This window comes from Narcine bancroftii, chromosome 3 (genome assembly GCF_036971445.1).
Source record: "Narcine bancroftii isolate sNarBan1 chromosome 3, sNarBan1.hap1, whole genome shotgun sequence".
Classification (NCBI taxonomy): domain Eukaryota; kingdom Metazoa; phylum Chordata; class Chondrichthyes; order Torpediniformes; family Narcinidae; genus Narcine; species Narcine bancroftii.
Window position 1 is genome coordinate 273,676,698 of NC_091471.1, and position 118,730 is coordinate 273,795,427.

The 118,730-nt window shown below is 41.8% G+C and overlaps 1 long non-coding RNA gene across 6 annotated transcripts; it reads right to left on the reverse strand.

Moving 5' to 3' along the window:
* Nucleotides 1-27,677: 27,677 nt before the first annotated feature.
* LOC138758785 (uncharacterized) lies at nt 27,678-118,111 on the reverse strand. Of its 6 annotated transcripts, XR_011354440.1 has the most exons (7): nt 118,029-118,107; nt 117,300-117,591; nt 116,491-116,647; nt 66,418-66,691; nt 66,064-66,247; nt 64,661-64,735; nt 27,678-27,981 (listed from the first exon to the last, which is right to left on the reverse strand). It is a non-coding gene; the product is annotated as an uncharacterized lncRNA (long non-coding RNA). The 6 variants fall into 6 exon arrangements; XR_011354441.1 differs by lacking the exon at nt 64,661-64,735 and having other exon boundaries at nt 118,029-118,111; XR_011354439.1 differs by lacking the exons at nt 66,064-66,247; nt 66,418-66,691 and adding an exon at nt 84,787-84,878 and having other exon boundaries at nt 118,029-118,091.
* Between the last annotated feature and the right edge of the window lie 619 nt (nt 118,112-118,730).

A 118,730-nucleotide genomic window follows, 5' to 3' on the forward strand; every position in this document is an offset into this window, starting at 1 on the left:
CTTTCAAATGGCAGGGAAGGTGGTGAAAAGCGCGGGGAGTATCAGTGACACGGAGAGAACTGGGCAAATACATTCATGGGGCAACTGGAGGCTGATTATACTTCTTTGTCTTTATTACCTGTGGCTCGTTGCAGTTGGATGTACAAAGTGAGAGAAAATCTAAGCCAAAAATATTCCAGCCCAGGTCGAGTCCAAAAAAAAAGAGCAAATTGGAAGATTTCACATTGAGCCTGGAAGGTTACAGTCTGCCCAAACAGGAGATGAGGTCCTACTTCTCACACTTGCGTTGAGTCTCATGGTAATTCAGGCTGATCAGTCAGAGTAGAACAAAGAATAAAGTGGGAAGCACCTGCTGACTGTTCTATAAAAGAGATCACAGTCTTTCATTTTTCCAATGCAGAGGATATCAAATTGTATACATCAAATGGTTTGGAAGAAATGTAAAAACACAAGCACTGGAGAAACTCAACAGGTCAAACCGTGTCCTTTATGTAGCAAAGATAAAGATGCAGAACCAACGTTTTGGGCTTGAGCCCTTCATCAAGGTGTGAGAAAAATGTAGGCAGGTGCCTGAATAAAATGATCAGAATTAAAATTTGCGGCAGCGTCACGGGTGCAAATATCACAATAAATAACATTTTTAAAAATAACAGTGCCAAAAGAAGAGAAAGTGAGGGAGTGTCTGTGGATTGTTGTCCATTCAGAAATTCCCCCCCCCCCACCATGTTGTTCGGGTGCCTGCCCACATTTTTCTCATACTTTGATGAAGGGCTCAAGCCCTAAACGATGGTTATATAATCTTTAACTTTACTATATTAAGTACACTGTTTGACCTGCTGAGTTACTCCAGCGATGGTTTTAATTCAGTCACGGTGTCCACAGATAGATTTTCGTGTTTTACTCCTATTGGAAGAAATGTACCTGGACTGTCTGGATGGAGGGAAAGGACAGGTGTTCTCTCTGCATGACTGTCAGAATTTCCAAAAAGTTCTGCCTTTACCCCTTAAGAGTGGATTTTGACGTTTTCCTGTTGATCTCTGAATGGGCAGTGATCTATGGATACTGCCTCTCTTTCTATTCTTTTTTAATTTATTTTTTTTAATGTGGTTCATAGCAATATTTGCACTCTAATGCTGTCACAAAAGTACAAATTTCGTAACATGTTCATGACAATAAATTCTGATTCTGACAGATGTTGGCCTAATTGGTCCCCAGTTAACCTTCTCTCTGTCCCCATTCCTTCTTGGGTAGAGCCATTGTACTTGCTGTTTTTTTTTCAATCCCCTGAGACCTCTCCAGAATCCAGGGGTTGATTACAACTAATGCATCTGTTACAATCACTTCCTTTGATCCCTGCCAGATGCAGGGGACTTTCTGGCTTTTATCCCTACTTGTTGCCCTACTCCTTATCTTTTTAAAAAAAATTATTTATAATTTTATATACAGTACAATATGATATAGAATCATATCAAAATGATACTTACAATTATCAAAATAGGATAAAAAAAATAAATGGTTGTACAGTACATCAAGGTGAGAAGAAAGAAAAAATTATAAAAAGAATACAGATGTATGTGCAGACCTACCCCTTTTCGGACAATACACATACAGGACAAATATTCATATATACAAATAAATACATAAATATTGTTTTGTGAATATGAGAGTCTCGGAGGGTCAGTGTGAGCAGTTCCTTTGATCGTTCAGCATTCTGACTGTCCGTGGGAAGAAGAAGCTGCTCCTCAGCCTGGTGGCGCTGCCTCTGATACTCCTGGATCTCTTCCCCAACGGGAACAGCTGAAAGATGCTGTGTGCAGGGTGCAAGGGATCCTCCATGATTTTGCGCAGCCTCTTCAGAGAACGATCCCGGTAGACCACGTCAGTGGGGGGAGGAGGTGCAGGGAGCAATGGAATCTTAATGCCATACCAAGAAGAAAAACAGTTGGACCATGATACAAGTTCACTAGGGAATGAAATAATTATCCTATGAGGAATATGCGTCAGCTCTTGGTCTGTATTAATTGGATATGAGGAGAATGAAGGGGGATCTTATTGAAACATTTTGAATGTTGAAAATCTTGGACAGAGTAGATGTTCAAAAGTTGTTTCCCATGTTGGGAGAGTCTAGGACAAGAGGGGAATAACTTCAGGATTGAAGGGCATCCACTTAGAACAGAGATGTGGAGGAATTTATTTAAGCAGTAGGTGGTAAATCCAGGGCATCAAGCGCTGAAGAGCTGGCTCTGAATGGGCAACTAAAGCGACCCAAAATGTTTGGCCTGGAAGTCAGCCTGAAGAAAACTGAGGTCCTCCATCAGCCAGCTCCCCACCATGACTACCAGCCCCCCCACATCTCCATCGGGCACACAAAACTCAAAACGGTCAACCAGTTTACCTATCTCGGCTGCACCATTTCATCAGATGCAAGGATCGACAACGAGATAGACAACAGACTCGCCAAGGCAAATAGCGCCTTTGGAAGGCTACACAAAAGATAAGCGTATACAGAGCCGTTGTCATACCCACACTCCTGTTCGGCTCCGAATCATGGGTCCTCTACCGGCATCACCTACGGCTCCATGTTGTCTCCGCTCCATCCTCAACATTCATTGGAGCGCTTTCATCCCTAACGTCGAAGTACTCGAGATGGAATAGGTCGACAGCATCGAGTCCACGCTGCTGAAGATCTAGCTGCGCTGGGTGGGTCGAGTCTCCAGAATGGAGGACCATCGCCTTCCCAAGATCGTGTTATATGGCGAGCTCTCCACTGACAGAGGTGCACCAAAGAAAAGGTACAAGGACTGCCTAAAGAAATCTCTTGGTGCCTGCCACATTGACCACCGCCAGTGGGCTGATATCGCCTCAAACCATGCATCTTGGCGCCTCACAGTTCGGCGGGCAACAACCTCCTTTGAAGAAGACCGCAGAGCCCACCTCACTGACAAAGGGCAAAGGAGGAAAAACCCAACACCCAACCCCAACCAACCAATTTTCCCCTGCAACCGCTGCAACCGTGTCTGCCTGTCCCGCATCGGACTTGTCAGCCACAAACGAGCCTGCAGCTGATGTGGACATTTACCCCCTCCATAAATCTTCGTCCGCGAAGCCAAGCCAAAGAGGTGGTCAATCCACAGGTGGTTGTGGAGGCCAGGTCATTGGTATATTTAAGACAGAGATTGACAGGTTCTTGACTAGCCAGGGTGTCAAAAATTAAGGGGAAATGGTCAGGCAGTGGGGCTGAGAGGGTAAATGGATTAGCTCATGATTAAATGACAGTGAAGACTCGATGGGCTGAATAGACTATTTCTGCTCCTATGTCTTATGCTCAAGTACAGGCTGATTACTGGACCAACCCAAAACTAATCACACAGACTCTTTTTCTCTCCAAGCTATCCACTATCTCCCTCAAGTGTTTATCTACTTTTCCTGTAAACAAAAGAATTTTATTACTCCCTATACCAAAAGCATTTTACCCGCCAATAATTATAAAATAAATATTTCCTATTTTTTTCCCTTTACTCTTGCAAATAGGCTGATTGTTTTACCAATACAATTATAGACATAAGAAATTCCATCCCTATATTAAGACAGTCCGCATCACAGAGGAACCAACGTCCCACAGGGCCACAACATTAAACCACTCACAGTCTGATAAAACATCACTATGAAAAGAAAGGCAATAGCAGGCCGGGAAAAATAGATAGAGATCACTAACCAAGTGGCTGCTATTTTAAGATATCAACTGCCTCCACAAAGTCACCAGTTAAAAAAAAAGAGAAAAATGTGTTCCCATTTGCTAGGCCCCATCATCATCTCTCACCATTAAAGTTTCATCATATTTGGATCCACGTGCTTAACCTTCAATAAAGTGACTTCAATCCTGATAGTACAATACACAGAAGTACTTGAGAAACTCAGCAGACCATGCAGCACCTACAGGAAGTAAAGGTTAACCAACATTTTGGGCCTGTGCTCAAGAGGTGCCTACCTTGAGGAAAGTTTTGAAAATTAAATGAAATTCCCAAATACTCCCAAAAAATACCTTGTACAGACCCAAAACAGAAGTCACCATTTTTTAAAATCTTGCTCACAGCAACTCAATGGGTAATTCATTGACAAACGAATATTAATGGTAGTAAAAACACAACGACACTGGAGGAACTTGGCAGGTCTCACAGTGTCTACAGGCGGTAAAGATAGACAACCAGCATTTCAGGCTTGATACCTTGAAGAAGGGCTCAGACTCAAAATATTGGCTATAAATCTTTGCCTTCTGTGGATGCTGCATGGCCTGCTGATGCTATAGGGAAGAAAGCACGTCAGCGCTCGGTACGACGTTGGAAACCCTGTTTGCTTTCCTCCGTGTGTCTGCCACAAGGAAGTTGTTTAGTGCTGCATTTAATCAAAGAGGCACTAGGTGGCAGTGCCTGTTTGCAGATGACCAGCTGAATGATGGGCATATTTCTATCAAGCAGAGAAATCCAACGTTTTGGCGTATTGATTGAAGGGTCTCGATAAAGGGTACTGACCCGAAACGTTGACTGATCATTTCTACCCATGGACATTTCTTGACATGCTGATTTCCTCCAGCTTCACATTGCTTACCTACATTCCGCGTCGGCAGATGCTTTTTGAGTTTCTCATCTTTCTTGAGTCTTAACTCATGGGATGCCAGGTAATTTACCTGTGGATTTTAAATTTAATTTTTTTTAATTTAGACATACAGCATGGTAACAGGTCTTTCAAGCCCATGAGACCATGCCACCCAATTAGACCCAATTGACCTACAATCCCCAGTATGTTATACAGCATGGTAAAAGGTCTTTCAAGCCCATGAGACCATGCCACCCAATTATACCCAATTGACCTACAACCCCCAGTATGTTTTAAAACGGTGGGAGGAAACCCACGCTCCTCTCAAACAGTGCTGGATTGAACCTGAGTCACTGGAGCTGTAACAGCGTTGCGCTAACCATTACGCTGACCGTACATCACAGAGGAATTCAGTAAAATGCTCGTTACCTGAAATTCAAGCAACCGCAGCTGCAAGCAACTGGTGAAAAAAAATCATGGAAAACAAATGTTACCCAATATTACAAAGTTTAAAATTGGCGTACTTTAGCGGTTAGTTCACCTATCACGCAACATGCGATTTCAAGCATCCGGAGTTTGGAAATATTGGCACAAGTGGGTGGTCTTTTGTTGTGGTCCTATAGGGTTCTATAGAGAATCCCTAGTGAGTTGCTCTTTGTGGAACAGATATTGCAAGGTGAAAGACACAGAGGAGCTGGAGGTCAGAGCGGTTCCACCAATGAGCCAGTGGTGCATCACAGATGTGTAAACCCAACAAATGGCATGGTTAGTGTAGCAGTTAGCACACCGCTGGTACAGTGCCAGCAAACCAGGCTCAAATCTGGCATTGTCTATCAGGAGTTTGTACGTTCTCCCCATGTCTGCGTGAGTTTCCTCCAGGTGCTCTCGTTTCCTCTCATGTTCCAAAGATATATGGATTAGAAAGTTAATTGTTCACAAGATGCTATTTGGGTGATGCAGGCTCTTGGGCTGGAAGGGCCTGTTTCTGAGCTGCATGTCTGAAAAACAAATGGACTTGATAACCATTCCCTCACCTTTCAGCTGCTATTGAAGCACAACCCATTCATTTAAAAATTCAGTCTCAGTGACCCATTAAGTTTAAATTTTATATTTAAATTTATATTTAAATCCAAATTTTATTAAATGATATTAAACATTGTTAATGTTATTATCAGTTGCTATACTTTGTTACAAGCCATTAAAAATGATTAGTCTGTCAATAGAAATTGTTGAAATTTTTTCGATCTGTCCATTTCGCAAAACAAAAGAACTAAACTAAACCATGTTAACTCCCTAAAACATGGCCCACAATCCCAACCACTCAAGAACAATTAACCTACAGCCCCGGTGTCTTTTGGAACGTGGAAGGAAACCCATGCAGACCTGGGAAGAAGAAACTCCTTATAAATAGCGCGGGATTCAAATCCTTACCTAACTGCTGTGCTAACCATGTCACTCAACGTAAAGGTAAATGCAGGCAAACAGATTGATTTTGTTTTCATGTTGCTTTGAATAATTTCATTCACTTAAAGTTTAATTAAAAACATTTAATGATTAATATGGCTACATTGGAGGAGGTGGTGAAATCCTTAACTATTCACACTCCCCAAAGAGACTTAACCTTGCAAAATCACATTGAACCATGAGAATGCTTTGCCAGCATTTCAATGTCTTACAAAAAGAGTGTTTTATTGCATCTCACCAAAGGCATGGGAATAAATACATACAAGTGTGCTGACCGACTGCATCACGGTGTGGTATGGGGACACCAATACCCTGAGCGTAAAGCCCTCCAAAAGGTAGTAGTCACAGCCTAGGACATCACAGGCAAAACCCTCCTCACTATCGAGAACTTCTACAGGGAATGCTGCCATCAGAGAGCAGCAGCAATCATCAAGGATCTACACCACCCAGCGCACGCTCTGTTGTCGCTGCTGCCATCAGGAACAAGGTATCGATGCCACAAGACTTGCAGCACCAGGTTCAGGAACAGCTGCTCCCTCTCCACCATCAGACTCCTCAACAACAAACTCAATCAGGGACTTATTTAAGGTCTCTTACTTATGCAGTTTATTGATTTTTTTTATTTTCTCTGCATTGCAGTTTGTTTACATTTGTTATTTGTTTACATATGTACCTTGTGCACAGTTTTTTTGCACGACTCCTCTCTTATCTGGTACTTTGTGCTCTGGCACTCATGTGGTCCAGCATCTTTGAATCTGAACACTGTTAATTCAAACTCCTTATAGACAGCGTGGGTCTCAAACCTGGCACTGTAAAGGCGTTGCGCTAATCACTACGTCAACCGTGCCACCCTGTTTTAAGCTTTGTTCTACCTTTGATCTGTTTGATAGAGTGTTCCCTTAGGGATAAATTTCTGTTTTTCAGCATTTTCTGTAGTCTGCAAATGGCCAGGTCCCAATGTCGCCAGATTAAGGAGGTACAACTTGTAATTCTGCCTGGCTTGCAGAAAAAAGAATCTCAGGGTTGTATGTGATGTCATATATGTACTCTGACAATAAATCTGAAATCCGAAATCTAAATCTGATTATTTTACATTTCTTTAAAAACATTCCGAGGCCTTTGAGAGCACTGAACTGTCAGAACCTGTCAGGATGTTCTAGGGACGGGGCCTCAGTACCTGACTCCAAATCTTATCTGATGCTGAGCAATCACTCCTCTTCTCAGGATAGCTCTGCCAATAGAACCTCAGGACGATTAGCTCCAGGAGTGAAAGTAAGGGCTGACAGTTAGTGCAGCACCATTACAGTGCCAGCGACCAGGTTTAAATTGTACGTTCTTCTTGTGACCTTTGTGGGTTTTTCCCAGGTGCTCCGGTTTCCTCCCACCCTCCAAAACGAAGGGGGTTGGTAGATTAATTGGGCAAAATTGGGCAACACGAGTTTCATAGGCTGGTAGGGCCTTCTACTGCGTTGTATTGTTTAATAAAAACATGTTATATGATGTGAGTGGTTGGAACTAAGAAAGCATTGCCTGATGGGGAGGTGGAAACAGATTCAGTTATGGCATTTGAGTTGGAATTGAATCACTACCTGAAAGTTTTAAAAATGTGCAGGGATAATGGGGAAGAGCAGGTGAATGAGACTCACCGTAGTACATAGACTTGAAAGATGGCTCGCCTGATACCACGGTTAATTTATTTCAATCAATATATACCAAATGAACCATGGAATTATATAATGTCACATCTTCAATGACCCCAGATTTGTGTTGAGAATGTTCATAGTCACAATTTTCAATTGAAATGGATTTAAAGATATTTTTTACCATCTCTGCTGCTCTCAAGCTCCATGACAATGTCCTCACACAGTCCCTCTTCTACAACCATGATTCTTTCCTGGCCGCTTGCCTCTGCCACCATCTTGTGCCTCGTGGCTTCCAGCTCTGGTTCCCAGGCCTCCCAGATCGCCCCCACCAGAATCTCCAATACCTGTGGATCTCGTTGCTTCTCTCACTGAATATTACACTCTCTTCACTGTAATCAGCAGAACATTTTTGACATATCTTGGGAAACAGGAGGATGGATATGTCAGAGGGCAAGTTGTCTGAAACTAAATACTAAAATGCTGGAACCATGAGTTTATTACAACACTTACTTAAATTCAATTAGATATATTTATAGTAATGTGCATTTTTTAAGATTGTAGCAATAAAAGTGATTGTGAAATTACTGTATTCGTATCCAAATCCATCAGGAAATCTAATGTCCATACCCTGATTTTTTTTCTTCAGCAGATCCCTCAGGATCAGGAATAACTTTATACCACTATTTATGGCCCCAAACAGTCCTTCCAAATGAAACAACACTTGTGGATCTGTGGGAGTCATCCACTGTATCCATTGTTCCTGTTTGGCCTTCTCTACATCAGAGAGACTGGATGCAAACTTGGAGATCGCTTCGCTGAACACCTTCGCTCTGTCCGCATCAGTGACAGTGACAGGGATCTCCCAGTGGCCAACCACTTCAATTCTATGCCCCACTCCTGTGCTGACATGTCTGTCTATGGCCTCATGTACTGTCAAATTGGAGGAGCAACACCAAATTTTCAATCTGGGCACTCTCCAACCCAATGGGATTAACATCGACTTCTCTGGTTTCTGTTAGACTTCTCCCTCTCTTCCCCATCCTTGTCTCTTCCTTCGTCCTGCTCGCTACCCTATTTCCTCTCCATTCACAGAGACATCCCCCTCCCTTTGTTTGCTAGTGTGCCCTTCCTCCCTTATCCCCCATAACCTCCTGCTCTTCCCCTGCACCTAACTCCTCACCATTTTGTTTGAGCATCTGGCGTCATTTTGCTTGTACCTTGATGAAGGGTTAAAGCCTGAAACGTTAGTTCTGTATCTTTGCTCTATAAAGGACACTGTTTGTGTGAGTTTCCCCAGTGTTGTTTTTACTTCATTCGTGGAGTTTGCAGACTTTCGTGTTTTACTTCTGATTTCACAGCAGTTGTGTGGGTTCTGATTACGCCACTGAGGGATCTGCAGATTCTTCCACAAATGGGTCTGGCTATACCTGACGGTGAAGATTGGTGGGTGGGTTGTGAGGTGGCTCATCCCTTCCTCTGGGACTGTCTGCACTATCCATGCATTGCCTTCAAGTTCTCCTTAAAATATTTTTATTGAGTTTAACATATAAACTTAAATACAACATTTTAAGGAAAACATAACATCTCATATACAGAGAAAAAAAATGGATGAAACTACATTAGACAGTTCCTTAATCCACAAGAGAAACAAATTATTGAATTAATCTATGATAACCATGTTGAATCCCATATTTGCCAAATTAATTCAAATAAAATTGATAAAAATTAAAAAAAATTAAAAATAAAAACTAGAACTACTCAACCCCCTTCCTCTAATCAAAGTAACCTTTGTAAAACAAAAGGGAAATTGTGGATCGGAGAGCGACATCCAGACATCGGACAGAGAATCTCCGGAATATTTAAAATTCTTAAATCTTCCAATCCGGATAAATATTCTATGAACGGGCCCCACATCTTTATAAATTGAAGCTTTCTATCTTTAATGTTATATCTAATTTTCTCCAAGCTTAAATAGAACATTGCATCATGTAACCACTGTGTATGGGTCGGTGAAGAGACATCTTTCCATTTCACTAAAATTGCTCATCTGGTTATCAGTGTGGTAAAGGATATAACTTTCTCCTGAGTTGCAGTCAGAAGTCTATCTGGTTCACATGAAAAACCAAACAAAGCATTTAACGGCCATGGTTCTATTTTGATCTTAAAAATCGTTTATAAAGATTGAAAAATGTCTTTCCAAAATCTCTCTAAATTTGAGCATTCCCAAAGCATGTGGATCAGTGAAGCATCAAAAATTTTAACTTCTCACGAAGTGGATCAAATCTGCATTAAAATGAGATAATTTCAGCTTCTAAATACCCCTCTGAATGTTCCTTTTTCACTTTGAGTTATCATGGGGTCAGTGATTCCCCAGATTAAGGGGGGGGTGTTCCAATTTTTAAAGGAGGCTTTGAGCACAGGCTTGAATATTTGCTTTTCTCTATTCATACAATAATCTCTTCCCAAGATAGGGCTGAGGTCTAAATACAAAAACACTTTTTCCTCAGTTGATTGAAAAACAGTAGAAGGAGGTGGTGAATTTCACCATCAAAGTATTTCATAGAGGGATAGATATTTGAGAAGTGTTTCGCATTTTCTGGGGTCTTGCTGTCCATCTAGATTGTAGAGGGTATTATTAAGCATCTGTGGGAGCGTAATACTGGTCTTCTTTCTCCATGCAAAAGGGCCATTTTCTCTTCTGCTTCAGCGAAGGCATCAGTGAGGGGTTGGACTTTGGCCTTAGAGCATGCTCAAATGCAAGTTCAACTGCTGAGGATGGAACAAGTTTGTTTCTGGACTGTTTCAGCCATAACTTGAACTTCCCATTATTTTTGAAGAATACTCAGTTTCTTGAGCTTTGAAAAAAAATTGAGAAAGGTATTAGTAATAACGCAGCTTTACTTGACACTGGTCTTCCTGGAGATGGGCTCTGCTGAGGATCCTTTGTTTGGGATCATGACCTGTCATCATGATACAAATATGAGATGGAGACGAATTTCTGTGGGTAGCTATGAACTTCATTCTATGGATTCAAGAAAGGTGATGTATAGAGCTGGTTCCTGCATTTCTTTTGAAAAGTTGCCTTGCGCTAAGTCTATTTGCCTCGAGGTAGACAGAATCTGTTCTGCAATGTAGGGAAAAGCACTTTGTCTTTGGGGGAAGACAGTTGTGGAGGACCTTGATGATGAAAGAGGGCAGGGAGACACCTCTGTCAAGACTACAGTTTCCGCTCTTGAAGGTGTTTGTGATTAAGGCTTCACTGAGGTCCATGTATATTACCCTGTGACTAAAATTCTTCATAGCAGTTGGAGCTGTCATCTTACATTACACCCATCCTGATTTTGGGCACTAACTGTGTGGAGTTTGCCCTTCCTCCTCGTAACCACATAGGTTTTCCTCAGGTGCTCCCAAAGACCTGGGTCGTTGGTAAATTAATTGGCCACTACATATTGCAGAGTGAAACACAAAAGTCTGCAGACACTGTGTGTGAAAGTACAGATTCTATCACCAATGTGTATATGTACAGATGGTAGTGTAGGATGACTGTGATTGGCTGAGAGTGTAGCCACACCTACTGGCAGGTCTTAAAGGATTGCTCCTAGCCAGACCAGGTCATTCTGGATTGGTCGACCTTCTTGTGATATGCTCCAGTCTTTTAGTTAATAAAAGCCTTGGTTTGGATCAACAAGTCTTTAGTTCTTTCGACGCGCACTACACTGTGATTGTAGTAAAAGCACAGAGAAATGGTGGAGGAACTCAGCCGGTCTCATGGTGTTCAAAGAAGGTAAATATTACTGACTTTGTGGGCCAGACCCCTTCAAGAAATATGCAAAGTACAGGAAGGTGTCAGAATAAAGACTGAAGACAAGCTGGGAAGGAGTTAAAACCAATAAAAAGAGTTAATTGGATATGATGAGGAGAGGTGAGAATTGATTTTGGCTCTATGAAAGGAGACAGAGGGAAAAGGGAAGAGAGAGAGAGAGAGAGAGAGAGAGAGAGAGAGAGAGAGAGAGAGACATACCCACACAGACAGAGATAGGGAGAGAGACAGAGAGTGAGAGAAAGAGACAGACAGAGAGATAGAGAGAGAGAGAGGGACAGAGAGACCGAGCTGGGAGAAAGATGACAGGGAGAAGACGGAGGGAGGGAGATCGATGTTAATGCCATCCAGCACTAAACATTGTCCCTGGAGCAAGTCGGTGTCCGAAGAATTGGAGGGAGTTGGTGGAATAAATTGTAAGGAAAATAAGTGGGGGAGTGGTGCTGACAATAACTCAAGAGCTGGCATAGTTTTGATAGACTACCTTCAATGTAATAAGAGATATGAGAATAAAACATCTTAGTTTTAGAACTTCAGCAGCAATATCGTCTGTTCTCAAGTTCGTCACACGCACCAAGGTGCAGAGATAAAGTTTGTTTTGCAAGAAGTCTAGCTGGACAAGTTGTACATAGTTTAGCAAGTAAGACACAATTCAGATTTACAGAGGGAAATTAGTTAGTATTATGTTACTATTGTGAGATTTATTCAAGAGTCATGTTCATTTGGAATATGACCTGTTAGTCCTCGTCAGTCAGGCCCAAACATCTCTGCTGTGGGATAAGGTCAAGGTTCTCATGTCAAGTATGGAGTTAGGGTTAGGGTTAGGGTTGTGAACTACATATAACTGTGGACCCGCAGCAATGTGGTTTACTCTCTGAAGTAGCCCAGCAAGCTATTCAGTTGAAGACAGATTGCCATGTCTGATTAGAGATAGGCATCGAGTGCTGGCCTTGCTGTACAAGTGAATGTAAAAATTAATTGCTTCTCATGTTTGTGCTCTGAGCAACAACGAACAATTGATCAAAGGTGAAGTCTTGGAAAAAGCTCTTAATTTTGGTGAATGTTAGAGATGAGGTTGAGGGACAGTGGGGCTGAGGTATCTCGAGTTGGCCTCTAATGGGGAAGGGAGAAGAATTGGTGGACAGCAAGTCGAAACTTCACAGCTCCAGTAAACCCAGTTCAATCCTGACTTCTGGTGCTGTGTTTGTGGAGTGTGACTGCATACATTTCCTCCTCCATTCCTCAGATGTGTGAGCTGTCAGATTAAATTGCCCAAAACATGCAGGTGAGAGGTAGAATATGGGGGGAGGAGGGGTTGATGGATGCGTGAGAGTGAATAAGTTATGGGGAAAATTAATGAGGAATAGGATTGCTCTCTGAAAACGAGGCTGAACGGCGCACCAACAACCACCTCGCACTCAATGTCACCAAAACCAAGGAGCTGATTATTGACTTCAGAAGGGAAACCCAGATGTGTATGATCCAGTGATCATTGGGGATCAGAGGTGGAGAGGGTGAGCCAATATAAGTTCTTTGGAGTCACTATCTTGGAGGATCTTTCGTGGACCCAACATAGTAATGGCATTGTGAAGAAAGCACGTCACCACCTCTACTTCCTCAGGAGTTTGCGGAGGTTTGGTATGACATTGGAAACACTGCCAAATTTCTACAGATGTGTGGTGGAAAGTGTGCAGATCAGCTACATATGGTCTGGTATGGGGGGGCCATCAATACCCTGAGTGTAAAGCACTGGGCATCACAGGCAACACCTTCCCACCATTGAAAACTTCTACAGAGAACACTGCTGTTGGAGAGCAGCAACAATCATTAAGGATCCACCTCACCTAGCACCCGCTCTGTTCTCACTGCTGCCATCAGGAAAGTGGTATAGGTTCCACAAAACCATGCGGATCAGACTTATCAACAACAAACTCAATCAGAGATTCATTTAAGGACTCTTACTTTTGCACTTTATTGATTTTTTTCTCTCTGTATTGCACAGTCAGTGTAGGTATCTTCTTAAGTACTGTTTTTTGCACTACCCATAAGTGGTAATTCTGCCTTGCCCACAGGAAAATAATATAATGCATGTACTCTGACAATAAATCTGAAATCTGAGCCAACAGATTCAATAGGATAAAAATGGTCATTCTGTGTAGTGATGAAAATAGAGGGTTCTCAGTTGATCTCTACCATAAGAGGTGCTTTAATTTTTAATTAATATTAAATTCTCCATCACTTCTTCAAGATGTTCTGTGTTTTTTTTTTCCAAAAGGTTTCCTATTCCATCACGTTTTCTTGTTCTAATAAAGGTTCTTCAATCTGAAGCATTAATTCTTACCTCTCTCTCCCTGGATACTATTGGACATGCTAAGTGTTTCCAGCATTACCTGCTATGATCTATTTTACTGGCAGTGGATGCATTACTGCATCTCAAAGTTCTGATCTAAGGTACCCAATACCTCCCATCCTGATTGGGTTCAGAAAAATGACAAAGTAAATCGGAGCAAAATTATCATTACCCAACTTCCATTTGTCAGTTGGGAGGCCTCAGTATTTATTCTCAACATTTAATCCTCAAAGCTTATCTCCCTTTACCTTGCTTTGAATGACAAGGTTCAGGAAACAAGGGAAACCAAGGAATATATTAAACAAACTGTGTTAAACTATGTCCAATTCACTCAGGAACATACAAATCCACCTTCCCCAGATAACCAGTCAAGCACACTCTAACTAAACAAATGTTAGTGAATTGAAGTGCCTTTCGCAATGTGCTTCTGTTTTGCTAGCATTAAGCACCAACATCCAAATCTATCTGATGCTCTAGATTGTAATTCCCCACGAAGTGTCATCTTCAGGGTAACGCGATTTAATTTTCTTGGCGTACAGTTTTCCGAGAGAGAAATCAGAAATAACAGGAGCTAATGAGCCTTTTCGGGGGTGTTGAAGCAATATACATTTTAATCCTTATTGTATGTATTTGTATTGCTTGAAGCTTTTTTTGTGGAATAAATGGGGCCTTTCTAGCAGTTCCACTCAGGAATTGTGAACTTATGGGTAAGGCAATGCCTCCAATTTGTTTTAAGCTTGGACAACTGCTCTTGAACATCTCACAGAGTCTGGAAAGAGATTCACCTGGAGAGTTATTGGAATTATAAATGTATACAGTGCAGACACAGGATGTAACTATCTGTTTTTATTAATCCTTCCTATTGCAGTCCCATGCCCAGATAATATAGGGATTGATGTCAGAATGATGAGCGGTTGTATAACATCCAACAATTCATCATGATTCAGGAAACAAACCCACAAAGGCATGGTCCATGATGCCCACACTACTGTGGATACAGAAAAGCAAATCCACGAGAGTGCTAGGCTCAGCAACAACAGCAATAAACTGAGGGAAGACGAAGAAGAAGAAAAAGGAAAAGATCAAAGAAATAACATCAAAGGACTTGGTATTCAAAAATGCCAAATAGTATTAGAAGTCTTCATTATCCCGAGTTGATTGGCATGGACGCCATATCTAATGTCATCAATTTGCAAATAATGATTTTATAAGTACATAGCCATGACTTTGAGAGCTCAGTGTCCTCTGCAATAGGACATATGGATGATCTACGGAAGCATAAAGGGGTAAGTATGTGTTACATTCCCTCAGCTAAACTGAAGTTATCAGTTTCCCCTTGTGGATTTATTCCGGAGCCAGGCAACGGGTCTTTAAGGCAGAGGCCGGCAATGAATGTAGAGGAAGGGTCACAATCTCTCGGCTTTGAGCAACCTCTCGATCTCTCTCCCTTGGGGTTATCAGTGAGAAACATATTACTTTACAGATCCTTGGTAACAGACAATAAGAGGCAGATCATATGCAGGAGACTAAGCAGACACTCCATTACCATGATGACCACCCTGTGACTAATGTTCATCCTCCCATTTGCTTATTATCTCTCCACAGTGAAGAGCAGTATCTGATTATGGTGAATTAACATAGGCTCCATTCATATTTGATAATTAGATATCAATTGCACCAGGAGCTTCCCGGATATTAGATGATAAACCTTATCTGTGTACAACTTGAGGGATTTAAGTTGAGATCGTAAAATTAGATCAAAATAACAGCAGATTTTGGTTGACATCTAAAAAGGATATTGCATGATATTTTTGAAATTTGCTAAGGGAATGAAATTATTATGGTGGATACTGGGAACTCATTCAGATGTATAAACACACTTAAAATAAATCTTACTGAAATTTCTTCAAACTTAATGCAATAAATTCAGCAAACATCACAGAAAATAGGTTAAGCTTCTAAAACACACCCAACATATTTTATTTTATAAGGTTCACATGGCAAGCTGTTGGAAGAGTTAATGAACTAAATAAAGAAATAAATATTTATCATGGCACACATGGTACATAACACACAGTCAGTTCTATTTTGGGACAATATTTGTTAAAAAAATAACAACTAGCTTACAGAATTTATGTTGAACTTTTAACATAAAAAATAATTTCAAAAAATTGAACCTGATTAGATTTTGTCAATCAAATGCAGGTAGGTAGGAAAAGGTGGGGGTGGAAAATTAGATAAGGAACTCCAACAACATTGGTTGCACTTCTAGTGTTGTGACATCAAGCTACATAAGTGTGATTTGTTTTCAAGAACATTTGAAGATGGAATATGTTTCTGAGCGTGCCCATATAGTTCTGAGCATGCCCAGTTCCTTGGGGTTGGTAATAAAGAATGTAGCTCATGTTTTCATCATATTCCACAGATCACAGGTCTAAGGGCAAGATTATAACGGATTTGAACTTCATGTGATTCTCCATGACAGGATTATGATGCCTGCCTATTTCAAAATGTATATAATATTCAGTCAATTGCAAGAGTTGAGGGAACATCATATCAGCAACATTAAGAGAATTGCAGAAATCAAAGAGAGAAGTTGTAAGGAAAATAATGAAAATAATGATATAATGGTGTGGCTTCTGCAGTTGTATTAATAGTAACCTGATAATTAGACAATGAAAATGTAGAGACATGCACAATTAAAATCTACAAGTTACTATAATTTCTTGCTTCTCCACAGAGAGAACTTCTTTGTAGATTTCCCCATTATCAGAAATCAATGACGAGTAATTTTAAGGAATTTCCAAGTTCGTCTCACTTTAAACTAGCCTGAAGCATTAAATAGGAGATGCAGGAAATATCATAATGTGAACTGAATCAAAACCTAAAAGGATTCTTTACCATTTTGGAAATCTGAAATGGAAAATTCCTAGCTGGTCAAGCAGTATCTGCGGAGGAAGAAGAGAGTTAAACTGTTTAGGTTGATCACCTTTCATCCAATCAAATGAAAGGTTATTGATCTGCTCATCAAATTTCATTAACATGAAAAGTTAGTTTTGTTTCCCTTTCCATTATTCAACCATAATCTCTCTGGTCTTAAAAAAAAAATCTATTTAGTTACATTGGTTATAATCCCCCTGAAAACTATTTAAAAATATTTTTTTATATAAGAATTAGTAGCAGAAGTAGGCCACTGGGCTTCGTAAATCTATTCCACCATTCAATAAGATTATTTTGCCTTGATATTTCTTAGTTGTTCCCATATTCCACGATTCTTTTAAAATCCAGAAATCTATGAAATTTATGCTAGAAAGTTTGTTTCTAATATTTCAGTGCTAATCTTAGTATTTAGCTTCTCTGATCTTTATTTCACATTCAGAAAAATGTTTAACATATTAGTTTGAATTACAGGGTGAGAAATTTTGATCAGGCAGCCAGCTTGGTGACAGTTCTACCGCTGGATGCCTGGAACAACTGAACTCACACTTGGGGTGGGGGGGGGGGGAGCCAAACTTACAAATAATGAACCTTACACCACAGAGATCAACTATAGCTTGTGTGGACAGTTACTGAGAATTTTACTGCTGACCACAAAAGCCAAGATGACATTTTTCAGATCCTCCAGAACCAGTATATGGTTTGATATTTGACTGTGCTAAATTGCGCTGATGACCATCTGATGGGCCCAAAGAAACCATCTTGCCTACTTGCATGTCTGTAAACATATTTTACATCTGGCCCTGCAGGTTTGTACCAGCCCTGCCTGCTGGATCGGGTACAGATTCATTCACTTGAATGGGATTGATTACCTTCACTACAGAGACAAGTGGGAGTTAAGTAAGCGCTTTGTTACTTTTCGTGTTATTTTGGTTATATTTACTCAATGCATTTTTAAATGAATGCATCATCTTAAATAATGTTACAAATTAAAGAGGTTTTCTGTATTTTTGTGATCATCAGACATTTTAAAAGTGAGAAAGGACCACATGAGCAGCTAGAGAAAAGTTCTCCAGGTCTCATTCTTCGTTGCTTGAAAATTGATCTGCTTCACGGAGTTAGGAGCAGGACACTGCATCCTCATGAGAGTCAAACACAAAGAAGTGTGGACTGAGTTTATTTAGAGCGTCTCATTATTGTTGCTTTGCCGGCAAATCTGCACACCTATAAACTTTAGTTGACAGATATCAACTTTCTGAAAAACATTTTTAATTCTGTTGCTATTTGCAGGACTTTGAGTGGACTTGATCTTTGCAGAAGTAGTGAATGGAAAAATTATATGTTCAGCAAACAGACTGAGAGGGTCTTGATTTAATTCACCATCAGGAAACTGCATATCTATAAGGGAGTATTGCATCAGTGCTGAAATTGTCAACTTGGGCTAGAGGCTATGGTTTTCTACTTAAAGATAAAAGGATTAGTAACAGAGCCACGGCAACAAGAAAATCATTGTTTTGTTGACCTTTCAGAAATAAATATTTACCAGCATGGAAATAATTTATATGGAATTTGGCAGTACAGTAAAAACAAGGTGCAAGTCAAGAGTATGATGGAATATTTTCCATTTGCCTTGATAGTTAAAGCTTCAATAGCACTCAAGAAGCTGACAGCTCTCAAATGGCATCTACCAGGCCTAAGTACTCATTCCCTCCGTCCCTAATTGCACAGTGACTGCAGGATGTATCACTGAGAAAATGCTCTGTCGGAACTCCCCTAGACTACTTGGGAAGTGCCTTCCAAACCTGTAACCTCTACAATCTAGAAAGGGCGGCAAGGATAACGTAGCAGTTAGTGCAACAGTGTTACAGCACCAGCGACGGAGTTCAAATCCAGCACTGTCTGTGTGGACTTTATATGTTCTCCTAGTGTCTGCGTGGATTTCCTCTGGGTGCTCTGGTTTCCTCCCACCTTTCAAATGTATCTGGATTGTAGGTCAGTTGTGTGTAATTAGGCTCATGGGCCGGAAGGGCCTGTTACCATGCTCTACGTCTAAATTTAAAATAGCAGCAAGCATCTCTCCAAATAAAGGGCCATCTTGACAGAACTACACTGTGGTTCCCTCAGAATCTTGGCAGTCCCGCCACTCTGGATGCCATTCAGCTTTCATGTTAGATTACCAGCCAGCAACCAGAGTTCTTGACCACTGATCCAGAGACATGTATTTGAATCCTGGTGCAATGCATGAAAGTGCTGGAGAGGTCGCACTGCTTCCATGGAAAACCACAGAGAAGTCGATGTATCAGGACCAGCTCTATTGCTTTCCATAGGTACTGCATGAACTATTGAGTACCTCCAGCCCTTAGAGTATATGCATTGTCCCAGTTGTCCAGCGTATGCAGACTGCACCTGGGGTGGGGAGTTTAAATCGATTAATTGAATTAATCTGGATATTGAGCTAGTCTCAGTAACAGTAACCATGTAGCAATTGGAGGGCTGTAGAAAATTATGTCCTTCGAGGAAACAAAAAAAAATCTGATTCTTTTGTGAGGGTATGGGTTTGTAGGTTCATTGGTGTATTTGGGATCATGGACTAGAAAGCCCTATTACCGGGCAGTACCTCTAAACTAAAGTAAAACTAAAAGCAAATGCTGGCATTTCCAGCAGCTTTCACTGTGAATGAACAACATACTGCATAAAATGCCGTTGAAGAGGCAGTTCACCATGACATTTAAAGAGGTGATTCAGTGTCGACCATAAATGCTCAGAATGCCACTGGTATCAATATGCAAAGAGAATAAGTTTTACTTTACTTAATTTTAAGTAAAATGTAGAACCATAGAACAGAACAGCACAGAAGCAGGTATGATTTCAACTCCAAAACGCTGCTTTTATATCTTTATATTTGCTTTCGAAAATCCACTGTTCGACCAGCTGAGTTTCTCTAGCATTGTATTTTTACTTGAACCATGATGTCTGCAGACTTCGCGTTTTACTTTTCAACTATTATTCTATCTGGTCCCATTGACCTGCACTTGGACTACAGTACATCCCTCCATACACTGACCATCCTGTCCAAATTTTTGTTAAATGTCACAAATGAGCCCGCATTCAGCACTTCTGCAGGCAGCTTGTTTCAAACTCTCACCAATCTCTGTTTGAAGAAGTTTCTCTGTAACCTTATTCCTGAAGTCCTGGCAACATCATAGTAAATCTTGTCTGTACTCTTACCTTGCTGCTCTTTGATACCTTACTCTCAGGGTCAAACTGTGACGAGAGATTACACAACTTTTTTTGTTTAACAACCTCTGACATCCAAACAACCTTTGGATATCCCAAGTACCTCACATCTAGTTAACTAGTTTAGAAATGGAGAAAGTTGTAACATATGAAATGCGGCAGCCAATTTTCACACCGCAAACTCCATAATTTTCACAGAGTCTGAGTTGTCCTCAGTTACCTGCCAATGTCACACAGCAGTTTGTGCATTTTAAATGTCAGATGGCAGCAATGTGCAGTTTAAGCTTACAGGGATCCTGGGAAATCCAAGGATAAATGTTCACAAATTTAAATAACATTGTATTAATAGCGTGACAATGTTTTACAACTGTGAAAATTCAAATTAAACAACTTTCATTTATCAAAGATCATTTGAGAATACAGAATTTTTTAGAAATGAAAATTACACCAACACAGATACAGGTAGGTAGCTTGCGTCATAAAGAGAGCTTTTGGCACATTGGCCTTCATAAATCAAAGTAATGAGTACAGAAATTGGAATATTATGGTAAGACATTGGTGCAGTCACCTAACTTCAGGAAGGGTATCAATAAGATTGAAAGAGTGCAGAGATTTACAAGGATGTTGCGGGACTTGAACTGAGTTACAGGGAAAGATTAAACAGGTTAGGACTTCATTCCCTGGAGTGCAGAAGAATGTGGGGAGATTTCATTGAGGTGTACAAAATTATGAGGGTAATGATAGAGTAAATGCAAGTAGGTTTTTTCCAGAGGGTAGGTGAGATACAAACCAAAGGACATGAGTTAAGGGTTAAAGGTGAAAAGTTTAGGGGAAACATTAAGGGGAACTTTTCCACACAGAGAGAAGTGTGGAACAAGGTGCCAGCTAAAGGGTGAAGGTGGGCTAAATTTTAACATCTAAGAACAATTACAACAGGAACGTGGATTGGAGGGGTATGGAGGGCTATGGACTGGGTGCAGGTCAGTGGGTATTGGGCGAGTAGTAGTTTGGGGAAGACAAGAAGTGCCGAAGGGCCTGTTTTCTGTTCTGAAATGGTTCAATGATATTGGCATATTTACAATGCATTCCCTCCAAAGCCAATGTATCTTCCTCAGCTGCTGTACAGAAAACTGCTCAAAATTCTCTAGGCTTAGTCTAATCAGGGTTTGTATAGCTATAATGTACCTTCCCATCAACTTGTACTTCATTTGTCTAGATATGAAGGGCAATATTCCATCAACCTTTTTGATTATTTTCTATGTCTATCCATGGCAGGTTGATGATCTCTATTGATGGACTTGTAAGATTTTTAACTGCTGCACTTTTTATCTATTCACTATTTATAATAGAACCTTGTTTGATCCTGTTGAGGTGCAAAATGAATGGCCTTGTATTTGTTTGTGTTGTAAATTGTTTGCCAATGTTCTGTCCTTTTTGCGCTTTTAATACCCTTTGAAATATCATGCAATGGGTTTTTTTTGCTATGAAACAAAAATATTGGATAGGTAGTTTTCTAACTTTTCATTGAATCATTTCTGAGTACAACAACAAACATTTCTGTTGCCAACACAGGTAACTGGAAATACAATAAAACCTCTGGTGTCTGGGACCTACAGGGATTGGTAGATGCTGGATAAGTGAATTTTCCAGTTGCTTATGGCTGCATTTTGCGTGATCGGCAAACTAACAGCGAAGTGCGCCAATTGTAAACTTCCGTATATTTTACCTATTTATTTTCCGCAACTTTTTTTGCCAGTTGCTGGAGGCTGCTGGTTGTTTGAATTCTTACTGTAAACACTAGTCACACCCTTGCCAGCCTGATTACTTGTTCATTATTTCTACTGCCCAGCTGGATTGTGCTGAGGCCTAGCTGGTGGCTCGGTAGAGAACCATCAGCCAACTGAAATGTGGATTTCCCAGGTTCTTTTGCACCTTGTAATGTTAGAACATGGAATTCACTGGAATCACCACAGCAGCCAGGCCAGTAGGGATTTTGGAGATGTCCAGATGAAAAAGGGGCTAACCCATTGGGTACAATCCACAAATGTGCTGGAGAGCCTGCACATTGGTGCATTGCACTTGACCCCATCATCTGCAGACTTCCTTGTTTAACACAAACATTGGGTGCATACAGAAAGTAGGAATAAAGGGATCCCATTCTGACTGACTACCAGTTACCGGTGGTTTTGCGCAGGGGTCGGTTTTCGGGCCACTTCTTTTTATGTTGTATATTAATGATTTCGATTATGAATAGATGGCTTTGTGGCTAGATTTACAGATGATACCAAAACAGGTGGTAGGTTGGGTGGTGCTGAGGACACAAAAAGGCTGCAGAGACTTGGATAGATCAGGAGAACAGGCAAAGAGGTGCAGGTGAAATACAATGTTGGGAAATGTATGGTCATACACTTTGGTAGAAGAAATAGACAGGAAAACTATAATTTAGATGGGGAGAAAATTCAAAGATGCAAAGGGACTTGGGAGACCTCGTGCAGGGTACCCTAAAGGTTAACCTCCAGCTTGAGTCAGTGGTGAAGAAGGCAACTAAAATGTTGGCATTCATTTCTCGAGGAATAATATACAAGAGCAAGGGATGTAATGTTGAGACACTGGTGAGACCTCAGATGGAATATCGTGTACATTTTTGGGTGCCTTATTTGAGAAAAAGCGTGTTGGCATTGGAGAGGGTTCAGAGAAAATTTACCTGAATGATACCAGGAATGAAAGGGTTAGCATGTGAGGAATGTTGGTTGGCTCTTGGACTGTATTCGATGGAGAAGAGAAGGATGAGGGAGGGCCTCAGAGGCATTTCAAATGCTGAAAGGCCTGGATAGAATCGATGTGACGAGGATGTTTCCCATGGTAGGGGAGTCTTGGACAAGAGGACACAACTTCAGGATAAAAGGGCGCCAATTTAAAACAGAGATGCAAAAACAAAAATTTAGTCAGAGGGTTGTGAGTGTATGGAATTTGTGGCCAGAGGCAATTGTGCAAGCGAGGCCATTGGGTGTATTTAAGGCAGAGGCTGACAGGTATTTGATTAGTCAGGGCATCCAGGGTTATGAGGAGAAAGCCAGAGAGCAGGGCTTAGTGGGAGGATGGATCAGCTCATGATTAGAATGATGAAGCAGACTCGATGGGCCTACTTCTGCTCCTATATCTTGTGATCTTGTGATTTAAGATACAGGATAGGGTCTTCATTTCATTTTTTCTGCCTCACATTGCCATATTCTTAAGCTGGTCAAAAAAAAATGCTTGTGATTTCCCAAGATTGAACATTACTAAGCAGTTTATTTTAAGGGCTTTAACAAATGTCTTCTCGAGATCCAGATAAATGACATCATCCACCACTTTGCTTATCTTTTTAAACAGTTCCATCAGATTCAGCTTGCATGAGTTACCATGTCAAATGTTTTTGCCACTGGCTCTGCAATCAGCTAAACATGTTCATGACTTTCAGACCATCGATCCTTAATTAAAGACACCATTAATTTCCCTGCAGCAGATGTTAGCTCGGCTTGCCATTTTCTAATCCCTTGACTATCTCTCTCTCACTTGTTTAAACAGCAGAATGACAAGCAGTTTTCTGGTCCAAGAAACTGTGCTTGAAAGAAACATCTTTGAGAGATTATTATCAAAGCATCAGGAATGGTCTTATTGACTTGCTCTTAAAACCCTGAAATAGATACCACCTGGTTCTCGTGAACTGTCACTGTTGGGCTTGAATCCACCTCCCTATTATTTTTTTCACCATAATCTTTGGGGTACATCTCAATATCCCAAAATGTCAAAGAAGGACTTATTCCATTTAAATGAGTACCAAGGGTCTTTGTCTAATGCAATGCTGAATTGTCACAACACAAGCACAGAACCATATTGGAAGCAAATGCAGAAAAAGTTTACAGAAAGTGAAAAGTCTCATAATCTGTATCATTCCCAGACAAAAGCTAATGCTTCCTGAAAAACCCTTCAGGCAATTGCATGTCATTGGCTTCATAAGGTGCATGATAGGTGGAGGAATTTTCAGGGTTATCTACTAACTAGTAACTGTCAACTTCTTTGGCTTTATTTGTTTATGATTCTCATGCGCAATTTGCACATTAAAGTAATTTTACTCTGGATAGATCATTTACCCTTCAGGAAATTGACCCAGGCACTTGCACCTCATGACTCACCCTCACATGGTCGCCGTTTGCTCATGTAACACCATGATTCAGGTGGTGCACTTCTCATGCATGACAGCTATATAGAAAATGGAGCTTTTGGGGACAATTGATGACCTTAGCTGGTCACTTAAAAGAAATAAAAGGAAGGGCACTGTGAGCAGACATTGGGAATGAATGGAGGCGGAGTCCGAGACACAAATTTAGGATTGAAGGGCACCCATTTAAAACAGAAAGGCGTAGGAATTTATTTAGCCAGAGAGTGGTGAACCTCTGTTATTTGCTACCATGGGCAGCTGTGGTGGCCAAGTCATTGGGTGTATTTAAGCCATAGATTGATAGGTATCTGAATAGTCAAGATTTCAAAAGTTCTGGAGTGAAGGCAGATGAGTGGGGCTGACTGGGGGGAATGAATCACCTCATGGAATGGAGGAAGGGCTCAATGGGCCAAATGGCTTACTTCTGCTGCTATATCTTATGGAATTGGCAATAGCATCTGCCAGGTTCACTCTTCAATGGATCAATAGAATCATTGAAAATCCCTTCCCTGATATGTAATAATTTCTGAGCTGTCCATTACGTTTTCCATCTTCACAATGCAGCGCAATAGAAGGCCGTTCCAATCCATGAAGCCCATGCAGGGTAATTACTCCCAATGAACCTACCAACCCCTAACATTTTGGAGGGTGCAAGGAAAATGAAGAATTCGGAGAAAACTCATACAGGTCACAGTGAGAATGTACAAACTTCTTACAGACAGCACTGGATTCGCATTCGGGTCATTGGGCCTGTAATAGTGTTGAGCTAACCATGACTAACTGCACCCCCAATTCTGATCAGTTGTTCATTGATCACTTTGTACCACATAGAGGGCTGGGGCCAGTTATGGTATCAGAATTAATCACTCAAATTATTTCACAGGAAGAGGAACGCAAGACCTATACACAATGGTGAGTCTCTTATCCCAACATTTTCCCTTCCCTCCATGGTGGTCTTTGCACTGTGGCTGTGGTGGGGAGGTTCCTTCAGCTCCAACAAATCTCATCACATTCAAATTCAATTACTATTTATTGTCATGTAAAGAAACAGGAATGTTATATTACAGGAAATTGCCTTTAGTCTGCCAGAAGGCAAAGATTCGCAATTAGCATTGCCCAGTGCTACTTACATTCAGAGAAAGAGAACCAAAAGAGAGCCCCCTCAGAGACACTGAGGGTCCGTGGATTCACCTCCAGCGTGGATTCACCTCTAGTGGCCTCTGGAGCCCCACAAGACTCTAGTCCAGTTCAAACTATTGGAAACCTGTGCTCCAGATCCAAACCTCCAACATGATGAGGAAGGCTTTTGTGCCCAGGCCCTTTGGGAGCCATTCTTGTGTTTAGCACCCTCTCGAATCCCGGTTCCAATGTCCAGTTCTTGTGAACCAGTCTCCAGCCTCGAATTTAATGGCAGCTGCAAACTTTGATATTGGGAGCCACCAAGTTTCATTTTAATGCATATGGTGCACAAGTACTGGTTTAATCACATTTTTGCCCATTTTCATATTTATTTGGTGGGGGGGGGGGAGAAATCTGAGAGTACAGCATTTGTTTAGCATGTCAAAAGCAGGTGGAATCCAATTTCCAGGCAATGATCTGTTTCACCATTTGCTTCACATTAGGACAAAACTTCTGGAGAGCTAACATATGGAAGGCATTGATAGAACCACAGATGGAATGATGTCTGCAGCAGAAGCATGTACCACACAATTGTTGACACTGGGATTTCAAAGCCTCCATAAGGTCATAGGATTGTTAAAGTGTGAAAGAAACCCATTCAGTCCATCCAGATCATGCAGCCTCCCTGTAAGTGAAATTACATCAGCCCTTGTGCCAGGAAGATTAATATGCTTTTTAAAATGACAGTTTAATGGAAGAGAAATGATAACAAGGCAGTTTAATAAAATAAGATAGTCAAACTTTCACTTGGTGTAGTATCTTATCATCTGCAAATTTCCGAGTTCAAGATAATAATAATCACCATGTCGTAAATTAAAAATTCTTCATTTGTCTTATGGAGCAAGGTTGACAGAGGAGCTTTTCACTTTGGAGCAACAAAGGAGGAGAGGTAACTTGATAGAGCTATATGAGATTTTGAGGGACAGTCAGCTCCCTTTCCCTGGGGCAACAATAGCAAATGCCAGCGGACATTTGTTTAAGCTGAGTGGAGGAAAGTTTAGAGGAGATGAGAGAAATAAGTTATTTTTCAGTAGAGAGTGATGGGTGCCCGGAATGCATTGGGTACGATGTAATGCAATTGGGAATGCATTGCCTAGGGTCATGGTGGAGGCTGGTACAACAGGAACATTCAGAAGACTCTGATATGGGCACATGGATGCAATAAAAGGAGAGAGCTATGGGTGTGAGGTAGGGAAAAGTTAGATTGTTGTGAAGTAGGTTTACATAGCTTGGCACAACATCGTGGCCCAAGGTCCTGTACAGTGTTTCAATGCTCCATGTGAGACAGGAATATATTTTGCAGTCAAGCAGGCAACTCTCACACTGTCTGATAAATAATACCGTAATTTCCACCTACAATGTAGGTTTTGAGCTATACTTGCTGCATAAGACGACCCCAAGTCTGGCACTTACCACTGGCCAGTGGAGTGATGCTGTCACAATATTTTAAAAGCAAATTACCCAGTAAAAGTTTAAATTTTATGTGCAGACTTTAAAATAAACCACACTTGGCTCCTTAAACTGGCCATTTAAAGCCTGTACAGAGCCGATGGCAGTTGGACTGGGCGAGTGGACCCCATGGGGGAAACCTGAGACTTCGCTGTTAAGGTTTGGATTTTATACTTGGTATATAAGACAACCACTGGTTTTGGGGTGATATTTTTACGATTAAAATACTAGCTTATACTCTGATATATACGGTAGGCTTTAGGTGTCTGAAATTATTAGATTTTTCTCTCTTCCTCAAGCTACTTGGACTTTCCTAATTCAAAGAGTAAATCCTATTGTACAGCAATACATTTTCTTCAGATCATTATCTTCAAAGATGGACTATTAATTCAACAGCATGTTGGGGCTAAGGGTGGGCGTCAAAAAAAAATTTTGGTGGAATTTCACCTGCTGCTCCAGTAGGCCCATCCAATCTCTTTCTAGTTGTCACTCACGCCTGCGAGGTGACTGAAAATGCCAAGGGTTTTACCCACACAAGCACAGATGTGGTGTGCACACCATTTCCTCATACTTCTCACGGTAATTATTTTAGACATCCAAAGAATGCCTCTAATCCTGCTGTTTCCCACTATCTGCTCTAAAACTGCTGGATTTTAATGAATTTTCAGACTCAGATTAATAAATCTCCTGCTGTTATATTCAGATTTTGTTTTCAGCTTGTGGACAAAGCTGGCAAACTACCCTCCTCCTCCAATGGACCACACAGATGCAAGTATTCAGAGTAGTTTTTTAGTTGAATTGGGAAGAACTGGATGGATTGGAAGAAACACCAAAGCACAGTAGGTGAAAGTGTCAGCTGTACGTTTTGGTCTCACTAAATTGTGAGACTGACAGATCAGGAAGGTTCCAGCTTCAATCTCAATGTTAAAACCAATAATCTTCACCACTCTGAGGGGGAATAGAAACCAAACATCCTGCTCCTGATTGCTGTTTCTTTTTTCTTGCTGGGATATGGTCTTGTCCTAGGGTAGAATCCTCCTCCTTTGTGATGTCTGTTGTTAATGAGTAGCCATGTCGCAGCCGATGGACAAAGTCCAATAATGGAATACTGAGAGAAGAGAGGATGGTTTATAATCATAAAGGGTTATCTCAAAATTACGCGGCGACTGTACATAAATGATCATGGAATTAAAGGATCGTGGCCACTGTTGACAGTCCCACAGCACACACCATATCCAAGTCAATATATAATAATAATCAATTTACTGTCATATACGTGATACAATGTACATTCTTACTTGCTGGAGCCAAACAGGTTCGTTATCAAGAAAAGAAATACAAGAGATAATGCATGACAAAATGAATCTCTTTAGCATTTATTATCTAATTTTCAATCTAATAAATACTGTATTTCAATATATATTATTCAATATATATTATTCAATATATATTAAGAAGAGCAATGTGTAACTCCACTGTGCACTTCCCTCTAGTCTAAAATACCAGCTCTCACTATTTTGTTTTCAGTTACAGTGAGTTTTCTCTTCATGACACTCTAAATCCCTTTTACTACAAGATTTTCAATCCTGTGGACAAACCAATTTCATTTCATTTGGAAGTTCCAAATATAAACTATTGGCCTCATTTCCCATATCAATCCATTCTATTTTTCCATTGAAAATCTCCGTCAACTAAGACACAATTTGTCTTCAACAGATCCATGTTGGCTTTATCTAATCCATCCCCATTTATTCAAGCGACTGCAAATTCTGATGCTGATTATCATTTTCTATAAATTCCCTCCCTACTAAAGGTAAAGCTCACTGGCGACGAGAAGGGGGAGCCTGCAAGAGCAGAGGAAGTTCAGCCTTCGGGCTTGTGCAAGACAATGTGTGGATCAGAAGAGGTTCAAGTGAAATCCCCACAGCTGGCCAAGACACCAGTTGGTATTCCCTTAAAGACTGATCAACATCCAGATGATAGAGCAGTGGAGGCCAAAAAAAAATCTCACTATTAATTAAGTGGTAGCTTGATCTGAGAGGATTGCTATGTACAGTTGTGAGTATCGTGGATTTAAACAGCTATCTAGCACAGAAACAGACTTAGACCTTACTCATCCACCCTTAGTTTGTCCCATCAGCTTACATTTGGTCAACATCCCTCCAAAGCTTTCCTGTCTAAATGGCTTTTAAACATTGTAATTGTATCCAGCTCCACTGTTTATTCCAGCATCTTATTCCAGATACTCATCACCTTCTGTGTGAAAAACATGCCCCTCAGGTCCCCTTCCTATTTTTACCTTCTCACCTTAAACCTGTGCTTTCCAGTTTTTGGATTCCCCTACCCGGGGAAAACGGTTAAGTTAAGCCCCTCTTGATTTTAGAAACCTCTCGAGGTTCACCGCTCAGCCTCTGAAGCTCTAGTACAAAGATTCCCAAAATATCAAGCCTCTCCTATAACTTAAAGCTTCTAATCCTCCCAACATCCTTCTGAATCTTTGCTGAACCCTTTCTAGATTAATTATATCCTCGATTTCATATGGTGACCAGAACAGTGCACAATATTCTAAGTGCTATCTTACCAATGTCTTGTACAGCTGTGATATGACATCCCAACTCTTGTACTCAATGCTGATGACAGTAAGATGACATGTCTTCTTTATCACCTTTTCTATCTCTATAGCCAATTTCAGGGAACTATGTACCTGTATCCAAAGATGTTCCTGTCCGACAACATTCTCCCGGTCTTCAGATTTATTTGAATTAAATTCCACCTCTCATTCCTTTACCAATTTTCCCCAATTAATCTAAATTCTGTGGTTACCTGAGGCAACCTATTTTGTAGTCCACCACTCCATCCATATTGGTGTCATCCACAGCTTACTCATCATTCCATCAACATTCTCTGAAAACTTGTTCATATATATATTATATAGAACAAACAACTACTAATCCCTATGGCACACTTGTCAAATTGGGAAGAGTGTCAGGTTCGGTGGATTCACAGAGAGACGAGTCCGGATACAAGTGTTACAATCACACGCAACTTTAATTAACAGATGGGAGACAAACAGGTGAAAATGTTAAATGCTACTTGATTACTATTTCACTTAAGCAATGATATAGACATTCACTTCTGACCGAGGTTGGACTCCGACAATAGTGAACCTATATTCAGCACGCTCACACACTACATACAGGGTCTCTTACACACACCTGGTTCCCTTACCAGCAGGAGTGCAGCTCTCTGCAAGTATTGATCTATCTTTGGCTTGGCTTCGCGGACGAAGATTTATGGAGGGGGTAAATGTCCACGTCAGCTGCAGGCTCGTTTGTGGCTGACAAGTCCGATGCGGGACAGGCAGACACGGTTGCAGCGGTTGCAGGGGAAAATTGGTTGGTTGGGGTTGGGTGTTGGGTTTTTCCTCCTTTGCCTTTTGCTCAACTTCAGTGTTGTGCATACCTTACCCATGACACTTCCAGCAATTACCACAGAAGCGACCTGGCATGGAGCGATATCCGGGGCTTGGACCATGAAGAAGAGAGAAAGAAATGTGGTATGCTTCAATGTTTTATTCTGTTCTGAGTATCTAGCCAATAATGACCCTAGGTGATTTAAATTAGCCAATGGCAAGGTGTGCACTAATGGGTGGCTGGAGTCCAATCTTAACTGACAGGTGATGTGACTTCCAAATAAGTTTCAGATGGGGAGGACACATGACCACCCACAATACACATATTCCAGACAGACAGAGAGGCCACTTTTCTTCCACACACAACAATGCTATATGTGGATGACAACAAGAAGGTACAATGAGAAGGATGATATCGGACTTCAAGGAGATATAAATTGCTTGGTGGATGGAACAGATAAGTAGCAGATGAAATTTGGAGCTTAGAAATATGAAGTGTAGCATTTTAGTTAGGAAGTGCTAAAATAAAGGGCAAAGTTCTTATGGGGGTACAGAAACAAATATCCAGGGAAGTGTATACATGTCATTGGCAAGATGGAAAAGAAAAGTGGTTTAGGAAGCTTTTGGGATCACGGGAAAGTCAAGAGGAGTGGAATTCGCTGGCTTGCTTTGTAAAGGAAGCATGATTTGCCCATTATTAATTTGTACTGGGACAGTGATCTGCAATCGGTTTGCCATTCGAGTTACTGTCAGAACTTGAGCCGCTAAAACAGAGGCTCTACTCCTAGGCTGTTCAGACTCCCCTTTATTGAAACAATGGCTTTTTATTGCCAGTGCTGAACCAAGGGGAAAAAATAGCATGCTTGGTGGTGGGATTTTCTTTGTCCCAATTTAACAGAGCATTTGTACCAGAGCGACGGGAAAGTAGTGGCCAATATTTGAGAACTGCAGCAAGACAGGCTCAGACAAAAGGAGAAACACACCCATAACAAAAATCATTCTTTCAGCTCATGCACAATTTAAACCCAAACATTTGTTGAATGTGGGGCCTTTCATCAAGGCAGTAAAACCCCACAACGAACACGTAATCTGTCTGAGTCTTTGGACTTGCATTTTTCTATGTTAATGTGGTAAACTAGCATTGTATCCTTTAGAGAAGCCAAGGTTTACTTGTTCATTTGTTTTAGTTTTGAAGAATTGCCTTAAATCCAGTTTAGCTCTACTTTTCTCAACTTTATCTGCCACCCTCTAACCCTTTGTTCTTAGCTAACTTCCCAGCCTCAGTCTTGGTGTAGTGAACTGTGTTCCCTGTGGTACTGACAGGGACACAGCTTTGGGAACTGTAGCCCTGCTAAAAAAAAGAGAGGATATCTGTTGCCAGCTTTCAACCCACAGGCAGAATATATGGCACAGTAACAGGACAGCATCCACAAACAAATGAGCTAGCTATGCTTTCAGGAGTAATTGACGAAGATAATGGAGCAGGCAGATGGGCCAGCTTCTGTAGACCAAAGTATTGGAACAGAATACATGCAGTGCAAAGGAACTTTTGTCCTGCCAAAGTTTGCTCTAGGGAAAGAGAATGTGGAAAGTGGACCACCACTTCAAAAGATTAGTTTGGTTTCCACAAGGACATCCATTCCCCCAACTTTGGGGCACCTATGACTCTTTCAGATTCAGATTTCAGATTTATTGTCAGAGTACATGCAAGCCTGAGATTCTTTTTCCTGCAGGTGAGGCAGAATTACCACTTATTGGCAGTGCAAGAAAAAAACAGATGTGTAAATAAATAGAGAAATGTAAATGAACTGACTGCAATACAGATAGAAAAAAAATCAATAAAGTGAAAAAGTAAAAGTCCTTAAATGAGTCCCTGATTGAGTTTGTTGTTAAAGAGTCTGATGGTGAAGGGGTAAGATCTGTTCCTGAACCTAGTGGTGCAAGCCTTGTGACACTTATACCTTTTTCCTGATGGTAGCAGCAAGAATAGAGCTTGTGCTTGGTAGTTTGGATCCTTGAAGATTGCTACTGCTCTCCAATAGCAACGTTGACTTTAGATGTTCTTGATGTTAGGGAGGGGAGTTGGGCTGTGTCCACTACCATTTTCAGGGCTTTACACTCAGGGATGCTGGTGCCCCCATACCAGACCGTGATGCAGCTGGTCAGCACCACTTTCTGCCACACATCTGTAGAAATTTGCCAGGGTTTCTGTTGTCATTCCAAACCCACGCACACTCCTGAGGAAACTTTCAACACTATCTACAATGACTCCAGTGTATTTCCCTCCACTATTTGGAAGTTTCACTGTGGTCTGATCTGTGTGTGAAGATGGTTTCAGACAATCTCAAATTTATTGTGAATGAAAGTTTGAATTTAACCCTTACCACACTGGCACCTTTGAATTGATGGCGCTGTTCCAGAATTCTTCCTCCCAATCATTACACTGCTCATCTCTCCGATATCCCCTCTCCACTACTTTGTTTGTTTCTGAACACACAGTTTCTTCCTGCTTTTATGTCCCTTCTCTACAAGATCTAAATGCCAATCAAATCCCAGCAACCAACACCGATGATACCAGTTTTGTTTCAATTGTTGGGTGACAGAACAACATGTAGTGCAGAAGAAGTCCAATTGGTCTGTCGTGTCTGAACTCCAGCTAATTTATATTCTATTTCTGTGGTCGCACACCACGGAAAGAAGCCCACATCGACCCTAAAACACCCAATTGCTGTAATCCCATCATGTCCCCCAAGATTCTATCAGTCACCTACTCACTCGGGTCAATTTTCAGCGGTCAATTAACCTAGTGACCCACATGTCTTTGGGGATGTTTTTGGAATATGCAGAACCAGGAGAAAACGTGTAGAGTGAGAAAGAAAACATGCATGCACCCCACAGAGGCTGCGGAAGTTGGGATTGAACCTGGGTCAATGGCAGCTCTTCAAGGTGCACCATTGAGCTGCCCTGTTCCCCTTGTTGTTCATCACATGTAGCCTTCTGTTTGCCTTATTGCTCCTGCATTGGTGGACTCACTGAAACTCCCATAATTAGATAGGTTTCATTACCTCATGTAATTTCAAATTTTATCTCACCATTCATACAGAGGTACAGACAGTTCAAATAAAACACAGCAAGGAAATGAAAAGCAGATTTCTCTGTTTGCCTTGAATATGAACTGCGTTAAGTACAAATCTTATATGACTTTAATCACAGCAGCTGCAGATCACTGTAACACGCAAAGCACACAGTGAGCCTGCAACTCAGTCTGGCTAAATTTTCACCTGCAGGAAAAAGAAAATGCTTCATGTACTCAGATTTATTGTTGTTCAACCACTACACAATGCGTAAGCTGAACCCAATGGAATGCCAGTAAATACTTTAATTAAAAAAAGATGCTACTTCATGACAAGACCTGTCTACAATCAGAGGGCATCTGATTGCTACATTGCATTGATATCCTCTCTCCTCAATGCATCTCATCAGTTGTTCAAAACATAAAGAGGCCTGCTGGCTAATTGTGTTGATGGTAACAGTTTACCATTTGCGTGACTATGTGTGACTGCTGGAGCTTTCATTTAATGATCTAAGTTGAGAAGGAGGTCACTCTTTTTCCCAATAGAATAATTCTTGTTCAGCTAGATTTTCATCTAGCCAAGTAAAGCAAATGATGTGTTCCACTTAAAATTGTGGCTGAGGTATTAATAATGGAAAGGAAAGCAGCAAGAGAAAGTGTCATGAATATTTTAAATTTAGACATACAGCATGGTAGCAGGCCCTTCCGGCCCACAAGCCTGTACCACCCAATTACTCTATAACGCTGTACATTTTGAAGGGTAGGAGGAAACTGGAGCACTCATAGGAAACTCATGCAGACTCGAGGAGAATGTATAAACTCTTTACAGACAGCACCAGTTACAAACCCGGGTCACTGGCATTGTAAAAGCATTGCTAACCGAGACGCTAACCATGCTGCCCTAATTTGCTAACTGTGCTATCCTATTTCCTTTTGAAAACATTCTGTTCATTGCATCTTTGAAGATGTTCTTTACCTCAAGACGTACATTTACATAGTCTTATGACACCTTATTGCAAATTAAATAAATGCAAAATGGTCATCAGTTTACTTGAAAAATGCAGCCCTCTCCCACATCTCCTCTATTTCCTGCTCATCTGTCCTGGCCCCCTCTGCCCGCAGATGCAACAACACAGGATTTCCCCTTGGTTCATGGTGACAGGTTTCACCAGGACATTGCGACCATGGAAAAGTGCTATCAGGGCAACTGGAATTCATATTTGCTGGCCGACTGTTGTTGGACACCGACATGAGAGGCATCAGATGCCGAGTTCAAACGAGAATCAGCGGCAAAACATTTTAGGTCAGTTGAACTAATGCAATGTGTCAGCATCATTATGCGATTAAACATGCTGAATTCAATAAAATTGAATTTACTGTTTTTCTAACTTCCTATGTGATACAGCAAATCTGAAATTACCTTTGTGTTCAGCTTGAAGTTGTCTATTATGATCCACTTTTGAAAGCAAACCTTTTAGAAAAAAAATTGTCCAGTGTTGTCTTAATTAATCTTTAATTAAGAAAGAGGTGAAAATTTCATACACAGTAAGCACCCCATTCCCTTCCCCCCCCCCCACCATTAGCCTTACTCCCATCCACTCTTCTCTGTTATTCCATTTTCTCGTCGAAAATTGATAGCCTATTCATTCTCCTTGTGTTGTTGTTTATACGTTCTGTGCAACATGACAGTCATGGGGCAGATTATACACTAAGCAGATGTGTGATAGACTAACTGCTAACGTTACTGGAGCAGTTACATCAGTCAAGACACTTTGAAGAAAGAATACGCCTTGACCATCATTGCTGATAAATCACCATGACCTCACTGGCGGGGAATGGAAAATATCCTGGCAACTTATTAAAATATCTGGCAAAGTAAACACATTTAAAATGTGGAGAAATTATAGTTAATTTGGTGTAAAAATTAGAGATACAACAAATGTTTCAGCAATTTATTTTTTGGAAATCTATATACTACACAACGATATCGTTTTTACATCGTTGACAGAATGTTTTGTGTGTAATAGACATGAAAGCAAGACAGGACAGAAGATGTAATGAAACTGCAGAGCAATCAATCACATTTGAATGTGACAAATGAATTCTCATTATTACACATTATTTTATTGCATAATGTAGTGATTTAGTACAAGTTTCACAAACATTAGCTTGGGTCAGGATAGGAGGAATCTTCACATATCAACACATTTGCTTAAACCACCATTGTCAAACAATCCTAAACAAGGACCTGAGAGATTTCACATAAATGTCAAAACAAAACTGATTAGGAGAAATAGATGACCCAAAATATTAGCTTTGGGTAAACCTTTCAATGATATATCATGAACTCTAGAATACTTCTGGATGGATTATTCCATTATATTGCCGAGTTTCTGAGCACTCTCTTCAGGATTTTTCATCTGTCTTCATGATGTATTGAAATTGCAACTTTCAATAAGTTCAACAGTTATCTGTTTATCATATTATTTCAGAAAGTTGAACATGAATTATGGTGGTCAGTTGTGCCTATCTGGGCAAAGGTTTGTGTCTTATAACTAAATCACTGCTACTGCATTAAACAATATAGTTCAACTGACCTAAAAACGTTTTGCTGCTGATTTTCATTTGTACTCGACATCTGATGCCTCTCTGACATGAGAATAGTTGGCCAGCATTGATGGATTCCAGTCACCCTGATACCACTTTTCCATGGTCGCAATGTCCTGGTGAAACCTTTCACCATGTTCGTCACTGACTGCAGGGATCAGCAGGGAAGAAGCCCCAAGTGTGAATGCATGAAATGAATGTTCCATGACATGCTGCACTTCGTGGTTTTGTGTACTTGAAGCAGACTTAAAATATGAAATGAAATCATAAAAATCGGTTATATCTAAAAACGATATGATAGAAATTTTAAGGTGATTTTTGTGAACAGCAGCCCAAAATCCATAAAATATACCCAAAAGTATTCAAGAACCAAAATCTTCATTGTCCAGTGTTATCAATAGCCTTTATTTCTGCTCATCATCCTCCTAACCATCATCCAGCTTCATGGCTCATCTTCCTTTCCACTTGACCACCTTTTCTTTTCTCTTGCCACCCTCTCCCTTTGACTGGCATTTGCCAACAAACTGCCTGCCTCTCTGTGCCTCCCCATCTCCCCATCTGTCTGTCATCCTTCACCCTGTCCCTGGTTCACCAAACCTCTGGTGGCCCCTATCTAACCCATCCCTCATTACACTGGCTATACATCTCTACACTCTCAGTCTCCAGCACCACCCAACAAGGTTTTCGATCTCCATCCTGTATTCTGACTCATCATTTCCAGGTTTGGGGAGCCTAGGGAAAGCAATTAACAACCTGGTCAAAAGTTGTGGTGTTTGGGAGATTTCCTGAGGCCATATGTGAATATTATTTAGGGGTGGTTCAATAGGTATTTAATTTTAAATTTAAATAGTAAATTTAGGCATACATACAACACGATAACATGCCTGTCCAGCCCGTGAGCCAGTGCCGTCCAAATGCACCAATTAACTTACAATACCCACACCTTTTGAAGGCTGGAAGGGAACCAGAGTACTCAGTTAAAACACACACAGACAAGGGGTGAATTCCTCACAGACAGCGCAGGATTTGAACCGGGTCACTGGCGCTGTAATAGTCCTGCGCTTACCGTTCCGCTGTATAGCTGTTGGAAAAAAAATGTTCTTGAACCTATAAGGTGCCAGACATCAGGTTTCTATAACTTCTGCCTGAAGGTAAACAGTGAGAAGAAAGCATGGCCAGTGCAACGGGGGTCTTTTATTACAGCGGCTGTTCTATAAAGCAGTGCCTCACGTAGATGTATTTGACATATAGATACCTCCATTTCTAAACCTGTTTACCAACCTTCTGTCTAGGAGATCATTGAAATTCTTACATTAGAATTATTTTCTTCAGGTTAAATTTGATTAACATTCTTTGGCAATGCAAGAGATAATTGCTGAATTACTTGCTAAAGAGTGAATCGCTTTTTTGGTCATGCATACCCTAATTCATTGTGATGCGGCTTTTTCTATTACTGGACAGCAAATTTACATCTGTAGATTTGAAAGGAGTTGTTGGTTGAATTTACAATCACTCTAATCTGATTATTAATCAATGATTTTTAGATTCTCGATAATCTAAAGTTTATTTCATAATATAGAGAATGTGAGGTGTACACCAAGGAACCATGAAGGGACAAGGAAGAGTCCATCTTACTCAAGAAAAGATTGCACAATGCTCTTGTAGCTGAGGTACAAAAATAAAAAAGAACTTTCCCTTAGTTATACTTAATTATATTCTGCGTTTCTAATGGAAGAGATTCTACACAAGATTGACATTCGAAGATGCAGATGGTGTTTACGAGATTTTTTTTTTTTTCCATTTAACATTTCCCTTAATTGGATTTTTATCAACAGTTAATCATTTCAAATAAGATATTTTATTATTCTCATGAATATAAATTTGACATAGATGTTCTTTGTTTTAGAGTGTAAAGTTAATGATAGCCAATAATTTTTGCCATCATAATCTGGGCACAAATAATGTTTCAAATAGGCGTGACTTTCCAAGTGCATTTTTACTTTGGGGTTCAGCACAGATTTATTTACTTACTCCCAATTAGTACTTATCCATAAATCAATGTATTGAAAGAGTATTTTACTTCTATAGAATATTAATTCTTCCTTGATATAAATAAGACCGATAATATTCAAGTAGTCTTCAGTAATATTAATACTTGGCTAATATATTTATTTTGAAAAATAATTATTTCTTAATCAGTGGCTCCTCTGCTACTTGAGTTCAACCCCTAATTTCAAGTAATTGAATTGTGGAATTATGTGTGATCATTTTCCGATGAAGAAAATATGTCTTGGACTTGAGCTTTTAAAATATACCTGAATTACACCTAAAAAGGTCAGCTTAAATGTTAATGTTCCCCAACCCCACTCTCACCCTCCCAAATTGTTAATGAAACCTCGTGATAAAAATTAATTTTGTTGGTGGAGCCATCTTCTAGCACTTAATTCTTTAAACTTCTGCAAAGATTTATAGAAAGTGATTTTTCACTGGAGGTCATTTCCATTTGATATTCTTTGACCTTCTGCTTTGGGGTGAATGGCTCCAGTGGAATTCTTCTTACTTTGTTATAAAGAACAGAAATCAATCAGTCTATCAAACCCAAAGCACCCACAGCATATTTTGATGATATGACAACTGACTTCGCATCTACCACCACCCCTTGAAGATATGAAAAGATAAACATTGATATAAGACTGCAACGTTAGTGGGAAGTTCATGTTCTGCTTTATACTTATTAGTGAATGGAAAGAAAATAATCCAACTCATGCAGGATCATAAGATATAGGAGCAGAAGTCAGCCATTCAGCCCATCAAGTCTCCTCTGCCATTCCATTCTCCTACAGCCCCATTCCCTGGCCTTTTCCCCATAACCATTGATACCCTGACTATTTGGATAACTATCCATCTCTACCTTAAATAGACCCATTGACCTGGCCTCCACAGCTGCCCGTGGCAGTTACTTCCAGAAGTTCATCACTCTCAAGCTGAATAAATTTCTCCACATCTTGGTTTGAAATTGCTGAAGTTATTCCCTCTTGTCCCCATGACTCCTCAACCACAGGAAACAACTTTGCCACATCTACTCTGCCCAGGTCTTTCAACATTCGAAAAATGGATATAAGGTTCCCCCCACCCCCACCCCCATTCATCTGAACTCCAAGGAGTACAGTCCAAGAGTCATCAAATAGAATTATTGTAAAGAGGAACAGATATGAAAAATATGGCCAAATTAACTCACCAGATACTTTAAAAAGTCAGCTCTGTGTCATTGTATCAGTCGCCCTCAGTAACAGAGTCTTTCTGAGGATTTTTGCACACCTCTCATTATTTATCACATCATTACAAAAAGATGAATATCTTTAATGATCAGTAGCCAAGCACAATTAATAGATTTATCTTCAGATGAACAGCAGCTATTGGACTCTATTCAGAATGTATTCCCTTCTTTAAGGTGAAGATGGAATACTTAAAATAGATCTCCTTACTCTGACATCAAATGTGTATTTATAATCCTCAGGGATTTCAACTTAATCCCTAAAAGGGCACTTTGAATATCAAGACTTGCATTCTAGAGGTATTACTGTAGTTAGCTGTCCTGCCTCTGCAAAGTGCAAACTTAGAAAAGTAGTTGGATATAGATATAGCATACGGGGTTTGTAGGTTAATTGGTGAAATTGGGCAGCATGGACCAGAAGGGCTTGTAACCGTGCAGTATATCTAAATTTAAAATTTTAAAAAATACAACTCTGGAAGGAAAGGAAACAATGTGCTTGTAAACATGGATGAGGGAGACTCATTTTTGCAAACTCTCAAAGCAAACATCCCATTTCAAAGTCTGTCAAGGGAAGAGGTTACAAAGGAAAAGGTTCCAGGATGTGCATAAATTTCCTTCAATAACCGCGACAACTCCAAGTTTTCAGTCCTTGGCCCATAATTGTTTATTTGGGATGGTATCAAAAACTTTAAGGATGGGAATTAGGTGCACACAGGAGCCCTGCTGAAGCTGAGGAGGGAGCAGTTCACCTCAGAAAAGAAGAAGGAGAAGAAGAAAAGAGAGAGGAAGTGGAACAAGAGGAAAAGGAAGTGGAAGAGTAGAGCCTTTGTTCATATAATGGATGGTCCCTTGCAATGTGACACCCACCTGCTTTCCAGGCCAAGCAACTGAACTTAGTGCTCCAAGTATTCTCCCTGCATTGAGCAGGTCTGAGTCTGCTTGGCTCTGACAACAAGCAGAATTGTTTGCTTCCATGTTACCTGTACTACTCATGGACGTTTGGGCCTTTAGGAAATGGAAAAATAAAATTCTCAAGTATATGTCTTAAAAAGAAAATGCATTGTATTGTTCCCACTATATTTTGCTGGATGAAATTTTGCTATATCCATGAATATTGTGCACAACACTACAAGTTGCCTGCTAGGAATTTTTTTTAAACATTTTATCTTTGATATGATTTTTCTGACAAGTGTGTCATTGTTGAGAATGATTAGACATAGCTTTTCAACAGAAGTTAACAAGGATTACAAAAGGGTCGGTGAGATGGTAAATATCGGATTAGTGGGTGACCTGGGTCTGGGATTAATATGATGAGGAATGTATATAGGATTAAGAAATTTGAAATAGGTCTCTAATTTGTCTCGATCTCAATGCCTGCAAGTCTGGACTTGCAAGATCTGGGATACACTCTAATACAGTGGTTCTTAACCTTTCTTCCCCACTCACATCCCACCTTAAGTAATCCCTTACCAACCACAGAGAGCTGACAGCATAGGATCCCATAGATGCTCTGTGGTTGGTAAGGGATTATTTAAAGTGGGATGTGAGTGGAAAAAATATGGTTGAGAACCACTGGTCCTAATACAAGTGATTTAAAACATTAATTAGCATCTGTGGTGAATTCAGTGGCACCAATTTAATGAAAGTGCACAGATGGTGTCAAATATTTTTGAGGCAAATAAACATCTGAAAATGATGCAGTTTTCAAGGTGGATTCTGCGTGGAAGTCTTCACCATCTGTAAATGGGAAACATGGTCTGGCAGTAACATTTTGTCCTCTTTCACACCATCGCCGGAGATGGCATCGTTTGTAGTGTTGCAGGTGTCACTGGCAGTGTGATGCCTGTGGCTGTTAAAGCCCCCTTTGTGCTGACTGCACAGGCTCATAAAACGTAGTCATCCGTTTAATGACTTCACTCCAACCAGCCCCAATTCCCGTTTGATCCCCCCACCGTAATTGAAGCAATTAAGTTAGCTCCCTATGTTCTGAGATAGTGTAACGGCAGAGAGCTTTTCACTTCCCCTTCTTGAAGAAATAAAAGTAATAAACTTACATTTGTTGGCCAGAGTTCAAAAGTTTAATTTGCAGTCCCATTTATTAGCCAGAGCAGTTTGCAGACTCCAGTCAATTAGCACCAGGCTTGTTAATGGTCAACCTCTGCTACTGGTCAGAACGTCCAGACAGTGGTTTCGTGCTTTTTCAAAGAAAGCGGGTGAAACCCACAGTTTGTGTTTAGTGATTAAAGCTGCAGTACGGTGACGTAAAGGACTGTATTTCAAAAATATCAAAAGGAAAGTCTATGCCACATCCTCATTACCCCATAACAGCCTTGTCATAAAGTCATTGACAATCTCATTGACACTTTCTGCAATGAAGTGCAAAATTTTGCTGAGCTAATGTTTAATCTGGAGAAATCTCTGTCATTTCTTCTTTACTTGTGCTAAAGGGGGAACAAATGTACAGGTTTTATGACAAACGTCATTAGAACTACATAATAGAAATTTCTTCATAAATGATGAAGTTGTTTTCACAGTTCCTACTTGGCATTTTTTTTAAATCTGTGCTTACTTGTTGCTTCTAGTGTGTGAGGGAACTGCACGAGATGAATATTATTTCACAAACGTACAAACTGGACAATAGACGTGAAACACAGACGTCTGCAGATGTGAAACACCAGAAATGCTGGAGGAACTCAACAGGTCTTGCAGCGTCCATAGAAGGTAAAAATATATATCTGACATTTTGAGCCTTCAATATATGACTGGACTTTGATGTCTGATCGCTGAGGGAAGTATCTATATTTGCATAACCATATAAATAAGAAAATGATTTGAATGAGAAGACTAAATTCCTATAATGCCTCAGTTACATCAACGCTGAATTAAAATATGAACAAAATAATCAGGCAACAAAAAAAAATTAGAACTTTTTTTGGCCATTGTTAAAGTGTACAATCTGTGGATGCAGAACTTTAGCAAGGTAAAAGCCTCGAACCCTGGCCATTGCAAGAGACATTAGGATGAGTTGAATTAGCTGGATCTATTTGTGAGTGGGAACTGACCAAGGTAGCTCAGAATAAATGTGAACAGGAGTTACTATTTCCAAGGCTTGAGGACATTGAGTACATGAGAGTGCAGTGATTAGTGCCAAAAGATCGGATGTCTTCTAACATAATCTTACGGAATGCGTTTGGATATTTAAATATTCATTTTTCACAGACTTAAATCTGTAAGAAACACAGAGATCGTGAAATACTCATGCAACCTGTATAAAAACATTAACAGGGTTCATTTTAATCCATAACTTTTTATCTCCCTTTTTATACGCGTTTATTTCAACAAAATTCTATCGTGTTCATAAACCTTCACGACACTTTATAAATCAATGCTGGCCCTTCCTGATCATCTGAACATTTTCAAAGTGTTCAGCCACCAATTTTTCAAAATGATTGATTCCAGATATTTCCCACAGGTTGAAAACTCTTTTGTTCATGTGTCTTAAGCAGCAGAGTGGCAAATACTATTTTCCAATCTAAATTGAATGTTGCAAGTTTAGAATTAATGGATTTGCAACATAGTCATCAAATTCCTATCCTATCTGTCCAATGTGAGTGTTTTTTGTAGGTTATACAATCATGGAGCTCCATAACAGCTCAATTCATCCATGGTGACCAAGGGGTCCCATTTGGCCATATCCTTCCAAATCTTTCCTCAGTCACCATTCAAATCTTAAGGCCTCCTTTGATCCAGGGAAAACAGCCCCAAACTATCCAATAATTCAATTTCTCCATTCCCAGCAAACCTTCTCAAGTCAGAGAACAACCCCCTTTGGCCTAATTTGTGCTATTCTGGTCTTTTGTTGTTGTCATTGTGTCAGCTTCTTGTGTTTCTTCTGGCAGCTCATTCCAGATGCAGAACCGCGCCCCCCCCCCCCCCCCCCCCCCACCACCCATCCCCTGAGTGAAAACAATTTCCTTTCAGGACCCTCCTAAATCTTTCCTCTCAAACCTATGCCCTCTAGTTCTAGCATCTTCTACCCTGGGAAAAAGACTGTGAGCATTCACTCTGTCCATACCCTTCATGATTTTGTAAACCTTTATAAGATCATGCCTTCATTCTAGGGATGAAGACCAAGCCTGTTGAACTTCTCTCTATCACTCAATCCCTCCAGCCCCAGCAACATCCCTGTGGATCTCCTGTGCACTCCTTCCACTTTAATTAATTTCCTTTATATAGATGGGTGACCAGAACTGCATACAGTTCGCCAAGTGAGGTATCACCATCGCCTTGTACAGCTGAATCATGAGCTCTCAATTTTTGAAGGCAAGCATATCAAATGCCTTATTCACTACCTTCTAGGCATGAGATACCATTTTCAAGGAACTACATTTGCACCTGTACCTTAGGCCTCTCTGTTCTACAGCACTCTACCATTCACTGTATAAGTCCTGCCCTGGTTTGACTTACTAAAGTGCAACAGCTCACAGTTGTCAGAGTTAAATTCAATTGGCTACTCCTTAGACAACCTACCCAACTCATCTAGATCCTGTTGTAAATTTATAACTTAATTGTTGGTTACTTAAGAGCGGGGATGAACAGAGGGACCTTGGGGTTCAAATCCATACATCCCTCAAGTTCACTACATAGGTTGATAGGATAGTTAAGAAGGCCTATGGGATGCTGGGCTTCATTAATAAGGGGATTGAATTCAGGAGTAGAGAGGTCATGTTGCAACTCTACAAATCTTTGTTAAGACCACACAAGAGTATTGTGTTCAGTTCTGGTCACCTAATAGGAAGGATGTGGAAGTTATGGAGAGGATGCAGAGGAGATTTACCAGCATATTGCCTGGAATAGGAAACAAGTCTTATGAGGAAAGGTTATCAGAGCTGGGACTTTTCTCTTTGGAGCATAGAAGGATGAGAGGAGACTTGATAGAGGTCCACAAGATTAAGAGAAGCATAGACAGGATGAACAGCCGGCACCTGTTTCCCAGGACAGGATCAGTAAATACCAGAGGACATGTGCACAAAGTTAGGGGAGGTAGGCTTAGGGGAGAGTTCAGGAGGTAAGTTATTTTTTAAAAACACAGAGAGTTGTGGGAGCCAGGAATGCCTTGCCAGGGATGGTGGTGGAGGCTGAAACATTGGGGGCATTTAAGAGACTCTTAGACAGACACATGGATGCAAGAAAAATAGAAGGTTATGGGATAGGGAGGGTTTAGAATATATGGGTAAGCAGAACATCAAGGGCCGAAGAGCCTGTACTGTGCTGTAGTGTTCTATGTTCCATTAATGGCAATATTTTTGCAAAAGAAAATTAAACTATTTCTCAAATGGATGTGTTCTATTGCATTAAAAATATTATTAAAAGAATAAAAGTTTATGAAGCCATAAATGATTACCATAAATTATTTTAAAGATTGAATAGTTAAGATGTTCAATGTAAAATTAAGTGCTGAAGGATTTAATGATAAATACTAAAGCTATTTCAAATCCTTGCCTCAGGTCCTTAAAGGTAGTGTAAAACAGGCAGGAAATGCATTTTATGTGTTCAGGGCTCGGTTGTGCTTGTCAAAAGTGCTCTTACTGCTTGTGTAAAAGAGGAATTACTGTCTGCTTAAAGTCAAAACTTTATGGTCCACATTAAAGAAAAGCTGGCACAAGAATCCTTTTGTATAAACATTATTTGTGATTGTTTATATCTTCGGCAGGTATTGAACTATTTTAAAAGAATAAAGGCTAGATTGTGGTTTAGCTAAATTAAAGAAAGGGAAGGAACATATCCCAATCTATCCCTTCTCAATGACAAACAGAGAAACTCTCAGCCATCCAAGTTTGTTCTTCAGTTTGCTCCAGGAAATTCACGAATTTACCTAAAGTAGATTTAATGGAATATAACACCATTGGAAAGACCACATCAATTTTACTCACTTTGCGGAAATATTCACTCATCAGGTATTTCAGACAATAAAATTCTTTGTTTATCTTTGAAAACCTCCATTTGTTTCATCTTTGATCCACTAGTATGTTAATTACCTTTCTAAAGATTTAAAAATGAATTCCTTCTGTTTAGGGGTCACTGTGTTATAGTAAAGAGGAATTACCTGTCTTCGTGTAGTGACCATCTTTCTGCACTTACGCTAAAATTATTGAACTTTGACTTGTAGGTGACAGAAACGGACAATAATTCCTGAAGACAAGCTTGAACGAGGGCACAATAACACACTTACAAAAGGATTCTGGAATCTTGACCAGTTTATGATCGAGTTTCCCAAAAGTTTGGCTTGTTTTTTTTCCCTCCCCTTTCATGGCCCATCCTATGTTTTCAATTAGCACCTTATGTTAATTGGATCCGTCCCCTCAGGGTACTTGCAGTGTCTCACTTTCTCCCATCATTGGTGATATATTTGAAGCATGACATTTATGGCTCGACTCCAGGGCCGTTAGAAAAAATCATTTACTCTGGGTCACTGCAAAAGCCAGCCACAGTAGCCAACTGCACACATTTGTTTGATGTGGATGTTATCAGTAACAACATTTTGACCTAATTCAAATCATTAAATAGTCACTATTTTGGGGAGAGGGCTTGAAAGAACTTTTCAATCTTTTCTATCTTCCATCAATATGTAAAAACCTTATTTCCATCCTTATTTTGCCTCTTTCTCTTTATCAAATTTAATTAACAACTATCAAAGCAATGTTAAATTTACAAAGGTTGAAGTTTAAATACAAGTCACTTATTGTCATATGTGTACAAGTACAACCCAATGAAACAGTGTTCTCCAGTTCTTGCTGCAAAACACGTAGAGTCACAAACAGACATAACACACATATAGATAGACAATACTTATTCATCTACACGAATAAATAAATAAACATTGTTTCCTAAATGTGAGAGTCTCGGATGGTCAGTGTGAGCAGTTTCTTTGGTCGATCAGCATTCTCACTGCCCGTGGAAAGCTGTTTCTCAGCCTGGTGGTGCTGGGTCTGATACTCCTGTATCTCTTTCCTGACGGGAGCATCTGAAAGATGGTGTGTGCGGGGTGGAAGAGGTCCTCAATTAATTTGTGTGGCCACTTCAGACAATGGTCCTGGTTGATCATATTGATGGGTAGGTGGGGGGGTGGGGGGTGGAGTGGTAAAATTGGAAACTATGTTTATCCGCATAATCTCATTTATTGCTCAACCTTCAAGCCGTCAAAACCAAATGACTTTGGGAATTTATTCATTTTTGATAAATCTATTTGAAGCAATCACACACATTATTGATCACCAACATGTGCAAGTGACCTGTGAACATTCTTGGTAAAAGTGAACTGCATGATACTGAAGAAAACCATGAGCTGCTGCAGTAACTCGGCAGGTCAGACAGCATTTGTGGGGAGAAATGGTTGGGTCCCTTTATCAGGATCATACATACAGTCAGACCCTTGACTTCCTCCTGTTGGTTCAAGATTCCAGCCTCTGCAGTCTGTGTGCTTCTCTGCACGTTATTGGATGTTGCTCTCACCTGGCCTTCGTGGACTTTGAAATAATCAGGAATTCTGAATAACAGAAGGATGTTAGAACAGCGATTCCCAACGGAGGCTTATGGTTGCCCTAAGGGCCACAATATATTTCCTTTTCACTTCACTTAACGACAATTTTATTTTTTTTAATGTAGTCAGTAGAAGTACAGAAAAAAAAACTAAATGACTGCTTCGCAGGGAAGGGGGCCCATAAAGTTTGAGCAGAGTCCTGGGTGGGGGGGAGGGGGTCATGGTTGATAAAATGTGGAGAATGGCTGTATTAGAGGTGGAGTTTCCTCTGTTTCTCCTAAATCTGGATGTTTCTCACCAAGAACGGCAGGAAAGTGTGTATGTAACACATGAAAATCTTCCCAGTGTATTTTGCCCCAACCCACTCTTTCCCAATGACCTTCCAGCTGCTGGTGATGGTAATGTACGAAAGTTTCTTGCAGGAGATCGATCCTGGCAGAGACTTCCTCTCTCAATTGATTTTCCTTTTTAGGCCTTGATCCCAATCGGCCGATTTATTCTTTGTCCCATACATGACTATTGCAATCTTAAAATGCTGGAATATTTTCACTCCTTGAGTGAGCATTAGAACTCAACTACTCTTGACTCCAAAGGAGAAGTCAAGCCCAGGAAAATGGATCAAGTTTGAAGTGGGGTCAGAAAGGTAGGCAGAAAATGTAGCTTAGAGAGTATTGTGAAATAAACAAGTCATACTTTCTCCCTTTTCTTTGTGATGACACATGCTTCAGGTAGTCTCAGATGGTCCATGTTCATTCGGGACCTGAGATAGTGAGTTACAGTAAACCCCCTGTATTGGAACATGTCAGATAAGTGCTTGAGACTTACGAAGGCTAACTAATACACCTGCATTAAGAATAAACAGTTTAAATGACAAAAATACTACACTGTACTAATGATCACAAATAGATCTTCAGAACCCGGTTGTAGTTTAAGTAACTTTCACTCCCCTTAAGCAGTGTAAAATGTAAAGTAACTTGAAAAAAAATCTCCTGCAAAACAAAATTTCTGTCTGTTTATGTTGGTCACAAGGCAGGAACTGGTTGCATGTGTCGCCTGGCATGCAAGTGGGGTACTGGTGAACTATTGGCAAGGCGCGCCAAATTTAAAAGTGTATTTTTTTTACTTATTATTTTATTATTATTTATTTTCATTTTTAATTATTTTCCTTGACTTTTTTTTTGTTTGCCTATTACTTGAATTCCAGGCACCGGGGGTTTCACTGTATTTTACTATCAGAGGGAGGTAGGTCCTATGTGTACCTGATTTCCCCACACACTTACAGCTTTCACCAAACATCATGAAACAATGGTCAAGAGTAGGAGTCAAGTATTATTCTCTCCCAATGCTCCCACTCATTTTACAACCTCCCTCTTTTGAGCCAAAGAAAACTCATGAACCAAATAAATCAACTGCCTATCACCATGCTTCAGTTTTACCCAATACAGGTACACCCTGCTTTACTAAAGTAGAGTGTTCCAATGAAACCTTCCGTAAGCCAAAATGGCATAAAGCGAAGACCCATTCACTACTATTGAAGGCTATTTTCGGATTTTTTTTCAGATAGTGAACACAGGTTTCTTCAAAAAAGCAAATTTGTGTAAAGCGAATATTCATAAAACAGGATATTTGTAAAGCAGGATATATCTATATCAATAAAGGGAATCAGAATGGACAACTAAAATTTTGCTTCCTAAACACTTTTAGGAGTATGGATTTTAGGCTGTTAATACTTTGTGAGGTGTTTGAGGAGATTAGGTATGTCACTGAAGACTCTCAAAAACTTCTACAGTACCTCAAAATTCATTCTGGCTGGGTGCATCACTGTCTAGTATGGAGGTGCCAACGCTCAGGACAAGAAAAAACTCTAGAGGGTTGTTAACTCAGCCTGTGACACCACAGGCACCAGACTTCACTTTATCGACGACTTCTACAAAAGGTGATGTCTTCAGGAAGCAGCCTCTATCCTCAAAGACCCCACCACTCAGACCATGCCCTCTTTTCACTCTGCTACCATCGGGGAAAAGGTGCAAGCGCTTGAAGACGAACACTCAGCAGCACAAAGACAGCTTCTTCCCCGCTGCCATCAGATTCCTGAATGATCAATGAAACGAAGACACTTTTATTTAGTCTTTCTCTTTTCCTTGCGCTATTTTTCTTTATTTGGTAAGGTGGTTTATACAAATGTTTACACTGCGACGCTGCTGCAAAACAATACATTTTGGGACATGTTCTTGACAATAAATTCTGATTCTAATTCTGATCATGAAAGTCACCTAAAAACTTCCCAATCATGTACTTTTTTTTAGATATAATCTATTTTTATGATTTCTTGTCATATTTCGTCTACTTCAAGGATGTAAAACCATAAAGTGCAACATATCATTGAAAATTAATTTTCTGCATTCGCTCTTGGATGTCTTTCCTGCTGATCTTGGTGCAGTCATTGATGAACATGGTGAATGGTTTCACCAGGACATTGCAACCATGGAAAAGCAGTATCAGGGAGACTGGAATCCATCAATGCTGGCCGACTATTGTTGGACGCTGACATGAGAGGCATCGGATGCTAAGTACAAACAAAAATCAGCTGGAAAATATTTTTAGGTCAGTTGAACGAATGCAATGTGTCAGCGTCATTATGCAATTAAACATGCTAAATTCAATAAAAGTTCATTTAATGTTTTTCCAACTTCCTGAAGTTGTCTATCATAAACCCCATTTTCTTTTCTTTTGAAAAAATTGTTGTCCAGTGTGATTAAACATGACATATCAGAATCTGAATTTATTTTCATGAACATGGGTCATGATAATTGTTGTTTTGTGGCAGTATTATATTGTATTACAGGTGCAAAAATTCTTATAAATTATATTTCTGTGAGTACGACAATGTCAAGATTAGGACAGCAGAAAATATTTGCAAGGATCACATCAGAACTGTAGATTGTACCCATCAGGAAGATTAAACAGTCTGGAAAAGAGAAAGCAGTTGCTGTCTTGTTAAGAAGCCTCTTTGAACTGTTGTGGCCTGTGAACTGAATCTATTCCCACACTAAGAATGCCAGGATTTTGTCCAGTGGTCATAAATAATCAAAACATTTGACAGGGTAAACACAGAGAAAATGTTTCCACTTGTGGAGGAGACTAAAACCAGAGTTTTAATTTACTAACCAGTTGAATATTATTTACCCAGAGGTCAGTTACTTATGGGACTCATGGCCTAAGGAGCAGATTGATAGAAAATACAAGTATATTTAAACAGGCAGTGGATAAATCCACGAGGGAGAAAGAGAGAGAAAGGTTTCTTTTGAATTATTAATGAGGCCTGAACATTGCCAGCAAGGCTACTTTTTATTGTCCACCTCAAATTTCTCCAGAACCAAGGAGATAGTCTCCCACAATGGTGGGCCTGGAGTCACATAATTGGTCTGAGTCCGAGGTCCTCCTTCTCAAAAGAATAGCAGTGAACAAGAATGATTTTCACAACAGTCTGATCATTTCAAAGCTACCATTTCTGAAATGAACTTTTTTTTAACTCTGGATTTATTTAATTACTTGAATTTAAATTCCACACTGTTCTAGTAGGATCAGTCACACAGGTCTCATGGATGTTGGCCCAGTGGTCCAGGTCTCATGGATGTTGGCCCAGTGGTCCAGGTCTCATGGGTGATGGCCCAGTGGTCCAGGACTCATGGATGTTGGCTCAGTGGTCCAGGTCACATGCACGTTGGCCCAGTGGTCCAGGTCTCATGGATGTTGGCTCAGTGGTCCAGGATTCCTCATGGGTGATGGCCCAGTGGTCCATGTTCCATGGATGTTGGCCCTGTGGTCCAGGTCTCATGGATGTTGGCCCAGTGGTCCAGGTCACATAGATGTTGGCCCAGTGGTCCAGGATTCTTCATGGGTGATGGCCCAGTGATCCAGGTCACATGGATCTTGGCCCACAAATGTAATCACTGTGCATCATCATTATTGCCCTCAAAAATAATCCTCCAAGGACCAGTTGGACTGAAAGAATTATTTCTGTGCTTTGCAATTCCTATGATTCAATAACTCTGCTTTTGTTAGAGCCATCCATACATGAACTATGATCGATTTGTGGTTTACATCAGATATATACACATTGTGAGATTGTCACAAGTCACTGTGTAGCAGTATTGAGCTGCTCCATACCCATTACATCCCTGTCAATTTTACAGAGGGCTGGGAAATCGAGCTGACTAATCAAATATCCATTGTCATATGTGAACCTTGCAAGATCATTATAACACAGAACAAAGCCACTGGCCCATTGTTGAAACATAATCTATCCAACATCCAAACTTCATGAGCCAAGTGTCTCTCAAAGACATATAAATGAATCCAATAAATAAATGAAAAAAATGGAATATTTTAGAGACATTGCTTCATTTTGTAGTACAGTAATTACTTGCAAAAAACCAGAGCATATTATAACAGCTAATAGTTGCATTACACACAAAAGCATCACTGATATTTAATCAGCATTTATCCACAATCTGACTGGAAATTATTAACAGATTTAAATTTAACACAAGTGGCAGAAGAGTTGGTTTGTCTCCTGACTTCTCAAACTCCTTACGATGATGAGTTTGTGTTAGGCTGGCCAGAATTAATTGGAATGAATGCTATTTTTATTTTAATTCCAACCCCCTCCCATCCCCTTCCGTATTCCCTCTTACTTTCCCCGCGAGGATGTTGAGAATGAAAGGTAAAGGCACTGTTGTAGAGCTTTTCTCCTTATTTACCCCAATACCAGAGGTACATTATCCTGTCCTGTCAGCTATCCTCCATTGCTGGACTAAACTGCCTGATGACTAAACTGGTCATCTTTGCTGACCATCACAGTAACACTGCCAGCACACACAGCTTCTCCATTTCTTCTCATGCAGGGGGCGAGATCTTGTGTGGGGCTCCGGTGTGAGTAAGTGGTGTCTGAAGATGCATTCTTTTCCTATCAAAAATGTTCCCACGTGCAAATATAATTCTGCCCTCTTACCCCCACTGTGGCTTTCAATGGGGCAATTGCCCAGATGTATATTATAATCCTATTTGACACGTACCAGGATCTCACACGATTGCAGAGCTAAAATTTTATTCATTTGTGGCGCAGAAGTGCTTTTTTTTCCTCGGGGAAAAGCAGCCAAGAAGAAAGGCCCTGCTTGTGTCCGTCTTCCCCATTCATAATTATAAAATGGCCACCAATGCAGCGCACTGGAATCGAATAATCGGCCCAAACCAATTTGAATGAACATTTTCCCACTCAGCATAAAATATCAATTTAACTCAGTACTCTGTTTGATTCTGCATCTGCTTCACTTTGGGAGGAACCAAATACTTCAGAGAGGAAATGAGTGAGCATCTTGAAAAAGGATTCATGAATGGGAACAACTGGGTGTGCTTTTGTCATACGACCTTTTAAATCACAGAGTCCCCTGGGCTCATTTTTCCAGCAGCGTTTTCTGGCTACTCTACCTGTAAGATCCCTTAAACCACACAACCCTCCACCCCCTCCCAGAGAACTTGAATTCGAATTCCAGCGGGGAGTCATTCTATAGCGTTGAAATTCAATTCCTGTTTTATTATGTTGTCAATGCACTATGGAAATTCTTTCAGGCATGTTAACATGATAGCGGACAGTTGAAGAGAAATAAAATAAAAGTGTGGGCCTGTGAAAGGTTAGGGGGAGAAAATCAAACTGTTTTCTCAGGTTACCAACATAGGTCAAAAGTACAATCCTGGGCTTGAGCTTTGCCAGCTAATGTTATTTAACCAAAAAAGCAGAAAGTCCTTTCTGAGGGGCGAGAATCGACACTTGACCCTTCACCGAAAATTGCATTTGAGTACAGATACAGAATTCAACAGCAAGAGTAAAACATTAAATTTTAAATTTAGATCTACAATACGGTAACAGGCCCTTTCAGCCCATGATCCTGTGCCACCCAATTGACCTACAAGGGCAGGATGAAATATGGAGCTCCCAGAGAAAACCCACACAGCCACAGGGAGAATGTACAAATTCCTTACAGACTGCATGGGATTTGAACCCCAATCCTGATTGCTGGCGCTGTAAATGTGTTACCAACTGTACCACCCTAAGTTAAAAGATGTAGTACCTAAAAAATTCACTTTGATTTGGCCCCTTGGTAACACTGTATAATTGAAAATCTATATTTTTTAAGCTCCATTTGGCTGCGTTCACCTTTCCAGACTGAAAAACTGTTGCATTGGTTAAGTTGTTGTCTTGCAGGTGTCACTGAAAAGCCAGAACTAAGAACCAATGCTGACAAAATTCATTTGGATAGGTTTTTCAATCCTGTATTTAAAACAAAACACTAGTACCCTCTCACTGATCCCTCCCTCCAACAAGCCTGTCTCATCCCTCATTCCAAAAAGCAGATAACTCCTTTTATTTTTGCAGCATTTGGCTGATGGTAAATGTGATCCCTTTAAATGTTATACCTGGAATTTATGGGCATATTGAAATTGGTCATATATGTACATAATATTTGATGTACTGAGTGATGACATAAAGGGTGTCCCTTCCAGTTCACTAGGATCCAGCCAGTTAAATATAGAATGCTAGATATGAAATGTTCATTGTAATCTGGGACAGTTGGCAACCTGGAACTCATGTTTTTTCCACATTCCTCACTACTGGTGTCAAATCTAATTTAATGACACAATAATGCATTCAATACCGTCTGCTTTTGATTTAAAGTAAGCCCTGCCACTATTGGCCATGTGGATACATTTTTTTGTTCCATCTGTACTTTCTCATTGGATTTTTATTGTTACAATCTGTAGAATCAGAATTTATTGTCATGAACATGTCAAGAAATTTGTTGTTTAGTGGCAGCGTCACTGCGCTGTAAATTATATTTCAAAATTAAATAAATAGGGCAAGAAAAATAGGAGAAAGTGAGTTGGTGTCTGTGGTCCATTGCCATTATCTGGTGGCTGAGGGGAAGAAGCTGTCCTTATGTTGCTGGGTATTCATCTTCTGACTCCCGTACCTTTTTCCTGGTGGTTGCAGTGTGAAGAAGGCATGGCCTGAGTGGTGGGGCTCCTTGAGAATAGAGACTGCTTGTAGACGTCCTCGACTGAGTGAAGACAGGTGCCCCGTGATGTTGCTGGCTGAGTTAACAACTCTCTGGAGGTTTTTTCTGTCTTGTGCATTGGCACCTCCATACTATACAATGATGCAACGAGCCAGAATGCTCTCCCCAGTACACCTGTAGCAGTTTTCAATGCTCTATGGTGACATACCAAATCTCCTCAAACTCCTGATGAAGTATAGTCACTGGTAAGTCTTCTTCATGATTGCATTAACATGGAGGCTCCAGGACAGGTCCTCAGAAATGATGACACCCTGAAATTTGAAGTTCTTGACCCCCCCTCCCCCCCCACACTCCATGAAGACTGGTTTGTGTTCGCTTGATCTCCTCCTAAAGTCCACAATCATCTCCTTGGTATGTTGAGTGCAAGGTTGTTGTGACACCACTCAACCAGCTGATCTATCTCCCTTCTGCATCCTTTCGCTGTCTGTGATTCTGCCACAAATTTGTAGTTGGCATTTGAATTGTGTCTAGCCACAGTCATGGGTGTAGAGTGAGGTGAGCAGTGGGCTAAGCCTGCATTTTTGAGGTATGCATGTGATGATCTCTTTAATCAGTGTCTGAAATAATACTGGCATATAGGCTGGGCTTTAATGGAGACGCTGGATGCAGTAAAGTGGTGTGAAGAGCACCAATTAGATGCCGATAGGGCTGTCTTGGAACATCCTCAGAAAAGCAGCGACACACTGTTCAAACCCCACCATGGAAGGTGTGAGAAATTTTAGCTCATGTAATTACAGAAAACTGGAATTTAAAAAATCTAGAAATTGCTATGTAATCGTAAAACCCATTTGCTTCACTATTTTCTTTCAGGAAGGAAATCTGTCATCATTGGTATGTGACTTCAGGGCCACCAATTTAGTTGACTTTTAACGACCCTCTTAAACGTGCAGCAAGCAATCAGGGATGGATAATAAAGGCCAGCCTTACCAGTCACATCTACAAGTGACCAAGAAATAAATTTCAAAGAACTGAAGTGGCAGCATCAAATTTCAGATTCTGCATAAATATTCAACAGCGAAACCCAATCTGGTCTCCAGCCATTTCCTCCTGTATCCCCAAAGTCATATCAATGGTTTAATTAGCCATTCTAAATTGGCCTGACTCTAGGTGAGCAGTAGAAGGTGGAGGGGACAGGAGGAAGAATTTATGACACTTAACGAGAACAAAGGCACAAGATTATTGTCAGATTAGTGCAAATAGGCGGTTGATGGTCAGTGGTGACTCAATGAGCCCAAGGGCCTTTCTAGTTGCTTTGTATCTCAATGACTCTAACCTGTCGGCATTATTGTAACATCACTTTTTCTTTTCACTAACTGTGAATATTTATTTTTCTATGGTTTCATATTTATTATCTCTTTTCATGTCTCATGACATATGGTGGGAATTTAATTTATTTTTCTTGGATCTATCTTACATACCTGTGTGGCTGCACCAAGTAAGAATTTTAGGGCATCTGCATGTTGTACATGCATTTGAAAATAAACTCTCTTATGTCTCCCTTCTCACCAACACCAAGAACCCCAGCTATTCTTACACTGCTGTCTTTCGCAGATGTTCATTGTATTGGTCAATTGCTCAAGAGGAGATCAACAAGATTTTATCTAATACTTACTTGGCTTCCATGGTTTTGTACCACTTTAGGGAGTGGATTTTACTCACAGAACTTGTGTATCACTAATAATAGCAAGTGCCAATTTGAAAAGATCACAAAACAACATAACTTGGAGTTTGAAGTTGTTCTGCTTTGGATGTAGTGAGGTGAAACATGAAAGTCTGCAACTGCTGTGATTGTAGTAAAAACACAGGAATGCTGGAGGAAGGTCAGCAGGTCTCACGGCATCTACAGGAGGTGAAGTAATAGAATGGATGTTTCGGGCATGAGCCCTTTTTCCAATGGATCAGGCCTGAAACTTTGGTTACATAACCTTTCCTCCAGCATTTCTGTCTACATCACGCAAATAAATGAACAAAGCAGCAGAAGAATTGCAATGCGACAGCATCTCGTGATATCATAAATATATTAATAAAGATTTGACCTGTTGTCTTCTTTGGCTTGGCTTCGCGGACGAAGATTTATGGAGGGGGTAAAAAAGTCCACGTCAGCTGCAGGCTCGTTTGTGGCTGACAAGTCCGATGCGGGACAGGCAGACACGATTGCAGCGGTTGCAGGGGAAAATTGGTTGGTTGGGGTTGGGTGTTGGGTTTTTCCTCCTTTGCCTTTTGTCAGTGAGGTGGGCTCTGCGGTCTTCTTCAAAGGAGGTTGCTGCCCGCCAAACTGTGAGGTGCCAAGATGCACGGTTTGAAGCGTTATCAGCCCACTGGCGGTGGTCAATGTGGCAGGCACCAAGAGATTTCTTTAGGCAGTCCTTGTACCTTTTCTTTGGTGCACCTCTGTCACGGTGGCCAGTGGAGAGCTCGCCATATAACACGATCTTGGGAAGGCGATGGTCCTCCATTCTGGAGACGTGACCCATCCAGCGCAGCTGGATCTTCAGCAGCGTGGACTCGATGCTGTCGACCTCTGCCATCTCGAGTACTTCGACGTTAGGGATGTAAGCGCTCCAATGGATGTTGAGGATGGAGCGGAGACAACGCTGGTGGAAGCGTTCTAGGAGCCGTAGGTGGTGCCGGTAGAGGACCCATGATTCGGAGCCGAACAGGAGTGTGGGTATGACAACGGCTCTGTATACGCTAATCTTTGTGAGGTTTTTCAGTTGGTTGTTTTTCCAGACTCTTTTGTGTAGTCTTCCAAAGGCGCTATTTGCCTTGGCGAGTCTGTTGTCTATCACATTGTCGATCCTTGCATCTGATGAAATGGTGCAGCCGAGATAGGTAAACTGGTTGACCGTTTTGAGTTTTGTGTGCCCGATGGAGATGTGGGGGGGGCTGGTAATCATGGTGGGGAGCTGGCTGATGGAGGACCTCAGTTTTCTTCAGGCTGACTTCCAGGCCAAACATTTTGGCAGTTTCCGCAAAGCAGGACGTCAAGCGCTGAAGAGCTGGCTCTGAATGGGCAACTAAAGCGGCATCGTCTGCAAAGAGTAGTTCACGGACAAGTTTCTCTTTTGTCTTGGTGTGAGCTTGCAGGCGCCTCAGATTGAAGAGACTGCCATCCGTGCGGTACCGGATGTAAACAGCGTCTTCATTGTTGGGGTCTTTCATGGCTTGGTTCAGCATCATGCTGAAGAAGATTGAAAAGAGGGTTGGTGCCAGAACACAGCCTTGCTTCACGCCATTGTTAATGGAGAAGGGTTCAGAGAGCTCATTGCTGTATCTGACCCGACCTTGTTGGTTTTCGTGCAGTTGGATAATCACCCTGTACAAAAACAAAGGCGAGAAATCAGACTGCTCAAACTACAGGGGAATCACGTTGCTCTCCATTGCAGGCAAAATCTTCGCTAGGATTCTACTAAATAGAATAATACCTAGTGTCGCCGAGAATATTCTCCCAGAATCACAGTGCGGCTTTCGCGCAAACAGAGGAACTACTGACATGGTCTTTGCCCTCAGACAGCTCCAAGAAAAATGCAGAGAACAAAACAAAGGACTCTACATCACCTTTGTTGACCTCACCAAAGCCTTCGACACCGTGAGCAGGAAAGGGCTTTGGCAAATACTAGAGCGCATCGGATGTCCCCCAAAGTTCCTCAACATGATTATCCAACTGACCTGTTGTACATCCTAGAGAAACTACGACCCCCACATTCCCTGTGCAAAGCTATTGGAGTAGACAATTTTACACATTGTACTTAAGTGATTTATAAATGGTCAAGTATGGCTTTCAAACAGTGGATGGGTAAATGTCTATCATTAATGATAGGAGGTAAACACAAGTGAAGCATTTGGACATTGTGCTAGTTTGGAAAGTGACACATTAACTTGTGTTGGTCCAACAATACCTTGTCAAGAATCAGCTTGGCTTCATGCATAGTCCAAATATTGTGGTTTCAAGGACAATCAATCAGAGATTCATTGAAAGAATCTAATATTCCATATTATTTTTTATTGAATATCTACTTTTCTGTATTGAATAGTCAGTTGGTTTTCATTTTTTTCTTTTGTATGCATATCTTTCTTCTTGAGTACAGTTTACAGTCATTTATCAGTAGAAATTCTGCCTGGCCTGCAGTAAAAAAGAAATCTTAGGGTTGTAGGTGATGTCATGAATGTACTCTGAGAATAAATCTGAAGTCAGAAGGAAGCTGGTCTGGGTGAGTATGTTTGAACTTTGAATCCGCATCATTGCAGTACTGAGGGAGTGGTGCAGTGCCAAAGTTCCTCCCCTTTGAAATTCTTCTTGGATGAGGCATAAAGCTAATCCACTCTTTATCCATTTGGATAAATGTAATTGAATCTTATTTTTTAAAATGAAAAAAAAAAGCAAAATACTCCAGAGAGACTGCAGATGCTAGAATCTGAAGCAACAAACTGTCTGTCCAAGGATCTCAGCAGGTTGAGCAGCGTCATTCCAGCCTCAATTAACCATTCTTTCTCTCCGACTGATGCTGCAAAATATTCTGATGTCCTGTCAATGTGCATGTTTCAATTGGCAACACCAAACCAAGGTAAAAGTTAACTTGATCACTCAGCTCATTGGTATCTCATTCCCTGGAACTTGCCACAAACAATGCTGATTTGCCTTTGTGTGCATTGTTACAGCTCAAAGAGAGAGAGAAAAAAAATTGTCCGCGATGCTCCGTGAGGTATCCCAAGAACGTGGCTCATTAATTACCTTTTGAATCTTACTTTACTGCTATTAAATGGAAATTTAAAAGCATGTTCTATTCCCATTACTAACCTTATGGTTTCATAAAAATGAGGAGGGCATGATGCAATGTAATTAAATTGACAAACATCATTAAATTTAGTTTTTAGATATTAACATATATATGGGTCGGCACAACATTGTGGGCCAGGGTCGGCACAACATTGTGGGCCAAAAGGCCAGTACTCTGCTGCAGTGTTCTATGTAAGTCAAAAGGAGCACATGAGAAATGAGGATCAACTAAATTTTACAATGAGAATACAAACATAATTAAAATAATCCCTGTCCAATTATTTGCTCTTAACTGCAAGATTAGATCGGCAGCAAACTTGCTTCAAACAGGACTACGGATGAATTACTAAATATTTATCTGGATTTTCAATGAGCTGGTCAGGCTAAAATACCATAAGACATAGGAGGAGAATTAGACTATTTGGCCCATCAAGGCTGCTCCACCATTCGAATCGTGGCGGATGTATTTTTCCTCTCAATCCCATCCTCCTGCTTTCTCCCCATAACTTCTGACACCTTTACTAATCAAAGACCTATCAACCTCCACTTTCAATCTACCCAATGGCTTGGCCTCTAGAGGCATCTGAGGTAACGAATTCCAGATTTACCACCCTGTCTCTGTTATTTAATTGAACTAAAAACCCAATTAATTAAACTGAATAAAAATTGAATTGAAACATTATAGATCTAAGCCCAAATGAATATATTGGAAAATTCAATCAAAACAGTTGAATGTAATACAGTTCAACTCTGATTATCCAAAATCGGATTCTCCAAAATCCTCATTTACCCAATTTGTTTTTTGTTAAATTGGAGCCGAACTGACCGGGGATGTCAGGCTCCCGGCGCCAGCAGCAGCGAATTTTGGGCTCCCAGCAGCAGCGGCCTCAACTCCTGGGCGGGAGCGGGACCTTCGGGCTCCCAGCATGAGCAGAGCCTCGGTGGGAAGATATCGGTGATCGTTGGAGGCCAATTTTTTTTTTTGGTGAGAATTAAGCATTATTTTAATGCATAAAAAGCCTTACCTTGTTGTTTATTGTTGTTTAAACACTGATTTGCTGTTGCTACTGGGCTGTTTTTTTAAAAAATGATCAGTTTTTAAAAAAATGTTGATCTGACATAGGCCTGGTCCCAACCATTTTGGATAATTGGAGCTGTACTGCAATTAGAACTTGTTGCTTTTAAAAGATTACATTTAGGGATGTCAACTGTGTCCCTGGCATAAAGTAAAATTGTAACCATCAGACAGTAAGTGTTTGATGTCTTCCTTGGGCAGGCAGTTGGACTAGTTCATCCTGGATCCTAGTAATTAACATGTGTGTTCTACTCGTGAACATCTCCTCACTTGTCAGGAGGCCGCAAATGCACAACCTGAGAAGACTGAGGTGGGCAAGGCTACCGGTCACCATCCCGTCAACTTTCTACAGGAGCTCTATCGAGAGCATCCTGGCCAGCTGCATCATCATGTGGTACGGTTGCTGCAGAGAAATGGATCAAAGGTTAATCCACAGGACCATAAGAGCAGCAGAGAGGATCAATGCAGTCTCCCTCCCATCAACGTGATCTACTGAAATCTGAAGAAATCTGAAATAACTGAAGAAATGATTGAGGACCCCTACCACCCCACACACAGCATCTTTCAGCTGCTCCCATCAGGAAAGAGATACAGGAGGATCAGATCCAGAACCACCAGGCTGAGGAACCGTTTCTTCCCACTTGGCAGTGAAGCTGCTGAATGACTGAACTGCTCACACTAACCATCTGAAACTCTACTATTTATTAAACAATACTCATTTATTTAAACATTTGTATATTTGTTCTACACATGTATTGCTTGTCTGTGTGTCTAATTGTGCATTTGCATATTTTGACACCTAGAACAATGTTTAATCAGGTTGCCTTTGTGCAATTGGACTATAAATGAACAACCTTGGACAATCTTACAGAATCCTTCATTTTCAGAAAGTGCACATTTAAAACATCACCTTTAAACACTGAGATTGAGCTGTGTGATGATCCGGGGGGTGGGGGGAGGTGGTGGAGGTGGGGGAGATGAAAAGATTACAGGATTTTGTCAACTTTTCCTTTCAAAGGTCCTAAAAATTTATAAAAGGAAAGTATTTCAATTGCAAGGGTCGATGAGGTGACAAATTAGTGCTGGTATAGTGTGGTACGATGCACATTTTATCACTGCTGTTCAAGCCATAAGTGGCCAGCATTAACTTCAAAATCCAACATCAGTCAGTACCTTTTTTTTTCCCCCAAAAAGTCTAGCCTGCAAAAATAATCTCAAAACATTTGCCCATCTGCTGAAGTGTTGATGTTATCTACTGATCTCTTTCTCTCCTCAAATAAAATATGGGATAATTTGTACATCAAAGACCACACAGCATTTGATTGGTAATGCTAAGTATTGCAAAAATGCAAAAACAAGGGCTGCTCTCTTGCCCAAGAAAGATTTTAATATCCTAGTCACTAACGCAAAGCATTCCAAGCTAGTCCCACTTTTGTCTTTTATTGTATCTATATTCTGATGACCAAAAGAGATAATGGAGCCTGAAAATTTTGAAACAGCTGAGATGAATCTTTGATCAGAACTCATTTTCTTTTTGCAATTATTTTGGCTCTTTTGAAGACAGTTTTTCAATTGCCCATAACATAGAGCACAAAGAAAGCTTTTAAGTTTTGTTTCAGTTGCATGAAGGATGCTCCAGAATTGCACTTGAGTGCCACATCAGGGACTTTTGAGAGCAAATGACCCTTAAAAAAAATCTGATTTCTGATCAGCAATACAATTCTGATTTGAATGTGGCAATGCATCAGAAGATGTGCGGGTAAATGAGACAGCATTTCTGTTGAAATAGGTTGGGGCAGGTGGTGCACAAGGTTATGTACAGCTGACTCAGATTAATTTTAATTTGACTTGAAAAAATATTATTTCATTTCAAATTAGCTGGGCTCTGTTACATTTAGATGATTTTTTGGTTAAAGAATATGGTAAGTCAATAAATATTTTCTGATTCTGAGAATTTAAACTTAGTTTAGCAATCTTCTAAACAATAAAGATATGTAGCTACTCACTTTCTTAAAGGACTGTTAATAAGTCTTAGGAATTTAAAAAAATGTGCTAGAAAGTTATCTTGCATAAGGGTCTTTAATTTCCTTTGGAAATTTTTTGATTTCTTTACCACAAAGTCAGACTTCATATAGCTCATTGGGTCGACGGCAACTCTCACAGCAATGCCATGGCTCCAATAATCTTCCTGATAGCCAATAAAACAGAAATTATCATCTAAAATCAAGGCACCATACTCATGACCAAAGACACCAGTCTTAGCAATAGCCCCACATTGTTTTTAATGGTTACAATTTTAATTTACGCCTGTGACATGCATGTTATTTTTGAGTTTGTTAATCTAAAAGGAAAAACCTAGCCCCTACTGTCTTAAAACCTCACGTCAGATCTACGTGTTCATTGGATCATTTAAACATACAGGACGGTAAAAAGCCCTTCCAGCCCACAAGCCCGTGCCGCCCAATTACACCCAATTGACCTACAACCCCGGTATATTTTGAAGGTTGGGAAGAAACTGGAGGACCCGGAGGAAACCCACACTGACATGGGGAGAATGTACTAACTCCTTGCAGATAGCGTCAGATTCGAACCCTGGTCACTGGCGCTGCAACAGCAATGCACTAACTGCCTCACCAACAGTGCTGCCCTGATCATATTGTTTGTGGAAGTTGAATTCAGAGCAAGAACTTTGCATATTGACAGAACTAGTTTCTATGTAAAACATTCCAAGTTTAATTGCAATTTTCCCTCCGGATGTGTAACAAGTTCTCACAGTTGCCAACAGGCAACATACCAGGTTCAATCTCTAAAGCCAACTGTTACAGAAATGTACATCAACAATTGTCCAGTGATTGGATTTCATCCATTTTGGCTGCAATTATTGCAAGAGACAAATCATAGGAAATATCTTGAACATTTAAGAACCTTTGAGATAACTTCTTTGTGATAAATCAGGAAATTTGCAGATTGGAAGATGATTGTAAACTACTGGCTCCAGGTCAGATTAATCATTAAAAATATCTGCTTTATTTGTACATCAAAGACCACACAGCATTATATTATTTAATATAATAGCTACTTCTGATTGGATGGACTGAAAGTGCTATGATTACCCAATAAATATTTATTGTTTGTGATTTTTCATCTAGTTATTAAAGCAAAGATGGAAATGAGAAGACAATTGACTCAAATTGCAAAGATAGGTAAGTGGGAGGAAATTGCATAAAATGTCAAAGAGACACTAATTGCTATTAATGAGACAAACAGTTGCCAGTGTACAAGCTGATATGGTCCATCTTTAAAATGGCAACACAAGAGGACAAGTGTTTGCAAAACTCCTGGGTGTCTTTTGGTATCCAGTTCAGCAACTTCATCTGTGCATTCTTGGGAAAAGTGAATGCATATCTCAAAACTTGCACTGTCAGTCTTGGGACTGACACAGGGCAGCTGTGTTAAAGTGATTTACAACCACAAGTACCCAATCCAATTTCCTGAAGTTCACGAATCAACTGAGAACTGATCACGAGTACACATGTAGTCTAAGGCCTGTCAAGTGATGGTGATGCAAAGCTCAAATTAAAAACCACATAAATTAAGTCTCATTTCTAGCCTTCACCACTTTAACATATAATAAACAGAAAGAAATTAGACATTTTTCTGAAAGCTTTTAAAAATGATAAATATAAAAATTGTGGGAAAGCACAAAATATAAAAGGAATTGCTGATAGGTGGATGGGTAGACAACTTGTAAATCTGGAAATGGTACAGAATAAAGAAATGATTGGGAACCTCTGCATTTAGCCAAGAGTATCAGTGATGTAATCAGATGTGGCTAAAACAGATCCTTGCCAAGGAGAGAGTGAAGTATGGTAAGGATGGGAAATGAAGGCCTTCAGGGCAATGGGACCACCCTCAATAATAACTATTCCAAAGATGTTAATAGGTCAATTGGTCACAAGGGAGTATTTGGGCAGTACAGACTCATGGGCTAGAAGGGCCTGTTACTGTGCTGTATCTCAAAATTAAATTAAATTTAACATTAAGAGAAGTATGCATCTGTGTAGAAGAATAGTGATGAACCTGTGGAAATTTATCGCAAAAGGCAGTTGTGGAGGTCAAGTTGTTTGGAGTATTTAAGGCAGAAATTGATAGATTCTTGATTAGCCAGGGCATCAAAGATTTGTGGGGCTGAGTGGGAAAATGGATCAGCTCATAATTGAATGGCGGGGCAGACTCGATGGGCTGAATAGTCTATTTCTACTCCTATGTCTTGTGGGTGTTTAATGAGCCTCGCCATTAGCAGTCAAATTTAAATTCCCATCAACCTCTGTCTTGTTCCTCCTCTGATTCTGAGAAGCACAGATAACGTTTTTCCCCAGGGCAGGAAAAGCAAACACCAGAGGATATCGTTACAAAGTGAAGGAAGAAGAGTTTAGGGGAGTTGAAAGAGGCAAGATTTTTTTTCCCCACGCGCAGAGAGTTGTGGGGGCCTGGAATGCCTTTCTAGGGATAGTGGTGGAGGCTGAAATATTAGCGGCATTTAAGAGACTCTTAGACACGTGGTTGAAAGAATAATAGAGGGTTACAGGGTAGGAAGAGCTTAGTTGTTTTTTTGGTAGGAATGTATAGATCGGCACATTATCGAGGGCCAAAGGTCATGTCCTGTGCTGTAATGTTCTATGTTCACAAGAATCAAGCCAGCTAATTTAAAACTAGAAACTTGATCTACAGGAAACTTAAATTCTATATTCCAGGAAGGACTTCGATCAGTAGTATTGGACCCAAACGAATCCCCAAAGCCAGAAAAGAGATGGGAAAACCTCAGGGTCATAAACATCCAATGAGCCACACTGTGGAAATGTTAAGGTCTAAAGATAGAAGGCATTCACTTACTGAAGTTGAAATGTGTCACTAATTGTGATTTTGATTTAACTCTTCACCTTCCTGACTCATCTGCTCTAGATGAATCTAAAGGGCCAGAGAAAGTAGCATATTAAGCATTCAGATTACACAAAGGCAGTGTTTTATTCGCTTGTGAATCTGTGGGAGTCATTTTACTGCATCTCTTGCTCCCATTGTTGCCTTCGCTACATCAGAGAGACTGGACGCAGACTGGGAGATCACTTCACTGGGCATCTTCGGTGAGCATCAATGGCAAGGATCTTCCAGAGGCTAACCATTTCAATTCTGTGCTCCACTCCCGCACTCATATGTCTGTCCATATTCTCACACACTGCCAAACTGAGGCCACCCATAAATTGGAGGAGAAACACCTGAAATTCCTTCTGGGCACTCTCCAACCAAAAGGCATTAACATTGACTTCTCTGGTTTCTGCTAGCCCACTCCCCATTCTCCCTCTCTTCCCAATCATTCTGCGTCCTTTCCTCCAGCTCTCCACCCCTTCCCTCTCAGAGAGCTACCCCCTCCCCTGGTTTTCTGTTGTGCCCTCCCTCCTTCATCCACCTATTACCTCTTGCCTGTGGACCTGGGCTCCTTCCCCTCATCCCACCATTTTGCTTAAACCTTGAGGATGGGCTCATGCCCAAAATGTTGTTTTGAGTCTTTATCTTTGCTATATAAAAGTTTGCTGTTTGATCTGCTTTGTTTCTCCAGCGTTGCGTTTTTACTTCAATGCAAGGTGCTCTCTGGGAATTAAAAGGAAACATTTACACATGCCCACACTGAAAGTGATACTACACTTTAAAAATGCTTGTCCAATGAGCAACATTAAATTAATAAACACAAATGTTTGTAGATTGCTCAACACTCACAGTTCCTATTTTCCCAGAATTTTATTGGTGGCCACAGGTTGCAATAAATGAGACCACGCTATGAAGTGAGTAAGACATTTCTTTCTGGTGGTAACTTGGCCGTAAGTAACAGAGGGTGGACCAGCATCAATTTCCACTGGATTGGTGCCAAACAAGTTTCATATCAGCCTAATATTTTCCAGTGCTGTCTTATCATCTTTATAAATTCTTAATTGTGTGGATTTAGATCCACCTGACTGAAGTTACAGTGCAAGTTATTATATCACAGAACAGATTTTGAACCACCCTCTGAGTGATCAAGATACTTATCGAAATTGAGATCATATAATTGTTTTATCAGCAAGCCTAAAAGCAATTACAGTTATGCAGCTACTTTCATAACGAGGAAATAGAAACCCTTATAATCGATAAATTCCAGCAATTATATCTCTACACAGGGGAGGCAAATTGACACACCTAGCTCTCTGGTAATACAATCAATAACATAGCAACTTAGTGCAGCCAGAAAAATAAAATGCACCTACCAGCTTTCTGAAATAACCTATTCTCAATGATCTGTGATTTTAGAAGTGTCTGATGAAGCAGCTTGACCCAAAAGGGATCTTTCAACATTGGAAACCAGCATTTCATAGATTCATTGCTATAATCACTCCTCAAAAACAAATTACACTGGACAACATGTTTTTTTTCCTCCAAAAGGTTTGCTTCCTGAGGGAAAAAAAATGGGGATTATTATGGACAACTACAAGATGAACACAAAGATAATTTCAGATTTTCTGTATCACGTACAAAGTTGGAGAAAGATTAAATTAACATTTATTGAATTTAACATGTTTAATCGCATAATGATGCTGACACATTCCCTTCGTTCAACTGACCTAGAGATGTTTTGCCGCTGATTTTCATTTGAACTCTGTATCTGTTGCCTCTCGTGTCAGTGTCCAACAATAGTCAGCTGGCATTGATGGATTCCAGTTGCCCTGATACCGCTTTTCCATGGTCACAATGTCCTGGTGAAACCTTTCACCATGTTCGTCACTGACGGCACCAGGATCAGCCGGGAAGACGTCCAAATGTGAATGGAGAAAATGAATTTTCAACGACACGTTTCATTTCGTGGTTTTGTATGGTTCCAATAGACTTAAAATATGACTGGAAATCACAAAAATAGGTTAAATCTAATAAATAATTTATAAGGTGAGCCCAAAATCTATTAAATACAACCAAAAGTGTTCAGGAAGAAAAATCTTCATTATCCAGTGTAATATTTTCAATATCAATTTGCCTTCTACTCAATCGGCAGCACTCTCACCTCCATGCAGAAACTGTGGGTGCAAGTCCTGCTGTCGGCTTTCTGACAATGCTGTTTTGGGGAACGGCAGAACCGTAATGACGATTTGTTACCTTTTTTCAAGTTGAATGCAAAGAATGTTATTGAACTATTTCAGTGCATGGGAATTATTCTGCCCATTGTTTACCCACTTCGTTAAAATTGATTATTTTATTCATTAGTTAACATTTTCAGGGTAAATTAGCCACTTTGTTTTCTGCACTACACAGTGACTATTCAATGTATTCAAAAGCCAGTGAAGTACATTTGCAATATCGTAAATTTGTAAACTATCCTATAAATGGAAGCTTTTTTTTCCTTTCAATACTTTTTAGATAAAATTTGTAATTGCAGTCAAATATTAACTATTTTTTTGTGCCTTACAATATAAATAACTTTGCAGATAACAAATAATGCTAATTTCAAAGTACCATTAGAATTATACATCTATTAACAGATCCTAAGTGGCTTGGCAGTCTTAACCTGTATTCCAGTTAGAAGATTGCTCAATAAAACTCCTCTTTTGAACCTGCTGAACAACTTGATCTTTAAAGTCAATGCATTGTTTTCATGTACATGGGAACAGAACACAATCTTGAGATGGGATAGATTATAGCTGGGCAAATTTTGAATGGCTGATTTGCTTTTTCTCTTGAAATAATTCTTGATAAACATACCATTTCCTTATGCTATTTAATGGTTCACCCCAATAATTTAGATTTTTTACTTTTCATGAAACATATCTTTATATCTCCACATTTTTATTGGAATATTAAAGCTTTATATTAAAATACTATCTGATTATATTTTCTTCATAATAAATGAATCTGATTTTCCCTTGGGATCACTTGGCAACGTCTAAGTGCTCATTTACTAACCAGATATTTGAAACTGAGCCAGGAATTCAGCATGGTTTTTAAGAGCCGTTAACAAATCCAAAACAGCACTCAATATTTTCTGGGTTGATCGAAAATGAAACATGAAAGCCAGCCATAAGTCTGAACATTCATCAGTGTCGAGAATAATCTAGAAGGAAACCCCAAATTCACTGCATTCCTGACCTTTATTCTCGTCTTGGATTCATGTAATACCTGTCTGAGCATTCCAAATTGCTTTGCAACCAATGAAATGGTTTTTTTTTTAAAAAACACAATGAAGGGAACTGTCCAAATCAAATAAAATTTTCATACCGATGTAAGAGTCGAATTTTGTAGACTCATTTTTTTTTAATTTTAAACTTATGGGGTCGTCTATTACATGGAAACTACTTTTGAGGGGCTGAAATTCACACTAGAATCCAAAATATCAAATTAGTAGCAGAACCCCAAATGAAAAAAAGTAATAACAGAGTCTGCATCACAACACACGCCCCCTTCTACAGGGGAGGTCAGGCCTGCGTTAGGTATCTGCGTTGTTGGAGGCATCGAGAGTTCCAACAGGTGGGAGGGTTAGGCTGAGGCGCGAGTCCACATTGGAGGTGTCGGGAGCTCCGATGGGCGGGCGGGCCAGGACCGAGGTGAGAGCTTGTGATCGAGGCGTCAGGAGTGCCTGTGGGCAGCCAGGGCTAAGGTGAGAGACAAGGATTAAAATTTACATAAGATATATGGTATTATTGGCCAGAAATAGGGGGTCAACTTTTACATGGTATCAGCTTTTTCACAAATATATACAGTAATTTGCACACCTTTTTGCTGACATTTTACTTTCAATCAATATTTCCACTAACAATCACCTATCCCACGTATTAGTAACAATCCAGAAAAATTATGAAATTTTACCCCAGAGATAATCTAGAAAATGTCCAATGTATTGAACTAATTGAGGTCTAATCTCAATTAGAGTTGAATACTAGGACCACAACAACGTCACTTGAGCAACTGGTATCAATTTTTATGTATATCGTCCTTAACTATTAATTCAGTGCCCTGTCAAAAGCAGAATCTTAAGTTGTGCATACAAGATTAATGTCCAGTCCTGACAAGGTAGATATACACAGATATATTAAATGGCAAATGAAATGTAATAATTCCAATATATTATTGAGTTCAAGTTTATTATCCCGATTGTACAAGTTCAACCCAACAAAATGGAGTTCTCTGTTCCTCAGTGTGAAAACATGCAAACATACATCCAGACATAACACTCACACAGACAAACAATGCATGTGAAGTGAGTATACACGTATATAAAAATAAACATCAATTAATAATTAGCAGATTTACAGAGTGACTGTATGAGCAGTTTGTTCAATCCTTCAGCGTTCTCACTTCCCGTGGGAAGAAGCTGTTTCTCAACCTGGTGGTGCTGGCTCTGATCCTCCTGCACCTCTTTCCTGATGGGAGCAGCTGAAGGATGCGGTGTGCGGGTTGGGAGGGTTCCTCAATGATTTTGCAAGCCTTCTTCAAACAAGAGACCCAGTAGAACACATCGATGTAAAGCATAGTAACCTATGCTCTATTCCCAAAAAAATCCCTGCTTATTGTGTGAAAGGAAGGATATGACTTCCTGTCACATGACAAACCCCTGTGCTTCCTTGTAAACAACACTTTGTTGCTGCAGCAGATACCACAGCATCAACTTCACTGGCAGCAAAAGGAATCAATCGATTCATATTACTGTAAATAAGTTGAGAACTTATCACAGACTGAAGGATGGTATCAAGTTCAGGCCGTGTTCTCAGACTGTTCAAGTTTCCAAATCCCCCCCAACAACACAACAACCTTGTAACCATCTCTGACATGACTTGTCACCCTCTCTAAGTAATGATAATAAAGCATTTCTACCAAGAATACCAGCTGTATGTTTCCCAGATGTAATGTAACACTTTCACTGAATAGATGACAGTAGTAAGCTCTGGGGAGACTTTTGAGTTATAAATAGAAAGAAAGTCGGACTGAACAAGAAACCAAAATAAAACCACCAGAGAAAAAATCTGCAATTACAGATGAATAGGATTAATGTCTCATTGTTTGGGGTGAAAAAACTTTGCTCATAAAACTAGTTAATTTGTCAAATTAACTATTACAAATGTAAATGATAAAAAAAATCTAATAAAAACAAGAGAAACCAAAGCTTTTACTAAAATCATGCAAACTCTGCAGGGAATTTTTACTTGGTTTCATCATTCTAGGTTATAAAGAAATTGGGAAATTGGTGAAAATATGGTATTGTATCGGACAATATGTTTTCCAGGCAATAAGTTGGAGAATCTGGAGGCAAACCATGATACGATGAAAAAATAAAGTAAGTTTTACAAGTCATTGCGAGAGTAATTTTTCTTTCCACATACAGAGACAGCGCCACATTTATTCATCATCGTGGATCCAAGTAGGAACTCACGTCCCCTTTCATCCAGCCAACCATGGCATGCTGCATATTGCTCTATGTTTTACCTGCTATCTCAGTTAGAGATCATTCACTTACTATTTAAACTGTATCAATAAATGTATCACAGGGTTGACAACGAAGACATTGTGGATTAGATCATCGTCACTGTGCAATTTTCTGATGAGTCAAGTAAAACTCCCAGGCTCATCATATCTTATTTGGAAGTGTGATCAAGTACATAAAAATCTGTGATAATGATGAACTGACAAACTCATACCATCTGGGTTAGATTGTGAGCAGTTTCCAATGGAGTTAGAATAAGTGTTCCCAGAGGAACTCACTGCCTTCTACGGCAAATTTGACAACAGTAGCAGCAAAGAACCACCCTTCCGCACTCCCATGTCCCCTGATGATCCCATCCTATCTGAGGAGGACGTGTATGTTGCCTTCAGGAGAGTGAATCCAAGGAAAGCATCTGCCTGGATGGCCAACTATTAAAAATCTGTGCTGACCAATTTACCAATGTATTCATGGTTATATTTACTATCTTACCTGTTTCAAACAGCCATCAATCATACCAGTGCCCAAGAGGAGTGCAGTGCCCTGCCTGAAGCGACCAGTAGCACTTACATCTACAGTGATGAAGTGTTTTGAAAGGCTGGTGATGAAGCAGATCAGCTCCAGTCTGAGCGGTGATGTGGATCCATTCCATGTGGCAGATGCCATCTCATTGGGTCTACACAAAGCCCTGGAACACCTGGACAGCGAAGATGCATACAGTTCAACATTTAACACCATCACTCCCTCAAAACTGATCAGCAAATTCCAAGACCTGGGAGTTAACACCCCACTCTGCAACTGGATCGTGGATTTCCTCACCTCCAGTCTGCAATCAGTGAAGATTGGTAAGAACTTCTTCATATTCTCCTTCAGTACTAGAGCACCTACAGGGCTGTATTCTTAGCCCCCAGTTCTACTCACTTTATATCTATGACCGTGTAGCTCGAAACAACAATAACACCATGTAAAAATTTGCCAACAATACCACGGTAGTGGGTGGTATAAAGCAAGGGGATTAGATAGCATATGGGATGGAGACTGAAAACTTGGCTGAATGGTGCAACAACAGCAACTTTTCACTCAATATCACCAAAACTAAGAAGCTGTTGTTGACTTCAGGAAAGGAAAGCCAGAAGTATACAATCCAGTGATCACTAGGGGAAAACAGAGCTGAAGAGGGTGAGCAAATTTATGTTCTTGGGAATCACCATCTCGGATGATCTTTCCTGGACCCAACACACCAATGGCATCATGAAGAAAGCACATCAGCACCTCTACTTCCTCATGAGTTTGTGAAGTTTGGTATGACACCAGAAACCTTGGCAAATTTATATAGAGGTGTAGTAGAAAGCGTCTTGACCGGCTGCACAATGGTCTGGTATGGGGACACCAATACCCCTGAGTGTAAAGCCCTCCAAAAGGTAGTGGACACAGCCCAGGACATCGTACGTAAAACCCTCCTCGCTATCAAGTACATCTACAAGGAACACCGCTGACAGAAAGCAGCGACATTATCGAGGATCCACACCACCCAACACATGCTCTGTTCTCCCTGCTACCATTAGGAAAGAGGTATCGGTGCCACAAGACTCGCACCAGGAGGTTCAGGAACAGCTGCTCCCCCTCCACCATCAGAGTCCTCAACAACAAACTCAATCAAGGACTCATTTAAAGACTCTGACTTGTGCACTTTATTGTTCTCTCTGTATTGCACAGTATGTATATCTGTTTACAGTTCTTTTATTTGTTTACATGTTTTCGCTGTATAGAGTTTTTTTTTTGCATTATCAATTAGTGGTAATTCTGCTGCGCCCACAGGAGAAAGGAATCTCAGGGTTGTATGTGATGTCATGTGTGTTCTCTGACAATAAATCTAAATTGGCAAACATTTTATTGCATTTTACCGTCTGTATTACTTAACTTTGTTGTAAAGTCTATCACTTTTGAACTTTTACTTGTCATTAAACATTACAGTTGAGGATTTTAGTTCTTCTTTGGTCGGATTTTAACATCACTGAATTTTTTTTAAAAACCTTGTGCAAGTTGTAACTTGTATATTATAACATTATTCAGCCTATCAGGCTCTTGCTTCCTGTGGCCTCCCCAAAATTTCTCTCTCATATGCCCATTAACTTCATTTTGATTCTTTTTGCCACTGACTTAAACTGGGTTACTTACAGTGGCCGTTCAACATTTTATGTTGGAAATCTGAGCACTTGAAAATAACCCTGGGGAGAACATGTAGGCAATATGGGGAGAACATGAAGGCAGTACCCATGGTCAGGGTTGAACTGGGCTCCACAGAGCTGTGAGGCAACAACACTAAATTCTATGCCATTGTCCTCGAGGATATTAATATGGCTATATGAATGGCATTTTTATTTTTCATCTCAACAGCCCTATTACCACTAGTCCACAGGAAGTAGCAATGTTGTTTTTCTCTTTCTGGGAACACCCCAGTAATTATGCAGAAATTATCTAGCTCGATACAGTGTCTTTCCTACTTTTATGGTTTGGTTGCCTTGCAGTTAATCTGTGTCAAAAGGCATCACTCCATGAATGTTAATTGCCAGATATCTGTGCATATTACTTACAGTTCAAGATCCTAGTCATCACATAGCAACAACGTTGAATATTTATGTGTTTACTTATAAACAAGGGACGAAGTATTGGATAGGGGTGATACGTTGAAGAGGAATGTTGCCCAGGAAACCTCTTAGTTCATATATGACTGTACGCATCAACAACCTTTGCCTTATGAAAATGTCATATGAATTCTACAAATTAATCCTGTTTTTTTTATTTTATATGAATGGAACTTCTCAAGATGGATATGTATAATCTACTAAAATTGTTGATACCAATGAATTGGAAACATTTAAGACTTTTAACAATTCCACAAAGACAATGTGAATTGAAGTGTTGTAAACTAGCCACTCATTTTATTTTAATCTTTGCCTTTGTTCATTTTAGTAAATTTAATTTTAAGGTTTTAAATCAGAGTTGTGTAAAAAAAGTTTTTAAACAACTATTTCATTTTCTCCTTTTATCTCATAAGTTCAAACAGCTTCCATAAAGATGTCATTAGTAATGATAGGAATTATAATTTCAAATTTTCTGGTCAGAAAAATTTGGAACATAATTGTTTTTTTCTGCGAGTCTGATGGCATCACTTTTACTGGAGTTTCTCTAGAACTGATGCTTGACAGTGAACAAAATGACAAAAGGATAAGATCTCATCACATTGAATCATTAGAACATAACTGAGCAGATCTTCACTGCAAAGGGTTTTTTTTTAATTTGATATGGTGCCTTGTGGTCTCCATAAGCACTGTGGCTTAAAAAAAAAATCAGCCAGTATTGAAGATGACTCAAGTTTTACATAGGTTCCATGGATCAGGCACAGGCAATCAAGAACATTTCAACCTGCTGTGTTTTATTGTGGAACAGCAATTGTTTTTAAAAGTGCACTAATTGATTTTTAAATTAAAATTGAACCAAGTGCCATTTTTAAAATAAAATGAAAACAAGTGCAAGACTGAAAATAAAGAAATGGCCAAATATAGGAGTGCAAACACTGAAAGGGATTGAATATCACATATAAAAGAAGGAAAATGGTGGCAAAAACTCAAGTGGGTTTCAAAGAGAGCCAGAGGATGGGTAACCAGATGTTCTCTTGGACATACCTAGCAAACATCACCCCATCCACTCCCTGAACACTTTGGCATGCCCAGTCAATATTGGGGACATACAATCACAAAGCTGTTTATTCACAGGCCTCAGAAATCTCTTTCTACACATTTGATCCTCTGGCTCCCAGTGGCATAAAATATCCACCTCTACTCAGTTCCTGATTTCCACCCACACTCCCTCACACAATAATTCTCCAGCAATATCTTCTCTGAAGACTACTGTGCGTTCTTCTTTGATGAATATTGCAAGCCAACTCATCTCTTCTCCCACTGTTCCTGTAACACCAGTAACTACATTGGAACATTTAACTATCAGTCCTGGTTCTCCTTCAATCACATTCTCAATACCATCCCAAATCCCTTCTCCACTTTGAGATTCTCTGGTGTATAGATACCACAAATCTGTGTGGGGATGTTGTATTTCTTCAAGACAGGATACACACAACACTGAGTATTGATAACAGCCTGCCAAACTACAGAAACAATTACTCATTAATTTGTCTCAGGTGTGCCTGATGCAATTAACACTGAGTTAACCTCAAGTTTACTTACCGCATACTTTTAATATCAATTAGGCATTTATACATAGCCCCACCCAGCAATAGAATAATATCTTGTTTGATACTTTGCATCACATTCTTGTCCTTATATTCAGTAACTGGGCTTTAGATTAAAAATGTGTTGCACATGGGGCATCCACTCATAACTGAAATCTCTCCTCAAATGTCTAATGTTACAAAGTAAAACTAAAGCAAAAACATAAACAGAGGTGCTAATTGTATCAAAGATCTAGAAACTTAACCAGAGGAATGTGGTTGCTGGTCTTACCTTAGGACAAGCAATTTCACATGATGTGGGAGACGAGGGGACCCACAGACAGCTGCTGCCTCACTGCCCCAGGCGGCCAGGCTGGGTAGTCTCCATGGGACCCTGTGCTCAGCAACTCCAGTTTTCTCTCACATCCCCAGGGACATGATGGTGGGTTAACTGACTTCTATAAATAACCCCTCAAAGAGGCAAATAAATCAATTGCAGTTGTGCAGGGAAATTAAACTGTTGGGAGATGGCACAGACTTGATGGGATGAATACCCTCCCTTTGTGTTGTAGTAAGAAATGCTTACAGCAGTGGTTCCCAACCTTTAAGTAATCCTTGTGCCATTGGGGCTCTGTGATTAGTAAAGGATTGCTTAAGGTGAGTGGGAAGGGAAGGTTGAGGACCACTGCTCTGGACCCAATTATTACTGAAATATTTTGCTTGAGAAAAATTGTCATTGGCCCATTTCCTTTGGAGTTCTGAAACCATGCACCTAATGATTCAATTAGGGACAATTAAAACAGTGGTTTTCAAACTTTTTCTTTCCATTTATATTCCACCTTAAGCAGTCCCTTACTAATCACCGAGCACCTAAGGCATAGGGAATACTTACAGTGGTATGTGAGTGGAAAAAGGTTGAGAACCACTTGGTTAAACCTTGGTTCTCTGCTGACCACACATGGCTAGAGGGCCACAATGGATGCAATTACTTGGGGCTGGCATTTCCAACCTGACTCGCGTAAGAAAGTAACTACCTGCGGAATGCCAGCATGTAAATTCCCACCTGCAAATAGACCACACCAGTTTTATTTATTTTTTGGCAAAAGGATGAAGAAATGTTGGATCCTACATCTCCAGCTGAAGACTTAATGCTGGCAGGGGCTGGATGAACTACAAGCCATTTGATCCATTCACCTGAGAAACCCCTCCATATCTGAACAGCATCAATAGTACTTCACTTTGAATATCCTTACGGCCTCAACTTTCACTTTCTCTGGAATGTCTGCCAGATCCAACTTTCTACTTGTTCTCTAATATTAATTGATAACTGATAAATAGGCCACACAGGTAGCGTAGGGTTAGCGAAATGCTATTACAGCACCGACGACTGGGACAGGGGTTTGAATCCTGCGCTGTCCATAAGGAGTTTGTACGCTCTCCCAGGTCTATGTGGGTTTCTTCTGGGTGTTCCGGTTTGCTCCCATCCTTCAAAATGTACTGGGGTTGTAGGTCAATTGGGTGTAACTGGGTGGCATAGGCTTGTGGGCCAAAAGAGCCTGTTACTGTGCTGTATGTCTAAATTTACTTTAAAACACATCCATTGCTCTCCCTGTCCTAATTACTTTGCCCTCCCCAGCACATTCGAAGATCTATCATTCAAATACCTCATTAAGACCCACCCTGCTTTTGCTTCCTCTGTCTTTCTTCCCTTTTCCCACATTTACACACTTTGTTCAGCGTTCATCAGCACTTACGCTGCTTCCATGAAAGAGAGAGATAAAGGTCTATGCTGATTTACTGTAGTTCCTTTTCTCTGGGCTTTCACCCAATTTTTAAAAATTTGGAAACTTGTAGTTTGTTGCGCCAATTGCTGCTGCTTCACCATCTCAGCTGCCACCAGAGGGGATGGTGCGGTTAATTTATCCCTCAGCCAGCTGGTACTTTCTGCCAATATTTTGAACTCAACCTTTCAAATGGAAGCAGACACCAGGTCATTTTGCAGCTGTGCCAAGTGATAATGAAGTCACTGGAGACTGGTGTCACATTTGTGGCCCGAAATGTGAAGTTAATAAAACATTAAACACAAGTTTTATCAGGTAAACTTCTCAGTGTCTTTATTTTCCAGTTTTCTTTGTTCTCCTGCCTGTGTTCTTATCTCTCTCTCATACCACGTGACTTCCGGTACATCTCATACATATTCATTATCATGACAACTGGGTTGAATGATTTGGAGTTATGGTAAAAAGGCCTCAAGGTGCACAAAGTCTTTACACCTTGAGGAGTCAAACCCTGAATGACATTGTTCATGGGAGAATTAGTTTGGGCAAGAACACTCAAGCAAATAAGCATCCAAGTTGTTCACAAGGCCTCCCAATCTCCCTCAACGTTCTTTCTCTTCACCCTCATCATTCTTTTCCTGACCTTTTTCAGTCCCCAAAGCTTTGCATTTGGATATATTCTAACATGATGCTCACAGGTAATACTAAATCATCAAAAAACAGAAGTTCAAGGGCTATAGCGTCAGGTGAATGTTCTTAAAAATATACAGCAATTCTGAAATGCAAAGTAATGCTTAGGACATCTTGTCGTTAAAGTATGAATTCTATTGAGGCATGATCAATCCATTACTATAAATTGAAGTTTCCAGAGAACCGAAGGATTTATTTGTGAAGTTGGTGTAGGAAGGCCACAGTCACTGTGTGTGTATCTATAATTAATAACTTATTTAATATATTAATCTATTCTTAGTGTCACGGAGTTCCATTCATTTATATTTTATTTCATTATCAAATTTCAAGATCCAAGAAGCAAGAGTCGATTTATTGTCATGTACGAAAGTCAGTGCAATTTTACACAGATTTGTTTTTGCCTGGCATAAGGCAGACAGATTAGCCATCGGAAAAATTGCCTGAAGCACCCCTTAGAGTCAGAGAAAGAGAAGCAAAAGAGAGTCCCTCCAGCAAAAGCACAGTCCCTGCAGAGCCCCACAGCGTCATCCAAACCATCAGCAGCCTGAGTTCCGGATCCCAACCTCTGACACGATCAGGAACCTTTCCATGCCCTCGGCACTCTCTTGCATTCCACTTCTGATACCTGGTACCCCTTCAGCCAGTCTCCAGCAGTCCACAGCCTCCAGCAGCCCACAGCCTGTGGGGGTTCTGCACCTTGAATCACCAACAGCCCACCACCTATGTGTTTCTTCAGCCCCAGAACTCCTCACTGGTTTGCTGCCATAGCCACTGTCCCTTAGTTCAGCTGCTCTGCTTCTTCTGCTCAAGTGGAGGCTATTCTCCCCATTTTCTGGTGCCCTGCACCAGTCCTCTTCTTCTCCAGAATCTGCAGCCCCTCATGGCTGCTGTCTAATTTAGCCTAATGACAATGGTCTCTTGAAAAGCATCAATCATTGAGAATATTCAGCATATTAAGGAATTTAAAAACGGCATCCTCTGCTTTTGTTTTCGAGGAGAACTGAATTCCGATATCAATTTCAGAAAATTGCACCTGTTAACTCTTAAAACCTGCAATACACCGCAAAGTTATCGACCATCTCTAATCCTCTGTTACGCACTTTAGACTTTGAGTTATAGTGGAACAATCACCACTCAGTCCTTGTGGAGACGAAGTTCAGTCTTCATCCTGAAGGTGCCATCCACGCGTTACGTGACACCACAATCGTGCAAAATGATTCAGAACAGAATCGATAGTTCAAAAGTTTGGCATCCATAACGTAGTGAACCATTGTAATGAAAGGAACATAATCCTCTCAATCTGTAACCTTCAGACTAAGCGTATCTTTCATTCTACCATCATAACCAAGTTAAGGATTACTCCAGGACATAAGGACAACACTGGCTGTTCATTTATCCTTTATGACCTCACCTGTGGCTAAAGAGGATGTTAAGATTTCTGTCAAGGTCCCAGCAAACAACTCCGTTTCCTCTCTCAATATCTTGGGATAGATTCTCTCAGGTTCCGGGGTCTTATCCACTTTAATATTCTTCAAAAGATCCAACATCTCCTCTTTCTTGATATCAACATGGCCTAGAATATTACCATTGCCCTGGACTATCAGTATCATCCTGCCTGATCTTACCATCTCCATCTTCTTGGTGAATGTCAAAGCAAAACATTCATTTAGCATCTTACCCACTACTTTGCATTCATGAATAAATTTCCTCCATTTATCTTGAGTGCTCTACCCTCTCCTTATCTACTCTCTTGTTTTTAATTAATATATTAAAAGCCTTTCAATTATTATTACTCTTTCTCACCAGTCACATTTAAATTTTAAATTTAGACATACAGCACGGTAACGGGCTCTACTGGCCCACAAGTCCTCGCCACCCAATTACACCTACAACCCCAATACATTTTTGAAGGGTGGGATGAAACTAGAACACCCAGAGGAAACACACGTAGACACAGTAAGAACGTACAAATTCCTTATAGAGAGCACCAGTTTCGACTCCAGATTACTGGCAATGCACTTAATGCTACACTAGCCATGCACCTTTTGGAGCTCCTTGGCTCCTTTTAGCTCCCTAAATTCCTCGTTTAAGTTTTGTCCCACTTCGTTTTGATTCCTCAAGTGTCCCGTCCAATTTCAGCTTTCTGAACCTGACACATGCTTTCTTTTTCTTTTCAACTAAATTTGCAACATCTCTTGTCATTCAAGATTCCCAAAGCCTCATCCATGACTTTCTTCTTCAGGGGAACATGTTGGTCCTGAATTCTGTCTAAATGACCCTTAAATCACTCCCACATGTCAGATGTGGACTGACAATCCTCTACATCGGAGAGACTGGGCGCAGACTGGGAGATTGCTTCTTTGAGCACCTCAGCTCTGTCCACTGCAGTAGTGTGGATCTCCCAGTGGCCACCCATTTCAATTCCCCATCCCATTCCTTTGTTGACATGTCTGGCCATGGTCTCATGCACCGCCATACTGAGACCACCTGTAAATTGAAGGAACAACACCTCATCTTCTGTTTGGGCACCCACCAACTGAATGACGTTAACATTGATTTCCCCAGTTTCCGTTCAACTCTTCCCCCCCTCCCCATTTTCATCCTCCTGTCTTCTTTCCTCGAGGTCTGTCTCTCTCTCTCTCTCTCTCCCCCCTTTTCCCTTTGTCTCCTTTCGCAGAGCAAAAATCAACTCTCACCTTTCCTCCCATTCTTCCCCCTTTCTCTCCCAGTCTTTATTAAAATGCCTGCCTGCTTTTTGCTTATCCCTTGAAGACGGGCTCAGGCCTGAAATGTCGGTAACATAACTTTACCTCCTGTGGATACTTGAGACTGGCTGAGTTCCTCCAGTATTTCTCTCTGTGTATTTTTTTTACCTCAATCTACTCTCTAGTGGTATCACTGGAAAATGAAGATTTACTTCCTGAGCACTTTTGGGTGTATCTTATGGATTTTGGGCTGCTGATCACCTTCAAATATTCCTATCATGTACCTTTTGTTTTAGATATAACCTATTTGTAAGATTTCCTGTTAAATTTTAAGTCTACTTCAAGCATACAAAACTAAGGAATGCAACATGTCATTGAAAATTCATTTTCTGCCTTCACACTCACACCTTCCCTGCTGATCTTGGTTCAGCCAGTGACGAACATGGAAAAGCGGAATCAGGGCAACTGGAATCCATCAATATTGGCTCATGTTGGACACTGACATGAGAGGCATCAGATGCTGAAAATCAGCGGCAAAACATTTTTAGTCAGTTGAATGAATGCAATGTGTCAGCATTATGCAATTAAACAAACTAAATTCAATTGAAGTTCATTTAATGTTTCTCCAACTTCCTACTTGATCCAGCAAATCTGAAATTATCTTGGCATTCAGTCTGATGTTGTCTATCATAATCCCCATTTTCTTTCAGGAAGCAAACCTTTTGTCCAGTGTAATTAACCTTCTCTCATTTTACCACTTTACCTTCAGCTCTAATCTCATCTGACCATACTCAGTCAGAAGATCAGACTCAGTTTCTTCGTAAGACTTCACCATCACAGAACGCTGGTCAATTCACTCTATTTCATACCAAGAAACAGAAGGGTGCACTGGAAACAGTAAAGGTTTTGGAACCAGACAACACCTTGGCAACCATGTCCCAGAATTAACCACGCCTCTAGCCGAGCTGTTTTAGTGTAACTGTGACACTGACATTCAGCTGACACAGTAGAGAAATTGTATGCTAAATGCAGGACAAACCCAAAGTTATGGAAAATATTGTTTGCAATCTTCAATAACCTGACCACCAATGGCCAGTCCAGGTTTATGAAGTCCCCTCTCATCCAGAGTTTGTCACTGACTTGGTCCAAGAATGGAACGCAGGGCTGATTTCCAGGTGGGAATGCAAGAATGATGGCCTTTGGCATTTTACCAAGTGTTGCATCAGGGACCCCTTGTTTAAATGAGGTCAAAGAGAAAACACTCCAATGGCTGGAGTTAAAACTCACTCAAAGGAAAGTGGTTGGGGTTTGTTGGAGATCACTCATCCAGGTTCTAAAACGTCTCTCTAAGTGGGCAGATCATCTCCAGCTGCTTTATCAATATCCTTCTTTCCATCATAATATCAGGGGTAGGGAGGATTCTGACCAGACCTGCTCAATAAACAAAGCACGCCATGCCTGCATGTAAGAAGACGAAGGTAACATGTTTGGTTTCTCATGATTGTTGCTTCTCAGTGCAAGCCCCAATAAGGTATTGGCCAGCTCAAATTCAGGTCTTAATAAAGTGTCCTGATCAAATCATAGACTGTCCATTTCAACCCATGGATGCTGTTTGGCCCAGTGAGTTCCTCCAGGAACTTCTTGCTTCCTCAGGTTTCCAGTATCTGCAGTTCTTGTGTTTTGTCTCAGGTTATCTGACGATAAATCAACCATGGACACTGCCCAGCTTTCTAATTATAATAACATTTCAGAGGGTCCATGAATAAATCCAAGAAAGAGGGATCATATGAGTGTTGTTAAACAGGAAAGAGTGCAGATGCTGTGATTGTAGTCCAACGGCAAAAGTGCTGGAGAAACTCAAAAGTTCACAGTATATATCTAGGGTAACCAATGTTTCAGGACTGAACCCTTCACCAAGGTCTTACAAGAATTATCTCCTACTAGGGTGGCATGGTTAGTGCAGTGGTTAGCACAATGCTGTTACACTGCCAGTGACTGGGGTTCGAATCCAGAGGTTTTTGAATACAGATGAGCTTGAATATAGAAGGAGTTTGTACCTTCTCCCTGTGTCTGTGTGGTGTTCTATTTTCCTCCCATTGTTTAAAAATGTACTGGGGATGTATGTTAATTACCGTGCTGTGTGTCCAAATTTTATTTTTAACAAACAGCTTCCTTTGAATGGATTTATTAATGAAATATACATGAAGCATGTTCATACAATGTTGATTGCTACTTAACCGTGTTTCACTTTCTTTCTTAACTAAATAAATTTTAAAGATCTCGGGAATAATGTTTCGAAACAAATAAAACATTCAGCTTTTACCTTCATTATAAATTGCAAATAAGCACAACTTTTGGCGTACGTGGCTAGATCTAGAATTGGGGATATATTTTACATCACCCAGATAAACCTTTTGTTATTTTTCCAAAAAAAACCTGTCTTCAGGTCCTGATTCTTACATTCAACTTAAATTAACATGAAATAATTAAGTGTAATTTTCATTTTTTTGTGCTTACTCTATTAAAAGTTATAAAATAAATTGCATATAATATCTATTTTCTGTATCATATGTTATTTCAGTAATACTTTGTGTCTGTCCATAAGTTCTGGTGAACTCTCTCCTTTCTGTAATAAAACTGCATAAAAATCTCCAAAACATTCATATGAAAAGCTTGTGACCCACCCAGTGATATCACTTCCTCTGGCTGGAAAACTCTGGAGTGAGTGAGGTATGCTGTGCTTCTGCTCTCATTATTTTGCACAAAGTGTACACCAACAGTGGAGTCAACTCTGTTATCTCGCAATCAATTTAAAAAAAAATGATACTATGATGAAAATCCATTAAAACATTTTTTTGACGTGCCATGTGGTATCTGGTTTGAGGTTAGCACATGGAATTAAGGCTCAAAATGGTGGAAAATGTCAACTCTGTTACCTTCAAACAGTTTAATGATAACAGCGTTGACAATGAGTAACAGTCAAATGTTTCCAATCACATTTAAGCATTTTGCATTATTTTATATTTATTATGGTTCTGCTGGGTCATTTTACTGTAAAGGGTACATTTGTAGTATACCATTCCAGGTTAAGGAAATTGAATAATTTCTGTTCTAGGTCGATGAAGCTGTCAGCAGCAAAAGGCAGTGGCAATACAGGGCACGGCGAGATGCCGGCCCTGTAAGGAAGGCAGAAAATTTGCAAAAGGAAGAAATGGCACAAAAGGAGAAATGCAGGGTAAACAAGTACAGAGGCCGATCTGAGTGAAAGGGAGCTAAAGTACAAGTGCAGGTATTGGAGAGAGGTGCAACAGAAGTGCAGAGCAAGAAGGCAGAGACTTGAAGAGATGGCACCAGCAAAAAATCATGATCCAGACCCTGAACCACAGACATCCAGGTTAGTGCATGAGTCTATAACTATATTATATAGAGTAACTGTACAGAGAGTCATAGTAGATTGAGAAAAGTGGGGTTCTTTGATTGTTAGGATTGTCAACATGATAGTAACTGAACTGTTTCTTCCAAGGTGTGTCTTAAAAGGACGCTCCATAATTTGTTTACACATTTTAATAAAGGTGCACTAGGTAACTTTTTTTAGTAACAATTTTCGTTATATCGTGTCCTCAGGCAAAGGAGATCAGGATGAAGACAAATAAAATGGGAGAACTCCAAATTATACAGAGAAATTTTTAAAAATTAAAGGTTTTGCTGAAAAAGAAAATGACCACTATCTAAAAATACCAGAAACGCACCCAGAGACTGACACATGTTTCTAAATCCCCTTGAGCAAAAATGCAGAAACAGATATGAATCATAAAGTGATCATACAGAGGTTCAAAAAACTTTTTTTTTACAATGCACTGATAAATAATATCAAAGTACCAAGACACTAGAGAAGAGAGAGTGCGTCAGATGATATCACGAATTGTGACAGGGGAGATCATAAGAAATTACAAACTACAGAAAAATACACAGACCTCACTTGGTTTTCCAAGGAAGTGATTTGGCAGGAGGAACCAAAGTGACTTGTCTTTTCAAAGAAGAAAATAATGATCAACATCATTCAAAAGAAGTTACAGGAATTCTTTTTGAGAGATGATATCAACTGCTTGACTGGAGGTAAAAAAACAAGCCATCTCAAGGAGAAAATCAAAAATGCAAAAAAGGTTTCTAAATGATACCGTAAAAAATCTTTACCACAAATTCCTTCTTGAGAATCCATCAAGTCAGCGATCATGTGCACTTTTCTGTTGCATACATCCTTTCTGGGTTGTCCAACCATCCATATCTGCCAGAGAAACCTGTCTCTGCTCAACACACACAAGTTTGATTTTGATGTTCAGCCCATCCTTTCTGTCATCAAATATGATTATGAAATTTATCCTGGGACCATTATCGAGCTCAAAGAGAGGAAAAAGTCACATGCATGCACAAAGTGGGGAGAAATCACTTCTTCTGCCCAAACCGTGAGGATACTTTGTGGTATCTCTTTTATGTTGTCCTCAGAATCATCCCACAACCTACCTCAGTGATGGAACGTCATGTAGAAATAAAGAAGTATGGGCAGAAACTGCCAACGGCTGATTCTCATGCCCAAGGCGTGAGAGGGCTGGTATGGTGAAGCGTGGGGGCCACGCTTCCTGAAGGGGCAGGATCATGACCATGGATGTGTAGGGTCTCTAGCCCTTGACTAGTTAAGCAGTTAAACATGTGAATTCCAAGGTCGCTGTTAGCAAATCTTTGCTCTTCAACGGGATCCAACAGCCTTCACTTTACTTTTAGAACTAAATGAAGTGAAAAGTTCTTGGGAATTTAAAGTTGTTCTCATTGTGAACAGCCATGAAAATGGTAAACCCCGATGTGAGAATTGAAGGTGAGTGCACTAATTAACAACTTCTCTCTGGTCTTAAAATAAAATATATGGCTGAATTGCAATTCCTCAAATAAATATTTCCAAATATGAAGTGGTATTAATAAATTAAATCTGTTCATCTTTTTAAAATATTTTGAACCTGTCAATTTTTACTTTAATTCCATGCAACTTCTAATCTTTATATCATGCTCTTTAAAATGCTCTTTTAAAGTCGACTTTCACCTCACTATTTGCTGCCTGCGAGAATTCTTCAGCTCACCTCCTTAATGTTGGATGCTCAGATTCCACTTGAACTGACTTGCATTCAGGTAAAGAAGTCGAAGGATGGTGAAACACGGAAGTCTGTGGGCGCTGTAATAAAAACACAGAAATGCTGGAGCAACTCAGCTGGTCTCGCAGCGTCCATGGGAGGTAAAGATACAGAACCGAAGTTTCAGGCCTGAGCCCTTTTATGTCTACATCACAGATGTTAGACATTTGTGGGCAGATTTCTTAGAGGTCAGAGTGGGCATTATCACTTTACTATTGAGTGTAAAAATCCAGGTGGAAAGCACAGAAATAAACTGGAACTCCCAACAATAATGCTATTTTTTGAAAGATTTTTTGTGCTGGTGGGGCCAAACCATAAACATTTATAACACAGCTACTTGAAACGACTTAATATGCTTGCGTAAGACATTCCTATACAAAAATGCTGTTAATATTTAGCCATATTTAATCCACAGGTCCTCAAGGATTGGATTCATCTGTGATACTAAGGATTTGAATAGTGCATGACCATCTGCTGTTTAAACCTATGGCTTCACTGATTAAACTTGTGGGATTGATAATTCTGCTGCTTTACAACCTGAGTGTGCATACTGAGGCTTGTTTTTCCACGGAAAATGGTGAGAGATTCAGGTCAACTCTGTACATGGGCTTGCATGAATCCATAACTCAACAATCAGGGCCAACTGACAGTTACTGGTGGGAGATTTTACTCTGAACTTTGATTGTAATAAATTACCGTACAGTTGATAATTCAGTATTAACCATGTGATTTCTTTGAAATGTAACTTGACACAAACAAGAATTTAGAGTCCAATGTAAAGTCATAGAGAATATTAAGACTCCCACTTTTCTACATAACTACCTTGGTGACAGTTCTTACAATCAAGTTATTGGCTAGGCTGACACATAGAATACCTGATAAAGACTCCACCTTAATCTTGTTCTAGAGTAACTTGAAACTTTAGAGAGTTAAAAACCCTTCAATCAGGAAGTTCCAATGTACATTTTCACCTAATTCCAGTTGAGGTGTGATTGATATTTAGCCAGCACTCATCTCACCCGTCTCCAAGGATTGCCAGGTAAATGTTTGCTTGTTATTTACATGCATAAAATATGTGTTAATAATTTATTTGCCAAGCATTTTGTGATGGGAATTCATTGTTGCCATTGACAATGCACCAAATATTTATCACAGAAATATCAACACTGAGATAGAATTTCCTGGTAGTAACTGGGGAAAAAAAATGAAGCATTTAGGGCAGTTCTAAAGTCTAATGTGGATGTCAGATGAGATAATGAACCATGTGCCAAAAATAGAGCATCATATCAAGGCAGTTGCATGGATTTTAAGAAATCCCAAAGAGACCTTATACAACTCTAGTGTTCCTGCATCCCTCTGTATCCTCCATTTATAGTGTGAGATTTGTAATTATACTTCTCAGAAGATGAGAATTACACCCAGGAAGAAGAAGTGTGAACTAAAACTCATGTTAAATTTATCGTTAACTCAACAATGAAGACGCTGTTTACATCCGGTACCGCACGGATGGCAGTCTCTTCAATCTGAGGCGCCTGCAAGCTCACACCAAGACACAAGAGCAACTTGTCCGTGAACTACTCTTTGCAGACAATGCCGCTTTAGTTGCCCATTCAGAGCCAGCTCTTCAGCGCTTGACGTCCTGTTTTGCAGAAACTGCCAAAATGTTTGGCCTGGAAGTCAGCCTGAAGAAAACTGAGGTCCTCCACCAGCCAGCTCCCCACCATGACTACCAGCCCCCCCACATCTCCATCGGGCACACAAAACTCAAAACGGTCAACCAGTTTACCTATCTCAGCTGCTCCATTTCATCAGAAGCAAGGATCAACAACGAGATAGACAACAGACTCGCCAAGGCAAATAGCGCCTTTGGAAGACTACACAAAAGAGTCTGGAAAAACCACCAACTGAAAAACTTCACAAAGATAAGCGTATACAGAGCCGTTGTCATACCCACACTCCTGTTCGGCTCCGAATCATGGGTCCTCTACCGGCATCACCTATGGCTCCTAGAACGCTTCCACCAGCGTTGTCTCCGCTCCATCCTCAACATTCATTGGAGCGACTTCATCCCTAACATCGAAGTACTCGAGATGGCAGAGGCCGACAGCATCGAATCCACGCTGTTGAAGATCCAACTGCGCTGGGTGGGTCACGTCTCCAGAATGAAGGACCATCGCCTTCCCAAGATCGTGTTCTATGGCGAGCTCTCCACTGGCCATAGTGTCAGAGGTGCACCAAAGAAGAGGTACAAGGACTGCCTAAAGAAATCTCTTGGTGCCTGCCACATTGACCACCGCCAGTGGGCTGATCTCGCCTCAAACCGTGCATCTTGGCGCCTCTTGGCAGCAACCTCCTTTGAAGAAGACCGCAGAGCCCACCTCACTGACAAAAGACAAAGGAGGAAAAACCCAACACCCAAATCAAGCTGGAGACTTTTTTGAAAATGGTCCCGTTAATAGAACTCTTGTCGGTGGAGTCTCCATATGCAGGGCTTGTAAAGATAAGTTAGGTGCAGCCTGCATGCTACTTGACATAGACTACATGAGCTGCAATAGATCAACTTGATTTTGAAAGAAGGGAGGGTGGTGTGTGGGAGGATTTGGGTAGCTCAGAAGCAAAGACAAAGGCACAGATATGCTCTTCTTTGCGATTTTTTTCTCTCCTTCTGACCTCCCCAGGCTCTTCCGTGCACAACCAATCTAACCTCCCCCTCAGCTGCAGCCTGTTACCCAATTTCTTTCTCCTCCCCCTCCTCGTTCCATCTGCCCATCATTTATACCCTCCTCCCATTTGGTCTCCATCCCTTCCCCCACTTGTTCCCATCTGCCCACCATCCTTCCTTTTTGTTCTCCACAGCCCTTTGCTACCCCCTTTCATCATCTTCCAGCTTCTGTGGTGAACTCTTCACCTACTTGATGATTTCTGTCAATCAGTCCCTCTTCAGCTATATCCACTTGCCGCTTGCCAGCTCTTTCCCCAATCTCTTAATATGGGCCACTTTCAGTCCAGAGGGTCCTGATGTGAAATGCAATGGTCCACTTCCTTCCACAGATGTCTCCAGCAGGTCATTTTCTTGGTGCAGATTCTAGCATCTCTGGTCTATTTTGCTCTATATATTTTCAATGGTCCTGTATTGTTTTAAAACTATCCACATTGACATAAATATGGTAAAAATTAGTATTTCTGAATATTGTCAATAGCACTTATCCTACAACACTGATGGAGTAAGTTCAAGCTGTGGTTCATCGTGACTGTGTCATTAATTTTCAATTGGAGTAGGCTACAATGGATTCTGAGCCTGGCTAATGGAAAATCTAGTACAGTATATAAGGTGCAAATCTTCAACATCAGAACATAAGAATTAGGAGCAGGTGTTGGCCAACTGGCCCGTTGAGTCTGCTCCACCATATCCCTTATCAGTTACCACACAAAAAAATCTGAAATTAATAAACAGGATTATACCATTGACTTGGTGGGAATAATGACCATGGCATACAAAATTTGAAAAGTCAAAGACACAGTTTGGTACCTCTATCTCTGTCCGACATTCAAATATTTGTGGAGATGTCTTTTGAAAAATAGCTGAGCACAAGGAAAGTCCATCCTCTCAGTAAGGCAGTCCTTAATCAATATTTCTCCTCAATCTTCCACTTGACCCTTGTCATCTACTTGAGATAACAGAAAGTTCTCCTTTGGGTAAAATATTATAAGCCCAGCTACTGATGCCATTATGGCTTTCAATACCTCGCCACAGTTAATGCTGGGTCTGGGCTAGTGAACATAATTTAATTCAAAACTGCACTAGACATGCGTACAGGAGGAGTGGATTTTGGTATTTTAGAATTTTGTTCTTTTGAGTCCAATTTAGTTTTCTTATCCAACAAATTGCTGATTTAAAAAAAACCATGAAACTCTGCAGACACCGTGGTTGAAGTAAAAACACAATGCTGGAGAAACTGAGCAGGTCAGACACTGTCCTTTGTGACAGAGTATTTAAAGGTGGTTTGGGGGGAATTGTTTGAGCAGCTTGCACACACACATTTTAAAACACAGAATATTTGCTGGACTTTTGCCGGCTACAAAGTATGGACAGCCGCTTGCCTGGGAGAACATGTGATCTTTACAGGTGGATAACAGCCTTGCTCTCAGAGAGGGAGGGTGTGAAACACAGAAGAGAGACACAGAAAGCAGTTCCTGAAGGACAAGCTGGCAAATTTTGGAAGGCTGTCTTGTCGACGGAGAAGACTGGCGGTCTGAAAGGTGACCAGAAAGTGAGAGGATCATCTGGAGAATCCTGAACGGGGCAAGTTTTGTCAGCAAGACTGAAAGGGAATCAGTTACGGATGTCCTGGAAAAGGAATCTCTCTCTGAAAACCAGCAAGAATCCTCCTGAGTGGTAACCATTTGCCTGTTAAGCACCAAAGCCTGGTGAACTTTGTAATACTAACTTCTGTGCACAGTAGAAGAATTGCCTGCAACCAGTGAGATTGGACTGTGATTCAAAGAACTTTTCTAATCTTAAATATACATTACACACACTTGTGGTTAGTATTAGAGGGGGGATTAAGTAGTTAGGTAGGATAGTAATAAGTTAGAGTTTAATTCTGTTTTCTTGTTCAAATATAATTAAAAACAACTTTTGTTTAAGTCACCCTGTGTTGTAGTGCACATCTATTACTGTTGGTTTTTGGGGTCCTCTGGACTCCGTAACACCTTTACACGGCAAAGATTAAGATGTATAGTCAATGTTTCAGGCTTGAGCCCTTCCTTCCACAAGGTATGATGAAATTGTTGGTTATTTGCACCAAGGTTCTTTGTCATCTTGTACGGGAACGTATGGCTTATTTCTTTACAGGGGAAGGAAAAGAACCTGACATTTGATCCATTGTATGCCCTGCTGTTGGATTACACTGAATTCCAGAAAACCACTTGGGAGTTCATAGCCTGCTGTCCCATTCCCAGTGTAAGAGAACCACTGCATAAAGGTACACCATCAAGTATTTAAGCAAGAAGTACAATAAGCAAAAGCAAAATAATGAAAGTCCTTAATTGCTTGCAGAACTGTAACCTGAAAATTGGAAGAGAAATGTATATCTAACAAAGGTATTCCTTCAAATGAAATTGTGGAATTAATTTAGCTATGCTTCGGGAATCCATCATCTTGGGTCCAAATCTGCTTTGAGCAACAATCTTGGTTCAATTAAAGTGATCTCATGCAGCTTCACTTTTGTAATGTCATTTTCCAGAAGTGGGGGGGGGGGGGGGGAAACAAGCAAAAGCAGGAGTGGATGTGAATAGCTGGCTTTGGCTCAAACATAATTGTGAAGGAGTTTCCCTACCACCGCCACCACCCCTCCCTCCCCTTCCCACACCCCCAACCCCCATTCCAGAAACAGAAGCTTTAGTCCTTGTAGTGTGGTCAATTCTCTTTGCTGTGAAGCAGAAAAACAATTAATAATGGAACCTATTAAAGACTGATTGTTGCCACTGAGAGGAAGGTAGAATTACAGCCCTTTGATGTAACTGGGTATGAATCAGGCCTCATTATAGAGATATAATCTACATTCATACATTTATGCTGGTTAGCTGGATCTATTGGGACATATTAAATTGCACATCCATAGAGCATCTTTGCCACAGAGGTTTTTTTTTCTAGTCTCAAGGACCAGACAGAGATTCAATAGCTTAATAGTAGTTTCCAAGGTTAAATAAAGGTATGGGAGCTGTTTACTTACTGAGATCCTGTCCCAGAAATAAATAGTATCTGTCCCACTGACAAGGTAACGCATCAAGTATCTTTGAAGATTGTCACATATGGCTGTTGTTGGGATCAAAACTTGCCAAGACAACTTTGTGGGCAGGAAAAGGATCTTCAGAAACAATTACATAATTAATTGACCTTGACTTTTCTGTAAATCATCTGGTCTTCCAGCCAGTGTGGGAATAGTCATGTGATTGAAGTGGGCTTTGTTTGCCTTTGTGGATATGAGCAACAATTTTAAGATAAAACTTAAAACATTTTGATTTTCTACAGGCCCTTCATTAGTTAACTATAAAATGACAGAACGTTGCAGAATTGCCTCATAAGGAGATATTCACTTCGCATTTACTCCTAATTTTATTTTGCATATTACTCTGGAGATTTGAAAATGTAATCCTTTGGGGAATAATTCAGCACTTTTGCTTACAAAAGAATAAGGAGACCTTGGTAAAAATAAATGATTTTTGATCTTATTTATATCGTTCTTGATGAGGCCATATTTCTTCTGTGAGGCAGCCTCTCAGGATTGTGTCTGCTCCCTGTTCAATGGGTTCAGAGATGGCTGACGAGGGCCCCGCAGACTGTCATAGTGAGGCAGGTGGAGAAGATGCTTGACTGAGCAGGTGGATAGGTAATTTGAGAGGTGGTGTACACCTTACGCCATTCATTGTTTTCTGGATGAATTCTCCTTCTGCTCATTTTGGGCCAGAGATTCCACCAGGTTTGGTGACCATTATATGTTCTCTGGAAGGCTTGGCGAACCTCCTTGAATTATATTCTCTTGATAATCTTCTGTCCAACCAGCTCGACATATCTACTGTCTATTGGAGTAGATACAAGGTCAAGAGGGAGGAGCCATGGGGACAGTCACAGAAGGGGGTGGAGCCAGATTAATGAGTGTTCAGCACTTCACCACATTCACCCCTTGTTTTTTTCATTTTGTGCAGTGGGGCGTCATGGGACACAAAGTCTTGCAAAGGTCTTACAGATTGTCTGTCCAGCAGACTGGTCTATGGTAGTGAGCAGCTGAGGGTAGGTTGCTCTGCTATGGCTGGGGCCATTGTTGAGTCCTGGACCTCCAGCGCTGTGTCGATCTGCAGAGGGGTGGCACATTAAGGTTAAGGTTAGGGTTAGGAGTGACTGGGGTGGGACGGGTAGGCAATGTGTATCCATGGGAGGGGTGGGTGCTGTTGGTTGGATCTGCTCTTTGGGTGCCCCCGCATGCACGAGGTCCTGGATGGAGCCAGTTTTCTCGGGCCCATCCAGGTAGTCCACGTACACGTCTTGAATGTTTGCCTGGACACTTTTGGCCAGTGGGTCTGTTTTATGGCCCCTTACGTTCTTCCATAGCAAGACTGGTTATGAGCATGTCAACCAGGAGGGCAGAGTGGTCCCTAATATGAACTTCCTGGGGAAGAAAAAAATTAGTTTATGAGGGGTAGTGTTGCTGGCAGTATATAACAACAGCCTGATTGAATGGAGAGCCTCTGGAAGGACTTCCTGCCAGTGGGAGGCTGGCAGCCCCTTGGACTTAAGGGAGAGGAGGATGGCCTTCCACCCAGTGGCGTTCTTCTTCTCGACCTGGCCGTTCCCTCGGGGGCTATAGCTAATGGTCCTGCTTGTGGTGATACCTCTGACCAGCAGGTATTAGTGTAGCTCATCGCTCATGAATGAGGATCTCTGGTTGTTGTGGACATATGATGGGTACCCAAATAGGGTGAACATGTTACGCAGTGCCTTGATGACGTTGGTGGTGGTCATGAGTGGGCAGAGGATGGCAAAGGGCAACGTGAATATTCTTCGATGACCATGAGGAAGTACACGTTGCAATTGGTGAAGGGAAGGGGGCCCTTGAAATCCATACTCGGGCATTCAAATGACCATGTGGCTTTCACCAGGTGCACCTTACCCTATCTGGTTAGTAGAAGTATGGCTTGGATTCTGCGTAGACCCAGTCATCCCTGATCATGTCTCTGACCTTCCTGATGGAATTCAGCAGATTACGAGATTTGATAAAGAGGAAAAATCTCATTATACCAGGGTGGCAGAGGTCATTGTGGAGGGTGTTGAGGCAGTCTGTCTGGGAATTGGCACACGTCTCTTGGGAGAGGGCATCTGGGGGCTCGTTGAGCTTCCCTGGCTGACACAGGATATCATAGTTATAGGTGGAGAGTTTGATCCTCCACCTCAAAATGTTATCATTCTTTATCTTCCCCCGCTATTTATTGTTAAACATGAATGCCACGGCCCATTGGTCCGAGAGCAGGGTAAAACATCTGCTGGCCAGGTAGTGCCTCCAGTGCCGCACACCTCAGCTAATACCTGAGCTTCCTTCTCGATGGAGGAGTGTCAGATTTCAGAGTCCTGGAGGGTCAGGAGAAGAAGGACAGGGGCCGACCTGCCTGGTTCAGGGCAGAATCGGATGCATTGCTCTCCACCTGAAACAGGTCAGATTAATCCATTGCATATGTTGCAGCTTTAGTGATGTCTGCTTTTATCCAACTGAAGGATGCCCGGGCCTCTCTTGTCAGGGGGAAGGATGTGGACTTAAGAAGGGGGCAGGCCTTGTCCGCATAATTATGGACCCACTGGACGTAGTAGGAAAAGAACCCCGGGCACCTTTTCAGGGCCTTGAGGCTGTGGGGAAGGGGGAGCTCTAGTAGTGGGCGCATGTGTTGGGGGTCGGGGCCAATAACTCCATTCTCCACAACGTACCCAAGGATTGCCAGGCGGGTAGTGTGGAAAACACATTTATTCCTGTTGTAGGTGAGGTTTAGACATTTGGCTGTTGTGAGGAGTTTCTGGAGGTTCACGTCATGATCTTGCAGGTCGTGGCCGCAGATTGTTATGTTATGTTAGAGGAAGATGGCAGCAGGTTATTTTGGTCCACCATCCGGTCCATTTCCCGCTGGAAAATGGAGAGGCCATTGGTAACACCAAAGAGGACCCTGAGAAAATGGTAGTGGCAGCTTTCTGCCTCAAAGGTTGTGTATTGGTGGTCCTCCGGACGGATGGGGAGCTGGTGATAGATTTCAGGTCAGTTGTAGAAAAGACAAGAGATTGACCATTTCTGCAATGCAAAGCAGGGCATACACATCCAGCTGTGCATAGCGGTTAATATTTTGGCTATAATCGATCAGCATGGTCTCCACTTGGGCTCTCCATGGGCTGATGATGGGCTTGATGTTCCCCTCATTCATGAGTCGCTGGACCTCCGCTTTCATAAACGCCCTGTCCCCTTCATTGTATCACCTGCTTTTTGTAGAGATTGGCTTACAGTTGGGGGTGAGATTCACAAACAGTGGTGGGGATTGATTCGGAGAATAGAGAGACTGCATGTTGGTGGGCTGGCGGAGGGGGAATGGAGGCAGTGGGGAAGGGGTGTAGCAAGGCAGTGTGCTGATGAACTGTGGGTTTCTGACCGTGTGGGTAAGGAAGGGGACTTTCATATTGCATTGTGACACTTTTAAAATGGCTTTGAAAGTCTAGCCCCAGCAGCTGTGGTAATAATAAAGAGTTTAAAGTTGCTGTACATCATGCCCTGCATGGTCAGAGACAAAATGATGTAGCTGCGGATCTTAGCTGAGTGGGACTTTTTGAGACCATGGCAACTTTATAGCCTACTTGCTTTGCACTGTATCAGGATGGATAAAACTCTCAGTGCTCCCGCTATCCAAAAGGCATCTCGTCTCCTGATCATTGATTGAGATGTCCATCATAGACCAGGAGGGTTGATGTGGACTGCTTTGATTCAGTACCACTGAGGCTAGTGTCGGTTGGTAGTGTGGCCCTGTGTTGACTTGTAGTCCGGAAGCATAAAGGCAGTGCCCATGCGGTGACGAGCTTATCCCTGAAAATTAGCGGTATCCAAATGGTGGTCCTGGTGTCGCAACGTGGTTGTCCCTGGAAGCTGATGGTGGCCAAGATAGTGGCTCCCATACTACACATGCAGCAGTGCTGGGATTGGAAGGCAGCTGTGATCGACGTACCTTCACAGAGTTGCCCCTTCTTTCTGCACCAAGCATGTAGCATCCTTCACCAGGCAGTGTTTTTGGGGATGCTTTGGTTGGCCACAAAATAACACTTCAGGTGCTCCTGGGAGACTGTGGCTGTGGTGAGTTCATGTTAGAGGGCTGCTGACCTGTGGACCTGCGTCCCAAGATGGCGGACCCTGTAAGGACCCTGCACTGAGTGTGCTTCTACATTGCGGAGGGTGATCTCCAGCAATTTCACAAGGTCAATTGCCCCTCTTAAGTCTAACTTACTCTGCTTAAGTAGCTTCTAGTGCATGTATTCCAACCTGATGCCTACGACAAAGGTGACCTGGATCATGTCCTTCATGTTTTGGGTGTCTGACACCGACTTGAAGTTGCATGCTCGTGTGAGTCCGTGCAGGGCCCGGAGGAACTCATTGCTTGATTCACGCAGTCGCTGTCTGTGGGTAGCCAGCATGTGCCCGGCATATACCTCATTGACTTTCTCCCTGTTCTAGTCCTTGAGTATGTTCATTGCCTCCATGTACATTGAGGCAACCCTGATCATCGGGAACGCTCAATATCCAACCCGGGAGAAGAGGAGGTGCAGCTTGTTTTCTTCCATGGCCATGTTTCTGGTGGAGTTCTGTAGAAGGACCTTCAAAGCAGCATTGCCAGAGTTTAAAGTAATCTGAGGCTTTGGAGATTGTGGGTCGAATTCAGGCTCATCAGGCTTCATCATTGGAAAAATAATTGTAAATAAAATTGATGCTCTATCGATAACTCAAAAGACTAGAGTTACAGAACTATAGGCTTTTCTTTACAATAAATGAAGGTCATCCTATTCTGTGACTCAGGCTTTCTGGGGAGGGGTTATGGTGTTGGAGTCTTTATACAGGATCGAGAGGGAGGAGCCATGTGTCCAGTCACAGAATGGGGCGGAGCCAAATCAATGAGTGTACAGCAGTTCACCACACTTCCCTCATTCTCCAACTCTCCAGGGTGCAGCTTCACTTTTCCCTGTAACTCAGTTCCTCAAGTCCTGGCAACATCCTTGTAAATTTACTCTGCACACTTTCACTCTTACTGATATCTTCTGTCACCACGCTGCAAGACACTATGGATGGAGAACACAGCTGGCACATGCAGGAGGGGCAATTGATAAAATGGGGCCATCTGGATGATTAAATCTTTCTGAGAGAACTGGTCCAGGGGGTGTTCTCACTGCTGCCATCAGGAAAGAGATATATTGCAGGTGCCACAAGACTCCACCATCAGATTCCCCAACACAAACTCATTTAAGGACTCTTACTTTTCCACTTTATTTTTTTTCTATTCTCTCTGTATGGCACAGTCAGCTTACATTTGTTATCTGCATACACTTCTTTATTTGTTTACATCAATATGCTATGTACAGTTTATTTTGCACTACCAATTAGTGGTAATTCTGCCTCGCCTGCAGGAAAAGGAATCTCAGGTTTGTATGTGATGTCATGTATGTACTCTGACAATAAATCGGAAATCTGAGTGTAGAACGATATTAGGGTACAAACCATACAATTCGAGAAGTGGTCAATGTTTCCAGAAAAAGTATGACGAGCTTTTGGAAAAATTACTGAAAAAGTGGCTCTATCTCATAATAGGAACGTGTAAAAAATATGGAATTACACTTATTTTCATGATATCTATAAGATGTTTCCCTGCTGATGAATAAAACGTAGAAGAATGGGGGCTTCTTTATGTCATGTTTTCCACAAACACCAACCAAAAAACAACCCCAAGTGTGTGGGATTTGTCAGGGAAATTATTTTATCGAATGGTTACTGTTGCAGTCAGATGAAATCAGTGCGGCCAAATGATTTTGCAAGAAACAAAACCTCAGGTACTCCCCTTCATTAATATGCAGACAGCAATTATTTCCATTCTTTGTTGGGGTTTTTCCCATATTATCCCATTACAAGACAATGTTTCTAAAATAGCTTCTATGAATGTCATTGCATTGTGCTGGCTCCATTTCAATTAATACAAGTCTAATTGCGCCCCCTTGGGGAATTTAAATGTTTGAATAATAATCATTTTTCAGAACAGAAATTCACTGATAAAAGATATTCTGAGAATTGAATCAAGGGATTTGATGAACCTGACGGTCTGGGATACATGATGAATGATCCACTGTAAAAAATTTTTTGAATACATACTTAAAGATGTGGTGGGGGAAATTATTGCCCATGTGTCCTGGACGCAAGATCAATCTCGACTGCTGTGATAACATGTCCGTAGTTTCCACTGACTCCCTGTACAGCAGTCCTGTTTCATCTGGGAACTGTACTGGTAGATTTCAACCAGAGCACCTACATTACCATTTCATTTCCTTCAATACCCTATGGGGTTGAAGTGAAATCAGATATTCTCACATCCTCTATGGTCCAGTATTTCCTGATTGTGACAGCAACTCTGATCGTTTATTTACAATATTATAAATCCATTTAACCACATCAAAATGCTGGAAATACTCAGCAGAACAGCTACCACCTCCAGAGAAAGCAACAATGCTCGGATTTCAGATCAATGACCCTCCATCACTGGAATGTGCTGACACCCACTAAATCCACTTGCCAAATTTTAATTGCTCTCTTTCAGCAAGTCCTTCCAACCTTTCCTGCCTCAGTCATACAGGCTTGCCCTAAGGATGGGGTAGCAGTTAGTGCTGCTGCCACATCTCTCTACCTGCCTGGGTACGATCCCCAAGCTTTTGGGGGGGGGGGGGGGAGGGGTGGGTGGGTCAGTGAATTTCTGTTTGTGTGGAGGAGAACTTTCATTCAGTAACTATTTGGATTTCCTTCTGGTGATCCAGTTTACTCCCACACTCCAATGCCATGCTGAGAGATCAATTAATGTAAATTACAATGTACAGGTGGATGTCGGAACAATTAGACATGCCAGAAAGATTAAGTTACAGAGAAATAGTACAGGACTTGAACTGATGGGATTCTTCTGAGATCTGCCAAGGTTTTGATGGTCTGAATAACATTGCTCGATGTAGTGGAAAAAACTATGGGAAATGTATCAACGTTATTCACCGCATTGGGGTAGGGAATTCCACATTCTAACCATGTTCCACACACAGACGTTTCCCCAAATTCCTGTTTGGCCTTTGTAATGAGGACCTTTCGCTTACAACTTACAACACAGAACGTGCCATTTGGCCCAACTCATCCACGCTGACCAAGTTGGCATTCTGGGCTGGTCCCGTCAGCCTGCAGTTGGTCAATACTTGCGTGAACATTGTAATTTTACCCACATCTGTAGCTCCCTCTGGCAGCTCATTCCAGACATAGACTATCTTGCAATTTTTGACCTGCTCACAGGTGGAGACACTTTCTCCACATTAGCCCTTTCAAATATTTTCATGAATTTAAATACCTCAATCAGATCACCACTCCATTTTCTCTTTTCTAGAGGAAAGAACTCTTAATTATTTCCTGGTGCTCATGGCTTCTTAATTCTGCTGTCATCTTTATAAATAATTTTAGCTCAAAAGTGGATCCATCAGAATCAGTATCAAAGTTTATTGTCATGAATGTGTGTCGCAAAATGTGTTGTTTTGTGGCAGCACCACAGTGCAAAAATCACTAAAAAATTACATTTAAAAAATAGCGCAAAATAAATGGAAAAAAGTGTTTTCCACCTCCAAATCAGGCATAAATATGACTTTACTCAGGTTGGATCACACCAGGTGAAATTGTGTCCATTAGGAAATGAACCCCAGATCTTCCTTGTGCGATTCGCTGGTTGTTTCCTGCCACCAGCTGCTGACCTAATGACAGCAGAGGCTGTGTGGCACAAACTTCCTCCATTGCTGCCATGAATTGGTGCTTTTGGATCCAATCCATGATCCATAGCGAACATGCATAGAGCAAATTGGGAGCACCGTAAGAGGGAGTCAATGAAGCACCAGTTAATCAAGTCATGTCAAGTTTATAGTTATTAAATACAACCCAATGAAGCAGTGTTCTCTGGTCCTCAGTACAACAAATGCAGACACACAACCAGATATAACACACATACAAGCAAACAATACATATGCAGGACAAGTATTCATATACATAAATAATTACATAAATATTGTTTCATGAATATGAGAGTCTCGGATGGTGAGTGTGAACAGTTCCTTTGGTCGTTCAGTGTTCTCACTGCCTGTGGGAAGAGGCTGTTCCTCGGCCTGGTAGCGCTGGCTCTAATACTCCTGCATCTCTTTCCCAATGGAACAGCTGAAAGATACTTAGCGCTTCTTCACACAACGATCCCGATAGATCACCTCAATGGAGGGAGGGGGGAGACTCCAGTGATTCTCTCTGTTACTCTTATGGCCCTGTGGATTGACCTCAAATCCATTTCCTTGCAGCAACCGTACTAGCCAGGCCAGGATGTTCTCGATAGAGCTCCTGTAGAAGGTTGACATGATGGTGGCCGGTAGCCTTGCCTGCTTCTACAATGCATTAGTGGCTCACACAAAGCATCTGCAAGCCTCAGCTTCACGACTGAGGAAGCCCCCTCATTGGTTCCTTCACTGACCACAGATTTTTACTTCAACTGATATCAGAGTAACGTGCTGCCAACTCTTGCTTGTGATCATCCACACCTCACAATGAAGATGGGCTACATGTGACATATGTATTTGGGGCAGAACTCAATGATCCACACACTCAGGAAGTTGCCTCCCCTCAGCATTTCCCCTTAGCTCCAAAGCAGCCACTTACTCGGTTATTCTTGGAATTTCTAGAACTGGCTTCAATGCTGCAACAATGCATCGATTACAAATTTGTCACACCTCTAACAGCAAGATCTATACAATCTATCTCACTGTGTGATTCTAAAGCTCCATGGTAATTCTTAAATTTTGACCAATTTCACAAATGTTTGCTGGGGATCCGTTGGACATTAATGTAACACTCAGCACGTATCCATCACATCTTAAAATTACTTGGTAAATGCACCTAATCCAGTGCCCTACCATCCTTGGAGATTCTCCTGCTTGGAGATGCACCTTGTCCAGTGCCCTATCATCCTTGGAGATTCTCCTTCTTGGAGATGCACCTTCTCCAGTGCCCTACCATCCTCGGAGATTCTCCTTCTTGGAGATGTATCTTCTCCAGTGCCCTACCATTCTTGGAGATTCTCCTTCTTGGAGATGCATCTTCTCCAGTGCCCTACCTTCCTTGGAGATTCTCCTTCTTGGAGATGCATCTTCTCCAGTGCCCTACCATCCTTGGAGATGCATCTTCTCCAGTGGCCTACCATCCTTGGAGATTCTCCTTCTTGGAGATGCACCTTCTCCAGTGCCCTACCATCCTTGGAGATTCTCCTTCTTGGAGATGCATCTTCTCCAGTGCCCTACCTTCCTTGGAGATTCTCCTTCTTGGAGATGCATCTTCTCCAGTGCCCTACCATCCTTGGAGATTCTCCTTCTTGGAGATGCATCTTCTCCAGTGCCCTACCATCCTTGGAGATTCTCCTTCTTGGAGATGCACCTTCTCCAGTGCCCTACCTTCCTTGGAGATTCTCCTTCTTGGAGATGCATCTTCTCCAGTGCCCTACCATCCTTGGAGATGCATCTTCTCCAGTGGCCTACCATCCTTGGAGATTCTCCTTCTTGGAGATGCATCTTCTCCAGTGCCCTACCTTCCTTGGAGATTCTCCTTCTTGGGGATGCATCTTTTCCAGTCCCATACCTTCCTTGGAGATTCTCCTGCTTGCAGGTGCATCTTCTCCAGTGCCATACAATCTTTGGAGATTCTCCTTCTTGGAGATGCATCTTCTCCAGTGCCCTATCATTCTTGGAGATTCTCCTTCTTGGAGATGCATCTTCTCCAGTGCCCTACCTTCCTTGGAGATGCTCCATCTTGGAGATGCATCTTCTCCAGTGCCCTACAATCCTTGGAGATTCTCCTTCTTTTTGGAGACTAGAACTAGATGCAGTTTTCCAATTCAATCTCACTATGATTCTATGCCAGTGTAAAAATGCTGCTCTGCTCTTCATTGCTATTCCTCAAGAAATAAATCAACAAGCTCTGCACCGCTAGTGCAGTTGTTAGAGAGACATTGTTACAGCATGAGTGATTTGGGTTCGAATCCAGTGCTGTGTGTAAGGAGTTTGTATGTTCTCCCCATGTCTTCAGGGGTTTCCTCTGGGCACTCAGGTTTTCTTCCATCCTTCAAAAACATCAGGGGTTGTAGATCAATTTGATGTGATTGGGCAGCATGGGCTCATGAACTAGAAGGGCCTGTATGTCTAAATTTAAAAACATAAACAGTTTTATTTGCCTTCGTATAGACTAAGCAGCGTGTGATTTGTGCATCCAAACATCCATTTAGGCCATTCAGCCCTTTGAACCATGCCAACTCTTTGCTCTGTGGTCTGGTCAGACCCTTTCCTTATTCTTTCTCTGAAAGCCCGCCACTCATTTTACTGCCAAAGCCTGTACAATTCCCTTATAACAATGCTGATTGCCTCAAGCTGGGCTGTAGGGCTTTATTCCACCCTCTAAGACTCAGTTTCCACCACTATTACTAACAGTGAGATCCAGATCATTCCCACATCCCAAATAAAAATGTTTATCTTTAGATTCACACTGTATCTTTTGATCTTCACTTTCGTGTAAGCTTTAAGAGAGCTGTTCCATGCTATTTTTGTCTTCTATTTTCCAAAGACTTATTCACAGTCTGTATTAATCATTATTAACTCATCTTATTACAACATGAAATGCATTCGGCTTCTAGTTATTCATGCTTTTGTTACATTTTTCTAGGACTATCTATACACCACTCTTGATTTTATGTCATTCACAATTTCTGAAACTGCTCTTCCTTCTCCAGTCATTTATGGCCTGAACACCAATCGCCGGTGACTTCAACCCACCTCTACTTTACTCTGATCCAGTACCTTTGATCCCAACGGTCTAGTTTCAGTTCTGCAGCCAAACTGCAATTCATTCCGCTGCTGTTTGCTTGGCTTCACGTTCTCTGGCCTTTGTGAAGAACATACTTGTCAAAGGACTTCGATAAAGGTGTTTCCAAAATCAGTCCATGGGATTAAAAATGCCTTTCTTCCATTTGATTTCTGTGGGTTACAAGGCCAAGGAAGAAGTTGCAGACTCTGTCATGGGTGAGGTAGGTGGTGCTTATGGGTTAGGGTTAGTTGTGAGTTGTGAGAGCTGGTGGGCACTTTCTGCCGTTTACTCTGCCCTCTGGACTCTTGTAAGTTTTCAGTCTCCCCTCTTTGTATAGGCCTGGGCCAGATATTTCCACACATCAGTGAGACTTTTGCTATTTTTTGAGGAAAGTTTGCAAACATCCCTGAATAGTTTTGTCTATCCACCTTGTACCCTCTTTCTGAGGCAGAATTTGGAGTACAGTATGTGTTAGAGGGGTCTGGTGCTGGGCATACAAGCACATGGTAAAAACACAATGTTGGAGAAAATCAACAGTGTCCTTAATCTTCTTTGGCTTGGCTTCGTGGACGAAGATTTATGGAGGGGGTAAAATGTCCACGTCAGCTGCAGACTTGTTTGTGGCTGACAAGTCCGATGCGGGACAGGCAGACACGGTTGCAGCGGTTGCAGGGGAAAATTGGTTGGTTGGGGTTGGGTGTTGGGTTTTTCCTCCTTTGTCTTTTGTCAGTGAGGTGGGCTCTGTGGTCTTCTTCAAAGGAGGTTGCTGCCCGCCGAACTGTGAGGCGCCAAGATGCACAGTTTGAGGCGATATCAGCCCACTGGCGGTGGTCAATGTGGCAGGCACCAAGAGATTTCTTTAGGCAGTCCTTATACCTCTTCTTTGGTGCTCCTCTGTCACGGTGGCCAGTGGAGAGCTCGCCATATAACACGATCTTGGGAAGGCGATGGTCCTCCATTCTGGAGACGTGACCTACCCAGCACAGTTGGATCTTCAGCAGCATGGATTCGATGCTGTCGGCCTCTGCCATCTCGAGTACTTCAATGTTAGGGATGAAGTCGCTCCAATGAATGTTGAGGATGGAGCGGAGACAACGCTGGTGGAAGCGTTCTAGGAGCCGTAGGTGATGCCGGTAGAGGACCCATGATTCGGAGCCGAACAGGAGTGTGGGTATGACAACGGCTCTGTATACGCTTATCTTTGTGAGGTTTTTCAGTTGGTTTTTTTTCCAGACTCTTTTGTGTAGACTTCCAAAGGCGCTATTTGCCTTGGCAAGTCTGTTTTCTATCTCGTTGTCGATCCTTGCTTCTGATGAAATGGTGCAGCTGAGATAGGTAAACTGGTTGACCGTTTTCAGTTTTGTGTGCCCGATGGAGATGTAGGGGGGCTGGTAGTCATGGTGGGGAGCTGGCTGATGGAGGACCTCAGTTTTCTTCAGGCAGACTTCCAGGCCAAACATTTTGGCAGTTTCCGCAAAACAGGACGTCAAGCGCTGAAGAGCTGGCTCTGAATGGGCAACTAAAGCGGCATCGTCTGCAAAGAGTAGTTCACGGACAAGTTGCTCTTGTGTCTTGGTGTGAGCTTGCAGGCGCCTCAGATTGAAGAGACTGCCATCCGTGTGGTACCGGATGTAAACAGCATCTTCATTGTTGAGGTCTTTCATGGCTTGGTTCAGCATCATGCTGAAGAAGATTGAAAAGAGGGTTGGTGCGAGAACGCAGCCTTGCTTCATGCCATTGTTAATGGAGAAGGGTTCAGAGAGTTCATTGCTGTATCTGACCCGACCTTGTTGGTTTTCGTGCAGTTGGATAACCATGTTGAGGAACTTTGGGGGGCATCCGATGCGCTCTAGTATTTGCCAAAGCCCTTTCCTGCTCACGGTGTCGAAGGCTTTGGTGAGGTCAACAAAGGTGATGTAGAGTCCTTTGTTTTGTTCTCTGCACTTTTCTTGGAGCTGTCTGAGGGCAAAGACCATGTCAGTGGTTCCTCTGTTTGCGCGAAAGCCGCACTGAGATTCTGGGAGAACATTCTCGGAGACACTAGGTATTATTCTATTTAGAAGAATCCTAGCGAAGATTTTGCCTGCAATGGAGAGCAACGTGATTCCCCTGCAGTTTGAGCAGTCTGATTTCTCGCCTTTGTTTTTATACAGGGTGATGATGATGGCATCACGAAGGTCCTGAGGCAGTTTTCCTTGGTCCCAACAAAGCTTGAAAAACTCATGCAGTTTGACATGCAGAGTTTTGCCGCCAGCCTTCCAGACCTCTGGGGGATTCCATCCATACCTGCTGCTTTGCCACTTTTCAGTTGTTCGATTGCCTTATATGTCTCTTCCCGGGTGAGGACCTCATCCAGCTCTAGCTTTAGGGGCTGTTGAGGGAACTGGAGCAGGGCAGAATCTTGGACTGAGCGATTGGCACTGAAAAGAGATTGGAAGTGTTCTGACCATCGGTTGAGGATAGAGATCTTGTCGCTGAGGAGGACTTTGCCGTCTGAGCTGCGCAGCGGGCTTTGGACTTGGGGTGAGGGGCGGTACACAGCCTTTAGAGCCTCGTAAAAACCCCTGAAGTCGCCAACGTCCGTGCTGAGCTGGGTTCGCTTGGCGAGGCTAGTCCACCACTCATTTTGGACCTCCCAGAGTTTGCGCTGAAGATGCCTGCATGCGCGACGGAAGGCTTGTTTCTTCTCTGGCCAGGACAGCTTTGTAAGGTAAGCCTGGTGGGCAGCTCGCTTCTTTGCCAGCAGCTCCTGGATTTCCTGGCTGTTTTCGTCGAACCAGTCCTTGTTTTTCCTGGAGGAGAAGCCCAGTACCTCTTCAGTGGATTGCAGTATGGTAGTCTTCAGCTGATCCCAGAGGGTTTCAGGGGACGAGTCCGTGAGGCGGATTGCATCCTTGAGCTTTGCTTTGAGGTTTGCCTGGAAGTTTCCTCTCACTTCGTCTGACTGCAGGTTTCCACTGCTGTGGATAATGCTGGAGGAATCTTGCCCGATCCGGGCAAGAGCAAAGGGGAGGCGGCGGCCCTGGCCTCGGTCGAGTGAGGCTGATGGAGGCCCCGGTCCGGGCAGAACGTAGGAGGTGGCGGCCCCGGTCCGGGCACAGGGAAAGCAGCGGCGGCCCCGGCCCCGGTCCGGGCAGAGGGTAGGCGGCGGCGGCCCCGATCCGGGCAAGAGCTAAGGGGAGGCGGCCGCCCCGGCCTCGGTCGAGTGAGGCTGGCGGAGGCCCCGGTCTGGGCAGAAAGTAGGAGGCGGCGGCCCCAGTCTGGGCACAGGGAAAGCAGCGGCGGCCTCGGCCACGGTCCGGGCAGTATGGACCGACCTAGGAGGGGAGGCAGACCCCTCCAGCCCGAGTAAGAAACCTGCATAGGAGAAGGCCACTCTGATATAAAACCTACGACCCAAGGACCTCGCTGCCACGTCCCAGCTTGCTTGGCCACGGCATACGAAGCATGGGTGTAAAGGGTGGTGCCAGTACTGCGCGCACTGCACTCCACCTAAAAGCTCCTTTGCACAGGCCCGAGGACAGGTCCACATCCTCCCCCTCCACGTCCTCCCCCTCCACGTCCTCCCCCTCAAAAGATGCTCACAAACTCAAGCTAGCATGCTGGAACATCAGAACCATGCTGGACAAGGCTGACCGACCTGAACGTCGGTCTGCCCTCATTGCACATGAACTCCTCAGACTTGACATCGACATAACCGCTCTCAGTGAAGTCCGCCTTGCAGATGTAGGCAGCCTCCAAGAACGCAGCGTGGGCTACACACTCTACTGGTCTGGCAAGCCTATGGATGAACGACGCCTATCTGGTGTAGGCTTCATGGTCAAGAACTTCATTGCCTCCAAACTCGAAAACCTCCCGACAGGCCACTCGGATCGGATCATGTTCATGCGACTCCCCCTTCAAAACAAGCATTGCATCACCCTCATCACTGTCTATGCTCCAACCCTCCAGGCGGAACCAGCAGAAAAGGACAAGTTCTACACTGACCTGCGCAACCTCATTCAACGGACCCCTACAGCCGACAAGGTTGTCATCCTTGGCGACTTCAACGCTCGCGTCGGCAAAGACTCAGAAACCTGGCCAGGAATCCTGGGCAAGCATGGTTTCGGCAAGTGCAACGACAACGGGCGCCTCCTGTTGGAGCTCTGCGCAGAACAGCGGCTTGTCATTACAAACACCCTTTTTCAGCAGAGGGACAGCCTGAAGACTACCTGGATGCATCCCCGATCCAAACACTGGCACCTCCTGGACTACGTCCTCGTGCAAGAAAGAGACAAACGAGATGTGCTCCACACCAGGGTCATGCCCAGCGTGGAATGCACACTGACCACTGGCTGGTTCGTTGCAAGCTCAACTTTCACTTCAAGCCAAAGCCCAGGAACAGTAAAGCCCCCAGAAAGAGTGTCCTTAATATAGCTCAGATAAAGATACAGAACTGATGTTTCGGGCTTGAGCTCTTATCAAGGTATGGAAAAATGCCGGCAGGCGACTGAATAAAAGGGTAAGAGGGGAGGCATGGTTGCAAAGGCAGGAGGTAACAGGTAGAGAAGGGAGGGAGGGCAGCAGCAAGCAGGGGAAGGAGGGATGACTGGGTGAATAGAGAGGGAAGGGGGTGGAGAGTTGGGGGAAAAAGACAGGGGGGAAGGGAAAGGAGGCCAGGCTAGCAGAAACCTGAAAAGTCTATGCTAATGCCATCCTGCTGGAGAGGGCCCAGACAGTCTTGTACTATGTTAGCCACTGGGAGGTCTCTATCACTGATGCGGACAGAATGAAGGTGCTTATCCAAGTGCCGGGGGGGAGTGGTGGAATAGGTAGGGAGGGATGAGTGCACAAGAGAATCACGGAGGGAGCAAATCCTACAGAAAGCAGAGAGGGGAGGAGAGGGGACGATGTGTCTGGTAGTGGAATCCTATTGCAAGTGCTGGAAATTCCGGAGGAAAATGTGTTTTGTTGAGGAGACTGGTGGGGTGGTAGGTGAGGATAAGGGGAATCTTGTGTTTGTTGTGTCTGGAGATAGAGGGGGGACAGAGCAGATGAGTGGGAAATAGAGGAGATGCAGGTGAGGGCTAAGTTGATGGTGGGGACAGGGTGTGAGGAAATGTAGTCAAGGTAGTTGTGGGAGTTAGTGGGTTTGTGATTTATGTTGATGGAAAGATTGTCTCCCAAGATGGAGAGAAAGAGAGAGAGATCCAGGAAGGGGAGTGTTGTCAGAGACAGATCAGATGAGCTTGAGATTGGGGTGGAAGTTGGCAGCAAAGTGAATGAAGTTGACAAGGTCATCGCAGGTGCATGAGGCAGTCCAAATGTAGTCATCGATATAACAGAGGAAGAGTTAAGGGACCTTGTCTGTTTAGGCTTTCAGCATGAATTTCTCCACAAAGCCCACAAACAGGCAGGTGTAGCTGGGACCCGTGTGGGTCATACCCTATCAGTCATACAAACATCTCAGGGACTCAGTAGTGGCGATGTTGGTCTGTAATAGGACACTGATGTTCATTCGCTTTAGTGGTATTTCTCAAGTGCTTTGAAGGGTTCTGCAGGTAGTCCAGAAGTATTCAGGCACAAAGGGATCTGTGAATGTTATCGTTGATTTCTAGCTTTCATGAGAAGTGGCTCTGAGATTATGGAAAGAGATTCATCTTTTCTAGGGTCTCAACATGTACAGGTATTATTGAAGGTGTAAAACTGGGACAATTTTGCAGACGGCTTTGCTTTTGTGAATATAAAGAGCAGAGTCCATTCCTCTGTGGACCCCAGTAAATCCTCTGTTGTCCCACATCATTTCAGAATATGAAGCTAGAGTCCAGACCATTTGTCATATTTCTCTTGCTGATTATTTTTCTATTATCTCTTCCTTGGCATTTTTTAGGAAGTTCTCCATCTATTGAAATCCCTAATAGCCTGAACTCTTGACCACATTTCTTGATTGTTCAGCATCTCCATTTAGAACTGGATTAACAATTATCTTCAGTCTTAACTATATAACCACACAAGTTTCCTCATAAATGCAGAGGCAAAATAATTCTTCATTACTTCTGCTATTTTTCTGTCAATATCAACCAATTTTACAACTTCTGATAAACTCTCATTCTTCTGATTCCCTTCTGTTAATTAGTAACTGAAAAATACTTTACTGTTTATTTTGAACTCCATTTTTCCACATTACATGGATTGATAATATTATTGTTCTTTTGTGCAAACATTACAGGTATAAAATCTTTTAAGATTCTGGAATCTGCAGTCTTGTGTGCTATAAAGCTTGTCAAATGTTACTGAATGCTGTCATGGAAGAAATTATTTTTGTTGGTTGAATCCAGCGCTGTCTGTAAGGAATTTGTACATCCTGCCTGTGTCTGCATGGGTTTCCTTCGGGTGCTGGGGTTTCTTCCCTTCCTTCAAAATGTACAGGGGTTGTAGGTCAATTGGGTGTAATTGGGCGGCAAGGCCTCGTGGGCCAGAAGGCCCTGTTATGGTGCTGTATGTCTAAATTTAAATCTACATTTCTCTGCACCTTTACAAACTACAATAAAGACATTATTCCCATCGTCTTCAATTAAGTTACATGTTCTGTAAACTATAATTATGAGTAGCTAATGCTAATTTCCTTTAATGAACTCAATGTTGAGTCTTTCAGATAATGGGAATTATGACATCTCATTTTTTGACAGTGGAGTTTCTATTATTTCCATTTCTATCTTATCTATCTGGTCAAATTCTAGATATATATTGCCCGCTTCTCTCAACGGTGCATTTTTCCTAATTTCATTGTCACACTTGGGGAAAAATTTTACATTTCTTGTAAATTTTAACTAGAGCATCCCAAAGATGTGCTCTTCTTTGTGATACACGCAAAAGAATAGACCATTCAGCTCCTCAACCTCCATGCTCTGCCCCACATCCACATTCCCTCAAATATTTTCATGCCCCTGGTATCCAAAAATATTAACATTTTTGAAAATTATAAGTGAGCATTTACAAAGATAGAGAATTCCAAACATCTACATCAATTTCAGTCCAAAATGATTAATTCCTTCTTCTCAGATCTCACACTGTAGATATAACTTGGTAGCTTGGAAAGACACTATCTATGCACTCTGTCAAAAATATTCTTCAAAATTTTGTTGCATTTCAATTACATCATCTCTCATCGGAATCTCACAGAGAATGTAAAATCTTCAGAAAGATAAACTCACACACACACACACACACACACACACACACACACACACACACACACACACACACACACACACACACAAACACACACACACACATACACACACACACACACACACACAGTGGTGATATACACACTGTTCTGTGCTGCTGTGTGTGTTATTGGCTGGCCCACCCACTGATGACCACTAATCCCTCCCCCTGTCACCTGGCCATAAAGGTCGATCTCCCTGCCCCCTTCCATTCATTTGAGCACGTGGAGTTGGGCCCGCTGAAATCTAATGTGTATTAAAGCCTATCGTTCTTCACTCAGTCTTTGGAGTCATTGATAGAGCATATCAATTTAATACACATTTGTTTTCCACATGGGATGGGCAAGTTGCTGAGACCCAACTGCCTCGAAATTGATCCACAGGCACCCGGAGCTGCCAAATGGTACAAGCAGTGGATTGCCTGCTTCACAAACTTCCTCAAAGTCACAGAGGGCCTGGTGGACTCTGATGAGAAGAAACTCAAGGTCTTGCAAGGTAGAGTTGGCCACCTGATGATCCGGAACTGCACGACCTACCCGGAGGCCATGGCTGAACTCCGCAACTCTACCGACCCCAAGTGAATGAAGTGTACTCACCATATTGACTAGCCTTGTGGAGACAGCAATCTGGTGAGCCCATGGACAAGTTCCTCTGAGCGCTGAACGACCAGGGGAGAGACTGTCAGAACACTGCTACAGCCCCCGCGCCCAAAGCCCAGCTTGTGGAGGAGGTGGTGCAAGATGCCTGTGTGGCTGGAGTGAGGTCTGACTACATTTGTCAGCGACTTGTCATGGAGGACAAACTTCCCTGAAGATAGCCTTCCAGCTTGCCACAACCCACCGCTGCCGCCGCTGTGATCGGACACCCGAGGTGCCACTACTGCGGCCAGCAGAAGCACCCCCGACAACTCTGTCCAGCTAAGGAGGCAAGCTATTTGGGATGCGGGAAGCAGGGACATTACCAGCATGTCTGTAAGTCCAAACCCTCCTAAGCGAGCAGCATGGCGCTGACATCATGTCCGACCCCAAACAGCTCAACCGCGTGCGCAACTCAGGAATTCCCATCTTACCTAGCGTCTCTTCTGCCTTCTTCCTCCGATGCAACAGCATGGTCAACATGGAGGCCACCATCTTACCGTTTGGGCCTTCCCTCCAACAGCAAGGACAACAACCTGATCCTGGCTTCTGTGACCCTGAACCAGGGCAGCCCTCATCTGATCGCCCACTCAATGAGGAAGATCAAGGTAAACAGGAAAAGGATGAGCTGCCTGTTCGACAGGGATCACAGAGAGCTTTATCCACCCGGACACTGCGCAGAAACTCTCTCTCTCAGGCCCACAAGCAGCACCATCTCTATGGCCGCGATGGACCAATCTGCAGAGATCCGGAGGTACTGTGTAGCCTCATTAAAAGTGGAAGGTGAATGTTATGATAACTTTCATTTACTTGTGATGCCACAGCTCTGTGTGCCAATACTCCTGGGCCTTGACTTCCAAAACCAGTTCAGGAGCTTGATAATGGCGTTCAGAGGATTACAACCACCCATAATGATACACAACCCCCCGGCAGCTGACCCTGCCTGCAGCCTCTCCACCCTCTGTATATCCCCTCTGCGACGAAAAGCAGGCGCTATAGTGCTGAGGATTGGGCATTTATAAAGTCCAAGGTGTAGCGACTCCTGGCGGAGGGGATCATAGCACCCAGTTCAAGCCCTTGGTGGGCCCAGGTTGTGGTGTCGGAGGTGGGAGCAAACCCCGCATGGTGATCAATTACAGTCAGACATTAAACCACTTCATCCAGCTAGGTGCTTACACCCTCCCCCGGATAGCCGATATGGTCAATAAAATAGCCCAGTACAAAGTGTACTCCATGATTGACCTGAAATCGGCATACCATCATCTCCCTGTTCGTCCAGGGGATCGCAAATACACTGCCTTCAAAGTGGATGGCAGACTCTATCACTTCCTCAGGGTGCCCTTTGGAGTTACCAGTGGAGTCTCAGTGTTCCAAAGGGTGATAGACAGGCATAAACTGACAGCAACGTTCCCCTACCTTGACAATGTCACCATCTGCAGCCACGACCAGCAGGACCGTGACACAAACCTGGCAAAGTTTCTCAGCACATCCAAATCCCTGAATCTGACATAACAAGGAGAAGTGTATGTTTAGCACCACTCGCCTGGTCCTCCTTGGATGTGTCGTGGCATATGATGTCATTGCCCCTGACCCCTACCGCATGCGTCCCCTTATAGACCTCCCACTACTACACAACCTCAAGGTGCTGAAACGGTGCCTGGGGTTCTTTTCTTACTATGCCCAGTGGGTGCCCAATTATGTCAATAAGGCCTACCCCTTAGTCAGGTACAAAAGCTTCCCCTTATTGGCAGAAGCCCAGGCAGCATTCAACCAAATCAAAGGAGACATCGCTAAAGCCACGATGCACGCCGTGGATGAATCCATCCCATTCCAGGTGGAGAGTGATGCTTCCACTTTGCAATGGTGCCACTCTCAACCAGGCGGGCAGGCCAGTAGCATTTTTTTCCCGCACCCTTCATGGCCCCAAGACACGACACACCTCTGTTGAGAAGGAGGCACAAGCGATCGTTAAGGCTGTGTGCCATTGGTATCACTACCTGGACAGGAAAAGATTTACCCCGCTGATGGACCAACGGGCCATCACCTTCATATTTAACACAAAACTGTGGGGTAAAATCAAGAATGATAAAATCCTGAGGTGGAGAATCAAACTCTCCACCTATAACTATGATATCCTGTACCAGCCAGGCAAACTCAGATGCCCTATCCCGGGGGACGTGCACCAGTGCACATCTCGACCGCCTCCAGTCCCTCCACGACGACTTCTGCCACCCCGGAGTCACGAGGTTGTTCCACTTCATAAAAGCCCGGAACCTCCCGTACTCCATGGTGGACATCAGGTCTCTGACCAGACAGACACTGTCAGATCTGTGCAGAATGTAAACCGCAGTTCTTCAGGCCCAACAAGACACACCTCATCAAGGTCACGTGCCTCTTCGAATGACTGAGTGTCAATTTCAAGGGACCCCCTGCCCTCAACCAATAGGAATGTCTATTTCCTTAATGTTATAGTCAAGTTCTTCAGATTCCCATTTACCATCTCCTGTCCTGGCATGACCTTTGCCACAGTTATCGGCACTCCACAGAGTGTTCACCCTCTTCAAGTACTTGGACCATATCCATAGTGATCGGGGGTCCACATTAATGAGCGACCAGGTACAGCAGTACCTGTTGGCTGGAGGCATAGCCATGAGTAGGACCATGAGCTATAATCCCAGGGGAAATGGCCAGGTGGAGAGAGAAAACGTCACCTCCTGGCCCTTAAGTCAAAAGGCCTGGCGGTGTTTCACTGGCAGGAAGTCTTGCCAGAGACACACCATGCCATCCAATCTCTCTTATGCACTGCTACAAATATGACTCCACATGAACGCATGCTTTCCTTCCCCAGGAGGTCGGTGACCGGAACCACTCTGCCACCCTGGCTCACATCTCCGGGACCCGTCCTGCTGAGGAAGCACGTGAAGAGCCATAAGACCGACTGGTTGGTGGAAGAGGTGCACCTCCTGCATGTTAATCTACAATACGCTTACATCCAGTACTCTGATAGCCATGAGGACACGGTCCCTGTCTGGGACCTGGCACATGATGGAGATGCCCATCCACCCCATTGGCCCCTACAGGGACTTGGTGCAGGCTAGCAACAATCCCCCGGGCACCCACACCACATGCCCGGGACTCTCACCCAGCTAAGCTGACCACCATGACCACCCCCACAGACAACCAAACCCCACCTCCTATGGCAACAGCCTTGTCTCAAGACACCCAACCAGCAATGGAGGCGACCAGTACACCCCTAGCAGAGCTGTGCAGGTCATAGAGGAAGAGGAAGCCACCCGACCGGCTGAACCTCTAGGACTGGGGCTTGTTTTATTAAAGAGGGGGTGAAGGTGGTGATATGTATTTACTGTTCTGTGCTGCTCTGTGTATAAGTGGCTGGCCTGTCCTCTACTGACAACTCCTCCCTCTGTGACCTGGCCATAAAGGTCGACCTCCTTACCCACTTCTATTCATTTGTGCACATGGAGTTGGGCCGGCCAAAATCTAATGTGTTTTAAAGTCTATCGTTCCTCACTCCATCTTTAGCGTATCTCACACATACACACACACATGCACACACAAAATGGCAGTATTGGTGGATCTGCTATCACAGCAGTGCTGTCGCTGGTGCAGTCCCAGGAGAGTGGGGAGCGGAGACAAAGTGTTACTCCAAAGGGTACAACTGCCAGGTTCTAAAGCCGTCAGCCCCACATAAGCCTTAAAAGGCCAGTTAAAGGAGCTGATAGTGTATATAAGTAAAATACTCCAACTGTAGAGTTCTGTTCCCAAGGTAGCAGCACCTTCATTGGGCAGAAACCACAAGGGGTTGCAGATTCCAGGGCGCGGTGAACCGGAGCAAGACACCAGAGATGGGAAGAACATACCCCATTGAGAAGGAGAAGCGGAAGAGCTGACCCTATGGGATGGTGACCAGGGCGGCGAACCAGTGAGAGGCTCGGCGGCCAAGAGCTTTGAGCAGTTGGTAACGTGGTTGGAGGGCCTGCACGGGCTGTGAGAGACTGGCTCACGGGAACCAGGTATTGGAGCCGGGATTCAAGAGGGTGCTAAGGGCAAGAAGGGCACCCGTATGGCCTCGAGCGCTGAAGGCTCCCTAATTGTGTCAAAGGGTTGGATCTGGAGCGTGGTTTGCTGATGGATCAAACAGGAGTCTGTGCGGCTGAAGAGGCTGTGGGAGCGTTGGAGGTGAATCTATAGACACTGAATATCTCCGAAGGGACTGTCTTTTGTTTTGTTTTCCGACTGCAAGGGGCGTCAGATGACACTGGTAGTGACTCTTTGACTGCCTGTGGCAGGCAGAAGGCAATTTCATGTAATATTTCATGTTCTGTACAATTAGATGATGATAAAGGAATCTTGAATGAAATGGCTGCATAGATCAGTTTTTTGGGAGTGTTACAGGGGAGCAGGGTTACAATATGGAATTTATTGCACCTCTGCTGTACAACTTGTATGTTTCAGTCTCAATCTCTGTGATGGGCAGTAAATAACTCGAGAGGCTGAGAGTGAGTCACTGATCTACAGACTTATTCACAATGGACAGGGATCTTGTCCTATGTCATGGCCCGGGCTTTCTGGGGAGGGGGGTCAAGGTTAAAGAGGGAGGGGCCACAGGTACAGTCACAGAATGGGGCGGAGCCAGGTAATCAGAGATAAAGAAGTTCACCACACTACGTATATCCCGCGCGCACCGAGGTCCTGAGCCATGTGCTGTTTCTCCTCTTCTGATCTTTACCTGATTTGTTTCATTCACCTCCAGTCCCCATTTGCTCAGCCATTATAGGCCCACACTATGGACCTTGCTCCCTAAATGGGGTTTGAGTGAAGTAATATCACAGACAGAACCAAACCTCAACAGCCATAAAACAAAAGCTAAAATTACCTGGAGTAACAATCAGATCCATCAGCTGCAAGCAACATATATTTTCCAAATCTGTAAATTACTTGTGATGTTAACACCATAATTCTTTTGACACACATTGGACAAGGATCAGAGCCCCTCGTGGTGGTTGGGAAACCATAATTCTTTTGACACACATTGGACAAGGATCGGAGCCCCTCGTGGTCGTTGGGAAACCATAATTCTTTTGACACACATTGGACAAGGATCGGAACCCCTTGTGGTCGTTGGGAAACCATAATTCTTTTGACACACATTGGACAAGGATCGGACCCCCTCATGGTCGTTGGGAAACCATAATTCTTTTGACACACATTGGACAAGGATCGGAGCCCCTCGTGGTCGTTGGGAAACTATGGGCACGCAATATTGTTTGTTTATTCTGAAATTCACTGTTGAGTCTCAGCAGATTTTACATGCAAACACAATCTACTGAAGTTCTTACTTGTAGGGCTTGTTCTAGGAGAAGCAGTTCAGGTGCTCTCTGTAAGGAGTTTGTATGCTCTCCCCATGTCTGTGTGGGTTTTCCTCAGATGCATCAGTTTCATCCCACCCTTCAAAAGGTACTGGGAGGTTGTAGGTCAACTGGGCAGCATGGGCTCATAGGCCAAAAGGGCCTCTTTCCTTGTTGAATTAAATCTTAAACTCTTAAGCCCGTGAAAATTAAACACACAGTAGCAAGGAGTGCAGAAACTTATCATTCATAGACAGGAAAAATATCTCTGATGAGGTATTAGAATGAGAAGATCCAAATCAGAATTTATTGTCATGAGCATGTGTCACAAAATTCATTGTTTTGTGGCAGCATCACAGGGGCAAAAATGCTATAAATTACATTAAAATATAAATTGGTCCAAAATAAGATAAAAGTGAGGCAGTGTCTATGGCTCATTGTTCTTTCAGAAATCTCATGGCAGAGAGGAAGAAACTGTTTTTGTACCATTGGGGGTTCATCTTCGGGCTCCTGTACCTGCATGTCAATGGTAGCAGCGTGAAGAGGGCAGGTCCAGGGTGATGGGTTTCCTTGAGGAGAGAGATGGGTTTTTTTTGAGACTCACCTTTTATAGATGTCCTCGAGGGAGTGAAGACTGATGCCCGTGATGGCGCTGACCGAGTTCACAATTCTAGTCTGGGACCTCCATACCAGACAGTGATGCAACCAGTCAGAATGCTCTCTATGGTCCACCTGAAGGCATTCAACAATCCTTGATGACGCACCAAATCTCCTCAAACTCCTCACAAAACGTGGCTATCACACTCATTTTTTTGATTCACCAGAGCGAAACAAAAAGAATTATTTTCTAATACAGTTCAATCTCCATCTAATGAGGGGCCAGACTTGGCACCTGCATTATAAGCTTACTGGATTTATACAAGAGGAGGGCGGTGATGCAGCCATGAGAGGCACCATTCCAATGTACCAGGTTCATGGTGCTGTCTGTGTGCAACTTGTAGGTTCTCCCTCTGAATTTCTGGGTCTCTGGTTGCCTCAGACATCCTAAAGAGGTGCAGGTGAGGAGGTTAATTGGCTACCATGAATTAGATGAGAGATGGAATCTTGGGGACGTGTATTTAATGGGAATGTGGGGAGAATAAAGTAGGTGAGGGTAGATCATTGTAAAAGTGAATGTTTGATAGCTAGTGCAAACTTTGGGTAGAGGGACCCGTTTAAAATGCTACATGGATCAGACAGAATCACTGGGGTCTCCCCACACTCCGCCCACCAACTGATGTCTAAAGAGGTCACACAAAATTATTGAGGATCCCTTGGGCACAACGTCTTTCAGCTACTCAGGAAAGAGATACAGGAGTAACAGAGTCGAAACGCCAGGCTGAGAAAGTTTCTTCCCACGGGCAGTGAGACTGCTGAACAACTGAATAAACTACTCTTATAAACCCTCCGCTACTCTACTATTTATTTAACAATAATATTTATTAATTTTAATATTTGTATTCAAGTGCTGTGCATATGTATCATAGTCTGTATGTGTCATGTAGTGTGTTGCACTGAGGACCAGAAAACACTGTTCTGGGTTGTTTTTGTACAATCTAATGACGAATAAACTTGAACTTGATTTCCCCATGAATCTCCATGAAATTCTCATATCTAATGTAGGAACCTTTTCTTTTATAGACAGCAGAGTACACTTAATGACATTCTAAGCAGATTTCCTCAATGTTCATTCTCCTTTCAACCTTCATTGCCATACCCTCAGTGACAATTTGTAGAACAGATTCCCAGTGCTGAATACTTGAGTCTTCCCTCAACATCAGTTGCTCCCTCCTCAGTTCTGCCCACATCTGTGCGAATTCTGCCGATAAAGGCTGGTTTTAGTCTGTTTGGAACATTGCTTGCTTCCTGTGACCCTGGAGTAAAAATACACACTAATTTGGAGGTAATGTTATATCTACAGGATCTCTGAAACAGTGATATAACCATGTTTTATTTTGAGAGAGACAGGAGGCTGCAGATGCTGGGGTGTGTAGCTAAGCACAATCTACTGGAGGACCTCGGGAGGGTCGAGCAGCATCAGAGAGGAAAATGATTATAAATGTTTCAGAATGAGACCCGATACAGTGTCTTGGCCTGAAACATCAACAGTTCTTTTTCTCCCATTAATGCTGCCAAGTTCCTCACCAGACTGTACTTCCATTGAGATTGTGTTAATTTGAATATTCTCTCAGCATTTTCTGTTCCAGTCACTTGCTGCTCTCCCTAATGTAAACACTTTTCATATTTTGGCACAACCTTCCTTTTGAGGTTGGTGATTCTAAAAATTATGGTGAATTTTGATTACCTCAGTCATATTCTCCCTTTCTGTTCATAGATCTTTCATTAATTTGAAAGGATGGGATTGGGTGTCCTTTGTGTAACAATACAACATCTTGCCAAATGCCATTCTTAGTTTCCGACAATACTAGAAAGTTTATCAGGTTGCATGGAGTGCAATACTACATCATATCAAGAAATCATAATTATAATTCATGAAATGTCCCATACAAATGTAAAATCTCTAACCTTTCAGAATGGTTCAATTATCACATGCATGATGCCTTGTGTGAACCTGACCCATCTCAGTCAGGAAACTCATTGCTTTAATCTCTGGTATTCACTGAGTTGAGCAGTTAGAGAAATAAAGAAGTGGGGTCGTGGATGGAGGGAGAACTCAAAAGGTATGATCACTCCCATCCTGGTATGTAATTTCACTGCATCAGGACAGGTTTGTGCTTCACGACAACACCATCCACTAACCAATGACTTACTCATAACGATGTCACAAATGAGATGTAGATGTTTCCTTGACGAATTCCTGCACAAAACACAAATTATAGATGATCAATAGAACATTATGGAGTGAAGGGTTTTTGTAATAAAATTTAAATTTTACATTTAATTTAAAAAAAATGTTTATATTTAGACAGACATCATGGTAACAGGCCCTTCCAACCCACAAATCCATGCTGCCCAATTACACCCACAAACTCCTTATATTTTTGGAAGGTGGAAGGAAATCGGAGCCTCAGAGGAATGTGTGCAGACACCAGGAGAACATACAAATTCCTTAAAGACAGCACGAGATCCGAATGTAGTGGTTAGCGCTGTGTCAGTATTGCACTAACCATAACACCCTCCTTCACTAACCGTGATGCTCTCTGAATCTGAAGCGTTAATAAATGTACCGGAAATGCTCGGGAAGTCAGTCCGTGAAGAGCAACGATTATTGTTTCATGATTCAAATTATCTCACCACAGAAGCTGACTGGCTGAGAGGTCTTTTCCAGCATTTTCTGTTTTGATTTCTGCACCTTATGGATTGGTGATCAGAGAACAACGCTCACAAGTCCGCATTCCTGATTTGCCATCATGCTCTCCTCTGGAATGACAGTCAGGTCCAAAATGTCTGAAATTAATTTCCTATTGACCACCCATCCTCTTAAAACTTTGTAACTTTCGGATCTAAACTTTCAGGCATCCCCACAGTGTGAGAATTGTAATGGACTTAAAAGATGAAAAACACGCTGACACATTTTTCTTTTATAGATCCCACACTTAAAACATAAATTTTCAGCAAACATTAAGTTGACAAATGTATAAACAAGTTGCATTTACACAGGCTTGGTGCTATACATCAATTCTGACCATATCAAAGCTGGTTCGGCAAATGAAGTTGGACTATCAAACCACTGTTGTCATAAACAAACACTGCTCAATTTAACATCTTTTTTCTTGGAATCAATCCTGGCTCAGAAGCTTAGAATTTAGTTTAAGAAGTTATTGTCAGAATGCTCATTACAGTCCAAGTCCCCTGCTTTGTTGCAAAAGCTTACGACTACTTAAATGATGTATACAGTCCGTAACTTGAAGGCTAAAAAGGTTGAGAGATAAACAGCACAGCATTAAATTATTTCAGATAGTGAATTGAAAACTACTGTGGAAGAGTCCAAGCTGT